Source organism: Acanthochromis polyacanthus, chromosome 18, assembly GCF_021347895.1.
Source record: "Acanthochromis polyacanthus isolate Apoly-LR-REF ecotype Palm Island chromosome 18, KAUST_Apoly_ChrSc, whole genome shotgun sequence".
NCBI classification, from domain to species: Eukaryota; Metazoa; Chordata; class Actinopteri; family Pomacentridae; genus Acanthochromis; species Acanthochromis polyacanthus.
This window is the reverse complement of record NC_067130.1, coordinates 16,500,642-16,644,820: the sequence shown is the minus strand read 5'-3', so window position 1 is coordinate 16,644,820 and position 144,179 is coordinate 16,500,642. Positions and strand designations below refer to the sequence as shown.

The 144,179-nt window shown below is 39.7% G+C and overlaps 5 protein-coding genes and 2 non-coding genes across 13 annotated transcripts; 2 read left to right on the top strand and 5 right to left on the bottom strand.

The window, feature by feature from the left end:
- The first annotated feature begins 37,249 nt into the window (after positions 1-37,249).
- LOC110949470 (aquaporin-3-like) lies at positions 37,250-53,176 on the top strand. The gene is given in 7 exon segments (XM_022191564.2): positions 37,250-37,418; positions 39,801-39,927; positions 44,399-44,536; positions 46,019-46,048; positions 46,051-46,136; positions 49,835-50,052; positions 51,876-53,176. Coding segments are annotated over 7 exon segments (888 nt in total). The 5' UTR covers positions 37,250-37,307; the 3' UTR covers positions 52,054-53,176.
- Positions 53,177-73,362: 20,186 nt separating this feature from the next.
- arid6 (AT-rich interaction domain 6) lies at positions 73,363-78,559 on the top strand. Its single transcript, XM_051938486.1, has 6 exons — positions 73,363-73,537; positions 74,237-74,393; positions 75,013-75,065; positions 75,424-75,521; positions 75,614-75,754; positions 76,996-78,559. Exons 2-6 carry the CDS (start codon positions 74,243-74,245, stop codon positions 78,299-78,301), a joined length of 1,749 nt encoding a protein of 582 aa, XP_051794446.1. The 5' UTR covers positions 73,363-73,537; positions 74,237-74,242; the 3' UTR covers positions 78,302-78,559.
- A 3,068-nt stretch (positions 78,560-81,627) lies between these two features.
- Positions 81,628-105,094, bottom strand: LOC110949488 (rhotekin-like). Its single transcript, XM_022191594.2, has 13 exons — positions 104,959-105,094; positions 103,272-103,471; positions 102,641-102,687; positions 102,488-102,541; positions 101,500-101,617; positions 100,657-100,902; positions 100,479-100,573; positions 100,295-100,401; positions 100,073-100,201; positions 96,458-96,620; positions 95,478-95,576; positions 91,795-91,882; positions 81,628-88,646 (listed from the first exon to the last, which is right to left on the bottom strand). The coding sequence occupies exons 1-13, from the start codon at positions 104,974-104,976 to the stop codon at positions 88,640-88,642; spliced, it is 1,371 nt and encodes a 456-aa protein (XP_022047286.2). The 5' UTR covers positions 104,977-105,094; the 3' UTR covers positions 81,628-88,639.
- A 5,722-nt stretch (positions 105,095-110,816) lies between these two features.
- On the bottom strand, positions 110,817-129,145 carry zgc:162472 (uncharacterized protein LOC553495 homolog). Of its 5 annotated transcripts, none has more exons than XM_022191591.2 (29): positions 129,033-129,145; positions 126,172-126,386; positions 125,436-126,075; positions 125,215-125,318; positions 125,041-125,103; positions 123,753-123,908; positions 123,498-123,631; positions 123,315-123,409; positions 123,146-123,200; positions 122,916-123,050; positions 122,033-122,254; positions 121,735-121,798; positions 121,446-121,644; positions 121,249-121,364; positions 120,772-121,138; positions 120,452-120,586; positions 118,491-118,527; positions 116,632-116,751; positions 114,232-116,532; positions 113,945-114,102; positions 113,615-113,856; positions 112,984-113,038; positions 112,731-112,884; positions 112,500-112,638; positions 112,381-112,414; positions 112,203-112,295; positions 111,848-112,118; positions 111,476-111,734; positions 110,817-111,375 (listed from the first exon to the last, which is right to left on the bottom strand). In XM_022191591.2, the coding sequence occupies exons 2-20, from the start codon at positions 126,378-126,380 to the stop codon at positions 114,080-114,082; spliced, it is 5,175 nt and encodes a 1,724-aa protein (XP_022047283.2). In that variant the 5' UTR covers positions 126,381-126,386; positions 129,033-129,145; the 3' UTR covers positions 110,817-111,375; positions 111,476-111,734; positions 111,848-112,118; positions 112,203-112,295; positions 112,381-112,414; positions 112,500-112,638; positions 112,731-112,884; positions 112,984-113,038; positions 113,615-113,856; positions 113,945-114,079. The 5 variants fall into 5 exon arrangements, with proteins under 5 accessions (XP_022047283.2, XP_022047284.2, XP_022047285.2 ...); XM_022191592.2 differs by having other exon boundaries at positions 112,500-112,635; XM_022191593.2 differs by lacking the exon at positions 120,452-120,586.
- An 896-nt stretch (positions 129,146-130,041) lies between these two features.
- trnaq-cug (transfer RNA glutamine (anticodon CUG)) lies at positions 130,042-130,113 on the bottom strand. The gene has a single exon. It is a non-coding gene; the product is annotated as a tRNA-Gln (tRNA).
- A 1,679-nt stretch (positions 130,114-131,792) lies between these two features.
- trnaq-uug (transfer RNA glutamine (anticodon UUG)) lies at positions 131,793-131,864 on the bottom strand. The gene has a single exon. It is a non-coding gene; the product is annotated as a tRNA-Gln (tRNA).
- A 1,010-nt stretch (positions 131,865-132,874) lies between these two features.
- dab2 (DAB adaptor protein 2) lies at positions 132,875-142,140 on the bottom strand. 3 transcript variants are annotated; one of them, XM_022191589.2, is made up of 15 exons: positions 141,963-142,133; positions 139,125-139,392; positions 138,878-139,017; positions 138,139-138,237; positions 137,914-138,045; positions 137,182-137,265; positions 136,880-136,906; positions 136,739-136,789; positions 136,580-136,642; positions 135,142-135,759; positions 134,478-134,601; positions 133,771-134,382; positions 133,475-133,674; positions 133,306-133,395; positions 132,875-133,208 (listed from the first exon to the last, which is right to left on the bottom strand). In XM_022191589.2, exons 2-14 carry the CDS (start codon positions 139,261-139,263, stop codon positions 133,324-133,326), a joined length of 2,361 nt encoding a protein of 786 aa, XP_022047281.2. In that variant the 5' UTR covers positions 139,264-139,392; positions 141,963-142,133; the 3' UTR covers positions 132,875-133,208; positions 133,306-133,323. The 3 variants fall into 3 exon arrangements, 2 of the variants coding, with proteins under 2 accessions (XP_022047281.2, XP_022047282.2); XM_022191590.2 differs by lacking the exon at positions 135,142-135,759 and having other exon boundaries at positions 141,963-142,131; XR_007937662.1 differs by lacking the exons at positions 132,875-133,208; positions 133,306-133,395; positions 133,475-133,674; positions 133,771-134,382 and having other exon boundaries at positions 134,779-135,759; positions 141,963-142,140.
- Positions 142,141-144,179: the final 2,039 nt, after the last annotated feature.

The window sequence follows — 144,179 nt, the reverse complement described above, 5'->3', positions numbered from 1 at the left end:
TATCCACCATCCCACATCATATTAACTGCTGCTGCACTGAACTGCCACCTGAAAAAGTTCACTATAGTGAAAATAGAATTATGTCTAATACCCAGAATCCCTTGCACCATAACTGATGGGATGTAAATGTGTCAGGGCTGACCTGGAACATCCTCTTTGTCCCTTCTCAGATACAACAATTTGCTCCCATTTTGTGCTTGCAAATGTGACACGGGATGTTGCAGTGAAAAAATTGGAATTGATTGGAGACTTGGCTAAAATGTCTCAGGTTGTGACCCCTGAAGCTCAAAAGCATTTTTCCATATTAGTATTCTACTCAGCTCCTACCTGGCAGGCAAGGTTTCAGTGCACACATAGAAACAATCTGCATTAGTGTTCCTTTACAGCTTCTTTTGGCTCATCTCATTGTTTTACTTATTCACATTTCTTTTCTTTATCATAATTTTTACTGTTAATTTTATTGCTTCATGGCAAGAAGGTCTCAGACTCAAACTTCCCAATCAATGTGTGTAAAAAAATCAGCCGCCTGAGCTGTTCGTCACCACATTAAGTGATAAATAATGCTACCAATCATCTGCATAAAAAAACATTGTGAAATTAGCATCATAAGAAGTTGAAGAGAAATACTTTAATCCCCCAATCAAGACTGAGCTTATGATTTTGGAATGATGGCGTGATTTGTGATGATTTGGAGGATTTGCAGCCCTCAAACTCCTCGTTGATATTCTAATTTGTTGCCGCCTTCATTCATTGATTCATTCATCCCACTTAATGATTGATATCGCCATCATGCAGCCACGCGGCTCTGTCAGGCGTAGTGTTGGTGGTGGTTTGTAATTCCCTTTAGGGTCTACAGATCTCGGGGGCTGGCACAGAATTCTTTCCCTCTGCTACACCCAGATGTACACTAGGTAAATTTATCAGCACAAAACACCCCCGGCATGCCTGACTGAAAGCGGAAGCTTAGCGCTGATAGGACGGCTGTAAAGTAGCAGTGGGCATTTTATTCCGTCTTATTTTTATTTTACTCCTTTCTTGGAAGGGTATATCTGGGGGCCTCCTGTGATCTGACTGCAGCCCGACTGAGTAATTCCTGAGCTGCGATAAGGGCTTGGATAAGCATAATGACGTTTGGAAGTGTGAAGTTTTTGCTCCCTTTAAATGGAGATGGTGATTTTCTCCTTACACCTCTGTGCTTATTTAGAGCCTAGACTATGGCCAGGAATTTCAATTGAGAGTCTTATTCACAGACAGGTTTTTCTTGTGTGTGTCGGTGCGCGAGTGCATGCCTGCCTGTGTGTGACCTGCATCCCCTCCTGCAGTTTTGCCCCCCAAAAGGTGGAGCTTCATCCTGGTGTCGAACAGGCAGTGCATCATTTCTTCTTGTTTGCTTCGTGAGTCACCAGTTTAATCACCATCTGTTGTATGAATATGCGCATGTATGTCAGAACATGCACTTCTGGCAAAAAAAAGTAATAAAATAGGGTGTTTTTCTAGCCACACTAGTGGCATGGTAGATGGTCAGTGGGTTCACTGCTTTCTTAAAAGACTGAAGGAAAGTGTAGATGGTGTGGTATGACAATAGCATTGATATACTTGGTCCCCAGAGGATTAATCTACTATTGAATGTGAGGATCCTTTTCCTTTAGCACCACCATGAGGTTGACATTTTTCACTTTAAGAGAAACATTCAAACTATACATTAGAATAAAATGACAGCTGTTGCAGATTTAAGGCTTGTTTGCTTGTTGCATTAGAAAAAGTTACAGAAAAAAACACAAATACAACAACAACAACAACAAAAAAGGCTTTATGCTTGACCGAAGTGGCTAAAGTGAATGGTGGTCACTTCATGGAAGCTGAAAACATCCTTTTTAGAAAAAGTTCTGTTTCTTTTGTTGTCTTTCGTCTCCACACAGCATTAAACTTGACCGATACTGGATGACATCAAAGAACATTGACAACTTCTTACAGTGAAAAGTTTTATTTGTTTCTTCCCTTTCAAGAATTTGAGCAGGTGGCAAACATCTGGTTCAGTTTCCAGCCTCTTCCACCCTCTCTGTATAATGTAGCCTATACCACCTCTTTCTGATGACAGAATATTGCTAACTTTATCTCTAACCAGAGGAAGATCTGCCTCATTATGACCTGGCTACAGTGTCCTCAGGAAGAGGAATATTAGCTATTTAATTAAACCGAATTCAAACGACAAATATAAAATTCTGAGCACAGAGGTGTGCAAAGCAAACAGTGATGTCAGCCCTGTCTCTAGAAAAATCTAATCTGTGTCAGGACATCCGTAATCTACCACTAAGAACAAGCCCTGTCTCCCAAAAGCTATATTCCTATACAGCTAAACTGCATACCTATTTTCTGCCAGATTTTGTTTACTTGTGACATACCACAAATACATTACAAATCAAGATATTTTTGCTGTTTATTTAATTGTTTCACTATGACCTCTCTGTGGCCAAAAAATCATATGATAGATGGGGCGGGACTTGATCACCCTGCCAGAAAGCTTCAAACATGTTATGAATGGTGCATATTTGAACCCATATCTGTAGGTTTTAACCAAATAGTGATATTTTTTCCAAACGTGATCAAACAGCAAATAAAAAAAAAGAATGATGGTCCTAGACTGGATCATGTTGCTGATTTATCTTACATTATTACATCTGAAATCATCAGTGTCCTTCTGTTTGGTCATTTCTAATTTGTTTTAAACTAAAAAAAAAAAAAAAAAAAGTCTGTCGACTCACTGTCAACACATTTTGTTTTACACACTGAAGTTGTAATCTATGTCCGAATAGCAACATCTCAGGAACTACTAAAGATAAAACACTGATATTTTTCATATGCCATCAGTTCAAAATCTGTAATACTGGATGAGTAGATCAAATAGTCTCTGATTATGGGTGAGTTGAAACATTTTAGCAAATTGAAGTTATCATGAAAAGTCCCATCTTTGAGCCCACATTAACAAGAAAACTATTAATACCGAAATTAACTAACTAGTGATCTTTTCTGAGCCATGTTTAGCTGTTTGTCTGTATATGTAACCATGTGACTGGCCTGTCCAGGGTGTCCCCTACCTTCACCCTAAGTCAACTAGGATAGACTCCAGTCCTCCTAATGAGGATTCATAGGTGTACAGATAATGGATGGATGGATGTTTAGCTGCATGTTGCTGTAATATTAAGCAAAACATACACAATACTTATAAATAAATATTATGCACCATTTGGCTAGAAAATAAATACATTTTAAAAAAAATTATGTTTCTTTCCTAACTTAAGTTAGAATAAGGTTTAGTTGCACAGGGGTCCTCGGTTTAGAACGTCCTCAACCTATGGCATTTTGTGGTTATGTCGAAACTACAAGTTGACGAGCGTAGCGGATGGATACGTCATCACGCTGTGCTATAAAACGGCACTGTGTACATTCTCGGATTGTGCTACATTTACTAATTTTTTGCCATTCATTATGACTCCCACGCATAAGTCAGACTCTTCTGATGGCAAAGAAAATTATGATGGTAAAAGCTGCAGCTGTCCAAATAGTTTAACTCGTGCTTGCAAAAGTAATCGTGAGTCATCGCAAACTTGATTTCTTTACTGTGGCTCTCAATACACATTACAGAGTAAAAACTGCCACAGAAACAAAATAAAACAACATAAATGTATGTAAATAAATCATTTTAACTTAACCAGTGTGTCCAAAATGAAGTGAATTACTTACGACATTGCCTCTGCGGCGTTTACAAAGTAGAGCCGTGCATCCAGCAAAGCGCAGAGCCTGCAGGTGTAAAGCTAGACATAGCGGACAGGAAATGTCAACTGTCAACAGACAACTTCAAAATAAAAGCTATTTTAAAGTAAAGGTACATCGATAATACTGCCTTAAAGACAACACATTGTGGAAGTGAAATTAGATTATATATAACGTTCGGAACAGGATGAAACACAGTGCAACATATTCTGTTATCTTCTTATAAAATGTCTCCTACATGCAATAAAGTCATTGGTATTCATGTATTTTATGAAGAATTGATCAATATCGTGATGCACGTTGTGGCTTTGTATATATTTTCTCTGAAGTTCCGATTTAAGGCGAAAATCGACTTACATCAACCTGCAGGAACAAAACACTGACGTAAGTCGAGGACCCCCTGTACAGGAATGTACATTTTGGGAGACAGAGTTAGTGCCTGCACAAGAGAAGGTCGTCCATGAAGTTATTGTTAGAAAAAAACATAAAGACAGATAAGGCAACACAGCAAAATGACAATAAGGTGCCTGTGGAGAGGATAGAGAGTGGTTAGACTCCAGGCAGGACTGAAATAACCTATGAACACACTGTTCACTGCAGGTGCTCCAGATCACACTCATCAACCGCCTGCAGGACAGACAGAGATACAAGTTAGGACCAGATCAAACCCTGACATGACCCCAGCGGTCTCTACATGCCTGAATATTCTTCTTCTAATAATTCAGTTTATCCTGGACAGCATTTATATTATCATTTTTAAAATGGCTGCACACTGTGTTACACTGTAAAGATAAATAATAAACAGATATAAAGCTTCTTTGTGGCTCCTGCATTTTGCTATTGAAAGTTCAATTTTTCAGTATACATTAAAATGGTTGTTGGGCTGATGAGTCACAGCATAGTGTGATGTTGACGTCAGTCTATTGGCAGTATTTGCAAACTGAGAAATAAAGCCATGAGAGGAATTTACTGCTTTTTTATAGTGGGCAATGCATGTGTGTGTCATAATACATGTCTGTGTAGTGGATCAAATATGGACTTGAACTTGCAAGAACTACAGCACCTTCAGTGGCCTTATTTTAATTAATCAGGCATGTATCACACCTCACCACAGCAGATAATATAATTGCATCCCTTGCTGTCCTTTAAAAATAATGGAAAAACCACATCTGCAACACCACCACAGCTTTGATTTCTAGTTATTTTTTATTGTGTCTTTTAAGAGTTGAGCCTCTTTCTAAAAAAAAACCCAGTTACAGCTGGAGACCTTGGAGCCACATTGCTTTTCATAACAGAAATCGCCTGACGTTGATGAAACATCTGGAGCAATGAAAGGGGGAAAAAGCAGGGGAGAGGCAACAGAAGCAATTTTATAGCTGAAGTGCAAAGGAAAACACAATTACTGGGGGAGGAGAGCCGCAGAACAGCTGAGTGATGTGCATGACTGAAGATGTTTGCCCCCTTTGCATTGACTGGGGCTGAGGTCAGAACACACGCAGGACTGATTACCGCAACAGAAAACAAATTGAACGCCCCTCTCACGGCAAGGACTGTGGGTTGGTGGCATTTTGCACTGATATTATAATTGTCAATTCCACTTTGGAAGCACAATCACGCTAAATGGTCCTCAAGCCATGAAGCAATTTGACTCACTCTTTGTCAGGCTTGTGCTATAAAATGAAAATGTAAAGTCTGAGTTGAAACTCTGTGGTGTGGACAATAAGAATCATTGACATTTGAAAGAGGTTTTGTATACTTGCTTAAAGGATGAAAATATGTAATTGTTACTGCCCTTGACGTGGGTGATCTATTGCTTATGAATTTGTAGAGGCACAGATTTAAAGGTGCTACGCTTTACAGCGAAGGAGGGAGGGAGGGAGGCACCGTGAAAAAGACCACAGATTGGGGTAGAATAGCTTGCGAACAAGAACAGCGTATACTGTGGAGTGAAAACATTACGACCACCGACAGATGCAGCGAACAGCGGTCATTATCTCGTAGCAACAAGCAGCTGTTTGTTGTGTTCAATGCAGGTGAAATCGGCAGGTATAAATACTCAGTGATTTTGACAAGAGTCAAATCAAACCATGAGCTAACAGCAGGTTATATGTGGATGGACTGGATCAAATCTGATCTATGACAGATATCGGTTTATGTTTGAAGGTGGAAGCAGTTTACATTTGTCCTTTACTGCCATATAGTTTGAATTTTGTTGCATCTTCGTTGGAATTTCAGTGTATTTTCGTACACTCCTCTTCAATGGCTGTGCAAAGTTGCTGGATATTGGTGGGAACTGGTACACGCTGTCGTATACGCCGATCCAGAGCATCCCAAACATGCTCAATGGGTGACATGTCCGGTGAGTATGCTGGCCATGCAAGAACTGGGATGTTTTCAGCTAAATACAATTCTATTTTAAACGGTCTTGATTTGGACCTTTGCGTAGTTGTCATTCATCCCTGTCAACAGATTGTGTTACATGGCTTGGTAAGTTAATTGGAGTCAGGGAGAGTTCTAAAGGTTGCTGGAAAAACACTGTAGCAGCTGACCCTCAGTGGACCTCATTCCTCAGGCCTGAAATTCTCTTCCATCACGCACACCAAATGTCAGCTTCCATTACAGTTTCAAAAATGTGAGATCCCGATCCAAATCTCAATCTTATTACTGTTCTTAAAATCCCCGTCTCCGAAAATTTACATCCTTATGCAACTAGACCCCATTTATGTTTTGAAAGAAGCTCAATTCCTTTTTGACGCAAACATAATGTGTCACTGAAAGGTCAAACTATGATGCACCAGAAAAGGCTTCCAGTTTGAGTGGTGGAGCCAGTGCATTCCTTGAGTACATGAGGTTTTGCTGTTATGTAAAAATTAGTCATCGCCTCATGCATGAAACAAGTAAATGCGACTTCTCTGTGCATGTATGGATCGGGGTTGTACATGTGAGCATCCACAAGGGAATCTGATCAAAGATTAGGGCAGGAGAGCTCATGTGGGACCATTATTAAACTTGAGCTTGATTTTCACATTAATTGTCAGCTTTTGCTTGCTGTTTAGTTAGATTTAGACCCCGAAACTGTGTGGTTAGGTTTAGGAAAACACTGCAGTTATGCATTCTGTAGCACAGAATGGTCTGACTACACCTTATTGTCATCTATGTAAGTCTATAAAATAAATGGCAAAGATATGTTGATTCAAAATATACAACCGTCAGCTATGTTTCCCTTAACCTTCCTGTTGTCCTCATTTACATGCATCAAAAAAATATTGTTTACCTGTCTGGAAAAAAAAACAAAAATTCAGAAAAAAATTCCCCAGATTTCTGAAAATTTACAAAACCTTCAGGAGGAAAATTCCAATAATTCCCTAAAAGTTTCCCTTAAAAGTGTTTAAAAAAAAAAAAATCCTCCAAATTTGGCAAGAAAATTCTTGGAAATATTTTCAAAAAAATGAGTAAAAATCCTAAAAATATCTTTATTGGTTACATATATATCAATAAAACTTTTAATATTTTCTTTAAGAACATTCACAAAAAATCAACCAAAATCCAGCGAAATTCGCTGGATTTTGGTTGATTTTTTTGTGAATGTTCTTAAGAAACATTTTTAACATTTATTTTTTCCACCAAAAAGTGTTCAGAGATTTCCTAAATATGTTGAAAATATGGACATCAGAAGTTTCACTGTGAAAATATGTATCTTTTTCCACATTTTCAAACTTTAAAATGGGCCAATTTTGACCCACAGGGCAACACGAGGGTTAAATGGCAACTGGAAATGCACTTTAGCTATATAGAGATATAGCTCGTTTTAGGTAGCATGGCTGGTCCCTAACAGCAGGTTATAATTTTACTAATATAGATTAGACTTTCCTGCAAACCTCGTTGTTTGTGAACCAATTGTCATGCTTCCTGAGAATAAAACATTCTAGCATTTTCAAGCTTTTCACCAAATTAGACCATAGGTCAAACTGGCTGCATTTGCTGTCTGAATTGCTTTGCTTTGATTCACCTCATTCAGAGCTTCCACTCAGAGTGCATTGAATGCCCCGAAGTATTGATTAAATTAGACAAAGAACCCTCACGAGGAGAAAAAAAAAGACAGAATGCAATCATATTCCCATTAGCGGCAGGCTGGATGGGAGAAGCACGTGCTGGCCTTTTCTTCCAGCCTTCCTTGTTCAACATTAATTACTGTTCATTTCACACATTCTGTATTTTCACTCTCTCCACTTTCCTACGCTACGCACCATTTTCATTCCCCCCCGCTCCTCGGCTTGGTTTCCCCCCCAACTCCTTTGAATTAAATGCTGAATGAAGCATCAGTCAATGGTCAGAATTATTTAATATTAGGCTTCTTGAACTCCACACTTTAATTATGATGGGAAGTCAGAATTGAAATTCAAAAGGTTCAGATTAATTTGATGTCTGATGTGCACATAAATCATGCACCGCAGAGTAAGAGTGGTTTTCAAAAAGCTATTGAAGAGGACTACGGTGGTTATTGTGCCCCATGAGTGCTTACGTAAGGAGAGGGAGAACCATGTCCTTTTATTCTGCCAGTGGCACCTAAAGCTTTTGCCTCTGAGGAAATGTCTTGCTGTGTTTTCATCACTGTCACATACACTGCGGATTTCACTTAAGCCTCTGTCTTCGCATTTGACTCATATTCCAAATGCTGTAGTAGAACTCCTCGGTCTGCCAGCGCAACCTTCTTTGAGATTTAGCTGAGAGGGGTTGAGTTGAAAACCAGCCAAAACAGGGATAATATTAAAAACTAGATTTGCAAATGGGAGCCTGATTTTTACGCATCTCAGAGCAAAACATTGACACAGTTCAGAAATGTTCTGCTTCCAATCGAAGAAGAGTTTGTTCCATAGTGCGACAGCTTAACTCCAATTAACTCTGGCAGTGAAAGGTTGTTAAGATATGCAGTGAGTTTTCATTATTGGTAGACAGGCGTTTTTCATTTTTAGAGTCAATATTTCTCACCAAAACATGTCATTTTTACACTCGGTGAGAATCCAGTCACCGAATAATTGCGAGTGTTTTGCTGGCAAAAAAAAAAAAAAACTCCTAAAGTAATCTTTCCATTACATACACTGGTATGTGCTGCCTCCAGGAAATAGCCATGTGCATGCACACTTTTCAAAGTGACACAACTTCCACACCCCTGACTTTTATGTTGCAACCAAACTAATAGCCAGCCAGCAAGGAATCATAAGTTGTAAACATTTATCTTTAACGATGTGCATGGTGATACTGTAACTACTGTGCTTGCTGCTGAGGCGGTTCAGTTCTGTTCAGTTCTACAAATCAGCATGAACTTACATACTTGACTCAACTCTTGGCTGGTATTGATTCCAGCTCTTCTACATACTTGCAGCCCTCAACACTTCTCGTACCAAACTGCTGCCCGCGCACTGAAGAGCACCGAACAGACGGATTCGGAGCTTCTGGGCTCGCCAAGCAAATTCATGTAGCAGAGGTACAGCACACTCAGTGCTTGTTAGTCTGTTAGCCTGTAGCCAGCGGATGCTTTGCCAACCCAAGACTTGCTGCTGTGCTTTGGTTGAGAGTTTGACAAATGTAGTAGAACAGTGGCACAAGTGGAAAACTCATAAAGTTAATGTTAGTTATACAACAACATCTGCAGTATTCAAATTTGCGAACAGCAAACTCTGCATATACTAATTTGGGGAAAGGTGAGTTTTACTGCAGATGAATTCAATTTTTTATTGTAAGATTTTCAGGAAGCCTTCATGGTCTCATATTGACTTGGGTTGTTCTCTTTTCTTGGCACACTGCAGCCCAGTCTTCCAAAAATTACATTTCCTTACAACTAAACTCTAGTGTTAATTAACCACATTTTCTACTGGATTGTGTCTCAGTGTGATGCATCACAAACAGGTTTTAAATCATCAGCCCTATTCAACGTTGAATAGATAGACTGACTATGTAATACAGATATCTGTACTTGAGTTTGTCCCAGCCAAAGAGAACATTTCAGACATCCCCAATGTCCTTCGTTCAAGGACAAATGACATCAATTTCACCATTATGCGGTTTCTCATTACGGATATGTACAATTCAGCTGCAGATATTCACAATGTGAATATCAGCAAATGAATAATGACTAGCTGTAATTAAAGTTTCAGACATTTGCAGTTTAATTCTGACTGCTTATAATTAGAAGTCGGACTATCTTTAATGCCCCCAAATTTAGCAAATTTACATTTCCTTTTTAGTTATCGTAAGTTTAAAATAGAATGACAAACTGGAATTATGCCAAATTAAATTGTAATTACAGCTATCTTGAATTAGCATTTTGACTAGACAGAATGACGCTGCAGATATGTGAAATTATGTCAGAAACTATGGCATGTGGGAGGCAGAGACGGCTTGCTTTCAAACATGCTGTGACATTGAAACCATGCCAGCAATGAAGCCAGAGTTCTAGTATGTTTAGACCACAAGTCCCTGATCAACAAAGGTCTCATTCTCCACAAACTCCTTGCTGATGATATCCACCAATTTCACAACATTTCCTAACCATCTTATCCAACACAGACTGTACCATTACTATTGTTGGGCCGATATCCTATACATAAGCAGCTTCACGCACAATTCAGACTAGTCACAATGACATCTGAAGTATCTGCAACTATTATTTTGAGTGATCAAACCTGAATTACAGAGATCTATCTGACTGCTCAAAATGACATTGCAGATATCTAGAAATAAAATTCCGATTAGTCAAAGTCCACAACTAATCAAACTGACATTGTTGATATCAGTCATGTTAGTTCGGGATTGTCAAACTCGACAATAAATCTTTGGTATTTGTTTTGTTGCTTTATTTTTTGCTCCTTTTCAGCCAACCAGTAAATAAACTGGAAGTCTTTCCTAATAAATACATCACAGCCTTACCTTTCAGAATGGAAAATACATTTCTTTCAAAACAAAGTCATGTTTCTTTCAAGAAACATAAATGAAAGAAAAGTACAGCTGTGTAAGAGTTTCATTTTCAGGAGGCAGGGTTACACAATAATATCCATTACAGCACATAACAATGACTGTTAACGAGTTATAAATTAACCAGCCAAGAAGTGATTATCTTTTTTATCTTAGAATAGATGCTGTTTATATGTTTGTACATAAACATTCCTTTTAACATTCCTTCATGATTTGTGGACTTTTTTTCACGTTTGACATGTTAAAGGACAGTTTCTCATTGCTTATATCATTTTTAAGATAACAGTGACAGTTGAAACACTTGTTAATGGTGACACATTATCTGTCGTTTCATTAAATGTCCTAAGGGGAAACCCAGTCCTTTAAGAGAGAACATCAAGTTGAGGCATACATGTGTTGTGCTGCATTTAAAGTAATTTTTTTACCATATGTGCCACCATACTTGTCCGAACAAACATTAAAAAAAATAATATCTGTAAACCAGTGAAAGCCTGTCACTGCAAGTGCCAGAGCAGCTAATAGAGACATAGCTGGGCTGTAGTTTGATTTCATTAGTCATTTATCCACTCACAAGTAGGGAAGGTCTCTGAGTGTAGGAAGCTTAACACGGGTCTTTAGAGACTAGAGGCCAAATTACAGCTCAGTGTGATTCATTCATTTCATTCAGTTAAGCCCTCTACACCCTGCTTATTCTCAAACTACTTTTCAGGATTTTTTTGTTTCTTTTTAATGTCTCTATCTAAAAAGTTTTAAAGATTTCTACTTGAATTTTCCCATGAGACTGTACGCAGGTAGCAGGTAAGGACAGACAGGGAATAGAAAACAACAGCAGCCTTGGACTCTTCACTCACACAAACACTCTAAAAGCCTCACCATCACCTGTACATCCCACTTTTTTTTAAAGATGTAATCCACTCTTGCCAGTTGGTGAGTTTTTTTTCTGTCATCTCAGAGCACAGGAAAGGCACTAATGAAGCGCAGTACTCTTACACGCCACATCAGACTAAGCATGACACTCTACCATGCACACTTACTGTCTTCCAAATCTTCAGAGATCAAGGATACACGGGCTGCAGCTCTACGCCTGGCTGCCGTTGATAATATCATGTTTATTGTCTGAAAAACCTTCTTCCTGACAGTTTGCAAACACCTATCTCCTCATGGACCATTTACTTGTTATAGTAATTTAGAAAGCTCTAACCGGCATCTATAACCCCTCCTCAGCAACTACAAGAAGCCCGAACCCCATTCAATATAGATTTAGTTTGTGTGTGTGTGTGTGTGTGTGTGTGTGTCGGTGTTTTTTTTTTCAGGGTTTGCCTTCATTATCATTGCCACGAGGCTTTCTATCTCGGGAATGAAACATCTGCTGTTTGGGCTTTTTGTTCAACTGACAATTATCCAGGCAAAGCTGTTTTATCCAAACATTTTTCATGCTAATCCTTTTACCCATCATCCTACATTTATCATTCCTAGGAGTCTATTGGTGCAATATTTCAAAAATGATGCCAAAAATGTCAGAAATGTAATGCACACAAGAGTCTGATTGTTTTATTTCTCTTTTAAGCGAACTATTTGGCGCTCTTCCACAACTTAAATGGCTCTGATGTGCCGTGTGACAGTTTTATGGCAAACAACAGTGTGATTTGCAGCAGAATTTAACGATCGAAAGCCTCATAAGAGTAAACTAAAGCTTGCATAAGTAAAGAAGGACAGACCTGCGATTACATCATTAGTTTGTGTGACTCAAGAAATAAGAAAAAGCAGTAATCTGTAATGTGCTCCATTTTCATTTTATTTTCAGCAAACAGATGCCACTAAAGTTTGCATGGGGACTCGCGTTGCAGTTCAGACTCCTTTTCCAAGTAATTCAATGTAATTGTGTGTCTTTAAAGGCAAGCTGATCAAGATATGTGAAACGCACAGGCTAAATATGTTACAGAAAAACAGCACAACTCTGCAAGTTATATTCTCCAGTCTGGGAAAGAAGAAGAAAATCATTACTTGAACCTTTGATAGGAAGGGAATTACTTTTGTCAATTCGTAAGCAAGCAGTGTGACTTTTCCTAATGAACACAGCTCATGCCCAACACAGCAGGGTAGTACTGGGCAGACAGTCTTTGAAGAGGTTTTTACTTAAGAGCTTGCATCACTGTCTTGCCTACAGCAGGGCTGGTTAGGAACCTGGGCTAGCATATAATTGTGTATTTCATAAGAGGAAAAGTGCACTCCGGTAACGGGAGGATTAGTCTTTGCAGGGCTTGAAAGTAAACGTGAGAAACTCGGCAGCTCATTTAAATGTGTGCCAGGCTGTCCTGAGAAAACTGAGCGCCGGACAGTGGTGTTCTAGATGTTCTCATTTTTACTTCAAGCCACTGGAAATTGAGATGCGACAAAGACATCTGAAAGAGAAATGCACTGATAAGCTTGTGTGATCTTTTTGATTAAAAGCAGAAGTGTGTAAGGTGGCAGATCACTCTAACAATGCACAGACTCACATGTACACCACATATTCAGCTTTTAAATTCTGAATTAGGCCTTTATTCTAAATATATCTGTCTATGATTTTTACCTTTTTAACATGTCCATATGGTGTTTTGCATATGCTAGAAGGCAAATCATGAGCAAAATAAGTGCACAGCATCATCACTGAGCAGCTTCCCCTTAAAGCTGAACAGTGTCCAAAACACAGAATCAGACTTTAAGGTTGCTACAGCCCCGGGTCTTTTTATTCACCTTGTCCTGGTTTCGTATGTAAATGAGCATAAGCAAGCCGCTGTCCCAGATTGGCTCCTGCACTTGGACCCTCAACCTGTCGCTTCGACTGCTCCTCCTCCGTCCTGCCTCCTGATCTCACTGCCTGTAACCCAGAGCTGCTCTCCAATCAGACTGTCATCCCAGAACCTGCATCAAAGCCGGGCCAAAACTATCGCTCCATGTGGGTGTGATTCAGAATGAGCAGCTCATTTTTATGTTTCTTGTCATGGAAATACTGCCCGGACTTTTATTGCCTTAAAAAAAAGAAACAAACACTTTGCTAGGTTGTTGGTAAATTTATTCCGTCGCGATGGAGCGACAGAGGCAGCATCTGTCCAGCATCTCTCTCCCCAAAAGAGAAGCGTGGCAGCTTATTTATAACATGACAGTGAACACCAAACTCTTTTCTCATTGGCTCAGCCGGTTTGACCTATAGGAAGGTTTCCATGCCATGCAAGAAATGCTGAGTTCTTCTTTCCAAAAGGCAAGACAGCTCACCAAAGATGAAAGTGCATTGTGACTTTTGGCCATATCAAAACCCTGAGTCTACTTTCCATAAGTGGAGAGATTACCCCCTTCAGGCTGGAGCTTTATTCCTCAGAAAGCCTGAGATTTCTATTTTTCACGCTAGTCATGGTACACACATGAAACCAGCACTGAAACCGGTAGTCAGCCTGTAAGCCTAAGCAGCTGATCATGAATAGAATATTGACAGAGGATTAACACTTGAATGAATGATAAGAGCTTAAAATTGATTTTTGCTTTTGCACTCTTTGTTTGGCATTTGTGGTGTCTGGACAGATTGTGGCTCCGTTCGCTGCAGACCTGACGACCGTTTTGCTGCACGTCTGTCACTCTTCCAAGCTCGTCTTTTTAAAACACAGTTTCAGTGTACTGTATGTGTAGGTGTCCTACTCCCACCTGTAGTTTTTGTTTGGCCAGTGAGGCAGCACAGTATTTACATTGTATTTATTTTGCTGTTAGGGTAGATAAGGTAAGCAAGTTTAAATTTATAATAAAATGTAATTTAGTTGAGTAGCATCCACCACCCTCCGTTCCTCTTGTCGTGACCTGTGCTAATGTTGTTATCCCAAGAAACTACCACTCATTACAGTTACATCTGACTCTGGTACAATTGTGGCTGTTTATTCCATATGGTGGCTTCATAGAGCTACCAATACTAAAGTTAGCAGTGATCTCGTATATTTAGGCCATTGATAGGGTCATTTTCATGAACATAAAAAAACTGCAAAGATGTCAATTTGATACATAAAAATTAGTTTTGGGAAGTTTAATCAAAAACCAGAGAGGGACTTAAAGAAATGTGCGATTTATCAATAATATTTGGACATTCTTTAAACATGTGCTAGTATACATTTGAAATATGCAGCTTGATTGGTGTTTTTAGCAACTTGTGACAAACATTTTTTCATCTTTGAAGCCCATTTGATTTGTTTAGCAGAAACAGTATACTATATGCACTGTACATCCTTGTGAAAGACTTAAATATCGACAAGGTTTGAGCTACACGTTGATATCACAATGCCAAACTCTTCAAAACGATGGTTGAACAAAATAAAGAGCAAGGATGTGTTTGCCACTGGTGCAAAGCTTTCTAGAAATTACAGTACGCACAGCTTCATGTAAATGGGAATATCAGTGGAATATTCATTTTCTTTACCCATGTAAACAGTAGAAATACTGTCTTTTGGGGAATGAGGGTAAAAACAGAATATTTGGTGCATGTAAATGTAGTCACTGGCTCCATTTCATTTAGGTGAGCCGGTTCCAGAACATTGATGTTGTGCATGCTGATTTGCTGGCATGGTTTCCTGGCACACTTCAGAGGGACAGAGCTTTTGTTAATGTTGTTAGTTACACCTGTGCTTAGACTGACACCAGCTAAAATGAGTGGAAAGAAAAGGGCCAATAAACAGATTAGGATATGACATCATTGTTAGACGTGCACACAGGAGCACACCAGCATGACAGAGAGTTTATGAGGAGATCTTTGTGTGATAAACTGTATGAATCGCACCAGTAAAAAAGGTAGAAAGTGTTCAGTAGCTCAAGTTTGTTGAGGGAATAATGCAGCTTTATACACTTATTTTATTTCATTTCTATCCTGTACAACTGAGAAATAACACTTCTGCCCCAAATTTGGATGTTAGCAGTTCATGATTGCAGATAATTCCCGCACATATGAGCCAGTATGGACCACCTTGAGCTCCTAGAAGGCCCCGTAGACGTGATATCACCTATAACCTCGGCACATAGATGACATGTTGTGGTCATGTCAATAGCTGTGTGTAAAATGGGGTGAAAACGGAACACCACTGCATGGCATTATAATGAACTACCAAGAAGCTGAAGGAGGTCCCTGCTGGCTCATATGTATGGGAATGAAGATGTGATGATAATTATTGATAATCGCTAAAAAACATGATCAATTATTAAATGTAAAGAAAATATTTGAATTAGGAGGCCTGTTCATTCCATATTGCAGTACATTTTTGTAAGCGAAGGCTTGCGTATACATAATGCAGGAGTTTAATACAGTTTTTTGGACTGTTATCCATAAAGACATCTGGAATATATTCGGTGTCCACTGTGAATGAAAATGCCACATTTAATTCAATTCAAAACACAAGTCATCTTCAGGCACTTTATGTTGTTAAGTGAACTTATATAATGGAGATGAATCCAAAACATCCAAAAAAGAAGGGTAAAATTGTGTGTGTAATGTAAAATAACAATAAAAACCTGCATTTTAATTCCACAGAAATGAACTTTTTTAGTGGAATAAACTGTTGGATTGAAATTTAATACTGTAAATATGGTGTAAAATTAGTTTGTGACAATAATAGAAAAGCATTGGTTCCGTAGTTTCACAAAGTTTTGTTTCTTTAATGGCGGATATCCTATCTACTTATCTATCGGACATATTATAGCTGATTTCATTGGTTTTTCATGTGTAAAAATCCTTAATTAGACATACAAAATACGCATGACTTAATATAAAACAAAGGCTTGCAAATTAATTTTAATGTTGGAGAATTTTATGAGATGGTTATTTAAATTTTCCTTACAATATCTTTTGGTGCCTCGGCTACATGAAAAATGATCCTTTTTATTTCACATTTTGACAGCGTACACCTTTAAATATCATTGCAGTTTAGTCACTCTCTCTTTCAGACATGAGGCAGAGCATTAGTGCAGGCAGGACACTGAAGTCACAATCACACTGGCTGACTGGCATTTGCAGGATTCATTACAATGGCTGTCTCATTCATACATGTGAAGTAACATTTCGTCAGATTATTCAGGTGTATAGTGGGAACATTAGAGCCTGACATTCATCATTGTTAAGCTGACAATCGCACTGATGCTGGTGCCATTTTCAGCGGCAGCTCCTTCCACCACGGCAGCCTCCCCATTATGTGTCATTTCACGTTGCTGATTAAACCAAGATTTAGGGGTCATGTATGTGTCTCAGCAGGATCCTTGTCCCTGCTGTGGTTCTTTAAGAGCTCCCTGAGACAGCCGAAAATTTTCCACCAAATGTTGTCATTTGCTTTAAAAGGTCACTTCACTGAACAACTATTGCACAACTCACCTCCTGCAAATCACCACGCTGACCTGCAGCATGTGAAGGGTGGCTCAAATGAAAGTTTCCATCAACCACCCGCTGTCTGTTCTCCACCACCAGCATTGTTTAAACTCCGGTGGGGTTCTTCAGCCGGGGCCTCCGTTTAATGATGACGCTTCACATCAATGGAATCTAATCACCAGAAACGTCCTCTTCCGCAAACCTCAGTAAATGTTGTAAAACACTTCCAGACAGCATCTCCTCACTGAAGTTCCTGTGTGAAACCTCTTTGACTTTGCAGTGTTGTTTGCTTTTACTTGCTGCCAATTGCCCCCAGAATTGCATGAGGTATAAAGTTTTAGAAAAGCAACAATGAGTGCCGATGTACAAAATTACATTTAGAAAGTGATTTTACCGTTTAGCATTTCTAAATGCCAAAAATGTTGTTTGTGTCCAAGCAATCGTCGCATTGTGGCATTGTGTTACTCTGCCCCAGGCTGTGTGTTGTTCCATTGTAAACAGGAACCTCATCCAGGGACTGGAGTCAGAGATAAAAAGGGCTCTTTTCTCTATTTTGAGCCGCATCGTCTCCTCTGTCCTCCGTCCTTTTGCCAGTGGCCCGGAAATCGATCTCAACATGACATCTTGAGGGATGTCTCAGTTCCTCAAATGCATTTTGAGGAGAGAGGATGCCTTCTGGAGGAGTTCTGAGAGATGATGCACAGGTGTACCCCATGCAGAAGTCTTGTCAGCACCAGTGACACATAAAAGAGGCTGTGGCGGGTGCAAGAAAAGACTTTCTTTAGTGGGCTACTCTTAAGCTGTTATCTGGACTGAGTAATTTAATATTTAGTGCCTCCCTACAGTCACAATCCAATACTACTTTGCGAAAAAAAATACACATTTGAAATACATAAAAGCTATCAAAGTCTATCTTGTATATTTGCTTAACAACTGAATACTTCTACAAAACAATAACAAACAAAATTACAAATCTGTATTCTTTATATAGACTATGTTGACTAGCTGTAGTACCTGGTAGCACCACCTCTTTCTATTTAGCACCATTCTGACCAGAGGCGATGGGCAATAAGAGAGCACTGTGGAAGTTTAACTTGTGGCGGGCACAATGACAGAGACTTTTGTGACACTTAATGTCATCTGGTCAATGAAACACGCATCTCAATGCAGCATCTGCTCAGAAGAATTGGTACATCACAGAACTAAAAGTGATATATTAGTTGTCATAAACATTCTTATGCTCGTCTGACAGAGATGATAAAGTATAACAGCAGGCTGTAACAAAACAACGTTGAGATGATGCAGCTGTGCTACACATCATATTTAATAGACGTTGCTTTAAAATGATGACTGTGAAACAAGGATGCCTCTTTTTGCTATTTTAACTCTCCTCGGGTTTCGTCCCTGCCTCCTCTGCTTCCATCTCAGGTGGGAGCCAAAAACATACAATCTCAGAAAAAAGAAGAGGAGAAAAGGCTGCAGTTGAACAGAAGTAAGAGGTAGACGGGGTCACAGTGAAAATAACGGTAATAGACAGTAAATTTAACCACTGAGGACTGTATTATGGTGCAATCTAAAGAATGAATAGGGCAGAGTGACTCGAGGCAGAGAGAGTAGTTAGTAGCTCTCGAAGGCATTTGGTTCTGTGCCATGCATTCTTAAAACTCCTACACAACCATTGTCCACCTACACAGGTTTAGAGCTGAGGTGATCAGACATCAGTCCTCTCAGAAGTGTGTAGGTGTATACAGACTGAGATTGGCTGTCAGCAATTCTCTGTCAGTTTGATGCACCTGTGAAGGCAAGACAAAGGACACGTTCATCATTCTTCATGTAATTCTCATGTAAGGCTCTTTTTATCTGTTACCCAAGAATAATTTAGTGATTTCCCACTGGAGAAGACAGTGTTTGTGCACTCTGCAATCCACAGCTTCCAAGGTAGCTCACGTATTCAACGTTTCTCTAGTCAGAAATGACAAATACATTCATAAGCACTTGATTTAGCTTTCCTTTATCCATCCATCCGTCCATCCATTATCTCTACACTCCTGAATCATCTGTATGCTCATGGGGGAGCCTATACCAGCTGTCTTAGGGTGAAGGTAGGGTTCACCTTGGACAGGTCACCAGTCTATCAGTTACTCATGCTATGCTTGTCTGTATGCTTCACGTGCCGACAAACACGCACTCTCACCCACAGAAAAAATAAAATAGCCAATTAACCTTAGTGTGTTTTTGGACTGTGGGAAGAAGATGGACCCACTCAGGCACAAGCAGAACATGCAAACTCCACACAGCAAGACCCCAGGCCGGGATGCGACCCTGTGCTCTCGTAGCTGTGAGCACAGTGCTAAACGACAACCACTGTGCAGCCCCAAAGTACGCAAAAAATATGTTCAATTGGATAACAAAAGCAATCCAGTGGCCACTTGTAATATCTGAATTATGAGCATTTCAAGAGGCAGTGGTAACAGTGCTGCATTCAATATTACCAATTTGATACAGCATCTAACAAGTAAACACTCACTGGAACACAATACGTTCACTCAGGTAACTCAGGAAAAGGCCAAACGAAAGCAACACACAACAGAAGACACTTTCAAAGGAGAGAGAAAATTTGCTTGAGACGATGACAAGGCCAGAGAGATTACAGAGAGGATAATGGAATTCATCGTGCTGGCTGAGCAGCCCATCGCTGTGGTACAGAGTACTGGTTTTTGCTGTCTTGTGGAGCTTTTGAAGCCACGGTACGCCCTACTGTCTACATTTCAGACAGTGCCCTACTGGAGCTGTGCAGCAAAGTGCGTGACCACCTACTCAGTCTTTGATCAGATGTGACTGCTCTTAGCTTTACCACAGACATTTGGAGGTCTGATGTTTTCCTGATAACATTGCTGAGCCTCATGCCACACTGTATTGCCACTTTGATTTACAGCACACGTTAATGGATGGCCATCAGTAGCACATGGAGTATCAGCCAATACTAAATATTAAATGAGTGAAATCAGATGTTGGGGCAAACAAACTCCCAAATAGGTCCCTAATGATAAGAAGAAGAAAACAGATGAAAAACAGCAGCTTTCTGTCTCCATTCAGAAAAACAGAAAGTTGGCTTTGTCTTCCTGTTTTGTTTAATGGCAACTGGCATTAAGTTTATGATACTGAATCAATGCATGGAAGCAGGTCTGACCAAACTGAATTAGTGGTTAATCACACTCATGCATGAATATGCATGAACTAAAGCCTGATTTTACACATGAGCCGTGATGACAAAGCCACAAAAAAACAAAAAAACAAAACAGAAATGCATGGCAAGAATACTCTGCCTGGCCAAAAAAAAGTCACCACCTGGATTTAACTAAGCAAATAGGTAAGAGCCTTCCATTGGGTAATTACTGCGGTAGTGAATACGTTTCAGCTGGTAACGTAAAGCTGGCTGATGCACTGAGGAGCTTCTTAAACAACCATGTTGAATGACATATCCTGTGGTCATGGAAAGGATGTTAATCTGTCTCAGAATGGTCAAATTATTGGTCTGCATCAAGCAAAGAAAACAACTAAGGAGATTTTTAAAACTGCTAAGTCATGTTAAAAACCGTCCAACGCATTATTAAAACCTGGAAGGATAGTGGAGAACCATCGTCTTCAAGGAAGAAATGTGGTCTGATGAGTCCAGATTTACCGTTCCAAAGTGATGGGGGCATCACATTATTGTCTATTATTTTTATATTGTCTATTATTTTTATCTCTTTCCGACCAGGCACTGGCCTTTTAATTCTGGCAGGGGGGACAGCCGATGCAAACTAGCCTTTTGGCTAATTCGGGTGCATTTACATTTTTTTTTTTTTAATGTATATAAAATGTTTATTAATGTGCAGTGTCCCTCCGAAACAAATAAAGAGAAAAGAAAGAAAGAATCAGGGTAAGCAGAGAGGTGGATGAAGTGAAGCACTCATCATGACGAGTACCTACAGGCCTGTTGGGTTTACAGTTATGATCTGGGGTTGGTCAGGTTCAGCAACATTATGTTCCCACAGAATGAGGTCAGCTGACTACCTGAATGACCAGGTCTTTCCGTCAGTGGAGTTTTTATTCCCTGGTGGCATGGGCAAGTTCTAAGATGACGATTCCAGGATTCACGGGGCTCACGTTGTGAATGAGTGCATCAGGGAGCATGAGACTTCATTTTCACACATGGATTGTCCTCCACAGAGTCCAGACCTCAGCCCCACTGAGAATCTTTGGGATGTGCTGGAGAAGACTCTGCAGTGGTCCAACTCATCATCATCAACATAAGATCTTGGTGAAAAATTGATGCAACTCTGGACAGAAATACATGCTGTGACATTGCAGAAGCTTATCAAAATGATGCCACAGAAAGTGAGTGCCTTACTCAAAGCAAAAGGTGATCCAATGAAATATTAAAGTGTGCATCTTTTCTTTTTTTTTCGGCCCGCTCAGTGTAGTATGCTGCTATTGTTTTAGAGACTGCTGTTTCCAAAAATCATGTTTTCAGAGGTGTGTGTCTTATTAAGACTACCTAACCTTTCCTTGGCTTCCTTGTACTTTACTCCCAGTTGTGACTCTTTTTGTCTAAGCTGTTCTCAAGTTAAAAACATACATTTCTTATGTTAACAAAAAAGACACCAGTTGAAGCCAGCATGGTTTGACCTCTAAATTCCTGGATGATTTATTATTTTACTGTCAATCCTCACAGAATTCCCTTTATCACAGCGTTTACTATGATGGATCGTTTTAAATCAGCGCAGACATAACTGTCTTCACCCTGTTTTAAAGATGCTTGGGGTTAAAACAGCCTCATCTCTCTACACTCTCATCTACACCCTCCCCCTCAGCAGTGTGCCGGAACTGAGAGCTCTTTAAAACCCTGATGGGCCTTATAATGTAATTTCTCCCAACATAAAAGCTTATAATGTATCCTCATATTCACTGAGGTCAGTTTAACACAACAGCGTTTTTCATTTGCGCCCCTCTCTGTTTGGTTTCAGTAATAGCTTCTGAAACTGCACATAATGAAGCTCCGTTGAATACTTTTTAATGCACAGACATTGACTTTGGGTCACTCCTTTCATTCCAAATGCTTTCTAATGGTATAAAAGGCTATTCATAGCTTCTCTCTGTTTTAATAAAGCCTACAGGGCATTTCGAATCACTGGGATTATTATGGAATTCTTTGACATGGTACTGAACTTTTATTCACAATCATGATAACAATATAATGTAATTGAATGTATGCATTTCATTAGATTTTTTCTTTATTTCTTGGTTTAGTTTTTTTTTCTTTTAATGTCTCGTTGTGTTAGTATTTTTAGTATCTTTTAGCCTAATGCACATTTTGCTCCCAGATGTTGTTTTATGTTATGATACTTTGAAGCTATGAAGGTTTCTGTTTATTTCATTTGGTTTCACCTCTCTGACATCAGCTGTATGCGATGCCACTGTTAGCTTTATCTCAGCAGTATAAGACTTGACCTTACTATGACTTGTGTCTTGAATTGGCACTTTATAAACTGAATTGAATGTGCACCTCACTCTGTCTCACATTTTTTTAATCCTACTTTAGCTGACTATTTCTTTTAAGCCTTTCATCTCCAGATCGCTCATCTATGAACAAATTATATTCTTTCTGAACTAAAAATACTCTTGATAGAGTTGATTCTTTTATAGTCTGAAGAAACCGAGAAACACAGTGAAAAGAATGAATCTCAAAGCTGAATGCAAATATCAGAAAACTAAATTATCAAGCGATGCGGCTCACAAAACATAACCAGGCATTAAGCTTAAAGTGGTTCAGGTACAAGGACGCCGTTAAACTTTGACATAAGTAACATTTATCAGGAAAGATGCTGCAGAACGCTGGAGTTCTGATCTGAGCTAAATCTGTGCTGCACTACTCCCAACATAGTTTTGTTTCTGTACTATTGTTTTCTATCATCCGCCCCTCAGTGTGAGCTTGTGACAGTGATGGGTGACAGTGATGGATTAACATGGACAGATTAAACACGGGCTGTCAGACAGTCTCCCTCCTCTGCAGACGAGCATCTATCCAGCGTTCAGCCTTTCTGCCTCAGTCGATTCCACAGGTTAGGAAGCATCAAACCACTAATTGACTTCAGTTAGTGCAGGGACATGTTCAGACTGTGTTTGATCATTAGAAAGCAGACAGAGCTCTGACACACAGAGACTTACAGTGCAATGAAATTAGCTGGACGGGGTTCACACGGAGGTCATTCTCAGGCCCCATGTTGTCGGCTAACAGCTGGTCAGCTGTGACAAGAGAACAGTTCAAAGAGAGTCATGCGCTCATTTTTACCTCTAAAACTTTTCATATGCAAAAGTGCTGGGAGAATGTTCTGGCTGAATAAAAATGTGCTGTTGAAGAGTTGTGTGTAGTGAGCCCATAGAGGAGTCTACTGCGAGGTAGCTATTACAAATTAATCCATGACACGCTGCGCTCTTATCAAAAAATAATGCCATGTAAGGCAGGGTCGATATTAAAAGAGATAACGATAACTTTTTCTTTTAAAAAAAGACTTTTCTTTGTCAGGAAGCAGAAAAAATAGCTACTTATACTGTCTAGCTATGAGTTTTTGTTTAGAATATTGATAAGCTTCGGTGTTGTGCAGTTATACTAAATAGTACACCCCCTCAAACCAATAAAATACAAGTGTTCTGTTATCATAGCACAAGTTCAAGATAGAATTAAAACATTTCAATTCCTTGTCAGTAAATAGAAGAATCTTGTTTTCATTGTTTTACATTAACTTCTGCAAAATATCTGTGACATCTTTGCCATTTTCAAAATGTAAATGCTGAGGTGGAACTGACAAATACTGTATTAAGTAAATTGAAGCGATCTGGACTGATCTTTTTTAAAAACTAGTGTAAATCTTGACTGTAAAGGCTCATGCACACATATAGCTTTTTGTTAGACAGCTACGTAGGAGGAAATAACCAAAGATAAGAACAGAGAACTCCTGCACACTGTCCTTTTGCTGGTATAAACTTTACTGTAAACATTTCCGTTGTTAGACCAAAAACCTAGGAAGAAAGAAGATACCAGACAGAAACAGTCAATGCTTTCTCTGGTGAAGTCAGTCAGGGACTAAGTTCCTCTGTGTCTGTTTGAAGGCAAATCCCATCATCAAAACTGAATATTCAATAATCTACAAAAAACATCAACTACATCAATAAATACCCTACAACTAAAAAACGGCATCCGTTCATCATGTCACTTCTCTTACCTAAATAGAGGAGGAGAAAATGAAATTTATGATGCAGAATTTTCTTTCAAGACTTATAAGTCTATAAGTAAGACTGAGCTTGTTAACATTGAAACCAGATATGGTCCAGAAAAGGAAGTGAAAATACACTATTTGTTATTTTTTCAATTTGTACAAAGAGTAGTACTAAATAACAAAGGCTTCATTATGAAAATTTGAAAAATAGTGACTCCAACATCATAGTCCATCCATCCATCCATCCATACACCGCTTTATCCTCACTAGGGTTGTGGGGGTGCTGGAGTCTATCCCAGCTGACTCGGGCGAAGGCAGGGGACACCCTGGACAGGTCGCCAGTCTGTCACAGGGCTACATATACAGACAGACAACCACACTCACATTCACACCTACGGACAATTTAGAGTAACACAGCATATTTTTGGACTGTGGGAGGAAGCCGGAGTACCCGGAGAAAACCCACGCATGCACAGGGAGAACATGCAAACTCCTTGCAGAAAGATCCCGGGCCTCCAACATCATTGTGAAGATGGAAATGTTTTATCATATCAATAGGATCCACACTAAATGTCACAGTGATTTCTCCTAAGAATTGATTTAACCTTCTGTCCTCTTTTTAAAAATGCCAAAATGGCACCGCTTTTCACGAACAGAAACAGTCAAAACAGAAAGAATCATCCAACTTTTCACTTTCAGAAGGTCCTTGAACAAATCCCGTTTGTCTTAGAGTTCAGTTTGGAAAGTTAACCAAAGCTTGAAATTCAGATATTTCATCAACATCACACTATTCTGCACGTTTCGTTGACAAAACTGAAAAAAGCCAGAAAAAAAATCTTTGCAGTGAACAGATTCTGTAAAGAAAAATTTCAGTTCTACAGCTGTTAGCACAACAGACAAGCCGTGAGGTACTCAGCTGCAACCAACAGTCACGCGGTAAAAATTCAGGAACTCTTTTTCTTCACTGGGCTGAACTGCAAGCTGTGTTTTCAAGGAGCAGAAAGGAGACAGGTAAGGAAGCAAAATAAAAAATGTCTACGGTAAAATATCTATAGACTGTGGAGCTACCATTTTTTACTATTGGTATCACCTGTGGAAACTTTTTTGATTCCAGAAATTCCACCTCTGTTTTTCATCTTTTAAGATTTATTCCTCTGTAACTGTCATACTGCACAGAAGACATTTTTGAGATTTCTTTACTTCTAGCCAAGGTTGTGATGTCTCCTAAGAGATGCAGGACTTCATATTGCAGTTAGAAATGAGCCCAAAGCAAGTAAGAATGTGACAGGAGCAGGAAACACTCAGAAACTGGCTGGGGTTCAGAGGGTTAAAGAAGTGGTACAGCTCTTACTGTAAAGGTTCTCGCACATCTACAGCTTCTTGGAGACGGGCACGTAGGTGTAAATAACCATAGGCTAAGGAGAGAGAACTCCTGCACACTGTCTTCTTACTTGCAATAACATTTACAGGAAATATTTTGGCCCTTAGACCTTCATGAGGTAAACTTGAGGACAAAGAAGATACCAGACAGATACAGCCAACATGTCCTCAGAGGCCAGTCAGGCCCTCAGGCTGCTTGCATTTAGCCATTTAGAAGGCACATCACACCATCAAAACACTGGACATTCAATAGTCGACAATAAACAGCAAAATATACTCTAACACTGATACAGTTTTATGTAAAATGTCTGAACTGGTGCAGAAAGAACATTGCTTTATAGGAAGGGCATATATCGTTTCAGGAGTGATGTTTACAGTGAAGACAGAGCTTACTGATAACAAAACCAAATATGCAAAGATGTGAAAATGCATTGTGGTTACTGCTAAATGTGCATATAGATAGCAAATATTAAATTGATTTATTTTAATAGAGAAGAGAAAATGTAGAACATAGTGATTCTCATGCACTTAATTTTACATGTTAGCAAATGCTTTATCATGTCAATAAGATGCCCATTAAATGTTATTAACATTTCAGGAAATAGAGCTGACTGAATACAAGAAGAATTAGCCTGGCTTCAAAGGCAAAAAAAAAAAAAACACCTTCCAGGACCTTGTTTGTCTAATCCACACAAAAATAAAAGAAAGGTTTTCCTCGCTCTTTCAGTCTCTATGTCAAGCTAAGCTAGTTAGCTAAAGTCTAGTGCAGTGAAACAAAAAAAGGAAAAAAGCAAATGTTGAATTTCTTAGGTTTTTTCTTTGATAAACTGAAGCAAAATAGAATCAACATTTTGCCAAAATTTTCCAAGTGACAATAGGTCTTGTATGCGGGCTCTATATACTGTAGATTTAGCATCTCCTATCTGCTCTGTGTACACAGCCTGCAGTTCAACTGAAAAGTCACTGAAATTTTTGTTATGTGACCGCCAGTTGCAGCAGAGTCACAAATGACTTTGCAGTTGCAATGAAGAGAGCAGATTTTTTTTTTAATTATTTTTGTGGAATTAGGTGACAGTAAGCAACAAATTTTTGGCATTTTCTAAATGAGATGTGTAGAATGAAATGATTTTGGATTTCTTTTAACGATTCAAAGTTAGTAGTAAGTAGATTAAGAACAGTCAGATAAATTGTGTAATTTTTAAAGATATCACTTTCAAACCTGATTGAGGGTTATGTGGTTCAGAGGGTAAAGTTTCCATATTATCTGACTAAAAGAGGTATCAGAAATATGTGAATATATTCTGACATAGAACTCACCGGCCTCCGTGCATTTTTCTTGTTTTTAGTACATGTCATTGGCTCCTTGGGCCATGGTTAGATTTTAACAGTAATACTTAATATACTGTTGATATTTATTTGATTATAGCTTGTGAATTTTGTGGATTCATTTTGTATTTTCACCAATGGCTGTCCACAGTGAAGTATCACATGCCAGACGACGAGGCAGCAAAAATCACGATATCCCACAGAGAGAGTGATAATATGTGGCTTCAAGGCATACTGGAGTAAATTCTGTAGATAATCGCAGACGCCTGCCAAGCAGCAAAACAATATGGCGGGACACACGGCTAAGTCCCAAAGTGACACTGAGCCTTGAAAAGAGCCCAACATTATTATATACAGTAGCTTTGAGACAGCTTAAAGAATGCTAAGCAATAAGCATTGTCAGCCAGAAGGCAAAGCTGCTGTGCAGTGGCAGTCAGACAAGGCTCTTGATTCTTTAAGGCAGCAAAGTGGCCTGACATGTCATTTTGTTGCCCGGTGCACTGGCCCAGAATGCTTTGCAGCCTGGAAACGTCGTGGCCATTATTTGGTATTCGTTAGGCTTTGCAGTGGCTGTCTGCTGCTCCACAGGTATCTGTATGAGTGAAAGAGTCACTTTGAGGAATACAAGTTTCTAAGAATCCCAGCAGCAGCATGATATGCAGTCTGACTTTTTATCATGCATTAGTTAAGAAGCTTATCTTTCAAGTGGAAAGATTTTAGCACAAGAGCATTATTATGGTCGTTTTTGGAATTATTCACAGTTTTCTCTTTTTCCATGTCTTTAAACAGCAGTGAAATATTTTTCACTGGGTTTATTTGGAGACGTTTACTTTAAAATGCTTGAGTTGGAGAACATTTATCTGTATATAGGTTGCTTTTTTTTTTTAACTCGTTCTGTACAGCACTCTGATTAAGGTCCTGTGCTGAAACCTGATGAAAGAAAAATGTTCCAATCGGTGTTGCCAAGCTGTTTTATCGCACAGTTTTATCTTCATCTCCGTCTGACTGATAGTGTGTAACAGCCTTTAAATATAAACACTCTGAACTCCCACTCAGAAGTGAAGAAGCTCTTTGGATGAGAGGGGAAACATCTTCAAGAGTCTATAGCAAGTCCAGCTGCCTTTGATTTAACTCTGCTGGAACTGCAGCATCACCTTCTAAGTTCACACAGCAAACTCGTTAACCACCTGGCAAAACCCATTCTCTTTTAGCTCTGTTTTTGGGCTCTGCCAACTCCTAAGGGACCGTTGGAGTCTTAAGCAGATAATGCTCCGCTATGGTCACCAGTGTGCGTCCTGCTTTGTTGTTTGGTGCTTAAGCAGGTAATGTACTTACCTACAAGCCACTTTCACATTGTTATTTGGTATAATAAAGAGGAAGATTGCTTTTCTTTTAATCATTTCACAGCTGAGATAAAAGAAATGATGGAAAATAACAAAGCCTGCTGTTGGTTTAGTCCCTTCTGGCACAAAACAGGCAGGCTGGGGGAGTTCACTGCTTTTAGGCCGGGCTTACAATACAGGAGTTTTGAGCCGAGTTAACCTAATTTCATCCCTCCTGATATTTAGAGGAAAAATCTGTTCTGAGATCTTGGTCTGAGCTGATTTATTGGTAATGTGAGGAGTTCACAGATCCAGCACAAACCAGTCTTTAAATAATTATGTGCCTGTACATTTAAATTTCATTCTTTATGCTTTGAAACAAACTTTTATCCAGTTTGAAAAACCCACAAAGTCAAAGTAGCAGGACCTGAAGAATGCACTGGATCTTACCCTCCCTTCTGCTCATTTCACTTTAAAATCATTGTTTGATTAGGTTCCAGTATAAAAACTGTGCGGCTATGCTTTGAAAAACACAACGCTTTAGTTGACACTTTCACAACAATAAGTACATTTAAGAGGTCAGGTTAATTTCAGGCAACAAAGCTACTTAGGTTTTGGAAATCAGGACGATTTGGGCTAATATATGATGTTCAAAGCTGCTCCACTATTTTCTGAGTTACCATGGTGACAAGACCGGCCCCATCTAATTTATATTTAGTTGGCTGAAAAGCAGTGACAGTGAGGCAATAAAATTAATAGCAAAGACATCCAGAAACATATTTGTGAAACATCAGAAACAAACATAATGCAGCAGAAAATATGTTTGTAAATGGGACTGCAGTTTAGTTGTATGGTAATGTAATTTTATGGAGACTGGATTTATGTAGTCTTTACCCTTTGATGCACAGTGTGGGTCAGGAGATACCCATTTTCCATTGGATTTGGGTCACTTTGACCCATGTTGCACATCAAAGGGTTAAACCTCTAGAACTACCAATTGGGCTTCAGACATATTTACTCTGTTGTCCAGCACTGGTAAGCCTTCGAGTTCTTGAGGTTAATGTGAAGAAAAAATTTAACTTGTACTGACCAAAACTGCCCAACCATTTTCTCATCCAGACTTGCTTTCACTTTTTTCTCACTGCAAAATTGTTTCTCCACAGATTTCTTTTTGCTCTCAGCTGCATACCCCTGCAATCCCATGAGGGGGCGCTGTGCTCCATGACTGTTACCTCTGGAACCATAATCCTAATAACATCCTGTAGTGTGTGATGCACCATTATTTTCAACTCTTTAAGAATGTGCATGTCTGATACTAGAGAGAAGAATGTCTGTGAAGTTTCTCGCCGTGTAGAACCCGATTCAACATCTGTTAGGATTTTAAAGCTACTGTATCGTGAGCGGGACCTTATTACGCTGATGATGAAGACACTATGGTACACACAGGCATGCCGGCACAGGTGGTAGAAACAGGATCTAACAGGTTACCAGAAGGCAAGAACTAGACAACATCGGGAACAAGAATGACATGACGATCTGATAAGAGTGGGGGAAAAGACGGGTACATGCACTGTGACCTGATTAGAAGCTGCTGAGGCAGGTATGGGAGTCAGGAGTGGATGATTAGTGGCTGAGATCCAGGTGAATGGGTGGGTGTGGAAAGTCCTAGAACATTTGGTCGGCAGATATGTACCATATATACTATATGTATAATAATGAGAACTCCACCATATATGCAAACTTTTTATTCTTCCAGGCAGGCGATTCAACACCCACGCACATATGAACCTGCATATATGATATCATTGCTTTGCCTATTTCTGACTCGTGCTGTTGCTTCAGCTATGTAGTTAAATAAAGAATACATTTTCATTATGTCTGACAAGCAGCACTGATGAGCTGGAATGTGTGACAGGTGGAGAAAGGGTTAATCATAAATGGCACTGAAGCAATACTGAGTGGAATATGCTTTCTCACAGAGTATACGTAAATGGCACTCTAGTGGTTTTTATTAGTCCAGGCTGAATGCTCAGAAACACATTACTGTTGTGTATATGCATGAGATACATCTCAGCATGCGTGTTCCTGCATATAGATTTAGCTCCAGGAGTTTTTTTAAAATGTTTTCTCCTCTTCCAGTTTATTGCTTTTTGCCCCGCAATTTTTGTCACTGTCTTGTGAAAGCCGTGTATCTCCGAAGCCTTTCACGAGCTCGGAAACGCTGCCCCGTTTTTCACTTTATTTGAAAAGATGGAAAATAGTCTCGACCCAAAGGGAGCAATTAATTCCAAATCACCACATTTGAAGAGACATATTCTTCACTGGACAGTGGCTACATCGAGGGCCATCATGCTGTTATTTTTATTTTTGCTTCTTCATGGGGTATTTAAATTTTAATTTGTAAAATTTAAAGGTCACACATGGTGAAAATTATTATTTTTTCTCTTTTGTGGTTGTTATAAACTTGGAAGTCTAAAGTAAAAGCTATTACAACAAGAAGAAGTTAACTTCTGCCCCCTCTAGCCCCTCCACAATTAGATAACCTCCTAGCTTTACAAGTTTCACTGGGCTGCTGTTCCAATCAACAAATCAATAGTCATCTAGCTCAAACTTTGCATAATTCTGCCCCCTCACTGCCTACTACTTGCAAGGTGAACCATTCTACAGCAGCAGCTGCTTCTACGTCCACCATGGTTTGCATTGTAGAACTGCTTCTGTCAGTTCTAAACTGTCTCACAAATAAAACTCACAATATGTTCTGCTTGTGGCTGCAAGAGTGAACACAATAGTCTTCATGCACTCCTAACGTCTGAGGAACTGAGGATGACCCAGTGGATTACTTTAATTTTTGATGGAAATGTCACCACAACAACAGGAAAATCTTAGTGTGAGCCCGTTGTGTTGCCAGCGTGGCTAAAGGTACCATTAGCTTTGATTGTATGCCCACAGAGCAACATGGAAGTGTAAAGCTGTAAAGCTGAGAAACATTTAGGGATGGCAAAAACTTTAGGGCTAACTTGAAACCAACATATAAAGACTGGCAGTGAGTCCCTGTGTTTTTAAATTGCCTGTTGTGCTTCAATGCAATGTAGCCTCAGCCAGTGTTTACATCTGTTTGCTTCTCTCCTGCTCTCTGTGCTCACATAAACTGAGTTTCAACACAGCTGAATTCCCACCAAAACTGTTTTCATTTACATATCTTTATTCCGCCAAGAAACATGGCGGAGTTGTGTTACGATCTGTGTAAGTTTATCCTTCTGGTAATCTGTGAATCATCCTGTGTGTAACATTACTCAAAAACTGACCAACGGATTTGGATGAAATTTTCAAGGAAGGACAGAAATGACACAAGGACCAAGTGAGTAGACCAGTGATGTGGCTTATACCCTGGAGCTGTTAAAGATTTCTGTATCATTGCGAGATAGCAGCACAGTGTTACTGTAACTAGGACAGCAAGTAAACACTATGTCAGCTGCCTACTGACGATCACGTGATTGCGATCCTAATACAACTGTGGACTTATCGGGACTTATCTGTCAGATATCAGACAACGACTGAGCAGCCTTGGTGGAGTACTGTGCTCTGAGTGCTTTTCTGTTTCTGCTTCTGTTATCAAACAACAAAATGAGTATAGAATAGTGATTGAAACTAAGACTACATGTTAACCAGCATCTAATTTGAAGCCATTCCCAAGCTGCTGCTCTGCACTGCTAAAATGCAGATTTTGTAGCATGGTCTGACAAACCTACCATAAGCATGAGTTAAAAACAATAGCTGCGCTGATATATTTTCACTCAGAGAAAAAGTTAGAAATGGTAGACAGTCCTAGAAAGACTCTGTGGACAGACATAGAGAGAGTTTTCTTCCTGAAGTGGTTGTGGTCAGCAGCTTAGTTGCATTTAAAACGACACTGAAACAGCCCATTTAGAACAGGGCAACAAGTCCTCAAATTCATACGACCACACAGGTCGTATGTAACGTGCACCAGAATACGACCCATGAGAGCGTATTTATGTTAGCGCCCCTACGGGGAAAAGGAACATATTACGGGATTTAATTCCCGAAACGGCTTTTCCCTCACGAAACGGCTTTTTCCTCACTTTCGCAACACGGGTTTAGGGTTAGGGATAGGGATAGGGATAGGGATAGTGTTAGATAAAAGTTTGTTCATGGTGACGTTTCACCTGCGACACCGGAGTGTCGATATTTACTCACCCGCTAGAGGTCGCTTAACGTCAAAACGTAACACTCGGTCGTAATACGGGTGTGTACAGACGACCTATGTGGTCGTTTTTTGTTTGAGGACAGGCTGGAACAGGGCTGAAAATAGGGGTTGCACAGTCATGGGAAAATTAACCATCTTTGTGGTGTTTTGTGCTGACAAAACATAAAGACACAAAGTGGGGGCACTGAGGCTTTCATTATTTGCTGAACAGAGGCACAGTGTTAGACCTTTAAAAATGCCCTGTCGAAACAGACACCTGTAAATATGCCATATCCACACCGTCTACATCCACACCTACATACAGTTAATGTTGCTGAAGCTCTAAAAGATACAAAGTCCGACTCACAACAGCAGTGAGAGTCCACTCTCATTGCAGCACATCACCTTTTCCAGTGGATGCTTTTTTTTTTTTTTTTTATCATTTATCCTTGTGGGCAGGGTGTTTTCATATGCTTTTAATTCCATTACAGTGTCTGCAACATATATAATGTAGACACGGCTGATTGGTGATATTATCAGATACCTGTATGTTTTAGAGTGCCACGCTAATGTGACACTAGGAATACTGATTAGCTCGATCCAGCGATGTAAGCTTGACATTGATGTTATGCTAATGCAGTGCCACTCGCCCGACTCTGTCCACACACACACTGAGCACCTTCTAGCATTAGCCGTGATGCTTCATATGATCCCCCTATAATGGAAACATTTTATTCTGAGGCAGTGATGGAGGACACTGACTATAATCATGGCTGTGTAAATAATAAGCTTATACCTATTCATCTTTGTCTCTTACCTTTGTCTCTTCTAAATCACTCACATAAACATGCAAGGGTTTCCCTGAAACACATTACACGTTGTTTTACAAAGAGCAATATATGACCTTTGATTTTGCATCTGGAACCCAACACAATGCATTATAAATCAAGCTCAAGAGTATAAAATATAAATCATCAGCTTTTGTGATTAATTTTTAAAGTCCAAACATAAAATTAACCCTGCCCTCACTGTGTTTGGTGGTGGTGTGTCAATATCATAGAGACAAACAACTGTAATCAGTGTGACAGAAGCCTCCTCGGGGTAACCGGAGTGAGCATCATTGTAATTTGTATTTTAAAAATTGATTCATCTTGTGCGTATGATGCTTCAGCAACAGCAAACCCAGCATTTTAATAGAAGTGACAGCCCGCTGGTTGCAACATGCTGCGTCTTATATTTCCTGATGGAAGACTGCGTGTTTCGTTTTGTGTATTTGGGTGTATATTTTTGTGACTGAGCCTTTGTTTGGTACCAAATCTGGCTGCAAGAAGACATGATGGTCTGCTTTGATTCGACTTCCATTTGATGCAATTACCCCTAATCGATTCCTGCATGGATTCTCAAACATACCATGCATCCAAATATCATCTTTCTTAACAGCAGTGTGGTTATTTAGGTATTGAAGGGGGGTAACTTATTATTGAACATTGTTGCCTCTTTCTCAACAGCTTGATTCCGTAACACAAAAAGTGCAACATGCAAAAATAAATGAAGCAGCCTCATGAGAGAAGGTGCTTTAAAAACAACAGCCAGGAACGAAATCTTAGATTAAAAAGCTAGATCAGTAAATAAATACGTTAATTGGGGTTATCATGGGGTTGTTTTCAGCTTTGTGCCAAAACAGCAAGTCAGTCCAACCTCTAAGATAAACCATCAAAGTTCCCTCCTCTGGCCATTCCCATTGCACTAATACGCTGAACCAGGCAATAGATGTGAGCGTCTTAATTACGGTGCACTCTGAGATAATGATAAGGCCTGCATTAGCCTGCTTGAAGAGTGAAACGCACACACAGAAACACACACACATCAGCGCTGAATGTTAAAGCAAGGTTAAAACACGTCTTTGAGTAAACAGCATTTTGTGTCTTCTATCAGCTGCCTTCTTAGATTAACACTGACAAGGTACTTTAATAACTTTAATTGTGCGGAATAAAAATTAACAAATTAGCAGAGAGGTCAAGCCTAACCTTCATTACCAGCTGCTCTGATTTCCTCCGCAGATAATCATCATATAGATTATCTGATGTTTGACTCTTACAGACTCCAGATTCTTAATACACGTGCTGTTGTTGCTCATTAAGTGCTGTGCAAATATATGCAGGTAAATGGAGTAAACATCACGTTTGTTTATGATCAGATAAAGTTTTGTCATGAAGATTTTTACATATTACCGTAGCTTGGGCATACACAAACCTTTCTGACATTTTCCTAATCCCTTTAATCATCATGTTTTAGATCAGCAGTAAGTATGGGCAGAATAAATTCAGCTCAACCAAATGTGGGCCGGTGTCTCGTGGGGCTGGTCAATAGGTTCCCCTGGACCTGTAATCAGTAAATTGTAATGACATTTTAAATTTCACGGGTCGCTTCTGTTATCCCAGCGCAGCTTTTCCAGTGTTTACGTCGTTGGCTATCAGCTCAGGAAACACACAGACCAATTACATACGAATTCAGGCATCCCACGTGACGCTACTCGGCCAATGAAATTTCCGCATTGTAGCCGCTAAGCAAGCCCAACGTTCAGAAAACAGTTTAGAGGCAAAGGACAGACAAGAGGACAGAGTAGATAGGAAGACAAATAACGCGACACCAAGAAGAAAGCAGCCCTGCACATGTTGATTATGTTCGGCTAAACATACAGTTATGAGGCAGTTTTCTCAACTATGAATATAATCCAAACTAAATATTGTACCAGACTGACCATCCATCCATCCATTCTCTATACACCGCTTTATCCTCATTAGGGTCATGGCGGGTGCTGGAGCCTATCCCAGCTGACTCAGGCGAAGGCAGGGAACACCCTGGACAGGTCGCCAGTCTGTCACAGGGCTACATATACAGACGAACAATCACACTCACATTCACACCTACGGGCAATTTAGAATAATCACTTAACCTCAGCATATTTTTGGACTGTGGGAGGAAGCCAGAGTGCCCGGAGAAAGCCCATGCAGGCACAGGGAGAACATGCAAACTCCATGCAGAAAGATCCCAGGCCCAGGCCGGGATTTGAACCGGAGATCTTCTTGCAGCATGGCGAAAGTGCTAACCACTACCCCACTGTGCAGCCCCCAGACTGGCCAATGAGCTCCAAATGTGTTTGAGAATGACCCTGACACCATTCAGACCATGATTCAAAATACTGACAGGACAACCTGCTGCTCAGTTCTCCCATTAAGCAGCAGGGATTTGAGGGGAGAGATATATGACAGGAAAAAATGTGAAAGTGTTCAATTCGGTGGCGAATCTTCCGTGGGGGCACGGGAGGGCAGTGGTCCCCCCGTGATCTGATTTTAGTTGAATACCCAGGCTCTACTGGATTGCAATCGTTTTTTTCCAACTTGTCAACAAGTTTGCACGGGTCTCTAGGGATGTTTTTGAAATTTTGTTTTGAAAATCCAACCTCTGTCAGTTTTTTGTCATTCATGGGCCGGTCTGTGCCAAAAACGCCAGAGCTGATTTTTTGCCCCAGTCCACCCCTGGCTGTAATTATTGTTAGGTAGAGAACTGACATACTTACAGTAGAACTCTGTGCGGTATAGCTCTAACAGCTGGGTGAGTGTCGTTGTTCCTCTCTCTGGTGTCCATGATGTGCAGGTGAAGGAGAAAATGTCCCTAACACTGACTTTCTTTAAAAGTATTTTATTAAAAGAAAGAGCAGCATCAGTACAGACAGAACCTGCCTGGAAGGAGCCGGCCAATTGAATCCTCCTTGCTGGACAATGACCAGTAATCAGGTTTTATAGGTTTTAACATGTAAATGAGTACAACATATGGTTCTTTATTGTCCAACACATGGGAAAGCAGAGAGCATCCCCAAACAAATCCCCCATGTCTACAACAGCTGAAGAATCCCTAAATCAGTATTTTGGACAGAAGAACCCTCATAAAAACACCTCCAACAGGGCTCTGTAAAAAGGAGAACACTTTCCCATGGCATGGGTTGAATATAATGCAGGTTCCATCTGTGGTCAGAGGCACCAGAGCAAACACTGCATCTCCTTTCAAATACAAGAACAAACAAAACAGATTCCAGTCTACTAACTTATTAAGTAATACATGTAACAGATCAGATACCACATGAGCATGGCATCTATCAGCACACATGATGGCTGACGTGTCCAAATTATGCTGGAGTGTCATGTGCGTCCCACAGTTTACCTGTTTATTCACACTCTCCACCACAGAGAGAGTGACTTGTGAAGGGCTGCTGAACAGCGACTCATTTGGGAGGCGGCCTTTGTCATCTTATGTCCCTCAGGATGAACTGCTTTGCTTGATAAGTGTTTGCAATTATGTGTGGAAATACTTACATTTTAATTGGAGTTTGGTATGATTTTAAAGTAGGGCAATGCAGCTTGAAAAACAATCGTCAGTTAGCCTGTAAAGTAAATGTGCAACACATTTCATATTTGGCTGTGCTGCTGAGAGATAAACAGTGAAAGTGAGTCAGAGCAGGACTTCCAAAGCCCTGAAAACAGCGAGGAAGCGATGGGAGGAAACGTGTGTGGGAGTGGTGTACAAAAGAGCTGTTTTTGTTAATATTGGAGAGATCCTTAGAACACCCTTAAAAGCTGATGCTCATCCCTGACACACGTTCATTGTTAGACCACACAGCTACCTCAAGAAAATGCTATAGTAACCACATGATGCGAGGACAAAAAGAGATTTTAGAGCAACTGGTAGGGACCTTCCACATCCAGCATGTGCTGCTCCGCCAGGCCCTGGCAGAATGCCTGGGAACGCTTATTTTGGTGGTGAGTAAAGACTGTTTTTGCATCGTTCCTGCAGCGTGCTAAACGGATCAGGTAAATTACAAAATATTAATTATACACAGTGTAAAGCAGTTGTTATCTCAATTTCAATTTGAATATGTGTTTTTTTTCCACAGTTTCATCTGCCCTGTTTCAGTTAATTGAAATTTAATCGCTAGGTGTCCTTTAGGAACTACACAACAAACCAAAAGTTTGGAAGCAGGATCAAAATTGTTCCAAAAATGATCATAGTTTTATACTTTGCAACACAATAAACATGATTATTGTGTAAAAAGTCATTCATGAGAACATATTTTTACCGTAATTATTAGGTAATTGTATCTCTACTCTTGTTTCTTTGCTCAGCAGTTTTTTTTCCCAGCCATTTCTGTGGTGGGTATAGAGATATGGACACAGCTGAGATGTATTGGGATTTTTGTATGCAAACTCTCAAAATCCAAAGAGCTGAAGCGAATCATGCAAACTGTGATTTGTTTTTTTTATTTTTGCACTGAAGCTGTGACTCTTGTAAATCTTCTCAACCCGGAAACTAAGCCTTTCTTTTCTTTTGCTCACATTTATTCAGCAATTGTTTGGTAACTTTGATGTATACGCAAAAGTAAATTGAGGAAAACAATGCATATGAATGAAAGCAAAGTCTGATCACGCAGTAAATACATCCCAAAATCCATAGAATTCATACGGGTTTTTAAGAAAGGCATTGTGAACAGAAGTTTGAAGTTGCTTCAAATGTTTGGCCTGTAGTGTATATGTTAACTTTCCATGTAAAATCTTTATGAAATGTGTATTTGTGTGATCAAGAAGCTCTTCATATGGCTAAGTTTGTTATCTTTGGCTAAGTAAGAACCTAAAAGAGCAGCATGGTAATGTTATTTTGCTGTTTAATTTGATTATTTGACACTTTTTTAGACAACTTTTGATATCACTTAAAGCACATCTTCTATATCACCCAAGAAACTACACTGTGAGATGAGTTTAGCCAAAAAATAATACCATTCCCACAAAATGCAAAAAAAACAAAAAAAAACAACCCCAAACTAAAACAACAAAACAACTCTCAATAAAACAAAGCCCTGCTTGTGAATATAACAGAGATAATGGTTAATGTATAAAAAAGAGAAGCAGGAAACAGTGTGCATCGTGGAAGTTCATCGCAGTCAACCAGTCATTTATGTGATCCAACTAATCAATGCATCCCACAACAATTAAAGGTCAGTGAGCTACATAATTATTGTCAAGAGTTCAATATATCACCAGTAAGACACATCCAACAAGCTGCAGAGGGCTTTTCTTCCTACAACCTAAAGCTTTCCACCAGTTTCTCAGCGGAACGTGAGGAAAGAGAAAAAGAGCTTTTGAAAATGCCACAAGGGATCCTGCATCCTTCATGTCCAACATGTTTCTGCTGAAGCAGTAGTGAGGCTGTTATCGTGTAAGGCAAAAGTTTAGTTGCTTGATGACAAAGGAGTTCATAATTTCAGATTTTTTTGTAATGTACTCTGAGTCTCTTCTGTGAGACCAATTTGATGTTCAAACAGGAATTTATGCTGCCTCGGTAAGAGGTAAAGAAAGTTTAACTGCTGCTCTTTTCTCATTAAATTGCCTCTCTCTTAGATATCTAAGAAGTCAAAGAAATTATATTCACAGGAACTTTAAAGCTGAAGCACCTCGACTTCCATCTCTTATCGCTCAGGTTCATTTCTATCTTTCTAACTTTCATTGAACACACAGACCTTTACTCTTTCATATCTGTGATTGGGGACTCGGTGCGAGGATCTGTGGCTCCCTTTGAAAGCCGCAAGATTGTTTCACATTAAAACAAAATGTTTTCACTCTATTTTTCATGGTTACCCACAGACAACAAAAATATCAGCAAAGGGCACCTGCGGTGAAACGGCGGGCCATTTATTATTCTGCTCCCCGGCTGTGACTGATCTGTTAATTCCATGAGACCTTTCGCTCTGCTGGCAGTCGGGTCTCCTCGGTGGTCAGAGTTGGCCTTCTGTGGAAGACTGCTCTGCAGGGGAAGTCTGATTGTTGTCAGCATCAATAATCCCACACAAAACCCACCCATAACATGCGCATGACCTCTGAGGTCAGAGAGACACACCCTGGATAAGACGCAAAGCAAGGCTCAGCCAGACACCTGACTTGAGGTCAACCCACTGTGGGCCTTTATTATTCTCTCTGAAGTTTTTCTTCCACTCTCTAGAAAAATAACTTCAGCTTAGCACTGTTTTTCTGGCTTTGCTGCATATTTCTGGTTGGATCTCTTCAATGGTCAAATCCGTGAGAGTAGAACATGTTAAAAAGTCATGTAGATTGCATAGAGATTGTCTGATTTGCTTTCCCTACTCTGTCTAGATGTTTGGTTGTTGCTCGGTGGTGCAGATGGTGCTAAGTGAAGGATCCCATGGCACGTTCCTCTCTGTTAACCTGGCTTTTGGTTTTGCTGTAACACTGGCCATCCTTGTGAGTGGACAGATCTCAGGTGAGGATTTATTGTGTTTTAAAGGGCACGAGTGTTCCACCACTGTCTTGAAGCTGGGATAGGCTATAATCTGGAGCAGGCAAAAAAGAAATAAATATAAGAAAGTAAAAGAAACACCAGAATCTGGACTGACAAACCATTATAACATTTGGTAGTGTTACATATGTGATGCAGATGTCTGTAATTGATTTCCTATAGTGAAAAGTACATTTCAGATATCTACAGCATCATTCTTCTGAGGACGAATGATTCACTAATGATGTTTACGGTGTTCTTCATCACAGACATCTACAACTTAACCGCAGTTATGTACAATTCACTCTGTGGATATCTGTAACTGAATTATGAGTAATTGTAAATAAAGTGCCAGATACTCAGTTTAATTCTGACTAGATTTAATTCCAATTCAAGATATATTCGACCCTTAGATGCATAAGTGACTGGACCCTACACTCTTCCATTAATGGATCCAAAAAGACCCGTATAAGAATCAAAGTGTTTTTATGCCATTTTTGTTATTTTGGTTAAGACTGAGGAATAATATTATACTTTCATCCACACCAGAAAAAACACGTTTGAAAAAGGTTTATTTTTCACTTTATAATTATTTTTGATAATTGAAAGAGAAGACTACTACACAGAGCAGCAACAGATGAATGTCAACCTCCATTTTGGTGACATTTTTCCACTCTTTGCCTCCAGCTTTTGCTGTTCTCTGTCCCTCCAATTTTACAATTTCTTTAAAATTCTAAAAGGTAACTTAAAAATGTAAATGGAATGACATCAAAAACTTTTTTGTGCTTTAGATGGAGTATGGAATGATAAAATCTTTTCATTACAAAGATATTGCAAGAAAATGACCCATGTCATTTTTGACCCATTTTTGCATCTAAGGCTTAATTCCCTTCTATTCAGCATTTCTACTTTGTCCTTTCTTGGACTTTTAAGATTAATTTTCAACCAGAGGGAAGGATGTGGTTATCTTTAACCAGAATTTTGCTTAGTCATAATGTAATCACTGATATTGTGAATTAGAGTTTGACAAGGCAAAATGATGTCGCTGGTATCTGTAATGATGTTTGAAGCTGCAGCTTGTGGGAGTCGGGGACAGCTTTCTTTTCAAACATACTAATAGCGCTGCATCCATAACCACGTTTGACAAGTTGTTAGCTGCCATGTCAGAGCAGCCTGAGGCCAAAGTTCTAGTTAATGTTGACCTCAATTCTGTAATTAACTCTCATTTTTCATAAACTCCTTGCTAATAAAAACTGTTTCATGGCAATTTCTAATGATCCTATTCAGCACAGGAACTGCCAGTACTTTAGTTACCACAGTTCAAATGCTTTGCTAGACCAATGTCTAATGAAGAAATGTGTGAAGCTTAATGCACAACAGTTTGGAGTAGTCATAATGATGTTTGAGATCTGTTTCTATATTTATTATTTTTACTAGCTAGAATGTCATCCCAGTGACTGGTCAAACTCTGGCAGCAGAGCCAACAGCAGGTGCCGAAGTCTAGTTTTCTGAGCAGAAAAAGAAGGCTGCAGTACACCTTTATTGTGCAAACAGACTAAGATTCAATGCAACAGTGTTTTCATCAGAATCACAGTAGACAAAGACAGGAGGCAACACACACAGTACCATTTAAAAGTTTGGGGTCACCCAGACAATTTCATGTTTTCCATGAAAACTCACACCTTTATCCATGTGCTAACATAACTGCACAAGGGTTTTCTAATCATCATTTAGCCTTTCAACATCATTAGCTAACACAATGTAGCATTCGAGCACAGGAGTGATGGTTGCTGGAAATGTTCCTCTGTACCCCTATGTAGATATTCCATTTGAAGTCAGCCGTTTCCAGCTAGAACAGTCATTTACCACATTAACAATGCCTAAACTGTATTTCTCATTAATTTAATGTTATCTTCATTGAATAAAACTACTTTTCTTTCAAAAATAAGCACATTTCAAACTGAACCCAAACTTTTGAACAGTAGTACATTCAGCCTAATCCAGGTTGACAGTTGTCATTAGATATTTGGTTTAATGTGTTTTTAAATTGGCATAGTGGAGTAGTGGTTAGCACTTTCGCCTTGCAGCAAGAAGATCCCCGGTTCAAATCCTGGCCTGGGCCTGGGATCTTTCTGCATGGAGTTTACATGTTCTCCCTGTGCATGCGTGGGTTTTCTCCGGGTACTCCGGCTTCCTCCCACAGTCCAAAAATATGCTGAGGTTAATTGATCACTCTAAATTACCCGTAGGTGTGAATGTGAGTGTGATTGTTTGTCTGCATATGTAGCCCTGCGACAGACTGGCGACCTGTCCAGGGTGTCCCCTGCCTTCGCCTGAGTCAGCTGGGATAGGCTCCAGCACCCCCTGCGACCCTAGTGAGGATAAAGTGGTGTATAGAGAATGGATGGATGGATGTTTTTAAATTACGTGGGTAAATTCAAGCATGGTAGTTGCCATAGTCAGTGTCCAAGTAAGAAAAGTATCAGAGCACACATCTGTCCAAAGTGACAACCCAGAAAAATGACAAATGACATGACGAATCAAACAGTTCAGAATGTCAGAGGGCTAACGTCATGTCAGAAAGAAAACAAATCTCTTAAAGTTAGAAGGAAAAAAGGTACAAGTCTGGTTTCCTCCCAGACCGCTTGAATTACAATAAGCTGAAAGGTTGTTACAGATTTTTATGCACTGATTATTGCCTATTCCGGGTTTAAAGTTCTTATCTTGCTTGTAGTCTTCAAGATCTCCAACAGCTAATAAAACATTTATTTTATCAGCACAACGCTTGCACAAAACTGAAATTTAACTGCTGACTGTGTAAACATGATTTGGAACAGACACAGAGTTTAAAGCGTGTTTCTTTTATTGGAGTTTTATCACAGTCCTGTAATAGTTTGTTCGTGAAGGTCCTAAGAGAACAATCCACTGCCTGTAAACAAATTCCATTCACATGCAAGCGAATGGCTCACAAGTAAACAAATGCGTAAATAAGCATCCTATAACTTTCTCCTACAGTTTATGACTTTGTGCCAAACAGCATTTCATATTTGTTTGTGCTTGCAATCTTGGAGGCAAGAGACAAATAAAAGCAGACAAATACTAAGAAAAACAAACAAACTCCAGAACAATCTTGTTCATTTGCTGCAGGTAAAGGCTAAACCTTTGTCCCACTGCTGCACTACTTTTGTGTTGTCATTTTGACCGCTCAGTGCAGAGTCTTCAGGTGAATTTTGCATTCATTGGCACAAAGTTAATCATTTTCAACTGTTCACTGGGCAGTCCTGGAAAGCCTTGTGAGTGAAAGTTGCAATGCACCAAATCATATTCAGTGGGCATTTGAACATAAACCATGAAATCTAATGATAAATTGGTCTTTTCATGCATTTGTTGCAATGGCCAATGGCTACCACTTTAACACTTTTAAAAGTAAGATTTCATAAGGTTGGAAGAAATCATATTTGAAAGTAAAAATGGTTGCTTTTTGCACTGTCATATGTTCAGGGCAACAATGAGGGAGTCAGGTAGATGTCAACAAAATATAAGTGGATTTCAGAACTAGTTGGGAAAAATGGAGGAAAACTATATTATCATCCGGAAAATCACAGTTAGTCGAGCCAGACTCAATTTGCATCGCTGTCATGAAGTACCTGTCATTCAAAGAGTGTTTCCAAAAGACTAGGCTTTTCTTCAACTTCCATCAGCATAACAGGGAGTCATTATTATTGATGGCTTGACAGGCACTAAATATCAGCAAAAGGTAAACTGGCAGTTATCTGAAGTGCAGTATTTACCACACTGATGTGTTTGCAAGATGAGTGACAATTAGAGGCGGCGGTGGGAAGCAGAACAACACGCAGTGGACAGAAGAATGCAAAGTTTAAAAGACACACACAGACGGAAGGAAGGGGCACTTACCCCTTAGCTTGAAAACTATGTGGTCCGTAATTGAAAGGATAGCGAGCAAGGCGATGCTCAATCCCACTATCTCCTGTCAAAAGCAGCCGCACTACAAAGCCTTCCACAGTTCACTCATGCACACTTCTTCAATGTCTTTATAATGAGGCTGTCCCACTCTAATACACATCGGAGCCGAGAAAATAAGCTCTTATAATTAGATATCTCCAACCCTGACACAATTAAGGTGCGAATACAAGTAAGCCACCCACATGAGTGTGCCATCAGAGCAGTTCTTACCCCCTTCAAGGTTAGAAAAAATGGGACTTTTCTGAATCTTTTCATCCCTCCAATTTAATTTGTGTCACAGAGACCTTCCATCCTAACAGGACTGCTGAGACTGTAGTTACTGAATGTACAGTATGCTTCTGTGTCACCAGGAGATAGGCAGCTATAGTGGCTGCAGCAGGGATAAAACAGCCTCCATGCATTTGTTTGTTTTAGGCCGAATCACATAGAATCTGATGCATATTAATACACCAATGTTTTTTCTCATCTTAAGGTGGTCATCTGAAGCCACCGGTGACCTTCACACTGTGTTTACTTGGGAGAGAGCCTTGGAGGAAGTTCCCGCTGTTCTATTTCTTCCAGACGCTTGAAGCCTTTCTGGGTGCGGCCGTTGTATTTGGAATGAATTATGGCATGGGAGACAGCAGAATAATATTCCAATTAATTTAATCAGTAATGTTAAACCGGTCATGCAAGTTTTCCATTTCAGTAAATCAGGGATGGTTGTTGTTTACTCAGTGAGACACTTATCCAAGTCGTGGGAGGGGACGCAACCTGGATCAAAGTCTTCAGCTCACAGCAGTTCTGCGGTGACATTTAATGATTTAGTCTGCTCCTCACAGTAGTTTGAGCAAAGCCAAATGGTCTGAGCTCTGTGAACCCGTAAACAAGTCAGCATTTACACGCTTCCACCTTTATCTGAAGTTCAAAACTAATGCTTGGTAACTTCTTCTTCTTAAACTCCCACACGAGATTTCAATTAGGCCCAAACTCTGGAAGCTGTAGTTATTGAATGCTAAAAAAAATAATTGCAGATATACCTTCGTCTAAAGTTGTGGATACCCTTAAAGTTAATATGAGAAAACATCCCAATTTGCCACCTTGCAGAAATCGCATCCAAACAAACCAAACCCTGATAGCAGCTCCGTAAGGCTGCACACACTGCTGAAATAAGCTATATGCTGTTAATGGTGTTCCAACATGCCGATTTGAAGCAGGCAATGCTGAGCTTCCTGCTGGGGATGTCATTAGTTTTGCTGTTATGTGACGAGGGACCAAATTATCTGACAAATTGAAATTTTGCTCTTCTCATTGCACTAAGCGAAAAGTTAAGGGATCACCAAAATTCTTATAATTTGTCCAAAATATATGCAAATCCTTCCAATCGTTGTTGAGATATTTCAGTGTGGACCAAAGTGAGGGCTGACAGGCTGACTGACAGAGCCACCCTGGAGCCATGCCACCAGCACGACTAAAAATAACCTTTGTTAAGGTGTTCGAATTTTACTGGCAAATTCGAAAAACAGAGGAAACGGCCTGCAATGCAAAAATCCATTGTGAATCATTTATTTTGGAACAGACTGACAGTGGAGTACATCTTGTACTCTCAATAGGGCTGTGTGGTGCTCATACATGCATTCCCTGATGTCTGTTTGTGTGGTCTGAGTGTGCAGACTGCGCCCGTTGCGTCGCCCTGAGTATGATTATGATGTTATTCTCTGTGCTTGCATACAGCGATACATATGTAAATGCTTGTGCGTGCACAGTAACCATTCAATATTGACAACTATTCTAGGTGCTGCAAGCAATTTAAAAAGAGGCAGAATTACTGAAGTTTTTAATGTTTGCAGAGCAATTTTGTCTAAATTGTGCAGATTACTTTGATAATATTATTTGATTTTTCAATATAAGCTGTAATTCAGTGTGCCAGCAATTAGAACATTTTATTCTCCTAAAAAGAAGCAAATCCAAAGTTCAAATTTAACTAGGCAGTAACAGTGTGAAAGGGGGCTTAAACTGACAGCTGGGTTCCGACAAGTGTTCATTGGTAAAATACATATAACATCCATCAAAGGGAGAAAGATTTGAAATCAATTTGCACACTTTTTACCAGATGCATTGTGGGACTTTGGCCAGGGGCAGCTGGTTTGGAGGGGAAGAATGCCACAGCTGGGATTTTTGCCACATACCCAGCCAAGCAGCTCACCCTGGTTAATGGATTCTTTGATCAGGTAACAGTGACTTGATTACTTAAGTGCTTCACTGCTCGCTGATTACTATTTAGCAGCAAACCCCCCATTGGCCACAACCTCTGGCTGCAACCCTACTGCAAAAACACATGAGGTGTTTTACATAAGAATCTGTTAATGTGAAAGAAAAACAATCAGACTTGAGTAGATTCTTGAGGCTGCTGTGATGCACGTTTGGCACTAGCTCCTCGGCATAATATCGCAAATCAAATTGTTCTCTACAGGAAGTGGTTGAGAAACCATTAATGCCTTTAAGCTTGAGCAGTGTTACTCAGTGCACAGCTCACGAGCCTCATACTGCTTGCCAAGCTTTAGTCGGCAGCTCAGTCTGTAGATAATTATATGATAATGCAGCCAATACTCATAATCCCTGCGATGCTCAAAACAGCTATGATAGACAAGCTGACAGGATCGGCTACAAATCCAAGACCTATACAGTTAGTAGCTCACTGTGGTGGTGCCAGACCTGGCAGCCCTCCAGAGCACCTCAGTAGCAGAAGTGCTGTTGGATGAGTAAATAGTGAGCCAGTGATAATTAGGGTCAGAAAAAACAAGATTCCATATGTAGAGAACTATTTGAGCATGCAACAAGTTGTGAATTCCATGAACAATCCATCAGTGCCTCCCACCTGACCCCTTCAGCATTTTTTTTGTACAAAATTGTCTATATCATTAATTTAGCCAAGAATAGGTTTACCTTTTTGTTCTCCATTGACTTCATAAGAACAGGTGACAGATATGTGAAATTTTAAAGGCTGAAAAACACATTTCAGCTTTGCAACACAAGCCAATTTTAAATCCTGTCCATGTGTCACAATCTAAAGACAAAACCTTATTTTTCAGCATGATTTTCTCTACACCCATCTTTAATCCTTTGATGCACAACATGGGTCATAAGATACCCATATTCCATTGAATACGGGCCACTTTTGATCCATGTTGTGCATCAAAGGGTTAAGCATAAGTGTCATGGGATTTATCATAGTTTCAAAACTGCAGCAGTTTAATGTTGATGACCTAGATAAGATGATAGAAACAAGTGCTACCTTAGATGTGTTATCTGCTTTCTGATAAATCTCCAGAAATCAACTTTGAAAACTGCTTTTTTGGTAAACCTTCAAGTCTCATATCACCATGTGAGATAGATGGTTGGTCAAAAGAAGTTTGTATATGAAAGGTCTCCTTTTAACCTACATTTTGGCAGCAGCATCATGATTTCCTCTTTTTGAAATGTTCTAATGTAGTTATATTTTGACACTCCTGAATGCAGCTCATGGCTATGAAATGGAGAAACAAAGTTGTTTTATATTACAGCTTGGACAAATCACATGGATCAGACAAGTTTAGTACATTCAGTGCTTACATGAGTCTTTCAGATTCTCGTCTGATAGTGTTCAGTTGTTGTTCTGTCACTTTGTTTTGTTGGCCTGTTTCCATCATCAGATTGTGAATAACAGTGATGTTTTGTCCCAAGGCCTTTTGGGTGTCAACTCTTTAAATTATACTCCCAGTCTGAGTTCATTTCACCAGCTAGCCTTCGCATACTCATGATGTCAGTTGGGAAAACAGTATTTTCATGGCATGATGATTACAAGACAGGAAATCCTGCTCATGGTATCAGTTAAAAAAAACAAGTTAAACTTGTCAACCACACCTTTGTAAATGTTGTACACATATATAGTGTTCATTCACTCTGTATTATCATGGTTTAAATTCCTAAATTACATTTGGGCATTACCTAGAATGCACATTTTAAAGTTTTCTCCAAAGAAATACTAGAAAATGGATCAGCACATCCAGGCTATCAATGCTTTTCTCTATTCATCTATGTCACAGACATTACACTGGTGTACTGTTGCTATTGAAACTATGATATATTCTATGATATTGATGCTCAGAACTGTGCTGAACAAAAATAAGATCTTGGCCTTAGATTGTGACCCCTGGAGTGGATGTTAAATTGATTTGGTCACAGTTCAAAAGTGTCTTTCATCCTTGAAAATGTCATACGTTTATCCTTTACGTATAAAGTTATGAGGACTCAAAGCTCATGAGAGAAACAACAAGAATGAAAGAGCTCAAAATTTCTATCCATCCCTGTGCATTTCAAGTGCCTGTAACTCTGAAAATATAAAGTATAAAATGTTTTCATGGCTTCATTAAATATAATAAACTTATTTTACAAGAATAAAACAACTGATTTTGAGAGGGTCAGGTAGGAACCTTTTTTAGATTTGGTAGCTTTTCTACAGAATAACCCAGCAAACGTTGTTCACTCATGTAGTAGTTTACATTATTACGCAACCTATCCAGGGTCTCGTGCAAGCCATTATGTAGTACACCGACAATACAGAAGGGCCCATTTTAAATCAAACGAAGTTGTGAACCAGACAGAGAGAAACATGACATTGTAGCAAGTGAGGAAAATAAAGTCAGCACAAGCAGCAGCTGAAAATCAAAACAAAGACTGCAGGTGGTCAGTGTATAAATAAGGAGAAAGAGGTAGAAGCTGTGCAAGATGAGCAGGAAATTTGAAGAAATGTGGACAGGCATGGCTTTGTTTGTCCTCCACAGACATGTATCCAACAAAGTGCGTCTGTTTTCAAGTAGACAATATTTCTAGGTCATGCATCCAAAATGAGTTTTTTGTTTCATTGAAAAAGTGTCTAAATTGTCAGGACTGCATCCTGACCACGCAGTAATATCCCAGGCTGAAAAATGAAGCCATCGTTTAAGTGGCAAAAACTGCAGTTCCTCAAATGGTCACTTGAGGCTGCCTCTAAAAGTGAGTCGATCCTCATAGAACTTCATGTTAAAATTGGGAATGCTACAGCAGAAAATAACACATTTAAATGCTGGAACAGAAAACAGTTTTGGTATCTTCTGATAATTTCGGTGTTCATGACAAGAAAACAATAGGTCGTTTTTGATCAAAATGACCCATTCTGATTGTATCAAGATTTAAAGTTGTGAAAAATTAAGAATGCAGCTTCGTTGAATGACAGATGGATGGGTTGTGGAAGGATTGGCCATCTTCAAACAAAGTTAATAGCCCTATTTTTTTTTTTTTTTTTTAAAAACACTTACTTTGTAAATGACATTTTTGATTCCATTAGTTATTTTTAATTTCTCTTTGAAGAAGTTTTCAAGCTCTGCATTGTCACTTAGGTCAGTTTTCTCCGTACTGATGTTTGTAATGGAAATTTACACAAAATGCAGCACAAAAAGGTTATGTCATCCAGCAGTGCTGCCTTTGCTGCCCAAGGTGTCCACCAGGGAGAGCTGCCGCTGCAACGCTCATGTAGCTATGCCATGTCTCAGCATGTCTCATCCATATCCTTTGTTTACATATACTGTGAAGCAGATTGTTATCAAGGAAACAAAACACTCTCCTTGAAGTGCTACTTCTATCCATTGAACTCAGAATGCATGAGTGGGAGTGTAAGTTGAATGTGATCTTTCTGATGAAAAAAGTTGACATGATTGCCAGATTTTACATTTACTTTCATCAACTTTCCACTTTTGACAAATAACTTTGAATATCAGGGATTGATATTATTTTCAATGACTCATCTCATTGCTATACAGTAACAGAACTGTTTTGTCTCCATAATGAAAAGAACTAAAGATAAACTGACGTAAAACTATTAACAGATCATTATCTCTGTACTGTGTCTCAGATTATTGGAACAGCTGCACTGATCGTGTGCATCCTGGTCATAGCTGATCCACACAACAACCCAGTCCCTAAAGGCCTGGAGTCCTTCACCGTGGGCTTTGTTGTGTTGGTCATCGGCCTGTCAATGGGCTTCAACTCTGGCTATGCTGTCAATCCAGCCAGGGATTTAGGATCACGCATCTTTACAGCTATTGCTGGCTGGGGTGGAGAGGTTTTCATGTGAGTATATCAGTTATTGTTAAAATGATGCAGCAGGTTAACTGATTGCATGAACAGATGTGACCTCAACTATTGGTATCTCAGTTGATCTGCTGAAGCTTGGATGTGAGTTCATCACATATTATGAATTACTGGAGCCATTCATTTTAAATTTGTTTAAAGGGGATGGGGTCTACATGGAGCTATGGAGGACCTGCAGCCACTATGGCTGACTTTGACAGGCTCTTATTTAATCTTGAAATTTGATTTTCCCTTAGAAGTACCTGATTGAGTTGCATTTTGCTATCATGGAAAACCTCTCCAACTGAAGAAATTCCCATCAAAAGACACTTGAGAAAAAATCATATAGCATATATCCTTTTTCTAACAAACCAACCAACTAGACACATTAGCCCAAAGAGACTTAAAAGGCTCCTCATGTAATTTAGAGTTTAGCATTTATTCTGCCCAGCTATCATTTTATATCTGGGGTTAGATCATGGTGACAGAAGGCGACACAGGTCATTCCAGATGTTCATCTCACTGGCAATGTTTTTCAGCTCCTCTTGGGGGAACCCAGAATATTCCCAGGTCAGATGAGATATTTCATTCCAGCAGCAAGGTCTGGGTCCACCCCGGAGCCTCCTCCCAGCTAGAAGTGCCTCCAAAGGAAGGCATATAAGGGATATCAGATGTCCCAACTATCTCAGTCAGCTCCTTTTGGCCATGAGGTGAGGGTTGATGTGGTTAATCAAGAGCTTTGCCTTCTGGCTCAGCTCCCTCTTCACCCCAATGGTCCGGTATAATTGTTAAAGCAGCTCCAATCCATCTGTCCATTATATTCTCCATTTCCCCAGTCTCTCTTAACTCCTAAAATACCTGAAGTTGTTTGCTTGGTGCAGCAACTCACTCATAATCCAGAGGGAGCAATCCACTGGTTTCCGGTAGAGGACCTCAGTCTTGCACGTATTGGCTCTCATTGAGTTTAATGTTGCATTTCCATAAAGTTGGGACACTCTCAAGACACAGGCCCAATCCAGATCTCCATCCAATCCCCTTAACCCTCACAGGTGCAATTCCATGTGAGAGACTTCAAGGGCTCAAAATAGTATAAGCAGGAATGAGACAGCACTTTGCGACGTGTCTATCTCATTACTTTAAGAATGCCAACATGTTTCATGCTAGGAATTGTTTGTGAGTATGGAATTTTTTATTTAATACCTTTTTCACAGCCAAGGCTCTTAAGGGGAAGCATACTTGGAAATGACTTCATGCCATCGTGGGAAAAACAAGTTCACGCAGTTCTGGCCATGAATCACCAGGAAACTATGTGATTGTACTGACATGAAAAGGTCTTCGTTCCTTCCTGTAAATGGCAGAGGTATGCATTCACTAGCTAGCTGACGTACTGGCCCTCATATCTAGCTGCTCAAATGCTCACGTCTCTCAACCTCCACACTTTCAGTTTACAATTTGAGATTTATTTTACATTTTTCTGATGCCTAAACTGAGACAACCTTAATGATATCATCATGAACTTGATGATATCACCTGGATTAACTTTTTTAATTTGTAAAGCTCCTTCTAAGACCTTTGAAGATGTATTGGCCTCGTTTTTGCCACACTTTATGGTGAGTAAACTTGTGAAATGCCCCTATAAACATATTCAGGCATAACCCTCAGTCTTGGCATGGCTTGTGTGCTTTCTGACTGGTGGCGCTGCATTTCTGTAATGTCTGACATGCACCCATTCCTTTTTTTTGGCCTGATATCACAGGTAAACTAAATATTCCAGAACACCACAGAGCACTCCAGTGTGTTTTTTCCCCTTTTTCCTGTTACAGAGCGAACACCTACTGGTTCTTTGTGCCCATCTGTGCTCCATTCTTTGGTGCAGTGGTGGGTGTGCTGATGTACCAGCTGATGATTGGATACCATCTACAAGGAGAAGTGAAAGAGGAGCAGAGGGAGGAGGAGGAAAGGTTCAAACTTTCCAATATCACAAACAACAATGATGCATGAGCCCATCTGAATATCTTTCTACAATTATGCCGCATTATTTAACTCTGCTCAAACACATTCTCTCTTTCTCTCTTTGGCTGTTTAGAAAAACTGTTAGCTTTTATGCGTCACTTTAGCAACACTTCTTTGCTAACAGGTAAGCCTTCAATCAATCACCTTGAAGGCATTTCCTCTTGCATCCTCGTATCACATATAGAAACAGTTTCTCAGAAAACAATGGCACTTGTTTTTGCATTCATTTTCATTGAACTCAAGTCAGCTCTTCCATTTCTACTTGAAGCACAAACTATTTCCTTCATGCTGCGTGTCTGACAAAACAAATCTATCAGTTCACGGAAAAAAGCCAAACAAAAGACAGTTTACGCTGAAGCAGTACTTGAGAGGTGCCTTGTTTATTTCTGTCTAAGGTGGAGGTAACCTTCAAATCACCAACAAATCAAAAAGCATCCACTCTCTACCCTTTCTCCTGCTATTTCTTTCATTTTGAAAGAACTGTGTGTTTCACTTCTGCAGGGTTCCTGAGCTGGAGGCACATTTTCTTCTTAAACACAGAAACACATTATAAATCAGCACAGCTGCATTATGCTGCAATTTTAGCATTGCAAAATCTAACAGTGTGAAATCTCTGAAACGGTTACTACCTGCCTCCATGTGTTCCCACCACCGAACAGCTTGTAACACCTCTTGTCTGATGTTCACCTAATTAAAAGGATCTGTAAGTAATTAAAGCATCTCAGAGTACAATGCAGTCTTTTAATCTACTTTGACTTAGAATTGACTTAGGCAATAATCATGTGTAGTTCTTTCTACATTTGCATATAAGCAGTTGTTTTTCTAGGGTGTAAAACTTTAATTGAACGGCAACTTGAAGACTGAATATGTGATAGAAAAATACACAGCCTATTTTGGTGCATAGTGTAGTATAATGATAAAAGCTATACAGTGTAACTACACAGCATAAAAAAGATATTCTAGCAGATGGATTGCCAGATAAAGCAAACAAACAAACAAACAAAAACATAAACTAGCTATCTGACAAAATAGAGTAATTTTCCATAATCAGATACTTTTTCTAGCCTTAATTTCCATGAGATTGTATGTATTTTGACTCTTTCGTGATTAATATTACCGATAAAAAAAGATGATAAAAAATATTTTATGATTACTAAAAAAACTAACTAAATGACTAAATCATTTTTAGTTTAACAGATTATAAATGCAATGTTGTACAGTGATGAAAACACATACATTTGCAATTTTTGATGTGAAAGTTTGTCTTTCTATACAAGACAGCCCTTATTTAGCAAAAAAACATTGCACAACTCCAGATTTAATACTTTATATTCCATTAATTGTCATTAATTGAATCAGATTCTACAAATCTATTTACTTCAACTTGAAATGAGCAGTTTCATTTAATAAATTAAAAGGAAATATTAATAAATATTGTATATTTTGTAGCTTGTATTTGTTTAAGTATTCTAACAGCCCTTTTATGATTTCTTTTAAAAATAGGATTTCTTTTACTGTTCAGTTACATATTTTTATTGTTATTTTACCCTAGACATTTAATTTTACAGTTTCTCTTTGTAATGATATAGATATGTTTGTGTCTTTAAAAATCTGGGTGGAAAAGGCTGTTAAATAAATATTTTTTTCAAGAACGTCTGTTTTACAAATGAAACTTTAGTGATAAGTGCAACAAACAAGCTCAGATTTCACTGTTATTTTTTAAACTAATTACTTACTCTTGCCTTAATAAAATAAAATTGAAGAATTACTTAAGATAGTTAAAAAGAATCAAACAATTTGACATTTTAAGAAAAATTCAAATTTAGACAGAGCCATGCAAGCAGTTTAACCCCGCTTCAAGTCTTTTAGCTTTACATGAGATTGATGTTTTCATAAAACTCTCAGCAAGACAGCAAATAAGCAGAGCTCCCACAAACTCTGCTGGAGACTTTTAAAGCCGATCTCTGGGGAATGTTTTGTGCAAAACAGTTGTTTTCACAAGTCCAGTTTTCTGATGCTCAGCTAAAGTATTCCGAGTAAACTATTCTTGTTGACAACCATTTCTTCGCTTTTTGGCCTTTTGTCAATGTATGGCCTAGCGTGTCAAGATGTATATTATAATCTGCTTCCACAAGTTACAAGAAGATGTTATCCAACTGAATGCAGCAGATTTAGCATTTCCATTCAAGACTGAGGGCTCCAGACGACTTACAGCTTAAGACATCCTGCCATAAATTCTATCTATGAAGGCTCATTCTTACGGCTATTATGCGAAGAAATTATGAAAAAAAAATCAAATTTTTTCCTCAAAAATGGCACTTTGGCAACACACAACCTGCACTTATCCCTCAGAGGCGCTGAGAAATTACAGAAATGTATCTAGAACAATTTGCAAAATGTTAGGTTTACAGAAATGGTTTTCAGATGAGCACGTTTGAGTTTCACGCCTCTGAGCAGACACCAAAATAATCTCAGCTCAGAACACACAAAAGCATTTATCCGGAGTGTTGCAGCACTCACCTCTTCCATACCTGTTCGCCTCTCGTGGTTCACAAAGGCTTCGTGGCCTCTCCTGCAACTACACACTTGCCTGTAATTTACCGGCCAAAATAAGATTTGCCTCAGCTGCCCCTCGTTCAGGGTGACGTCATCACCACAGATGGTTTCAAATTGAGTTGAAATGGTCAGCACCTATTTATCTATGTTTAGTCACTTATGGATTGCTGTATCATCACCCCAATTAGGCAGTCCCTCAGAGGCAGTATTCCCAAAAATAGCAAACGACTGCTCTGCTTCCACTTGAAAATCCTCAAGAATGTGCTTTTATTGGTGTGGCTGGTTAGCAGAGGCTCGCCTTAGAGATTCACCAGCATGCAAATAGTGACATTTGCCACTTTACAAACGCCCTGCAAACTGTTAATGTACCCTTTTGGTTTGTAGTGTCTCAGGTGGTGTCTCTGTTAAAAAATTGATCTTGGTTGGAAAGGGCACTAAGGGCAAAAAAAAGGTCAGGGGTATTTGCTCAAAATAACGCTTCCATGACACAGCAAGGCGCACACACACTCAACAAGTTACTAACACTGCAGCAATGTCTGCCACAGACTCCCATCAATGCCCGATCACCATTATCGGAAAGGAAAAAAAGCAAATTCTGCATCAAAATATCAGTAATGACATTTTTTGAGGTCTGGAAAAGAATATCAATCCATCAGATCTTACAAAGGCTTAAACTTCAGAGACGGCTGTTTGACATTTGGAGTCCCTCTTTGGCATGACCTTTGCAGCAGTTCACCAAACATATCTAGTGTCAATCTAACCGGTTGCCTCTGAAATTTCAATTTGCATTCCCCCTGATTAGCAGACGAGAAGCGGGGCGGACAGCGGCGGTTTGATTTTGCTTTTCAAAGATGTCACAGCAGAACAAAAGCAAGGTTCAACCATGTTATCAGTAAAAAAAAAAAGAAAAGAAAAGAAAAGAAAAAGTTACAAATGTGACAAGCTCTGATGACTTGAAACAGCATAGACTATCTGAATATCCTCCTCATTTACTATTCATTGTGGATCCTGGGTGCAGAAGAATGTGGCAGAGATGAAAAACATGTTATCTATGACTAGAAGAAAAAATCTGCGAGAACAATAAGGAGCATCTTTATGCTTGACGTATTTGTTTGCTCTGATCACGAACATATAAGAGGTACATTATCAAATATAAAATAACATGTACAAACTGGGTAGGAGGTTTTCATATAACGTTAAACATACAAAATATTTTATATTATATTTAGCTTTTAACGTGATGCCATGCAGGCGATCCAATGCAGGCAAAGCAGCATGAAACCTTGAGCCACAGCTCCACTGTGTGGTGAACTGATGAACCTCCAGCACTACATACTCCCAGACAATACTGAGTACTGTGAGGAAGCAACATGTAAAAATCTCTGTTAAAAAATGAATCGACCAGGAAGTCAAAAATAACAAGATTTGCAGCTCTTGATTAATTCCGTGAGGCTTTTTCAATCAAACTGAACCGTTTATGCACTGTGTCAAAGTGTATCATAATAAGAGGATCCTGACTGCAGGTTCACATCACTGCTTGCAACTGATATGAGCATTTACGGTGTTTGTATCCATTCACACAAATTGCTATACAAATAAACGTTTGTCCTACAGTGTTATATATCCTCAGATGAAATCAAATTACATTCTTGGGCAGCAGGTTCTCTTGTTTTTTGTTTTGTTTTTTCCAGCTGGTGACTGCACAGGTGGAGGCTTTGCAGACTCTGAAGGGAAATGATCCAAAGAAATGAAAAGAAAGGCTCATTGTCTTCACATCCTTATTCAATTTAACTTTCGGTTGACTGATGCCCCACCACCTCTGCTTGTTTTACAATGTAACAGGGACTATCGTGTTGCACGAAAGGGGCGGCCGCAGACATATCTTCATTCCACGCAGCCACAGCAAGGTGTTGAAATAGAATACTCCTGCACTGAACACATTACGTGCACCAGGAAACTATGTGTTGTGCGCTCTACGGGAGATTAGCCTGATTATCACCTGCTGTGTGGCTTCCTGTCGCACTGTCACACTCAGTTATTTATTCATAAGAAGTCAAATTCTTACACCCTGTTATTTTGTATGGTTTTAACCGTAGTATTTAAATTACTTTGGCAAATTCACGCAATGAAAAAGCTGCAGGGTCTTAATGTTTTAACCTGTTTGGTAAATTTACAGCACAAGTCTTGTTTTGTGAAACCACTTTGCCTCGATGGTTGTTGTTTTCAACATGATATGACTTGTTCAGGTCAAAGTAGCAGCAACTTTAAGTAACTCTCAGTTCAGTCACTTCTAAAAATACCCTTCGCGGCAGCCGGATGTAGCTTTTTTAAACGGGTTCTCCATTCCAATGCATTTCTTTACACCTTGTGATTCTAATTTGCATGTGAACGAACCCACACACGTGCACACAAATAGAAACACATTTGTGCAATGGTTTCATGCTGCTCCACTGATCTGCTGGTGCTGTTAATATTCCAAGAGATGCCACAATATTCCAAGAAAGAAGAAGGAAGGCAAGCAAACATGGATGTAAATTTTTCAAAAATCACAAGAAGAACATGCTTTGGGATGCTTTCTTAATGCGTGTTAGATCTCCAGAATCTTTAGCAGTGGTTTAGTGAGGAATGCAAGTTTGCAAACAAAACTTACACAGGGCACTTTTAAACATGATCACAAATGTTGCTTCTGAGTATGAATGTTTGGAGAAGGATTAGCATGAATATACTGCAGACGAATGCCTCCACACATAAAAACAAGATTTGTGAGCGCAATTTGTGAGGAGTTTATGATACACTTTCCATTCCACAATCACATCCCCACCGCTATGAACAAAAGTACAACAGTAAATGCACACATGTTGGAAAGGTACTGACATTTAGCCAAGTTGGCTTGAGTTGGATTTAGTTTGGCATTTTACACTTGACTTGTGTTTTTTTTGTTGTTGTTGTTTTTTAATAGAATGGGAAATATTTTCATGACGATCAAAAGTTGCTCACAAATGCTTCTATTTGTGGATCGTGACTTTTGTCTGCACTGACATAAATTCCTCTCCATAGAAATCTTGTTACAAAACGCACCGATGCCAGCACGCCATCAATCTTATTCTTTGTTTTCAAAAACCATTGAAACAGGTTCTGCACAGTGCTGCTGCCTGTGTATGTTACTTTGTAAATCCCTCAAATGAAGACAAATTTCAACATAGTATTGTGTTGCACCGATACATTTTATGGTACATTAGTTTTGTTTTTTTTTCCAGCTGTCTTCAATACGCTTTTGTCCGGCTACGCTTTGTGGTCCCGTCTTCACTCCACCCGTACGTGCGTGTCAGCTTTGCCAAATTGCAGCTATGTATTGTGATGAATGTCTTCTGTATTAAATAGCAGAAAGATCAGCACACAATGACAAGCCGATTGCGGGAGCCATCGAGGAAGACAAAGAGAGGCCACACCTGACAGAGCTATGTCTGATAGAGGATAATGAGCAGTTCAGCATACTTCCTTGTCCTTATGAAACAACAAATGAAATAAAGATGAGCTTCAAACGCCATTCTGGAAGCAGCAGTTTGATTAAACGACAACTCCTGGATAGAGTTGCACAATGATTTAGTTATTAAGTTGTCATGAATAATTCGGTTACACATTGTGCCGCAATAAATACAAAACAAAAGAACCACATTTTTTCCTTGGCAGTAGAGCAGCTGCTTCTGTTGAGAAAGACACAAGATGTTAAGCTTTGAACTTAGCTGTCAGCATCTCTTTGTAAAGTAAATGATTTCCAGTGTTTTATTGATGTTTTGCTGAACTTACCAATTTAAAATATGAATCCTTTGAAATATGAGATGCATTTATGTCTGCGTATATTTGATGATAAAGCTTAGACGTCAGCAAACAGGGATTGGAATAAATTTGCTCAGTATATAAATATAGTTCATAGGCTACAGCTGATAATAGGAATAATAAAGTGTGGGCTTTGTTGTTTGAAATTTCTTCCTTGCTTATCCATTTGTGGCCGTAAGTTCTTAGGGAGTGTTGGTGTATAGCCAATAACGCTACTCCACAATACTGTAGTTATCATATTATAGCAAAAATGTTCCAACTAAGTAAAAAGAAAGAGGCAATCATTGTTTTAAAGGCATTAGAGGAGATTTAATTTCCTACGACTTTGAACGTAGAATGCGCATGCGCACATACAACCTCTCCCTCACCCCCCTCTAACTTCCCCCCTCTTAACGTTTACGAAGAAACGCCCCCCTCCAGAAACTTGCGTAGCACTCGTGAAGTTGTCTTTTACGGCTGGGTCCCCCTGGATCTTTATCTGCCATTATGCAAAAAAAGATGAGCAAAACACGTCGCCAGCTAACTACGAAGCTATACCAAAGCAACACATACAGAAAACACGTAAGTCCAAGGCGTACGTAATCTACGTAACTAGGCCTGAGCCGGAAGATTTTTGATTGACAGGAAAGGGAGCAAACCAAACGCCTCGGTCCTAGCGCGTTGATTGGCTGATGTTTTTCAGGTCCTGCCATGTCCACAGTTTTTTTTTATTTATTTATTTTTATTCTTTTAGAGACCATACGTACAAGTCCACTAAAGGTCAGTATATTCGTTTTATGTGAATCAGACAAATTAAACAACAACAAAAAAAACATCCGCCATAATGCCTTTAACACCTAAAGACCAGTAAGTCCAGAAACTTATAAGCTTTTAAAATGTAGTTTCCAAAACCATCAAATGCTAGAATGAAAGCACCTCTCATTATGGCTGTTGTCGAAATATCACCTTTGAATAAGAAAGCAAACACACTGTTGAGCTGTCTGTGAATGTAATATTATTAACAATATGAAAGTACAGCATTGCAATTAGGAAGAGACCTCACTCCTCTCTGCTCCAAACAACAAGAAGAAATGTAACAGTTTCTGCAGTGAACTCTTTTCCAATTGGCTTGTTGTAAATAGGCTGTAAGTGTAAACCTTTGGTCCATCCTTCCATAGACAGAAACCTTTCAGGGCTGTAAACATATCTTCTGAGGTTGGTCTCAACCTTTCACCTTTTTGACCTTTTGAAAAGTCTCCAACAATTATGTAGTGAAAGTTACTCGACTAACATGAAAATTGTTCTCCAACAACAAAGACACATGGACATACAATGAGTAAATTGATAATAAATGACAACCTATGACCTCATGGTTGATTTTACTCTAACAGCAGAGGAAGACCAGGACTTCCCTCTTCTACAGAGGTCAATTTCATCCAAGAGCAGATAACAACAATGAACAGCAGCTCAGATTAGAGGCTTGTGTTATAACGCTTCCCAGAGCTGAGGTGGTAGACACATATTAGCATCAGCTTCAGATCTGCAACCACCACTGAGGGTTATTCTTGGCCAAAGAGCTTCACTTCTTCATCCTACTGGACGTAGGATGAAGAAGTGAAGCTCTTTGGCCAAGAATAACCATCAGACCAGAGGAAATCTGTTCTTTGAGAGAAATATTTTAAGACTTTGCTGTTGCTGTGTCTTCATAAGTCAAAGAGATGATAAGCAGATGGTATCTGCATGTGTGGCTCAAACTGTGAAGCGGGAAGGAGGAGGTGTGATGGTGACACTGTTGACGATTCATTCAGAATTCAAAGCAACACTCAATCCTGCAACCGTCTGCAGCGACATCTGATTTGTGCTCAGTGGGGCCACCGTTTGTTTTACCACAGTGCAATGAGCCAGAACACAGCTCAGGGCTCTGTGAGGGCTGGTCGACCACAAAGCAGAGTGATGGAGCGCTGCATCACATGACCCGGCCTGAACGATCACCTGACCTACACCCTGCTGACATCACTTGGGATGAGTTGGAGCGCAGAGTGAAGGAACGAGTCAGCCAACGAGCTCCAGGTCATGAACTCCTGAAGCTGTTAGGGACAATAAAATGAGAGCAAAGCTGGTCTGAAATCATAAGGAGGCAACTTAGAAGACTTCAACATTTCAAACTCAGTCTGTTTTGTGTAGATAAAAACTTTTCTTTTTTTTTTTAATGACCAGGTGTGTCCAAATGTCTGACTGGTACTAAGTGTTCCAACAGGATATTCGTGAAGATACAGAAACAATGACTACATTCAATTATATTATATAAATGTTAAGACTGGAAACTGTCTATTTAATATCTGTTTAATATTAAAAGCTATTATGTCACAGAAATGAATAATGCCCATTAAATTTGTTTTGTTTGTATTGCCTCACAGGCTGCAGTAGCTTTCGTCATTGCACCTCAGGACACAGTGACTAACAAGGCAAGCGGGCAGCTGACGCTAAAGCAAGTGGACAGTATCAAGTTAAAAGTAGTCAAAAACCATAAATAACTCATCCGTAGTTGTTATCTAACTACAAAACAATCAGTTCTGAGGTACTTTAGCCAGTTATCCCTGATTCCAGCCACCATCACCCCAGTCTCAAACGCTCAGAAAGTATGTTTGGTTTGTAGTTTCTGCAGTTTCTCATTTTCTCATTTGTAAAGAATGTCCAGTCACTGCCCATGGAAACTCTTTCGACATCTCTCTGTACGCTCAATGGCAATGATTTTGATGGCTAAATAGCTAAATGGCAAATATTCTAGGGAAGGTCAAATAAACTATTCTCTCCTGTTTAAATATTTAAAAGCACCAGATTTTTAAGAGGCAGTAAAGCAATCCAAATGCATGGATATCTAAATTCTCTCTCTCTTTACGGGGAAATCCCGGATTAGAGTTTCCTTTAAGATACAGAACGTGCGTGTGACTCATTTTACCTGAAAGAGGAAACTAGCGTGTTTTTCAGTCATGGGGTTTCAGTGTGCGGTTGGCGAAGCAGAAAGATTCCACCCTCACCCACGTCTTCTCGAGGTATATCAAGGAAGCAAATGACTGTCATGCTCTGATTGCGTAATCAGAAATCTGATGCAAGAAAATATGTCTGAATGACAGTGAAACTTGATTAAAGCTATTAGAATAATTTGGAATCGTATTTGTAATTTAGTTTATAAAATAGTGAACAGCTCATTTTATTTACCACACTAATGCACGTAGATGCACAGTTTATTCTGTGTTTTCTTGCAGCTGAAGTCGTTATAAATATGTTTTTAAAGAAGTTTTTTTCCCCGAATGAACGCTGTTAACAAACTCCGAGTCATTACCTGGTACAAGATTACATGATTTTCTTGGTTTGACAGAGGATCAGGAAGACGGTTCACTCATGAGCACGAGGAATTGAAGGAAAGCACCGAGAAATGGAAACAAGCAAAGAGTGACAGACAAATAAAAGGATTCAGTTTTCACGAGGAAGAAAAGAAACTAAACTTTAAAACCACTTGCCTGGTAATGTGCTGGTCAGGACAGCTCTGACCCATAGGGGCATAAAAATGGGACCTCTCTGGGTCTCCTGTGGCATTTGGAACCAGGACATTGGTGGGTTTCTTTGAGTCCAGTGGGCCCCCATAGGACTGATCAAACTGGAGTCTGGGGAGCTTAGAGGCCTGGTCAATGCCATGAACTTGTCTTGTTCCTTGAGTCGTTACTGAGCAGGTTTTGTGTTGTAGTTGGGAGCGTTATCCTGCTGAGGGGGTGTCATTGCCATTGTGGGGTGTTTTGGTCTGTAGCTGTGTTTAGATCGGTGGTCCATGTCAAAACACTGCATTGTAATGAAATAATTATGAATCAATTTCAATGTTAGCTTGCACTTTGGATGTATCATCTGTCTTATCATGCATGTATCTAATTATGTGTTCTATGTTCCTTGTTCCCCACACTCCTCTTCTCCCATCCCTCCCCCTCTCCACCTCTGTACCCCTCTATCCCTCTACCTTCTCTGTCCCTCTCAACCCCCCAGCCAGCAGGCATATGTGTCCCCCCCACATAAAGAGCTGAGTTCTGCTCGAGGTTTCTTCTCTGTTAAAAGGGTGTTTTCCTTGCTACTGTCGCCTTAGGGCTTGCTCTGGGGGTTCAGGCATATGGGTTCTGTAAAGCGCCTTGAGACAATTTGACCTGTAATTGGCGCTATATGAATAAAATTGAATTGAATTCATTATTGTTATTCACTTCACATGTCATTAGTTTTCATGTTGTGGCTGATTAGTGTATGTGGAGCAAATGATAGAACACTGCTGGAACTACTTCTCTTGAAAATATACTTCCTTAACCTTCCTGTTGTCTTCATTTATGGGCATCAAAAAATATTGTTTCCTGTCTGAAAAAAAAAAATCCCAATATCCCCCCCCCCCAAAAAAAAAAAATTCCCAAATTTCTAAAAAAATTGCAAAGCTTTCAGGAAGAAAATTCCAATAATTCCTTGAAAGTTTCCCTTAAAAGTTTTATTTAAAAATATCCCCTAAATTTGGCAAGAAAATTCTTGTAAATATTTTTTAAAAATGAGTATACACTTGCACAAAATCCAGTGAATTTCGCTGGATTTTGGTTGATTTTTCTGTGAATGTTCTTAAGAAACATTTTTAAAATTTCTATTGTTCCACAAAAAAATGTTCAAAAATTTCCCCAAAATGTTGAAAATGTGGACATCAGAAGTTTCACTGTGCAAATATATTTTTTTCCACATTTTAAAACTTTAAAACGGGTCAATTTTGATCTGCAGGACGACACAAGGGTTAAATATAAAGAAAATACTGCGTGGTACATGTCTGAACACAGCGATAAACAGTTTCTGGTATGAGCCTTAACGCGAGTCTCTGTCTCCACAGTTACATTCCAGTAGGACAAAGTAGTTTTTATTGGTTTCCCTGAAGGGAAAATAAAATTTCATTACTTATAACATGATTATTTCCTGTTAAGTGAAATACTCATTTCTGATTAAGTGTTCTAGTTGAATAATCATAGACAAACAGCAACATGCAATCTTTTTTCTTTTGTGACACGTAATTAGTTCTTTGTTTGAACTGTAAGTTTAAATGTAAGCTATGCTGCTCTGACCACATCTTAAAGATTTATGTGGATGGTGGTGGTGAGTGACTCAGTAATTGCAGACTGGATCTTCTTATTCTCCTAAATTTCTGCTCCACCAGTGTGAATGTCTGAAGCTATTCACCCTCTATGAGGAGATCACCGCTGTGCCTGTGAAGTGTCAATATTAAAGTTAACAGCAGCGAAGTATTGAAAATGATCTGTCACTGCATGATTTAATGTCCATCCTGTCAATGCACAACCTGCTCATTACCCAGTCTGTGTTACCACTAAAACTGATGGGAAAATGTTTCTATGTCTGCTTTGCAAAGCTTGTGATGTGTTCATAGAAACACTTGAGGAAAACACACATGAAACCAGAAGCCCTGTTAGAAGCATTGAGGCATTCTTCCAAGTTAACCGTTTTTGGATGGCATGTCTGTATTTATTATTGTATTCCATTGCAGCTCACTTCAATCACTGTGCATTTGTACTTAATCTTGCGATTTGTGCTTCAGTTTGCAAAGAACAATAAAATTAAGTGTAAACCATGTTGGTGAAAACAGAATACAGTGAAGCTACATTTTAATAGACCACTTCTCAAGGCCTATTCAAATATTTATCATGCTTCATGCACAATTACATAAACAAATATATAAAACTAATCCATCTGATTTAAACTTATCTGTGGTTGATCTCTGATTATACAATACTCTCTTACAAAGTTACACCAATGTGATTTTTTATTGTCATTAAAAATCCATGAAAAGACTCTTTTCTCCCCTCCAGCATGGTTAGACCTTGATTTGTGCAGAGTAACTATTGTGTAGAAACACACAAAAAAAACAAGGGTCATGCACAAACAAACAGTTAAATATGATTGAATAGACGTTTCTCAAGCTTCTTAAAGCATCTACCAAAAGTTACATTACTGTACAACTAAACCGTATTCTCAAATGTGCTTTGAAGGAAGCATATTTTGTACCAAATTAAATTTAGAACCTGAAACATTTATATCATTTAGTTTATTGCTTTACTGTTGCTACTTTTTATTCAACCAACTGTTTATTTGATGGGGTGGGAATCAAAACAAAAATGGAGCAGAGGCTTTAAACATTGTGTGAGATAATCAATTAATCTAACTGTGCTGGCTCCCCAAATCTAACCAAGCCTCTAACAAGCTGCCAACATTGTGAAAAGCCCACAAGTTTTGCACAACTTTAAGCTTTAACTCAAAAGTTACAGAAACATGCATCCCTTTTTTACAGTTCTTGTGAAGGGGAAAATAGCTTCAGAAACCAAACCCTGATTTTTACCAGACTGTAAACATGTTTATTTGTGCTGTAAATTAGAAGGTTTAGACTGACTCATTTTCAGAGCCAGTCTCAAGTGGCCATTTGAGCAACTGCAGATTTTGGCACTTCCTCCATTTTTCAGGCTGTCGTTTGTTGCTTGGTGAAAACCAAACATAGGTCTAACAATAATAGTCCCACAGAGAAGCCAAACCCTGATCTCCTGAACATCCTGCTGCTGACTTGCACTGCCATCCTCCTCATGCAAACTTTGTGGCTGTAAATGCAATTGTTACATTTCACCCGAACCCCTTGTCTCAGACAAATTAAATGAACTAAGGTTGTTCACGGGTGAAACTAACAAAAAACTGCATAAACTAAGAGATGACAGGTTTTGCTGTCTGAAAGGGGATAGGGTATGGTTAAATACCACTATCCCCCCACTAAATCTACCACAGGTGGTAGATAAAAAAAACTAAAACCCCTTAAAAGAGAAAACATTCCCCAAAACAAAAGGAAGGAAGTGCTGAGTTTTCTGGAAAGAAGGCTGACTGATGGTGTCAAACCTTCCAGGTCACCTACCCGCAACCAAGTGAGCAGTTGGGAGAGCCCTCCTTATATTCCCGACCAGCTGATTGGCAACAGCACACAGCTGAGCTCAATCACACAGGTGCTGCAGATTGAGCCTGATCTGAGAGCCAGGCTGTGAACTTTCCAAGTCCAGAACACAATTTAGTTTCATCAGAATATATATTTTTTGAGAGACAGGGTTAGTGTGATCATTTAGCTGCAAAATTCTCACATTGTCTTTAAATCTACATTGCATATTTTAAAATAATATTTATTAGTTTTATTATTTATTATTAAGGCTCACTGGTTAGCACCGTCACCTTGTGGCAAGAAGATCCCTGGTTTGTTTCCCGGCTTTCCTGGGATCTTTCTGCATGGAGTCTGCATGTTCTCCCTGTTCATGTGTGGGTTTTCTCTGAGTGCTCCGGGTTCTTCCCACAGTCTAAAAGCAAGCTGAGGTTAATTGGTAACTCTAAATTGTCCATAGGTGTGAATGCGAGTGTGATTGTTTGTCCGTATACGTAGCCCTGAGATAGACTGGTGACCTGTCCATGGTGCCTCCTGCTTTCACCCTAAGTCAGCTGGGATAGACTCCAGTCTGCCACGACCCTTACGAGGATGAAGCGGTGTGTAGATAATGGCTGGATGGATTTGTTAGTGGATTCATACCTTTATTTAATTCTGGCAGTGGAGACAGAAAGGAAACGTAGGGAGAGATGAAGCTATATTGTGGTTATGGAGTATGCACCATAACTATTAGGCTATTAGGGTTCCCACACATTTAGATCTGGTTAACTGAACAAATACTGTTACCTAACCTTTGTTTAAACAGTTGATTTGCACCATGTGATTGTGACAGTCACATTAATTTTCAAAGTATAAATGCATCACATTCTTTCGGCTTTGTTAGATAAGCGCCAGGAAAAACTGCAGTTGACCTACTTCCACTGCAGAGAAAGAAAAGCACAAGTGAAGTATTATCAGTGAGGACACGTTGTTTTTAGGTGCCTGAGTTCCAGGGAAGTCATTGTAAATAAAATCAGCCATATATCTTTGCTATTCCTGACTAATTGCAATCACCACGTCTTCACAGCTGAACTTCTGTCTGCTCATTGGCTTAGCTAGCTGGAGGTGGCATGGTAGCAACACACACCACATTTCAAAAGGATCGCCTTTTGGTATTTTACTGTGTGTGCTGAACAACAAAGAAGAAAGATTTTCCTCTTTTCTCTGCTTTTTCAAGTCATATTTTAGTGCCATGTCCATGTTGTTCAGTAACACGAAGACAAGATGTTCTTTTAGTTCTTCGTGGTTTTTATGTCTCGTGCGACGAAATTCTTTTTAAGTTAGTTAACCTGAAGGCTTTTAAGTCACTGAAGTGATGATGTGTAGCTTGAGTAATGACTCAGAGGGGGGAAAAAGTGGTATATGTAATGAGGGGGAAAAAATGTCAGGATTTTAAGTGTTTTGTTATTGTTAAATAAATAAAACCTTTAAGAGCCATTCTTAGATGGCACAAAACATATAAACTCAATTTATTTTTCATAGGCCATATGCTGCAATGCACAAGTTCTAGTAGCAGCAATGTGGAATTCAAACAATGAAGGAAATATCAGCTACTGCGTCATGCTAGCTCAGTAGATTTCCTTGAATTAAATGAAGACAGTTCAAAGTGTTTACTCAGACTTGTCAGTGAGATTTTATCAGGAACTGTTCCTTTAAGGAAATGTCAGCTGACATTTCTTTATGCTTTGTTCCCATAAAAGTGCATATTTTGATTTTGAACCATGGCATCAGATAGTAATCTTCTTTTGCATTTTATCAGCTCAGAAACTGTTTTCTCGGCTCTTACTTGCAAGATTCAGACGGTGGTTCCTGAATATTTGTGCTGCTCTCGATGGATGACGTCAGATTTAAAATATCCAAGAAAAACAAAGCATGAATTTTGTTATTTTATGTTACGCCCTTTGAGATCAACCAGCAACATTATTTGTTGTGGGCCTGGGTAACACCTGCCTGCCTCCCATGTGCCTGAATCATCATATGACAGAGTTTTATAAGTAACAGTTTTACAACAGCGCAGAAATATGCAGCCAACAATGAAGTGAGTGTCTTCCAAAAACATCAGTGCTTTCTTCAGTGTTTGGCACAGTCGAACTGGTGTTTATCTGGCTATGAAGGTGCACACCCTTCAGAAATAACTGGAATAACTTTCTTTACCAACATCTGAAACTGGACAGGTGCCACAGCATACTGTGGCTTTGTCAAAGGTTTCCCAGGAAATGTTCAACAGGAGATTAATAAAAAGCTACAACTAATGAAGATGCACCATGAGTCATTATAGAAGTTTTCCATGTGTATATTTATATTCAGGCCTTTTACTGGATTTAATAGAGCATAGGATTAAGAGCAGCTTAATTAGGACGTTGTGCGTCAAAGGTCAAGTGATTCCTTAGTGAGGGAGTGAAGAGGCTGCTTTACGTCTTGGTGGGATCATCGTCTGATCTAGCTCCACCCCTGCACCACCTGCATGACTAAAAGCCTTTAAAAAGCTGCAGAAAGATATGTGGGATTGGCTGCGATGTGAAACCGTCCTGTCATGGTACTAGAATACATTTGAGTCAGCGTTTCTATCCCAAACTTAATGCAGGTTTAATCTGTACAAGGAGGAGCCCTGCATACTGTGCTGCTCCTCCCTTTTTAACATATAGTACAGGATCTTCGACTCACAGTGCCGCTTTACACAGGCAAAGAGCTGATGTTTTATTGTCTTGCACTGCACGAGGGAGCGTTCTATAAGGCCCACTGTCACTTATTGGGTTGGATTATTTGCATTCTATTTTACAGCTTGTTATACACTCAGTGAAGCATATTGTCTGCTGGCCCGTAATGGGTGCAGCTCTATTTCCTTTTACTCTGTCCAGGTCTAGCATTGGCTCACCATCAACAGGTGCTGATCCTGTTTCAGCAGGAGTATTGTGCATTTAGCTGAAAGTCTAAATCTTCAAATGACGGAAAATACTGTCAGCATTTACTTGACCAATTTTATCTGTAGGCACGCTTTCAAAGAGGATCAAATGTTTGTGCTTGTTCACATGACTTTAATTTACATCTGAACCTCGACAAGAAAACTGCCATGATTAATTGATTATTTGAATACTTGTCAGCCATTAAATTTATCACTGCTATTTTGATAATTTGATAACTTGACTAATTTGTTTTCAAATTCTCTGATTCCAGCTTATTAAATGTGAATATTTTTTGTTTTGTTTTGTTTGTTTGTCCTACTTTATGACAGTAAACTGGATATCTTTGGATTGAGGACAAAGCAAGACATTTGAGGATGTTATCTTGAGTTTTGGGGAACACTGATTGATATTTTATATAGTGGTTTGACATTTTATAGACTAAACAACCAAACTATTACGTAAGAAAATAGTCGACAGATTTGTCATCAACAAAATATAATCAATCAGGCCTTTATTGTCATTGCACACTTTCACATACAATGAAATTTCATTTGAGCTGCCCTGCCAATGGCAACAATGCCAACGAGATGAGCCCTCAGTAGAGGGCAGAACCACGCCCTCTGCTGGCGAAAACCCTGTCTTCCCTATACAACTGATGCAATATGTATCAATTTTGATCATCGTACGTATCCCTCCCTACTTGATCTGCTGACCTGTAACTCCACAGCTGAGCAGGGGACCTTAGACTGATCTTCAGTGTCAAGCTTGATTATCCTGACTTCAGCGGTTGCAGAGATATCGGACCGGACATAGCCACATACATACATACAGTGCCTTGTGAAAGTATTCGGCCCCCTTGAACTTTTCAACCTTTCGCCACATTTCAGGCTTCAAACATAAAGATATAAAATTTTAATTTTTTGTCAAGAATCAACAACAAGTGGGACACAATCGTGAAGTTGAATGAAATTTATTGGATATTTTAAACTTTTTTAACAAATAAAAAACTGAAAAGTGGGGCGTGCAATATTATTCGGCCCCCTTGCATTAATATTTTGTAGCGCCACCTTTTGCTGCAATTACAGCTGCAAGTCACTTGAGGTATGTCTATCAGTTTTGCACATCGAGAGACTGAAATTCTTGCCCATTCTTCCTTGCAAAACAGCTCGAGCTCAGTGAGGTTGGATGGAGAGCATTTGTGAACAGCAGTCTTCAGCTCTGCCCACAGATTCTCGATTGGATTCAGGTCTGGACTTTGACTTGGCCATTCTAACACCTGGATACGTTTATTTGTGAACCATTCCATTGTAGATTTGGCTTTATATTTTGGATCATTGTCCTGTTGGAAGATAAATCTCCGTCCCAGTCTCAGGTCTTTTGCAGACTCCAACAGGTTTTCTTCCAGAATGGTCCTGTATTTGGCTCCATTCATCTTCCCATCAGTTTTAACCATCTTCCCTGTCCCTGCTGAAGAAAAGCAGGCCCAAACCATGAGGCTGCCACCACCATGTTTGACAGTGGGGATGGTGTGTTCAGGGTGATGAGCTGTGTTGCTTTTACGCCAAACATATCGTTTTGCATTGTGGCCAAAAAGTTCGATTTTGGTTTCATCTGACCAGAGCACCTTCTTCCACATGTTTGGTGTGTCTCCCAGGTGGCTTGTGGCAAACTTTAAACGAGACTTTTTATGGATATCTTTGAGAAATGGCTTTCTTCTTGCCACTCTTCCATAAAGGCCAGATTTGTGCAGTGTACGACTGATTGTTGTCCTATGGACAGACTCTCCCACCTCAGCTGTAGATCTCTGCAGTTCATCCCGAGTGATCATGGGCCTCTTTGGCTGCATCTCTGATCAGTCTTCTCCTTGTTGGAGGTGAAAGTTTAGAGGGACGGCCGGGTCTTGGTAGATTTGCAGTGGTCTGATACTCCTTCCATTTCAATATGATTGCTTGCACAGTGCTCCTTGAGATGTTTAAAGCTTGGGAAATCTTTTTGTATCCAAATCCGGCTTTAAACTTCTCCACAACAGTATCTGGGACCTGCCTGGTGTTTTCCTTGGTCTTCATGATGCTCTCTGCACTTTAAACAGAACCCTGAGACTATCACAGAGCAGGTGCATTTATACGGAGACTTGATTACACACAGGTGGATTCTATTTATCATCATCAGTCATTTAGGACAACATTGGATCATTCAGAGATCCTCACTGAACTTCTGGAGTGAGTTTGCTGCACTGAAAGTAAAGGGGCCGAATAATATTGCACACCCCACTTTTCAGTTTTCTATTTGTTAAAAAAGTATAAAATAGCCAATAAATTTCATTCCACTTCACGATTGTGTCCCAATTGTTGTTGATTCTTGACAAAAAATTTAAATTTTATATCTTTATGTTTGAAGCCTGAAATGTGGCGAAAGGTTGAAAAGTTCAAGGGGGCCGAATACTTTCACAAGGCACTGTACATACATACATACTTACCCAGCCAGATACCGCACCGAATGCAATAACCCCGCTGACGTACCCGTCGGGCGTGGTTAATTAAATGTCGTCTTAAGGAGTCGGGCTGCCACATGCTGCCAGAACAGCTTCAGTGCTCCTCGGCATTGATTCTCCAAGGAACTCTCCTGGAGGGCTGAAGATCATTCTTCCAAAAGAAATGTGCTCATCTTGTGTTTTGAAGACGGTGGTGGTCTAAAATCTTCCACTGGTGTGCAGTTGGGCGGAGATCTGTTGACTGTAAAAGCCATAACATACGATTCACATCATGCACATTAAACCATTCAGTGACCTCTTGTGCCCTACAGATGGGGGCATTGTCATCCCACCCGGATAAAAATGTTTCATCACAACATAAAGGTGATCGCTCAGAACAACTTTAAATTGATTTGCAGTGAGTCTTCCCTCTGAGGGGATAAACAGACCCAAACCATGCTAGCAAAATAACCCCTCAGTCTAACAGAACCACCAAATCCCCCCGCTGTAGGGGTTAAAGGTTCAACTTTTTGCTTTAATTTGTCACCCGTCTGTGCATTTGTGCAGTACGCTCAGCACTGTCTTTTGACAAGGACAGTGCCACACCCAGAGGATTCCCATGACCTGAACTTCGAGTAACACACAGAGAACAACAGACTTAAGTGTAGACAGATGCCTTAATGTAATAAAAAAAACATGCTACTGCATCCAAGAATTGATTCTGAGTAGACAAAGCACACCGTCACTCAACAACAACAGCTGCAGATCCTGTCTTATGACATTCATTCGGCATATTTGTTGATCGTAAAAGCAACACCCTCATAATCTCCATCCACCGAGACTATTTTTATTTAATTAGGAAAGTACATTATTTGATAATTTGGGCTTCTTTTGGCAGCATTTACATCTTCAAAAAAAAGTTGATCATATTTTAGATATTACACAAACGCTGTAGATATCATTACTTTTTACTGTGATTTTGATGTATGTTCAAAGTATACTAAATAATCGGGTGAATGAGGTTGGGTCTCCTAAAAGGAAATAAAACATTAGATTGCTTCGAAAGTGTTTTCTGGTTCGAATTTGGACTGTATAGAGAAATCTGGCAACACTTCCCTCAAAATACTGTGCAAAATCATGAATGAAACCCTATATACACCCCCTGTCAAAAGTTTTAGGACACCGTCTCATTCAGATAAAGTAGAACCTGTCCTACAACTTTTGACAAGGGGTGTGTTTCATTATATGGATGTGATCAGGGCAGGACTCTGATCATACATGTAAAGTTTCAGGTGGATTGGAGCATGTTCAGGGCATTTACACAGCATTTGAAATTTCACGGCGAAGGATCAAAATTCCAGAGGCCGCCATGGACACGCCCTTTGACTTTGGAAAAAGATTTTAATAACTTTGGATCATTAAGGCCTCCTGTATGTACTGGCCAAATTTGAGGTGAATTGGAGTTTCCCCCTTGGAGGAGTTCGCTCTGGAAAAAAATGAAAAATGGGCAAAATCTGACATTCAACGCAAAATAGCTCACTTCCTGTTGGGTTTGGAATGTGGCTGTCACTGAGTTTTTGTTCAGGCTGATGTGCTGCATATGTGTACCAAATTTGGTAGATACACCCCCTGTCAAAAGTTGTAGGACAGGTTCTACTTTATTTGAATGAGAAAGTGTCCTAAAACCTTTGACAGGGGGTGTATGCCCTTCTGTTGTTCAACTTTTAAGCTGTGTAAGATACATCTGAATGCAAAAAGAGTCTTATGATTAACAACTTTGCTATGTGCCTCACATGTTCAAATGCAGTTAGACAGCAACGAATGTCTCACATTTTTAATTTGCATATTGATAATTACCATTCTGACCTTGTTGTCACGGCAGCGTTATCATACGCCACTTGGAAATGTATGTTAACTTATGACTCATAAGCTCGTAAACTTAAACGCTCGTTAAAAATACTTACCAGGAAGCCTAATTGGATATAATAGTGTTAAGTATGCTCTGTGTATGCGACTAACAAAATCACATTTATTTCATTTTTAATACAACTGTAAATGGGGAGACTTGGAAAGCAACAAACTTTTTAAATATGGACCCAAAAACATTCCTCTCAATAATGTGTAGTATGTCCAAATGTCTTGAGGCATTTAGAAAAACAGGTGTAAAAAAACTGTTCTTTGACACGTATATAAATAAAATCAGAATACATTGACTTTAATTCTACATTCAACACCCAGCCACAGTCAAGAAACTCTGCTGGGGCAGTAACTGATGTGTTTTAAAGACTTTAATCTGTCTCAAATTTAAAAAAAAAGAATAACAAAAACATGGCAACATCACTAGACTATGATAGGCTTTAATTTTCACTAGTTTCCTCATTATTCTGCCAATATGGGAGGTGTATTCCGGTACACCGTTTTTGGCAGCATGCTCAAGATCAAGTTGAACTGGTCTGGCAATAGAAATCTCTGTAGAAGACGTTGGAGTAAACACCCCCTCAGTCAGTTTCCCTCATTGTCACACAGGCACCAGCCGTAGACAAGTGCATGAGTGACGTGACGCGGTGGCAGTGATAATAATCTGTTTTTTTTACATTAACTGGCTGGATTAGTCGACCTGTACACTGTAACATCTACCTTTCTGATCAACCGGACAATGAGATAATTGTATCCATCATTTTTCTTTCAGTGGACACACAGGTGAGGAATAATATTTCTGATAGAATCCTGAATGAAGCTGCTCTGTAGTTTTGTGCAATTTCATAATTAGATTCTCCTTAAAATGGTGCCTCTTTCCACCATTTTACAGTGTCTGGTCACTTTTGTTGTGAAGTAAATGCACTGCTGTCACTGCTTGTTTTTATGTCACCTGTATTTTACCGACAGTATCTAAATCTAATTGTAGATCGTTTTTTGCAATTCAAATTTGCTTTTTTTTAAAAAATACGGGAACATGACTTTGAAAAAAAATATCATACTTCTAGATAATTATATGTAGGTTTTCTGTCTTGACTTGTACGTTAAATTCAAAAACTGCAAAAAGTAGTTGATGAAAGAGTGCATTGATGCCACATTTTAAACCTCACATCAATGGCATGTTGTCCATGGGGAAAGGGTTAAGTCATCCGAGACGAATGAGATCAAACTTTGATTTACGGTCAAAAATCCGGATGTGTTTGACAATCATCAGTCAAGATGATGTGACCTAGTAACAGTGAGCCATTGTCGCCCAGGAGTCTCAGACTGAGCTGTGTGTTCGGCCAAACAGTGCTGTGCATCATATTTTCAGTCTCACAGCTGCCAGTGTAAATAAAACTAGAATGCAATCATTTTAAAATATCGAATTATGAAAAGCTACTCGTGACGATGAGCTGAAAACTCTTTTGCTGATAATTGCAGGTACAGATGGAGAAGGCACACGGAGAGTTTCAGGAGGAGAGGACCAAAGAGCCGGTGGAGGAGATCACAGAGGAACAATTCCTCAAAGATCTCTACCTTTTTATGAAGAAGAGAGATACACCGATAGAGAGGATCCCCCATCTGGGCTTCAAACAAAGTAAGTACCTTGTTTTCTACTAATATAACTCCTTTAAGCAGAATGAATTCACAAATAATGAATGTGAGCATTTAGATTTTAATGCACTTATTTTCTGCATGAAATTTGACATTTAATATTGTACACATATGGTATTATGAGTTTGTATATTTATCTGTCTGTTGCAAACTTTACTAAAAAATGTCTGTATTGGTTAGCAATGCGTGTTCATACAACACATGCTCAGTGAGGTTGAACAGGTCCAAAGAAACATCCACAAAACAAAGCTTTAGATTGAACATCTCTTTCCAAATGTGTATAATCTAGCAGATGTAAAATAATTGATAAAGTAACTGATTAACTAATAGATTTAATTTGCAACTGTCTAATAATCAGTGTAACATTTCCTAATTTCAGCTTTTCAAATTCTGCTTCATTTTCTCTTTTATGCCACATTGTAAATGAAACATTTCTTCTGTTGTGGGGACAAACCAAAGAAACAGAAGAGACACTTTTCATAATTTTTGGACATTTCAGAAAACAAAAACCTGATGAAGAAAATTTTTAAAAAGAAGGCAGATTGATTGATAATGCCGATGATGATTAAGTGGATTTTGATCATGCTTTATTTGTTTTTCAGTTGATTTGTTTGTGATGTTCAAGACTGTCGGTGACCTGGGTGGCTACCATCAGGTAAATGAATTCTATTTACAATTTACCATGCATATTATTATTATCATTATTATTATTAGAAGTAGTAATATTAGTATTAGTAGCATTTTAATATGATTCAAGGTATTTATAGTTTTGAAAACAATAAAGACAATATATTAATCTGTTGTTGCCATTTATATTATTGTAACTTATTAAGTGACAATAAAAGCTTCTGTTGAAGTAGAGAAGATAAAATGACAGGCTGTAGACTGGCATTGATAATTGATACAAAAGCTTGTCCTGCACATTTAGAATGAGCTAAAGTATAAGATTTTGGTGTGTACATTCATCTTCTGGTGCAAATAAATAATAAATAAAACATTTTGCAATTCTCCAGGTGACCTCTCAGCAGTTGTGGAAACAAGTTTACAACACGCTTGGAGGAAACCCTCGTAGCACAAGTGCAGCCACCTGCACCCGCAGACACTATGAGAAGTGAGTCCAACTAGGTATTAATATTTCTCTGGCTGTAAGTCAGTAGTATGTTTTCAGAAAGGTTCTAATAGATCCGTGTGTTATTTATTTAGGCTGCTTCTCCCCTATGAATGCCACGTGAAAGGCATCTTAATGAGCGCCTTGCCGCCTCATCAGCCAAAGTCCTACCACCACTACACCAGCTACAGCAAGGACGGCGATGGCTGTCCAACTCCCGCCAAACGCAAACTGTTGTCAGTACCGCTGCAGCAGGTTGGTATCATTTTACACTTAACTCTCCTGTTGTCCTGTGGGTCAAAATTGACCCGTTTTGTAATTTGAAAATGTGTTTTATATATATATATATATATATATATATATATATTCACAGTGAGACGTCTGATGTCCACATTTTCAATATTTTTGGGAATTTTTTGAACATTTTTTGGTGGAGAAAAAGAAATGTAAATAATGTTTCTTAAGAACATCCACACAAAAAAAAAATCACAAAAGATTTTTTTGGGGAATGTTCTTAAAGAAAGTCTTTGAAGTTTTGCTGATATGTATGTAAATATTTTAGATATATATATTTTTTGGATTTTTTGCAAGATTTTTACTCATTTTTTGGAAAATATTTGTAAGAATATTCTTGCCAAATTTGGGGGATTTTTTTTTTTAAATAAAACTTTCAAGGGAATCTTTTAAGGAATTATTGGAATTTTGTTCCTGAAGGTTTTGCAAATTTTCAGAAATTTGGGGATTTTTTTTGCTGAATTTTGGGATTTTTTTCAGACAAGGAAGCAATTTTTTTGGTGCTACAAATGAGGACAGCAGGAGGGTTAAACAAGTTTAGAAACTTGTTTGAGTAGAAACTTGTTTGAGGGAACAACATCATACGACCCGGGCATGTAGAAGATTGACATACTGAGAGCGCTTTCTCAATTCTGTGGTTGGTGGTGCGTGACTGTTCTTAGTCGGAATGATATGTCTGATTAATTCCAATGACGAATGAGACAAAGAGGAAAAGAAAATGTTTTCAGAAGCCGTTGGCAGTTTCACTAATCACTTTTTTATGCAGAGATTACAATTATAGAAATGAGTAAACTATTTCATATTGAGCATCAACATGATATATTTTTGAAACAACTCGATCAGATTCTGCTGAAAGAAACCTAATTTAGGCAAAACATGTTTCTTTTGAAGCCCAGTAAATGGAACAATACATTAAAGGCAGAGGCTTTGATTAAATATCACGATTTTAAGCTTAAATTTAGCTACATATCCTGACTAAATGACTTTTTTCAGAAATGGTAAGAAACCAAATCTGATGAACAGTGCTTTTATAGTTTCTGATCCAGATAAATGGTGTAATTTTGATGAGTTTGTAAAGACTCTGGGTCTTTAAAGCCCATCTGTGGGTTCTGACTGTCAAAGGGTTGTTTAAGAAAGAAAATAAGAGTTCTATAAGAACACTATTCCTTCTGCCCCTAATGAGCCACTTGTTTCTTCCACAGGGCCCTCACAACCTCCAGTCGGACCCACGTGGGAGTCTCTTCCCTCTGCCGTTCCAGTACACTCACTACTATCACCCAGGCCACACAGTTCTGCCCCCATATCTCCCAGTGACCTCCCCAGTGCTGCCTCCACAAAGCCCCGCTGTCCTCAAACCTCAGGTCTCTCTCCATCCACCCCACCTCAACCCAACAGACAGAGTGAAGGAGCCGCTGGAGCATTTGCGCTACCTGGCAGAGCAGTACAAAACCTCGTCTGGACTGGCTGAGCCGCTGAACCTCAGCGTTAAAGCCCCAAGTCGGGACATTAACACCAACCATGCCTCCTCATTTGCTCCACCTTCATCCAGCAAGAACCCAAAGTTTTTGAACAAACCCTCCCCACTCTACAGTGTTAATCATGCAGGAGTGCTGAGAAACGAAGAATGTGAGGCACAAGATGGCGAGTCCAGTGAAGGACTCCTCACTGTGAAAGCAAGGGAGGAGACACATGTCAAAGACGTGACAGCGTCAAGCAGCCCCATGTATGCCTCTGCTCTGACACTGGGAACAGACGACGACGTCATTGAAACGGCACAAAAACCTAGCTCTCCAAAAATAGACTTCACAATCAGACAAAAAGACGAGACGGAAGCAAGTCCAGACGTCACGGCGCTCAATCTCAGTCCTTTCCTGCCCAGCCTCCCTCAAGACAAAGACGGCAAAATGGAGATCGAGATACCCCTGTCTGTGTTTCATAAGTGGCTCAAGTTGTGCGGGACCTCGGCCTCGATGCCAGGAGCTAAAGAGCCTCCTCTTCATATTCAGGAGGAACAACCTGGACAAAGGAATGGTTCTGACACAGACGTCATCCCCACCAGTTTGATGCTTCACCACACAGCTGAGGATCTAAGGCTGAGGAATGTGCCGAGCCCTACACCATCCACCCATCCAACCAGTAATCAACACTTTACAAGCCACATTGGTTTCCCGTGCTACAAGCCTTTGTCCTCAGGTGACATTCTGAAAAGCGCATCAGACCGGGATGTTTTTCCCTTTGATCGGCAGAATATTAACAAGTCATACAATGCAAAGTTCCCCAATTCCTGGTATGCCAATGACAAAGACACTCAGGCTCCCAAAATGGACCCTAATTATGTGAGAGTTCAGCAAGAGCTTGCGTCCAGGAAGCAGAAGTCAGACATGGGACCCTCAGCTCTGCTCATGATGAATTCCAGCTCTGCTTCTCTGGTGCAACTCACCACTGAAGAGATCATAAAGCTGAAGAAAATCATCTCAAGCTCATCGTGAAGACCATGACTATATCAACACACCAACACCACACTCAAGCTGTCTCATATTAAGCTCTTTTATATACCCTGTGTCTTACTGAAGTTCCATGTATCACATATGATTAAGTTTAGTCATCATACAATATGCAAGTGTCAGTATATCAGAAGAAAAATGTCATTTACTGAATAAACCATTCTCATCCTGAAATAAAACTTGGAGAATGTACATTGTTGATCTTTTTAACCATCTTGTACAGAAATATTGCTTGTACATTTAATAAAATTGATGTGTAAATACAAATAAAATCAAATTGATAAAGTAAAAATTTCATGACTCATTTGTTGATTATATCCTGCTGTCAGTGATGTTTTTACAAGAATCATTTTTTTAAAATGACATATAATGTTATACAGTCTTTTCCATTTTAAGAGTTAGGCAACAATTCTGAAAGAGGTTTAACTAGTTTAACAGCACTAACTGCCTTATGTCTTCCAATAAGCTATTTTGTGAAGGAGGAGTGGAAGTTATTACCCATCAAGGTGTGCATGCTTATTTTCTTCACCAGTTAAGCATCTGGGACACAATAAACCAATCAGACACGACATTAAAACGTCTGACAGGTGACTAAACACTCAGTTTGTAAAGAGGGTATTGTTATGAGAGCGTGTGGCTCTGTTAGGAGAGAGAGGGAGAGAGAGAGAGCAGTGTGTGTGAGAGAGAGAGAGGGAGAGAGTGAGATGTCCGAGCGACCCTGAATGCAGCGCGAGCGAGGAAGACGACACGACAGTCGATTCGGAGAGGAAGAAAGAAGAGGTGTGTGGCTGCTGGGTTAGCCGGACTGTATGGTTCAGCCACTGTTAATTCACAATAAAGGCTGCAGTATTCTTCAATAAGGCCGGGCTCCTGTGTCTTTGCCTTCTACGACTGCTGAGGAAGTGAAGGGGGTTAACCCCGAAGTAACAACAGTAACTTTGGCCCTGGAGAACTGTCCTCCCCTGGGCTTCCTGACCACGGTCGGGACCTGAGCAGGAAAGGTTAACATATGTTGAAAGCAGAAAGTAAAATAGAAGGGTAGGAATCTGAGCGGCTTTGACAAGCTCTAAATTGTGACGACTCGCTGAATGGGTCAGAAAACAGCAGGTCCTGTGGGGTGTATGCAGTGGTGAAAATTTACCAAAGGTGGTCCAACCGAAAGGCTCAATGATGCATGCGGGGAGAAAAAGCTGGTCCATGTGGTCTGATCTGACAGAACTGTGAAAACATTAGTGCTGCTATCATACAGATGTCAGAACACACAGAGCATTGTGGTTAGTTGTGGTTATGTACGGACATGCTACCATCAAAATCTCCTACATGTGTTTCAGAACTGAACCATGGAACGATGGAATAACATGGTCTGGTCTGCTGAATCATGTTTTCCTTTACTTAATGTTGACAGCCGGGTGTTTGTACGTCATTTACTTGGGAAGGATCTCTGCAAAAACTCAAAATCTTGCCAAGTCTATTTGTCTTATGTTTAGTCAAAAATGTCTCATCCCACTTGATTTGAGATAAAGTCTCTTAACAAGTGACAATTCAGCAAAATGGAGGGACGTGTTTTAAGATAATGCATCTTAACTATCTTAAGTCAAACAATCTTGAAGTTATCTCGTTATATTTTACAAGAAAACTCAAAATAAGCTTGATACATCTCATATTATGAGGTTACAGCAAAGCAAAAATCTATTTTTGAGTGATAAACTACTATTTCTTTTAGCATGTCTGACTTATTTTAAGATACCTAAGCTTGACAATCCTGGTAAAATAGAGCTTAAAATAAGTTTTCCCAGCTAATTTTAAGATCTCAGTATTCTAAATATTATTTCTTATTTCAAGAAATCTTACCAAGCCATTTTTCACTTGTTCTGTTGGCAGATTGTTTTTCACTTTGTCAGGCCAGCTGCTGCTGGTCCCCGTTAGTATTTTTTCCCTGCTCTCTCCCTCTCTCCCTTCTCTAGGTTGATCCAGTGGCATGATTGACAACAGGTGTTCCCTATTTGCAGTAATCATTAGCTGGTGCAGGAGCAGCTGGGAGCGCCCAATCAGATTCCCCACTTCTCACAATATAAGCTGACGCCAACCATCTCTCTGTGCTGGATAGTAACAACATCTCCTGTAATCATCTCTGTCAGAACTCTAGTCACACTCCAGTCTGCCAGTACTCTAATCTCGCTCTCTGTCTCAGCTCCTGGTTCTGCTGCTCCTGTCCGATCCAAGTTCCAACTCGCCACCAACCTCTCCGACCGGGGCCAAGAACATCACCGTCATCTGTGGAAATCCCACCATCAGGCGTCCGTTTCACTCACCTGTTGTCGCCTCACCGAACCCGTCACCAGCTCCACAAGCCACAGCCATCCGTCCCGCCAGGCCCGCTGGAACCTAGTCCGAGCATCTCCATTCGTCTTTTGTCTTATAGTATTGAAACTTGATTGCTTAGTTTTTGTTGACTCGTGTGGTAGGTTATTTGGAAGTAGTTCTAGTCTGAGATTGAAGGACAGCTGGATTATGTGAGTTTCGTTCCCGACTTCCTAGTTTAATGCAGATGATGTAACTTTGTTTGTTTAAAAAGCTTCATCGACTTAAATTCTAAAATTCCCTCAGTAGTCGTCCAGTCCTCGAGTGTTGCTGTTGTTTACCAGCCAAAGGGCCAGATCACACTACTTCCTGTTTTTGGTTTGTACTCTGGGACTTGTAGTTATTTTGTTTGAGGAAAGTAAAACCTCATTATTCTACCCATCTGTCTGTGTATTCCCTGTGCCTGAGCTCCCTCAAAATCCCTGACACACTTATTTCAAGTTAAAAGTTCCTTGAAATAAGTTTTTTTTTTTTTTCTTGTCTAAGAGGGGCATTTTTTTCCAGTGGTATAACATTGCACACAACATTCAGGAGTTCAAGGTGTTGTGTTTGCATTTGAATTCCAAAATTCTCAATTTTACTGAACCTCTGTGCTAGAAAACAATAAGAAATTCCAATTCATGGCTAACGCTAATTTAGTAGCTGATACCACAGTAAACCCGCAGTCAGTTTGGGTGGCATCAAGATGACCAACACAATGGCCTATTAGGAAGATGGTTTCATTGTGGCTGGCCTGTACATACAACCAACGTGTCCATGGGCATTAAATCCAGTTTCATGTGGAAAACAAGCTATTTCTCTTTATGGTCTCATTTCTTTAATTTAAAAACAACAAAATGAAACTGGAAGACACTCCTGAACATTCATAACCAAATCGTAAATGTGCTTTTTCTCTGCATTTTGTACATACCGTGCCCAAATACCAGAAGTCAGTGAAGCAAAAAGAAGACGCGTCAGCTTGTCTGTAGCAAGCTTTGTCTTTAATAGTTATGCTTGAGCACTACATTCACAGCTTATTATGTTATTGCTGTAATTATTACTTTCAGATTCAAAGCACATTGCGCTAAACTTTCAGGTGGGACAACAACACAGAAACAGAACTGACACACCCTACTGTGATAACCCTAGGCTGATTGTGATGAAAAAGCATTCCAGTTGCATAGAGTTTTAAAACCATTAACTGAAGGAACAATACTGAATAATCCATCAGCATACAAGCAGATTACTCTGCTTCCCGTGTTTGTTGATATATTTATTTGTTCTTTATCTGTTTGAATACATCGTTAAGGCTTCTGAAAGCCCGAAGAATATTCATGTTGTATCCTCCATAAACATGTATAGCCAGGCTACTTCTACTATATAGCAGGTTGCTTTACTCTCAGGCTTCATTGTGTGGGCGGTCAGTCTTTCACATTCCCGGTGCTATTTGCTTTTCAGAAACAGAACAAAGTTGTTAAATAAAAAAACTCATATTTTGAGTAACAACAAACCTACTGAGAGCAGCACAAGCGTCAGGCCCAGGGAGCCCCGACGCTCTATGAAATGTGGCTGCTGTATGCTACAAATATTTCATTTCAAAGGTGGAAGGTAGTCGAGGGTTGTTGTAATTGAGCTCATGGTCGTAAATGCTGGAGCTTAAAGCACGTGCAGTATTTTGACGTTGTTAGACAGAGCAAGACCTCAGTTCAAGTTCAAAGTAATGTTACTCAAACTGATTGACTACCAGACAGTCTAAAGACATACATGGTAGGTTAGCTGGTGATTTTAAATTGGCCATAGGTGTGGGCGTGTATAGTTGTCGGGGTCCTTGCGTTAGCACTGACAGGGTGTCCACCTCTTCATCAGTATCAGCTTGGTTAGGCTTCAGCCCCCGGCAAACCTCTTGAAATCTTTTTTAAAAAAATCTATATTTACTACTGTAGATGTTTATGAAGTTATCAGTAAAAACTTCTAGATTGTGCATTTCAAAAATGTCCAAATTACTTCAGTTTTTTTGTTAAAAGCTCCTATTATAAAATATTAAACTTGTCATCAATTTACACTGTTCTCCTGATAAATAGTACATTTCTAATGAACTGAATCTGCACTTGAGCGCGATACTCAAAACCCTCCCCAAAAAGGCAATAATTTAGTTTTATTAAGCTTTTTTCATCTGTAGAAGCTATACAGTGCCGTGGAGTATTTGCCTCCCTACAGAAATCTAATATTTTTGCCTATTTGTCACTCTTAAATGTTTCAGATCATCAAATAAATTTAATTAGTGCGGTGAATTCATCTCAAGTAAGATAACTCAAGAAAACAAAAAATGCAGACTTTAAATTATGATTTAATTTACTGGAGGAAAAATGCTGTTCAGCCCATCTTGTGCAATGTGAAAAAGAAATTGCCCTCTTAGCTACGAATCTACCAAATGATCAAATTAATTTGGTAACTGGGTTCAGTTTCACCATCCACACCCACATATGATTACTGTCAGGCTTGTTGAATCTAAACATCACTAAATAGAACCTGTCTGGTATCGTGAAGTAGCTCAAAGGGTGTCAAAAAGCAGCTCATGATGCCGCGTTCTTAAGAAATTCATGAACAGATGAGAAACAAAGTCACTGACATTTATCAGACATTGTTGAGGCTCTGGGACTCCAAAGAACCACAGTGAGAATCATTCTCCACATATAGAAAATGCTGAACAGTGATGAACTTTTCCATTAGTGACAGGCCGACCAACATTTCTCCAAGAGCATGTCAATATATAATCCAAGATTAGGTCACAAAAGAACCCAGGCGAACATCAAAAGATCTGCAGGCCTAACTGGCCTCAGTTAAGGTCCGTCTACATGATTCCACAATAAGGAAGACGCTGGGAGAAAATGACATCCATGGGAGAGGCACAAACCACAGCTGACCAAAAAGGACATAAAGATTCATCCGGTGTTTGCAAAATCATATCTAGATGAGCCCCAAGACTTTTGGAATAACATCCTGTGGACTGATGAATCACAGGTGGAACTTTTTGAAAGACACAGGTCCCAGTACATCTGGTGTAAAGCTAAAACTACATTCCACCAGAAGAACATGAAACTAGTCGTTACTGTAAGTGAAACTGTCAGCTTATGCTAAACAAGATTTTCTACTGGAACTATTTGGCTTCTGACTCAACCTATATGTGCAAGCAAGCTAGATTGATTGATGAGAATGAGAATTCAGTGGGGGTAAGGGCCAACAACAGTTGAATACGGCATAAACAAAAGTATAACTGCTGTATGTGTTACGACATTACAATAAGAAGCTGAAAATACAAATGAGTTGAATTTAGTTTTTGCTTAGTTACAGCCCCTGTAATGATGCATCAACCAATTTGAATTATTAGATTTATTTTACATATGTGAGACACTTTGTTTTTGTGACTCTCACATTAGGGACAGAATAGTCTGTGGATTCTTTTTAAACATCACTAAATGGAACCTGTCTGGTATCGTGAAGTAGCTCAAAGGGTGTCAAACAGCAGCTCATGATGCCGCGTTCTGAAGAAGTTCATGAACAGATGAGAAACAAAGTCACTGACATTTATCAGACATTGTTGAGGCTCTGGGACTCCAAAGAACCACAGTGAGAAACATTCTCCACATATAGAAAATGCTGAACAGTGATGAATTTTTCCATTAGTGACAGGCTGACCAACATTTCTCCAAGAGCATGTCAATATATAATCCAAGATTAGGTCACAAAAGAACCCAGGTGAACATTAAAAGATCTGCAGGCCTAACTGGCCTCAGTTAAGGTCCGTCTACATGATTCCACAATAAGGAAGACGCTGGGAGAAAATGACATCCATGGGAGAGGCACAAACCACAGCTGACCAAAAAAGACAAAGATTCATCCGGTGTTTGCAAAATCATATCTAGATGAGCCCCAAGACTTTTGGAATAACATCCTGTGGACTGATGAATCACAGGTGGAACTTTTTGGAAGACACAGGTCCCAGTACATCTGGTGTAAAGCTAAAACTACATTCCACCAGAAGAACATGAAACTAGTGGTTACTGTAAGTGAAACTGTCAGCTTATGCTAAACAAGATTTTCTACTGGAACTATTTGGCTTCTGACTCAACATATATGTGCAAGCAAGCTAGATTGATTGATGAGAATGAGAATTCAGTGGGGGTAAGGGCCAACAACAGTTGAATGCGGCATAAACGAAAGTATAACTGCTGTATGTGTTACGACATTACAATAAGAAGCTGAAAATACAAATGAGTTGGATTTAGTTTTTGCTTAGTTACAGCCCCCGTATGAAATGATGCATCAACCAATTTCAATTATTAGATTTATTTTACATATGTGAGACACTTTGTTTTTGTGACTCTCACATTAGAGACAGAATAGTCTGTGGATTCTTTTTAAACATCACTAAATAGAACCTGTCTGGTATCGTGACGTAGCTCAAAGGGTGTCAAAAAGCAGCTCATGATGATTCATGAACAGATGAGAAACAAAGTCACTGACATTTATCAGACATTGTTGAGGCTCTGGGACTCCAAAGAACCACAGTGAGAAACATTCTCCACATATAGAAAATGCTGAACAGTGATGAACCAAAAAGGACATAAAGATTCATCCGGTGTTTGCAAAAACATATCTAGATGAGCCCCAAGACTTTTGGAATAACATCCTGTGGACTGATGAATCACAGGTGGAACTTTTTGGAAGACACAGGTCCCAGTACATCTGGTGTAAAGCTAAAACTACATTCCACAAGAAGAACATGATGGTGAAACATGGTGGTGGTAGTGGTGAGATGGTTTGGAGCTGCTTTTCTTCTAGGCGACTGGGCGACTTGTCATAACTGATGGAACCATGAATTCTGCTCTCTATCAGAAAATCCTCCTGGAGAATATCCACCATCAGTTCATGACCTAAGGTTCAACATACATTATTCAGCATGACAATCCCCAAAGCACACAAGCAAGTCCATCTCTGAGGGGCTCAAGAACAAAATTAAGTTTTTGGAGTCGCCATGTCAAAATCCAGACTTGAATCCAATCAAGATGGTGAGGTAAGACCTTAAAAGGAAAGTTCATGATCGAAAACCATCCACTGTGACTGAATTAAAATTATTCTGTAGAGAACAGTGCAGCTGCAGCAGATAAATATCTAAATGTTTGTTAGGGCGCTGCTCAGGAAGTTGATAGTGTGTTCAGAGAATCAAACAGAGAATGACTAAGAATTCAATTCTGTTATTTACGGCATGTAAACAAGATGTTTAAGAGCAGGATGTTTGTGTTTGTACACTAATACAAAGCAGTGGTGTGATGTGTGGCGTGTCGTATATGCCGTGTACGCCGCCACAACATTTGCCAGACCTACGCAGAGGTACCACTTCCTCTGACCTCTGAGTGAAGTTGTCTCTCTGACACAGAGGAAGAAAGCACGTTTCATTTATAGCGCCAAAAACTCCCTTTGCAATGCTTGACTTTGATCTAGATGTTAATAGTGGTTAAGTCCAAGGGGAACAGTATGTCCTGTAATCAGAAAAAAACACATGTGACTGGACTGATGGTATACTTCTGAAACATGATATAAATTTACAGAAGAGCTTAGTAGCTGGTGACAAGAACAGTTCTTGTTATGCTACCATGATTTTTTTAGCCAGAATCAAAACAAACAAATATAAAACATATGTTGTTACATTAGGGGAGTATGAACAGGACCTGTGTCCATGTGCATCAAGTAATACTTTTGATGTTAATTTTATGTTGCTCAAATGTTTTGTACAAGCAGAGATAGGTCCAAATAAATGTGTATGTATTGTGAACATGAACATACTGTAAGACTAAATAAAAAGCAGGAGTTGTGTCATATTTAAGACAGTTGCGTGTCCACAAGATCACATATTCTGTTTAAATGTCTTGAGTATCTATGGTTACATCAACATGTTGCTATATGCCAGTGAGTGTCTTTAAGTTTGTTGTGCGTCTTAATCAGCCCTAAAATATTTTGTCGTTCACCAAATTCAACCTGCAGGAGTGTCTGAAGATTTGTGTGACGCATTTTGCTGCGAAGGAAATAAAATTATGGCATGTGAAAACGAGTCTAAATAGTCTGTAAATAGACGTCTTTACTGCAGAACTCAGCAAGGCCTGAATCATCTGTCAAACAGCCAAGACTACTGCTGATAATGTCGAGCTCAGAAATGACTGTCTGAGAAAATACTTTTGATAGGTTTATTTCATGATTTATTTCTACTTTTTAAAAAAATCTCATTTTGTAGTCACAGTGACTACTGAACATTACTTACTAGATCTGAAACTAAGTATCGTTCATGACTCCATTTATATAAAAAAAATGACAATCAACATCACTAGTGAACTGGTTGCAACCTTGTGCCGAAACTACAGAAAATCTTTAGCTCATTTGTTTTGTTTTGGCTGCATGGTTCAGTCCCCAGTTTGTCTTGTTTCCATCTGTTTCCAGGAGTAAAAATGTACCCATGTGTTGCCCATAGACTGTAGATGGATGGACCCTGTGTGACGCCACCACTAATTTTCCTGAAGAACTGTTTTAAGGCTCAGGTACTGTGACTCCGGCTCTCGCCATCTTGACAGTGCCTGAGTCCTTCTAAGTCCCATCTATGGGTAGAGAGGTAAACACTGTGGGTCATGGACTGTCCTTTGATAACATCCCTCTCTCACTCAAAGCAACCATGTCTTTATTGTTGCATAACTTTAGGCCTTAATGCAACTTAAAGAAGCAAGTTATATAAAATTTCTTCTCCTGTACTGATGTCATGATTTACCATCCACTGTGACTGAATTAAAATTATTCTGTAGAGAACAGTGGGTCAAAATCCCTCCATGGTGATGTACTGTAAAGGACTGATTTTAAGCTATCGCCAAGTTGTCAAGGGTGGTCCAAGCATTTATTAGATATAGATGGGCAGTTACTTTTTCACAGGGGTGATATGAGTTTTCAATAAATTTTGAAAAAATCATCTTTTAAAAACTGCATTTTGTAATTTGTGCGTGATCTTTGTCTAATATTAACAAAATATGCAAATTATTTTGGTCATCTGGACTATTTAAGTGTGAGAAATTTGCAAAAATTGAAGGTTTCTGCTTTTTCACGGCACTGTGCATACCGCATAACATTGGAATGATTTCCAAGAAGTGTTCCCACCAGATGGCCATGTCTATGAAGCCAGTGGTTACTGTAAGGGGAACTGTCAGCTTATGCTAGACAAGATTTTCTACTGGAACTATTTGGCTTCTGACTCAACATATACGTGCAAGCAAGCTAGATTGCTTTTATGAGAATAAGAATTCAGTGGGGGTAAGGGCCAACAACAGTTGAATGCGGCATAAACGAAAGTGTAACTGCTGTATGTGTTATGACATTACAATAAGTAGCTGAAAATACGAATGAGTTGGATTTAGTTTTTGCTTAGGTACAGCCCCTGTAATGATGCATCAATCAAGTTCAATTATTAGATTTATTTTACATATGTGAGACACTTTGTTTTTGTGAGTCTCACATTAGAGACAGAATAGTTTGTGGATTCTTTTTAAACACCGGGCGGTGCAGCGGTAAAGATAAGGTGATTAAGGTAAATAAAATACTTTTTTAGAAGCCACTTGGAAAATTCTGTCTCTTAACAGCTACATGTAACGTTGCACTTATTCTACATTTAATAGAACATTCCAATCATTTCTTTTCTTGAGATAGCAAGCTCACATTTCTTACTTTTCACTCTTTTGTTTTTTTTTTTTACTAGTAATGCTGGTTGGATAAACAGTTAAGGAGAAGAATGAAAACAGTCCATGTGGTACAGTAAATGTGGTGTCCTCTGCAGGTTTTCAAACAGCACCATTCATCATGTCCATGTCCGTTTCCTTGACCAGGCATGGTAACCACAAAGCTGACAGAATAACACTTTCTCACATCTCTGGATTAGCAGTGGCAGGGTCATCAATAACTGTTAAAAATGAAAGAAAAAAAAAGAAAAGAAAACTCAGACAAATCTTATTCTGCTCTGTGTGTAATGATCAGTGTAACACTAAGTATCAGGCAGGTGAAATGACATGTGAACTGTTTCTTTATGCCACATACATCTTAATTAACGTTCCAGTCTGCAAAGATTTTTAGTCATTACACCTTCCTAACAGGTGAAACTATTCATACAACTACCCATCAACTCCAAAGTTCCAACTGTGACGTTCTTATCAAGGCATCACTTGGTATGAGGATATTGTCTGTTTACCAGAGCACACATACAACATTACTTGCCTAATCACTGTGACAAGGATGTGAGCAGGCCAATAAAAACATATTGCACGTTCGCCCAACAGGTAGGAGGAAAAGTATGTATTTTACTTGAATCTAGACTGGAGAATCTACTTTGTTTACCCCACAGCACATTTTATACGTCTAGATTTTAACTTTATCATCCATTGTTGAATAACGTGGCACGATTAGGTTTGATTGTACTTTTACAAATTGGCAGAAGCAGTTTAATATCTGCTTTGAACTTGTATTATCACTGCAAAGAACATTTAAAGCCCCAAATATAAATCCATCACATGTAATAAATCCTTTTTCTTTGATTCAAGGAATTAAGATTTGACATTACATCAGATTTTCTACACATACCACTGCCATATATCGTCAGACTTAAGGTGCTTATACAAGTGTTCATCATCTTTGAAAATTGTCAGCTTTAATTGTTTTTCAACATTTAATCATACTCAATATAATTAGGTACGGTATATAGGTATAATTTTATCTAGAAATTTCAAAAAAATAATCTATGCATACATATATTTAAAATGAGATAAAATGTATAATGCGTGATGTTCACCCCCTTCAAAGTGACTCACCAATTTCAACACAAGTGAAGGCAATTGGTAGCCTAGCCGTGCTAGACCCAGCTCTTAAGACACAAGGGTCTAGAAACGCTCGACAGGGAGGCAGGCGGGCTAAAAGGTTGTCTTTCAAATCACTCTGCAGCAATTGGGTAGGTATACAACCAATCAACGCAACGAATAGGCTGACGTAGTTCCTAGAGTGCCGGATTGTGGCTAAGTCCCATTAGCTTCCCAACCAGCGGAGCCAACTGGTATATTAAGGATTTCCCATATACCGTCGGCATAAGTCCAAATACGTCTTTCTTCTCAACGAAACACTTCAGTGCCGTCCTTTGTTTAACTTTCAAGTTGAATTTTAGCTTCAAATCTTTAAGGGCTGTGGCCAAAGCCGAGTCGAAAGATAACTGTTTATTGTGCGCCAGTTGTTTCTGTCAGAATCGTCGCGCCTCTGTCGTGACTTAGTTACGCCCACCTTCTGACTCTACACTTCATGGTGATTGGTCCAGCCAGGTTTAGGAGCATCCAACCTCGAGCCTTATGGAGGGTAACTAGACCCACCCTGGAAGAGAATTAAATTCGTTGCCGTGGGTTGTCTAGCGCGGCTCGGCTAGGCAATTGGTGCTAGAAGTCACAATTATTAAGTCAGAGGATAGTTACAAAAAATTCTATGTCCCTTGAAGTACAGTTAGATCTGTCATTAGGAAATAGAAGGAATATAATACATGCGTAATTCTGCCTACAACAGGCCGACTTCTAAAACTGAGTGTCGTGTAAGTCAGAGACGAGTGAGGGAGGCCACCACGACACCTATGACTCCTCTGCAGGAGTTACAATCACTTGAGATGCATTCAAATGATCTAAATTTCAATAATGTAAACTTCTAGCACCAATTGCCTAAACTTGTGTTGAATTAGTCACTTTAATAGGGGTAAAAATTGATGCAATCACTTATTTTACATTTTATATATTTAAATAATTGACACTGCTGTGTAGTAATCTGTTTTTACTTTGACATGAAAGAGACAAAAGGCAGATTAAAATGAATATGATTCAGTGTTTAAAAGCAATAAAAGGAGAAAACACTGAGTGTCTGTGATACCGTTTTCTAGGCACTATATGTGCCTTTCGGTACCAGCATGGAGAATCACAGCAAGCTGTATATGTTCCTACAGCCCAACCCTCAGCCACACACCACACAGCTATGCATACAATGTAAAAGTCTAACAGACTGCTGGGACAACTAAACTAAAACATCAATCGTTGGTGGGAACGTACACAGAATGCATTCAAAATTACACAAGGCTAGCATTGTAAAAGCTGGCATTAATCACCTTGTTATGTTGGTTGTTACCTCACATGTCAGTTATCAAAGTCTACAGTTAAACCTGTTCTCCAAGACATCATTTGACCAAACTCTGGCCTTTCTCTGTACACAAAACATCCCTCTCCTGAACAAAATGTGAAGCTGCTGACAACCCCGTGCATTATGCGCAGATTTAAACTTGTAACTTTTATTTGCTTGCCATTGTAAAACGTCAAATTGTCAGTCAAAGTCTGATGACGCAGCCTACATTGTGTAAAAAGACGTATCTGTCTTGTTTAGTTCTGATGTCACCTGCGAGTCACGTCTTTGGTGACCTCAATGGGTGCATGAAAGAGACGATTATTACCTATGTCCCTATCTATTATGGCTTTTTCCATGATAATAAACACACCAAACAAGTAATTCCACCCTAATATGGAACTTGTGATTAAAGCTGTACAATAAATGCCTCAGTAATTCCACTGCAATTAGAGTGAGATGAAAAGAATGTGCGCTGAAATAGCATGCGACGCACTTTTAAGAGGTACAAGAGCTGAATTCCCATGAGAGTGTGAGATATTTCTAAGAATCAGTCTCCATCTCTTTCATCAACATATTTTAACCACTGAAGTACTGACAGATATGTTCGCATTGCAAAATACATATTGTTATGTAAAGTGCGTGGGCAGAAATTTTCTGTTTCACTCAACACTTGGTGTCAGTGCATGTGGGTCAAATTCAAACAGGTCCTTCTGTTGTACTGATTTAAAGTCACTAGCATGTCCTATTTAGCATTTCACTGCTTGAAGTAACAATGCCAGCTGTACTGAAATGTCACAATAACCAAACATAAGATTAAATCTGTCATGCTCAGCTTTAGGAGAGGATTTTCTATTTAATGCAGCCAGAGAAAGTGAATCATAGTGGTGACTGCGTGGTAAAAAAAACAAACCTACCTTTCCTTGTAGTAAGAGGAGAGCAAAGAACGAGTCTCAAAAGATAAATCTGGAACCTCAGGCCCCTCTCTGGGAGGTGAGGGTGTCACTGAGGAAGGAGAAAAATGAAAGATAAGAGACTTTAATTAAAAGTTACCACACTCTAGATCAAATATGTTAAACATGGGATTGGCTGATAAGTGTCTGATTATAAGGAATTGTTCTAATTTTTTTACTGCATATTTTTTTCCTTGTGAGATTTTGAACATTTTGTTATTCAAACAACGCACTGGCATTTAGAAGCTAACATAAGTTTTCGCCCTCGGTGCCTGCTTTGGAGTGCAACCATATAAGCTTTGATTGGCATGACTGATACTTTTGTCAGCAGGTGTTGGAGATAATGTGTCTATTCACGTCAACATTGTCTGTCTTATTGTTCCAGGTCATTGTTGGGCACCTTCATTTATCTTTTAGATCATGCTGTTTACTCAAACCTGTTTGTCTACTTTATGGCTAGGCATCACTCCAACTTTCTGCAGATAAAGACAATACCTTTGCAAATTATAGGCTATCGTCAGAATTCCTGGAATGGACAGAGAACTGTACAAAGTAGGGTTTGACATTACTTAGAAATTAATGGTTTTGTATGATTGTGAGCTGTCGTTAAAAGTTCAAGCAAATAATGTTCCATCTGGTTATGTCATATTTTTGTTTTGACTTTTTGTGTTTGTATGTCATTGTAACAAAATGTGGTTGTGAAGATGCTGGCAGAAACTTCGCGTGTCTGCTTTTATGTCTGTGGACAGATCTTGTCAACACAGCATTATAACTGTGCTCTCAGAGTTGCACTCATGTAACTTTACAGGTATGTAGTTCGAATCAAAATAGAGTTTGAAGACGGGTGTGGTCCGACTGGTGACAACTCCTTCAAAAATGTAGTAATGTCCACTCATGGGTCAGAATCATGGCTGGTGTGAGCTCATCCCAAGCCGATCTTTAGTTGCTTTTTTTGTGCAAATCCCTTCAGCAGATTCATAATTTAGTAGCAATGAATATTAAAACTCCATTAAAGTGGATTAACAATTAACAATGACTACTTGTAAAAAGGAGGAGCTCATCGTTACAAACCTTCAGAGCATTAGCATCCAACTCTGAACTTCACTTCATCAATACTGAGCTTATTGGAAATTTCCACATCATTGTTTTGCAACTTTTCTGTTTTGATTTATTACTCTGTCAAGGAATGCGGTGGAGTTATGTGACGATCGGCGTCGGTTTGTGCGTCTGTCGGTTAGCAACAATTTCTCAAAAACAGACAAACGGGTTTATATGGAATTTTCAAGGAAGGTCAGAAATGACACAAGGAACAAGTCATTAGATTTTGGCAGTGATGCAGCTTATAGTCTGGATCCACTGATTTGTTAAAGATTTCTTTATCATTGCGAGATAGCAGCATGGCCTTCACTGTAACCACGACAACAAGTGAACACTACATCAGCTGCCTGATGACAGTCAGGATTGCGATCCTGCTACAAATCGACTTATCGGGACTTATCTGTTGGAAATGATACAAGGAACAATTGATTAAATTGTAGGGGTGTTAATGAGTCCCATTAATTCCCTGCAACATACACTATATTGCCAAAAGTATTCACTCACCTGCCTTGACTCACATATGAGCGTAAGTGACATCCCATTCCTAATTCATGGGGTTCAACCTTTGCAGCTATAACAGCTTCAACTCTTCTGGGAAAGCTGTCCACAAGGTTTAGGAGTGTGTTTATGGGAATTTTTGACCATTCTTCCAGAAGTGCATTTGCGAGGTCACACACTGATGTTGGACCAGAAGGCCTGCTCTCAGTCTCCGCTCTAATTCATCCCAAAGGTGTTCTATGGGGTTGAGGTCAGGACTCTGTGCAGGCCAGTCAAGTTCATCCACACCAGACTCAGTCATCCATGTCTTTATGGACCTTGCTTTGTGCACTGGTGCACAGTCATGTTGGAAGAGGAAGGGGCCAGCTCCAAACTGTTCCCACAAAGTTGGGAGCATGGAATTGTCCAAAATGTCTCGGTATGCTGAAGCATTCAGAGTTCCTTTCACTGGAACTAAGGGGCCAAGCCCAGCTCCTGAAAAACAACCCCACACCATAATCCCCCCGCCACCAAACTTTACACTTGGCACAATGCAGTCCGACAAATATCATTCTCCTGGCAACCGCCAAACCCAGACTGGTCCATCAGATTGCCAGATGGAGAAGCACGATTGGTCACTCCAGAGAAGTCGTCTCCACTGCTCTAGAGTCCAGTGGCAGCGTGCTTTACACCACTGCATTCCACGCTTTGCATTGCACTTGGTGATGTATGGCTTGGATGCAGCTGCTCGGCCATGGAAACCCATTCCATGAAGCTCTCTGCTGAAGCACTGTTCTTGAGCTAATCTGAAGGCCACATGAAGTTTGAAGGTCTGTAGCGATTGACTGTGCAGAAACTTGGCCACCTCTTGGCACTATGCGGCTCAGCATCCGCTGACCCCGTTCTGTCAGTTTCCGTGGCCGACCACTTGGTGGCTGAGTTGCAGTCGTTCCCACACACTTCCACTTTCTTATAATACAGCTGACAGTTGACTGTGGAATGTTTAAGAGTGAGGAAATGTCATGACAGGATTTTTTGCACAGGTGGCATCAGATCACAGTTCCATGCTGGAATTAACTGAGCTCCTGACAGCGACCCATTCTTTCACAAATGTTTGCAAAAGCAGTCTGCATGCCAAAGTGCTTGATTTTACACACCTGTGGCCATGGAAATGATTGGAACTCCTGATTCTGATTATTTGGATGGGTGAGCGAATACTCTTGGCAATATAGTGTATTTTGGGCACACAATTCGGTATCCGTACATAACGTACACATACATAACACACGCCTGTGCTCAGTGCAAGGTCATTTTGTCTGTGGGTACATCTATATTAAATGGCCACATTCTATGTTGCTATGATTTCTGATCATCAATAACTAATAAACAAATGCTCCATTTTTGACAATGCCAAATGGGGGAATGAACAGCCTTGGCGGAGTACTGCGCTCTCTGAGTGCTTTTGTTTTTACGGATCTCATCCAGTTTTCAACCTCCTAAAAGCCACAGTACTCTACATTTCTGCACTAAAGCTGTGGAGCTGGTGACTAATCGGGGAATGTAGAGGAGCATTTAGCATCTAGCAGAAGTTAGCTAGGGCAAACAGAGGGAAAAATAGGATGAATTACAAACTTGTATGTATCAGACGTAAACAAATGTGAGCCTAAATGAATGTTAATGTAGTTCAATGTCTGGCAACTGTTGCCTGACAGGTTCATTGCAACAGCAAAAAGTTTAAACATATCATGTTACAGCTTGTTGTTTCTGCTCCTATGTGGTCAAAAAAATCCATAAATGCAGTTTTAATTCATCAATTTGCAGTTTAGGTGCGGTTTGATTTTAAATGTCTTCACTGCATTTATAAATTAAGTACGACACAAATAAAACATATAACATATAGTTATAAGTGAACAGAACAGAGACAGACCTAAAATGGTAGAAAACATAATGAAACCCTGAAACATATTTTGTGATAAATAACAACTTCAGTCAGGACTTGAGACAAACAAACAAAAAAGACCTTTAAGGTTGTAGTTGACTGATATTACTGGAAGGCCTGCCTGTCTTACTACCTATTTCATGGAATAGAGATCCCTGCTTCACCATGATGGATTTCCTGCTGCTTGGCGTATCAATCTTCATGAGGTTATCACAACACTGTTTCCACTGACCTGCAACGACAAGTATTAGCAGGGATTTGTACAGCAGATTAATGGCAAAAATGTACCCAGACATTAATAAACTAACAGCAAGTAGGCTGTGAAATCAACCTTGCAATACCTGGCACGCTGGCAGCAGCTCAACACCAGCCTGATAATCTGTGTTAATACCTCGGCCTACAGGATGTCATACCTGTTGTACAGCATATCAGTATGCAGTTCAAGTTGTAGCTAGCTGCAAACGTGGATTCTGATAACTTTTTTAATCAAAATGTCTATTTGTGTTTCTCTATGCAGCCAAAAAGTGCAACAATCTTTTGAAAAACTTCAGTAAAAACACCAAAAATTAGCATAGTTCCACTTCTCACTGGGCAACTGTATCTATACCATTTCATTGTAGTGAATGTGCTACTCATTGCACTTTTCTTTTCTTGACTTTTCAGACAGCCTGAGGGTTTTTCAACGTAATTTCTAAAGTGATAGTTGAAAAGGCGACTAAACGTTAAACAAAAGATTGCAGACAAACAAACACGCCCATGTGTATGCCAAGGAGTGGCACATTACCGCATTCGCTCATTCTTAATATGGATGTGATGACAGGTTCCAAGAGGCTTTCTCAGGCCTGCTCTGGGTATGTAGCCCACAAGCAAATGCAAGGTGATTTTGGAAACCAATTTTTCTCTCATTGCTGTCTAGCATTAAAGGCTGTGTTGTGTGCACATGCTGTAGTTGTGTAAAATCATTTCATTGAAAGCAAACTTCCTTATAACGTCTCACTTCAAACCTGTCCTACCTGCTAGTTTATAGTCAAAGCAGCTTTGCTAGTCAGTACAGATCAGCCTGCAGACGTAACTACAGTCAGAGTAACTTTTTTTTCCCCATTCAGGCCTCACTCATGTTATAGACGTGCTGCCGCAGGGCCTCCTCCCAGCGCTGGATGTCTTCAGGGGTGTGTGTGGCGAGTGTGTAGGCTACATCATCCCCTTGACGCTGCGTACTGATGCATATAATGTGACACTGGACAGGATCGCTCTCAGACACACAGACGAGGGTATCCTGATGGAAAAACACGTGAAATTATCTCAGTAATAAGACTGGACTGCCTGCATGAATACACATGGCAAAGTACCAAAGGGATTATTTTCCCAGACACAACCACATACTTCAGACAATACAGCAAGTGCTGATGTTACAGCTGGCCTAGACTGTGAAAAAAAAAAATTGACATCCACAAATTTATTGTAATTTCACAAATATCTTATTTTTGTTCAGTTCTTATCTAATCAAGGAAACTTTCAAGTTAATTTTCAGAACAAAAACTGACATGGAATAAAGTGTTTTCATTATATGATAATATCTATAAATTCTATTTGTATCTATCTACATATAAATAAATATTATTATTATTAGTAATAATAAAAATAATAGTCATTATCATTATCACATAATCATCGTCACAATCATAATTGCAATAAATTATTGTAAATTATGTCATTAAACATTGAAAATAAACAAAGTATAAGTATTAAATCTTGGTAATTTTAAATTAAAAATCAAGGAAAGAGAATGTGTCTTAATTATAGTTTTGTTTTTGTTTTTTTATATAATTTTCTTGGTTATTTTCTGTCATTGCACAATTTGGCCCCCCAGTTACTGAAACATTGTTGCATGCCTCCTTTTGTCTGTCTGTTTTTTTTTCTTTTTTGTCTATTTGTTGTGTTTTTTGCATGGTATCTTTAAATAAGGGTTTCCATTTAATTGACAAAATACTTGAACAGCTCAATTCCATTTGTCAGAATTTCTGCATAAATCTGCTGTAGACAAAAACATCTCAGCTCCAATCCATTCAGTACATTTAACCATTCGGTAATTGAATCCTGTGGAGCCCACACTTGGGCTCAGGTTAGCAGAGGAAATGCAACATTTTGAGAGTCATGGAAATAACACAACATGCAAACTGAATATTAGATTTTTGCATAGAAAGAAACCATGTTTCTCTTTTAATAGTAACTTTTACTAGTTACTAGTAAAGTCTGCAGTTTTGTCCTGTTACTCATCCTGTATGCAGACCTCTGTCCACCTTAAAGCCTCCTGACTCCTGACTGTGTACTTCATCACAGAAAATACCATCCTCATTATTCAATGCATTGTACACTGTATGAATAAATGGGATACTCTTCCTCAACAAATACACGGAAGTTAAATTGCATTTGATTTAAAAATAAAACTCATCTGCAAAAAACTTCCTCAATACAGCAATTCTGCGGTCTTTCACTTAATGCCAACATCAGGTCACGTTTTGGACTTAATTAAACCACGTTTCGATTTAGCTCGAAGAACTGGTTTTATTACAGTTTTTTTCAGTTGCGAACAAGCATTGGCCCAAACTGAAGTCACATGTTCAAAACTCTTAACACAGCCTGCATTTCCATCATGCATCTCAGCTAAACAGTTAATCTCATCCCCAAAACTGTTTCTCACCAACAAAACACTTTCATTCATGTTTCAAAATAAAATTTACTTCAACAACATTGCCATATTTTCTCTGTGCCTTTGCATGAAACTTTGGGACCTTAAAAAAAATAAAGTTTACTGTAAACAAAAATAAAAAATACAGAATCTCAGAATTCAGGGGGCAGAATAGAAATCAAGAGATAAAAGTCAAAAACCAACAACATCTACATGTATACTGTAAGAATCACAACCAGTCGTCTGCATTTGGACTCATGTTTCCATCCATTACATCTGATGTCTTCTCTCGCGATGCACTGTGGGTAGAACCTTTTTGAGTGTCTCCTTTTTATGGTTTCTGATGAGGCCAAACACAGATCGCCTGAATCGGTTTTCAGCTGACAGCTACACTCAGCTTTGTTTGGAATTACATACTTTTTTAAATTTATTTTTATTGTCAATACTTTGATATGATTTTCCATAGATTTCAATGTGGCTGCAGCAGAAATTCCTCATGTTTTTCCACCATCATTCTGTTTTGATTGTGTTTTTAACAGTTTTGAACAAAGTGTGTTAGCATTTGAAAAATGTGCTGTAAAAGTGTAGTGTTTTGCAGGTGGTGAACTAGAAACTGAAAAAAAGAGTTCATGAATTTTGGTGACTGTGGTTACTGAATGCATTTTGTGTGAAAGCAATGGAAAGTGATTCACAGTTCGGTCCACTCTGACTGCTGTTTTGCAGACTGTGTTAAGAGTTTTGAACATGTGACTTCAGTTTTGACCAGTTTCGTACCCCTTCCAGGACACCACCCAGAGACTCCAAGAAGGCCAAATACTCCAAACTGCTGTTCGGCGCATACGCACAGACAACAGTCAGAGTTTTCTCCTCTGCAACACGAAGTCGCAAAGAGGCGACCCTCTTGTTCTCCGGGGAGAACCTCACCAAAGTGGCGCTCAGCTGGGGGCTTGTGAGTATCCCCACACCCACCCGGCGCCTCTCACTTTGGGCAACTCCGGAGTAGCAGAGAGTCCAACCCCTCTCCAGGATTCTGGTTCCAGAACCCTTGCTGTGCGTGGAGGTGAGCCCAACTATATCTAGCCAGTATCGCTCCACCTCCCGCACCAGCTCAGGTTCCTTCCCCGCCAGTGAGGTGACGTTCCACGTCCCCAGAGCTAGTCTACGCCACCAGGGGGTGGCACGCCCAGGCGCCCGCTCCTGCCTACTGCCCGGTGTACATAGCACCCGACCCCGACTTCCTGCCCTGTAGGTGGTGGGCCTACTGGGTGGTGGCCCCATGTTACTTCTTCGGGCTGTGCCCGACCGAGCCCCACGGGACCCCAAGGCTCGGTCACCAGACACTCTTTTACGAGCTCCACCCCCCAGGCCTGGCTCCAGGGGAAGGCCCCAGTTTCCCTAACCCGGGCGAGGTAGCGGCTTCACCAATTTCTGATATCATCGAGGTCTTCTGAATCGCTCTTAGTCTGGTCTCTCACCTAGAACCAATTTGCCTTGGGAGACCCTACCAGGGGCTTATGCCCCGGACAACATAGCTCCCAGGATCACAGAGACACTCAAACCCTTCCACCGCGATAAGGTGGCGATTCGACGGGGGGTGCTTTTCTTTCAGTGAGAATAAAATATCGAATGATTCTTTACCTGTTTCAACTGTAAATATGCATTCCTGTAAACCTACTTCTTTAGAAACCATGATTTCAGGAAGACTACCTGTTTGAACAGGAGTAAAAATCAGATATTAATGTGTTATGAGATGTTTAAGTGATTTAGATAGATCAATAGATCGATCAATAGATGATGGTTGAAGAGCTTAATATTTAACTATTTTATTCATAATAAAATAAATATTAATAAATACACTGTATATCAAATTGTCAGAGAAATGAATCATGCATAAAATATTCCAGCCTTCAGATCCTCACAACAGATTTCTTCTCCACTAATTCATCGCTGCACTCTGGTGGCCTTGGCTTGTTATTGTCATCAACCTACTAAATGAATCCATCTCTTTATTCATCAGGTTTTGATTGTTTCAAACCAACCTTTCTGATGGGGATCACAAGCAATGGCTCCTCCTCAGACTCCAGATCTTCTTCACTTTGATAACAGAGAAGAGTTTGTCTCCTGAGGACACCGTAAACATCCTCCCAATAACTGAAATCCTCTGCAAGCTGAGTGAGAGCAGGGAGGGAAGTAATACTGTGAATCATAATAATAATTTAGAAATAACAAAAAGGGCTGATAATGAATGAAAATCTACTCACCTTGACTTTGATTTGTCCACTTATCACTGGTTGGATCATGCACTGAGGCTGAGCAGCTAGTCGACAGCACATGCTTCCATACAGAGGCAACCAGTGCGGACTATCCTCTGGAAAACAGCAACAAAAAGATGAATTCACAATTTGTAGAAGGAGAGGAGACAAGAGGAGGAGAAGTGAGACTCACCTGTTGCTGAAAGCGACAAATCATGCGTCTTGAAACCTTCCTGGACGTGTTTAATTGTCAGTGTTGTGTGAGCCAGCAGGTTATACTTCGCCCCCCTTCAGACAGAAAACACGGCCACAGTCAGTCATAGTTTATCTAAAGGACAACGCAAAATGTGCTTCATGAAGAATCATCTCACAGTGCAGACAGGTCAGGCGATAAAGCTGACGACATGCTTCCAGGTTTTTCTCCTCCTCCAGCGGGAATGGATCCACAAAAAGCTGCAGACTCGAACGCGGCACGGATCTTTTTCCCAGAGGAGCGTCCCAGAGAGCCCCCAAGAAGGCTGGCTTTCCTGGACCCCAGAACCGTCGGGGAGAAATCCTCGACCACACAACTGCTGTAGAGCTCAACTCGAAGCTGAAACCCTGGAGCTACGTTGTTGCTGCTCACACACACACACACACACACACACACACACACACACACACACACACACACACACACACACACACACACACACACACACACACACACACACACACATGCGTATAGAAATTGATTCATAAAATGGCTTTCAGACAAGGTAATACATCAATAAAAAAATAAAAAGAATACACAAAAAATATATACTGTTTGTCCAAAAACAAAAGTCGCCACCTGGATTAAACTAAGCAAATAGGTAAGAGCCTTCCATTGGATAATTACTGCAGTGATGAATAAGTTTCAGCTGCAACAACTTATTTAATCATAGCTGATGCAGTGAAGAGCTTCTCATTTGTAAACAACTATGTCAGAAGACATATTCTGTTGTCACGGAAAGGATGTTAATGAGGATTAATGCAACTCTGGACAGAAATACAAGCTGTGACATTGCAGAAGCTTATTGAAACGATGCCACAGTGAATGTGGGTTGTTCTCAGAGCTAAATGCGGTCCAATGAAATATTCAAGTGTGCAACTTTTTTTTTTTTTGATGGGCAGTGTATAAATGGGAATGAACAAGAATGTAAGTCTCAACAACTGCAGTGGTGATGACTTACAAAACAATGGTGTCATCAAAGCAGATGTCAGTTAACGTCCTGTCGACCATCACCAGGTCGGTGTCCTGGATCTCGGTTCCACACTGAAGCAGGCAGAACACAGCACAGCGATGGAGCTCTGCAAGGAGACAGACGCGAGTGCACTGTTAAAGAACAAAAACACATTTTGTAAAAGCTCATTATTTTCAGTATAATCCGAAATTAAGTTCACTATTGGAATTATAACCAGAAGTATTTGTTTAATGGCCATAACTATACATTTTTTGAAAGGTAAATCCAGTCATATTTATATGTGGAGATATATTTTAACATTAAAAATATGTAAGATTTTTTAAAATGTAAATTTCTCTGTATAAACTCCTGCCACACTTTATGTAAAATTAACAGCAGAATTTTGCAATTTCAAACAGAATCTTTTTTAACATTATTTTGCATTATTTTAAATTTTATTTTACATTATTTTTAATTTTATGTTTTACAATAATAAAAATAATGCCTACTAGGAGTTAAGTTAAAAGAAAAATTATTGCTTTTCCACATGCATGAATTCTCTTTTAAACAATGAAAAGCCAAAAAAAAATATGCACAATGTAATTTTAATGATAAAGATGGAATTTGAATCGTAGAAATATGCTTTTTTTGTGTGTCATTGTTATTTTACTGGAGTTTGTTTTTCACTCAGGCTGGTGATATATTACTTTTTTTTATATATATTTCTTTCTTCACTGCATAGGAGAAGAACAAAGTCTTATATATTTGGAATGTATTTTTTATATGTTTTGTCTGGTGATGATTCATTCAAGGTAATCCATGTATAGACAGTAAGCGTTTTTAATTGCATATACTCTTCATAAGAGGGCTGCTTTATTAAAACCAATGTGTCAGAGCTTTCACTTGTGAATTGAACTGATTTTTTTTCTTTCTTTTGATCCACCTAAGTTCAACAGATGCCACAATCAGTTCCCTTCATCTCTCCAGTCTGACTTACCGCCTTTGTTTTTGAAGTACTCAGAGTCTTTCCACATGAGGGGGATGCGCAGGTCTGCAGAATGCAAATGATAAAGTTAGGAATATAAAATACATCAAAGATGAAAGCTTACTTTAAGTAGTTTCTGAGAAAAAATGTTTCATTAACGCTCACCTGACAGTGCTACTTTTCCTGTACATGGCTCTCCATCTTCAGATGGTCTGTAATGAAGGACACAGTCATTTATCAACCATCCATACACAAGGAGGAGGACAATGTAACAGGAACACTAATAGCAACAAAGCAAAAAAAAGAACAGCTTGCAGTTGAATTAATTTTCACATTACGACTTATAGATCTCAGTGCATCTACAAAGGCACAAAACATTCAGTCTCAGGAATCGGGAACTGAACAATGTAGTATTTTACTTTATGATCAAAACAACTTGTCAAGGTCAAGAAGTCATTTAAAACGTACAGTTTTACAAATGCACAGTTTGCAGTGAATGTCTTCTCTAATTATTACCATTTGCAAAGTCGTCCCGTAGGCCCAATTGGACCCTCTGGTGGACCGGTTTTTGGCCCACAGGCCGTATGTTTGACACCCCAGGGTTACATACACAATAAGGCAAATTTTAAAGGATCTCAATAAATTTAAAATATTATCTGACCTCCAGTGGCTCACAGCGCTCATGACAATATCTGCAAACACAACACTTGCTTCCACTTTATAATACACCAGCGCAATATTACTTTTCTACGTCCCTTTCCTGATATATTATCTGGAGATACACAGTATATCTGACCTGCGCCCCACTCTCTGCAGGATTTGTGCTTTCCTCATCTTCTGCAGTTGGCTCAGCAGGGCCAGGATGCGAGCATTGCAGGTCAGCAGGCTCTTGGAGGCCTCCAGGGCCTGCTCTCTCTGGGAGCAAGCTGCCAGCAGCTTACTGGCCCCCTCACGCATTCTCACCTCCCTCTCTATCTGCTGCAGCAGCTCCACATCCTGGAAGAGATTTTTATGAAAAAAAAAAAACCCATTGCTTTAAATCAAAATTTGAGACAGTGAGACACAGATAAGAATAAGCTTTGTTTTGGAAATCAAAAGGCCAGGCAGAAAGAGCTTCAGTACACTGTGTTTGGAGTCTACTTTTCCTCAGAATGCAACATTTTCTATCTGTTTCTCATGGATAACCACACATTGTCACAATCTTTTCCGCATTTCTGGACGCTTTGTGCTTTTATCAGTCGTGTAAGTTTCAAACACCTGACTGTTTCTTCCAGCAGGAACCTATTACATAAGAGCCCAGCACCAACAAGGCCGACAGTGTTAGATTAGTGCATCACTTTAATCCCTGGATATTGTCCAGGCATCAGATCTCTCAAAGTAAACTGATTGGAGGTAAGTTGGTCACATCACAAAGCAAAACCAAGGCTCACATTGCAAGAATTTATTTCTGCACAGTACATAATGTTATCTTTGTCTTTGTCTGAAACAATAGCTTTTGTTATTCCTTGCTGGGAGTAAATATGATCCTGTATTTGGAGCAATAGAGAAACTCTTCCTGAGTCCTCATGCAGTAGATGGAATTCCTTGATGGAAGATTTTATTTATAATCCGCTTTCAAACATGTTTCCTGGTCAGCTTTTTTAAAGAGAATCTACTTAAGGGTGCTTTTAGTGTATTATCTTATTGTGTGGACATTATGTCATGCATTATTGTGATCACTTTACACTATGAGTTAATAGTTTACAGCCTGTAAAAATAGTCATTCATGTGTGATTTTGCAAGATTTTGTCATCGATCAGACACTCAATATACACTGCGGTCTTTGAAATGAGCCATCAGACTGTTAACAATTACATTCTAGTTCTATATTTTAATAAAAATGAACACATTTCAACATTATTATCATAGTTATTATGTCATATTCCAAAGATGTGCTTCACAATGGACTATTGGTCACATTTTTTTGAGGTTAACACACCATATCAGGTGAAGTCCAGCTTTAGGGATCAGAACACTGTTGCATAATTCGGTCATGTTTTCTGAGGTTAAGCCTTGTTGGTATGTTTGATTTCATTCTGAGTCAATCTCACAAAATTACATAACTTGTCGTTCACCCCACTGATTTAGCAGAATCCTAATTGGTTTTACATTTTTCCAATATACCCAAGGCTCCGCTGGAAACTGACGGTGATGCACATTTATAACAGCCTATTTGTTATTCATTATATTCTATTTTTTTTTTACTACAATATTCATTTTCCTACAGAAACACAGAATATGCATTCAAATTAATGCAGAGTTTTGATGAGGAAATGTGCTCTCTCAAATAAAGTGCCAGTTACTCTTTGCAAAAGATTCACATTTCAGACTTGCATTTGATTAAACCAGAACACAGAATACGCAATCATCCGCTCCTGTGTCAAACCATATTATTTACATTCACCTGAAGTGCAATCAATATAAAATCCTGTCCTTTCACTCACCTGGCTGTTATCATTCATGTTCGCTCTGTGCAGCGGCTCAGACGTCTGCTCGGCTCTCGGTGCAGTCAGGCAGCACGCTGAGTGAACGGACTAATCTCACAGCTGACTGAAACAGCGTTAAGAGGGAACCTGCAGACTGAGCAGTTAGTTACTCAACAGAGAGATCAAAACAGTCTTAAGCCTTCCTACAAGAGGTTGCAGCATGAGGGATTAGAGTCTCAAACATTGTACTCTTTTATTCCAATGGCTCTATCCCACGCGCCAATGAATGCCGGTGGAACGTTCACACAAATATGACTTCGACTGCATTTTAGCGTCTGAAAAATATATACATATGAGCAGGCATTCATCATAACACAGATGAGGTAATTGCTTTATTATTTCTAAACTTACTTGGTAATTCTAATGAACAAAATGTACTTCCAACTCTACAAAAACATACAGTACACAGTTTCTCTCCAGCTAGAAATATGTACAATACTGGAAAATGCATGCACTGCTTCAAAATGATTAGACAAGTAAATAAGGGTGACCCGTTATAAGGATGTTGTACATTTCAGTGCAATCTAGCCCAGTCACCCTGCAACAGATAGACTTTACTGTTGTTGAGAAGGTTACAGATTAATGTTTATTTGTTCTGTAGGTGTAGAAACATGCGCCATGTGAGTTTCAAGGAGAGAATTTGAATTTTGAAAACTGAATACAGAACTGAATTCAATTTCACTCTAATAAATTAAATGTGTCTGATTCAAATTCTGAGCTGCTCAGTGGCTCATGGTTAGCATTTTAGCCTTGCAGCTAGAAGATCGCCGGCCTTCCTGCGATCTTTCTGCGTGGAGTGTGCATGTTCTCCCTGTGCATGCGTGGGTTTTCTCTGGATACTCCAGCTTCCTCCCGCAGTCCAAAAACATGCTGAAGTTAATTCATGATTCTAAATTGTCCTTAGGTGTTAATGCGAGTGTGATTGTCTCTATGTGTAGCCCTGTGACAGACTGGTGACCTGTCCCTGCCTTCATCCTATATCAGCTGGGATGGACTCCAGCCCCCCACGGCCCCAGTGAGGATTAAGTGGTGTATAAATGATGAATGGATGGTTCAAATTCTGTTTTTCATGCTATTTATCATTCAAGTTGAGCAGTTCGAATCAAAATTACGATTCAATTTCAGTCTTTCCAATACAGTTATTTAAGTTGAGCAATTCAAACTCAAATTGTCTCACAAGCAACTCAAACTAAAATGATGCAATTCAAATTAATTGAGGGGGTACAATCATCTATTTCTACAAATATAGTCCAAAGAGTATAAAACAACATAAAATCATAATTCAATGAAAAGCACGTGGATGAATGGAGATGGAGATGAGAAGTGTGAGCATAGGATCTACCCAACAGACAAATAAAATCACTCTCACTTCAGTCTTACCCAGTAGCTACCTTCCAGCCATAGATGATTCATCAATAAAAACAAACTAAAGTCCAGGTCTCCCTCAGAAAAGAGATTTTAAATCTCAAGGGACTTCCTGGTAAAACAAAGGTTAAATAAAAATAAAATGAATAAATTGAAATTTAGCAATTCATACTCAAATTGCATGATTTGAATTCTGCTTTTTAGTACAATTATTCAAATTGAGCAATTCTGGCTTCAATTCAGATTCAGTTTCTAAATGTCACAAGTTTCTGCTGGTAGTTTAATAATTCAAAGAGGTGACTGCACTAATTTCTGGGGTAATGATTTGTGGTACTATGAATAATTGAATTGTTTTATTCCACTGTGTAATTTTACACCTCTTTGTAAATTAATGTAAATTCAATGCTAATGTAATATGCTCCTCAAGTGAGCTGACCTATCTGATCTGCCTTTGGAACAAAACTTTCAGGTTCAGGAGACACAACAGGCTCAGCGACATTTAAAGGACACACTGAGATGAATGTGTTCTAAGCAGTTATTAAAACTTAACTGCAGGTTCTGTAATTACTGCATGCAGATGGATCACCTCTCCATTATCTCTGCTTGTATGCTGTTTGTGTGTGTTTACGCAGCTGGGTGTTTGTGCATCCTAACGGTTGCCTGGCAATTCTTGCAAAATCCAAGCTGCCCAGAGCAACGCTGCGGCCTCCTGATGACGCATCTCCGAGTCTTTTACATGGACTGTATGCAAAGGTGGACAAACCTGAGTGATATGGATTTCCTGAACAGGGGCTTTGAAGTTCAGGACCTCAAAAACTGAAGCAAGTAAAGTACAGATTTTCATTTTTCACCGGTGAGAAACATTCAAAGTTCCTTTAAGAACACGTTCAAATAATATGGAGTGAAGATTCTGCTGAACCTAAATAAGTCTGAGTTTGTAATAACATACCTTAGCCTAGATTTAGAGAACAACAGGTAGTGATTCAACACTTCTGTTTGCACACTGTAGTGGATTGTTTTTGATTGGATACTGCTGCTTTGTTCTTTGTCTTTATTACTCATTGCTCAAGTCTGTCCCAGCTGAAACATTTCTGAAGTTTTAAAGCTGCAAAGGAGTTTAGTGTTTCTTTGAAATCAGCCACTGGGTAGAATTCACGGAGGGCTTTACATACTTAGAAATTAACTTAGAAATAGAACAAGCATCATCATTGAGTTAATGTCTCATTTACGGTTTTAAATGAGTGATATACAATTACAGAGTAACATTTCATTCAGTTGCATTGTGTAATAGACCAATAAATCCTAGAATTTTTGAGGAAATTCCTTGTCCCCATCTGGCTTTTGCTGTCATGTGTCACGATAACAGATCTGTGGGTGATTCACTGGTTTAGATGGATGCTGAGGATCTGTTTAACTGAAAATTGACACGCACTATATTTCTCTGTCACGTTTCGCTCATGTGATTTCACAGACTGTTTTGTGGACAAAGCTACGAGTCCTCAAGCAGTTCAAGCTACTGATTTTCTCTGAGCTGTTTCTCTTGTGAAGGGGAAGACAGATAGTCTCGCCGCACTAGACCCAGCTCTTAAGACACAAGGGTCTAGAAACGCTCGACAGGGAGGGAGGCGGGCTAAAAGGTTGTCTTTCAAATCACTCTGCAGCAATTGGGTAGGTATACAACCAATCAGCGCAACGAATAGGCTGACGTAGTTCCTAGAGCGCCTGATTGTGGCTAAGTCCCATTAGCTTCCCAACCAGCGGAGCCAACTGGTATATTAAGGATTTGCCATATCCCATCGGCATAAGTCCAAATACGTCTTTCTTCTCAATGAAACACTTCAGTGCCGTCCTTTGTTTATGTTTCAAGTTGAATTTTAGCTTCAAATCTTTAAGGGCTGTGGCCAAAGCCGAGTCGAAAGATGACTGTTTATTGTGCGCCGGTTGTTTCTGTCAGAATCGCGGCGCCTCTGTCGTCACTTAGTTACGCCCGCCTTCTGACTCTACACTTCATGGTGATTGGTCCGGCCAGTTTTAGGAGAATCCAGCCTCGAGCCTTATGGAGGGTAACTAGACCCACCCTGGCAGAGAATTAAATTCGTTGCTGTGGGTTGTCTAGCACGGCTAGGCTAGAAGACAGATAGTGTGCATGAAGTTTGAATGTAACTTGATTTTAGGGTCTATTGTTTTTGGTGAACTTGAGTCCATCCATCCATTCTCTATACACCGTTTTATCCTCACTAGGGTCGTGGGGGGTGCTGGAGCCTATCCCAGCTGACTCAGGCGAAGGCAGGGGACACCCTGGACAGGTCGCCAGTCTGTCGCAGGGCCACATATACAGACAATCAGTCTCACATTCACACCTACGGGCAATTTAGAGTAATCAATTAACCTCAGCATATTTTTGGACTGTGGGAGGAAGCCGGAGTGCCTGCAAGGCGAAAGTGCTAACCACTACCCACTGTGCAGCCCTGAACTTGAGTCCTGTGTGCATAAGTAAGGTTGACTGAAATGAACAGAACACTGATGGGCACTTGATCTTTGTGAATTGTGAGGTGATCAGGCTAACCTGGGGCTGAGTAAAATAAACAATACACTGGTCATATGGCAGCACATTTCTTCCTGAGGGATTTGATGATGCTGGCTGAGTTTCAAGGGAATTAATCTTCTACATCAGTATCCATAAGTACACTATATTCTATCTGGATTGGAGAGGTATTTTCAAAAATCTGTGCAATGAACTCTTGTCAATAGTCATTCCATCATACCTAACTATCAAAACAGACAAATATGACAATTCATTGAACTATTCAATCCTCTCATATCATGCGGACTTTTCAGAAGACTTTTGTCATTTCTTGCTATCTGTGTTTGGACTAGGAACAAGTGTTCAAACTTGAACATTTGTTCAGTCACATTTATCATGCAGCAGAAGGAATATTGTTTTTCATTCAGTTGGTTAGAGGAGTCTTTGATGGTCCTGGAAATGCCTTCATAGGAGTGTTGTTAAACAACCATTTGGGATTTTCAGGGATCACCTGGTAATTTGTAAAGACCAGCTGTTTGTAACCTAATAGTGATACATAACAGGTATGAACTACAGCTAAACATGAAAAGCACTCAGAGCGCTGTGCTCTGCCAAAGCTGCTCAGTCATTGTATCATTTACGATGGATGAAATCACGGCACTATAGATGTACCCACAAACAAAATGACCTTGCGCTGAGCACAGGCATGTCTTATGCATGTGTATGTTATGTACAGACAGACACCGAATCACATGACCTAAATACTTAGCAGGTGGCGGGAATTGGTGGGACTCTGAAACACCCCTACATTTAATCAATTGTTCCTTGTATCATTTCCGCCAAATAAGTCCTGATAAGTCTGCAGCGGTCGATTCGTAGTAGGATCGCAATCACGTGATTGTCAGCAGGCAGCTGACGTAGTGTTCACTTGTAGTCATACAGTGATGTTGTGACACTATCTGGCAATGATACAGAAGTCTTTGACAAGTCCGTAGAACCAGACTATAGCCCGCATCACTGCCAAAATCTAATCAGTTGGTCCTTGTGTCATTTCTGACCCTCCCTAAGAATATCATCCAAATCTGTTGCTCGGTTTTTGAGAAATGTTGCTAACAGACAAACAGATGGACAAACCAACGCCGATTGTTACATAAGTTTGCTGAGGCTCCGGCAGAGTAATAAGTATTCAAAAAAAGTCGCAAGTAATTTTCTTGTATATGACAATGCTCCTCGGTTTAAAAAGTCTGACTTAGGAAAGCAGTCTGGAAGTTTAATACGGTCATTAAACAAAAACACTCCACCACTTTATGTGACAATGACCTGACAGATGACAGAATACCAACACTAAATATCACCCTAAGCAGAGAACAAGCTTCTGGAAAAAATACTGCAAAATAAACTTGATGAGACAGTCACACAGGTCTGCTGACTAAAATACACACCGAAGGCAATATATGTGGACACAGACCTTGCAAGGTGTTTTTTCAACATAGGCTGTAAACTCATCTTTTAAAAAAAAAAACTTATAGATTACGATTTGCATGGACATTTCAGACTGTATTAAGTGACGGTGGAAAAAAAGTGTTTTATTCAGATTTTGCAGAGTTTCAAGTTTTACTTTCAACAGTTAAATGAATTAAGGTAGGCAACACATTAAGTGTCTTTTCCATATATCAAACATATTAATCTGAATGCTGCATAACTGTACAAGATACTCTTTGAATGCTCAACAGATCTACACTATATACAGCACAGCAAAATGTCTTAAGCTACGACTAACTCTGATGAGAATCGGCTCCATTTTATTTAATGAAATTCTGTCTGATGTCTCCTTTTTCTAAACTCAAAGCTAATTCCAGGATGTCAGAATTTGCACAGAATCGACATTAAAAAAGAAATACACGGAAACATAAACTTGTAGATGATATTAAGTTACTAAGTTATATTTTTATTCCTGAGACCAAGAATGTGGTCTGAAAATTGGACAAATGTCAGGAAAACAAGTTTGTTACTGTACAATATTTACATTTTCACAGCTGGTTAACAATAATGTTCTGAAATGTGACACATGGAGCATAATGACACATTCATAAAAAGCTGGCACTTCTTCAGTCAAACTACTGATTCACCAGTGTTTTGATATCCAGGTGTAAAAGCGCTACAATGCTTGATATTTAAACAAATGGCAATGTAAAAACTAAAACTGCTGCAACATTCAAAGTGCCTGTAAAAGTCAAAAAATGCATTCGTCAGGATACTCAATAAAGCAGTTCAGCTGTGAGCAAACAATATTTTAGCTATAAATAAACCTAGACATAACTTAATAACAAAAGTGCCAAAAAAGCAAGCCGCCTGCGGGTTCCTCGTCTCCCTCATTCCTCCTCCACATCTGTGAAAATGTCACTTAAGAAGTACTGAGACACACTGATGGGCTCCTCCTCTAAAGATCTGCTCTCCGTGCATTCACTTTGCTGGGAAGCTGAAACCTGCAACAAACAGCAAATGACCAGCTGTAATCAATTCCATGTGGGCTGTGTAAAAATACCACTGAATAAAGACAGCTTCCACCTCCCGTATCCTCCTTACCTCGGCTATAGATTGTGACATGCTCAGATTTGGACCTGAGCTGTTGGGCCTGTGCTCAGATGTCCGTTGGATGTCCGCCTCTGTTTGTGCTGGTGGTGTAACAGGTGTTGAACGAGCTTCCTTTTGTGGCTGTGTGGGAGCGACATGGTGTGATGTGGATGCTGCAGGCTCTGACGAAGATTGTTTATCTGCTGCTTTACCATGTGGAGGACTGATTGAAGGAGTCTCAGAAGGGAAGGGAGCGAAGACTTTGGGTTTTCTGTCAGGTGTTCGAAAATAGAAAAACCATTTAATTATAATTGAGAAATCCGAACACGAAAACGGCGCAAATTATTCTGATTTGGAGACGGGATTTTTACTGTTTTATCTCACCTTTTCCAATTACTTGTTCCACTACTCTCTGTACTTTGTGCTCCTGAGCTGCTGTGAGGATCTCTCCCACCTGTCAGAGTCTCTTTTCTAGTGTCTGCATCAACACCCCCTCCTTTATGTGGCTCAGTATCATCAAAGGCTTCTGGCGGCACAGAACCACCAGAATGCTCTGAGTCCTGTGTGGTGTTTGTTTGGGTGGGGACTGACTCTGCTTCCCGGGTGTTGCTTGTTTGTTTCTTCCTTGCGTTGCTGGACTTAACCTGTGGTTTGGCTGGTTAAAGGAGAGACAGGTACAAGATGAAGAGACGTGTCTAATTTGCTGTGAGTGCATGCGATGTGTTTGTCTTCTACCTACCTCTTCTTCTAGTACTCGATAGTGTCTGCTTTGCAGCGGCCACGTCTGTCTCATTACTGTCTGGACGCTTTTCTGGCTGGACTGTAGTAGTTTCTGTTCCATTAATACACAAAATTAAAATCAACTCCATAATATAGCATTAACTAGAAGTTGTCAGAGAATGATGCAATCACTGTACCTTCAGGATCCACTGGATTCTCGCTGGTAGAATGCTGGTGGGTGAAAGAACAATACACATGAAATGAAGCCATTTTAATCACAATGCAGCCACTAATGGCTTCTTTTAACTGCACTTACTATCAACGCAGCTGGCTCTGGCCCAATATCCTTTACATCGATGGGGCCCATTACACCACTCTCCCCTGCAGATATGGACACATGGGCACTAGCGACAGACCCATCTCCTGCAGCCACCAAACTCTCTGCACATACGCTGCTGAGACGCGAAGAAGGTCACAGAATCAGACACCAAACAAAATATACTCCATGCCCGTCTGGATGGCTAACTGATAAAGAGCTGATGCTAACCCGGGCTGCTGTACTGATGCATCTGTTGAAGGGAGATAAGAGAGGTGCTCAGCTGCACTGTCGACCACTTCCTCTGATGAGGAGACCGGGATCTCAGTCAGAGAGAGGATGAAAAATGGCTCGTCGGGATCTGAAGGCACCTGCTCCGGCAGCACTGAGAGGGGGAAGTTTTAGCCAAAAGAACTGGGAATATACTGCAAAGTTTGGACTAAATCAAACAATGTGAGTGGAAGGTAATTTATGATTGACTTACTCTCTGGAAAAAATGGATAGCTCTGGATCGCTTCTGTACTCGGCGTTGATGCAATCTAGGAATCAGAGGGAAACTTTTGAAGAACCGTAAAACTGGCGAGTTTCTTGACTAATATTTAACCTCATCCTTGATCAAAATTGTGATTTTAAGTGTTTTGCTGATACTATGCGTGTCTATTCTCACATTGACATCACCTGCTATGTTTTAAATGTGTTCATTTGACCTGATTTTAACCTATTTTAATGCCACAACATAAAGAAGCCATTAGCCTAAAATAAAGTTTTTATGCAGTTACAGTGGTTTGGTGAAGTTTAGACCACTTTGATGGTTACTTCAACCATTAATCCAATATGTTCAGCTGTTTCAATTATTATCTGATGCTTTTCCCTAAACATTTCAATCATTTATGCTTACATTTTAAGAAAAGTTTTAATTTTAAAAAAAGCTATTTGCTCGGCAGTCTCCCCACAAACCCACTGCAGAAGCATATCCATGCTGTCCTTGGACCAGATCAGCTATATCTCTATAGTTCTGTATTATTAAAACTTTGTTGCATATCTGGAATACAGATATCGCAATCACACGTGCAGTGCTCACAAATTCCTAAGCACAGATTGATTATTTATCTTACCTGGGTAGAAGGTACACAATTCAGAGAGGCTTGAGAATCATTTGAAGGGAAGTTGTGTTGACTTTGTTGAGCGGTAACTTGTGGACAGCAGTCTACAGGAGACTGAGTGTCACTTGGAGTGGAGGTTTGGTTACCAGATATATTGATAACTCCCGCAACTGGTTCCTGCATGTCAGGTCTGAGTTCAGATGCTGGTTTGTGCTCGACAGAAGCAGTCACAATTTGTGAGCAACTACCAGAGTCTGTGGAAAAGAATTAGCATTAATGAGATGATGACAATCTACTCAGCATTGCTCAAGGCAGGAGGGCTTGTTTTTAAAGGTGTCAAACCTGTTTCTGCTGGTGTTGTGTTCTGTACTTTCCGGGGTTGTGAAGGACGACTGCTGCATGCCAGGTTGGGTTTGGGTTTTATTAGCCGACCTCTACGGACTTGATGAGCTTTTCTTGAGGTCTTAGAAGTGTCGGTCAACTCTGACTCTCTGTCATCACTGGTTGAAGTGGGGATAAAAGTTACAAGAGAAACCTGCATTTACAATTCCTTTAAAACAGAAATCAGTATTTACATTGTCAAATTGCTGCATTTTTGACTGATTATTGACAAAGAACTCATGCCTCACCTTTGGATGGAGGAATCTCTGTCCGAACACTCTGAGTATTTTTTGACTCATTGGAAGTATCTTTTGAAGGCTGGACTTCTGAAACTGCAGCTGAATCATCTGTTTGTTGTACATTCGTCTCTGTAACTTGGGTGGACATGTCCGGCATATCATCATCTTGTGAAGTAGGATCAGCCTCCACCGGATCTTTGCTTGAAAATCTGTCCCCTGTTGGTTCCACTTCAACTGTGGATTGCTCACTACTTGTATTTTCAAGTACTGGGTCTGTCAACAGAGGCTGGTACTCAGCAACGCAAGATGTTTCCATGGTCATACCATCAGAGGATGCTGCTTTGTTATTTGTGATGTCCCGTAATTTTTCAGAATCTGTAGGTCCAACTTCTGCTGAATGAAGTCCCGCACTTGAGGAACAATGTGCTGACATCAAGGGCTTGTTGTCTTTCTCTGTGAGATTCTGATTATTGTCTCTAGATTGTTGTTCTGATGATACATTTGAGGTGGTGCCGATATGGCAATGTTCTGGAGGTCTACTGTCATTATCTGACTGCTGTTTCATCATTCGAGTGGATGATCGTAAATTGGGTTTGGGTTTCACCTTAGGAAACCGCCGTCTTCTTTGAGGAACATTTTTTTCAGAGTCCTCTGCACTTGAGACTAATCCGACATCTGTCTTCTCATCCTCAGTTGACGATAGCTCCTGTGTGCATTTGTGAGCAGAACCTAATTCCAGTGATTGCACTGGAACTGAAGGAGAACTAGTACTTTGACTTGACTTTTCTGGAGGTGTGGTACTGCAACTTGGCTGGGCTTCTACCTCTGCTGTTGTGTTTTCAGTGGAATCAGTCGTAGAAGTTGGACTGTGAGGTTTTTCCACAATCTGCAGGAGTGTGGCAGGATCTTCTCTGGATTGTAGTTTAGACCGAATATTTCTTGATGCCTGTGGCAAGTTTGGTTTGGGTTTTTGCAATCGACTCCTCCTTAATCTACTAGTAGATGCAACTTCACCCCCGTTTTTACTGATTGGTAACTCTTCTATGGCAGGTTGGACACTGCTTTCTACATTTGACCCTTGTTCACCTTGTGATTCTGTGACTGTTGAGTTAGATGTCGCCACATCATTAGAACTACTTTCAGTCGTTCCAACACTAGTTGTCAGATTTTCAAGTGTGAACTCAGAAGTTGACCCTGTGTCTCTGGTCACCTGCTCTTTACTGGATTCAAATTCCAAATTCAGTGAAGCAGGATGAGGATCAGGATGGCTTTGTGTTTCATGAGAGGGGCTGCATGTTGGTTGTGGTTCCACCTCTATTGCATTTTTGTGGAAGTCGGGGTTTGGAGTTAGGCTTGAATCTTTGTCTGCAGGTGCTTCTCTGGTTTGAAGTTTAGACTTTGCAGTTCTTGATGTTTGTGGTAGGTTTGGTTTCGGTTTGACTTTTTGTAATCGACCCCTTCTAGACTGGCAGGTAGCTGGGACCACATTCTCTTCCTTTTGTTTTTCAGATAAATCTTCTGCAGGTGAAACACATGAGGTAAGTTTGTCACTGCTCTCTTGGACTAGGGCTGAATCTGTGTCTGACCCTTTTTCAACCTCTGTGTTCACTGAGTCAGACGTTGCAGGAGCATTAAAACCAGCCTTAGCCTCCTCAACACAAGATTGAAGTTTTTCATCTGTGGACTTGGATGTTGACTTTGTGTCTCTGCTGGTCTGATCAATATTCGATTCTGAACAGCAGGGAGCCTGGACTTCTGAGGAATTCTGATCTGACACTGCTGCTCCTGATTCGACTTGCTCAACAAACTTCTCCTGTCTGTCAGATGGCTCTTCTGTCAGTTTGACTTCAGTACTGGAAATGCCATCTTTTACCACTCCCGGAGCACAGTCTGATGTCTTTGTAGCCGTTTCTTCAACAGCTGAAAGCATCTCATTGGCTGGAGAAAGGCTGGGAGCAACTGAGTGGCTCTCTTCAGCAGCCGTTACAGACGATGTCTCTGGTTGGGATTTTGGATGTGCAGTCCTTGAGGTTCGGCCAAGGTTAGGTTTAGGTTTCACTTTAGGTAAACGTCCCATGTTGGTTTGTCGAGAACTTGTATCGGAGCTTTCTGACTGTGGGACAGGCATCTCACCACTGCCTATTATGCTGCCTTGTAGTTCCAAAGTGGCAACAGTCTCTGATGTTTCTGTGACTTCCTGACAAAAAGCTGCAGACACAGAAGGAATGGCGCTTTCCTCTTGTGCAGCCTGCTTTAAAGCAGTGTCTTCTGGGTAGTTGGTTTCATTCATACCAGCTGATGTTCCTACAACTAAACACAGTGCTGCATTTTCAGTTTGGTGTAATTCAATCTGAAACAAATAAAGGCATACTCTTACATAAGAAACCTTGTGATATCTGGGTCACCAACCTGCTGTGTGATCTTGCATGGTGTGATCTGTTGGATTTGGTGCTGACTGAGGGATGTGAGTCAGGTTGCCGATGGTCAGCAGGGTTTGAGCTGCTTCATTGTAGCTCTCATCCTCATTTACTGAAGGAAGAAGACACCCAAAAAATACACACGTGGACAAAATTGTTGGTACCCGTCAGTTAAAGAAGGAAAAACCCACAATTCTCACTGAAATCACTTGAAACTCACAAAAGTAACAATAAATAAAAATTTATTGAAAATTAAATAATCAAAATCAGCCATCACTTTTGAATTGTTGATTAACATAATTATTTTAAAAAACAAACTAATGAAATAGGGCTGGACAAAAATGATGGTACCCATAACTTAATATTTTGTTGCACAACCTTTTGAGGCAATCACTGCAATTAAACGATTTCTGTATTTGTCAATGAGCGTTCTGCAGCTGTCAACAGGTATTTTGGCCCACTCCTCATGAGCAAACAGCTCCAGTTGTCTCAGGTTTGATGGGTGTCTTCTCCAAATGGCATGTTTCAGCTCCTTCCACATATGTTCAATGGGATTCAGATCTGGGCTCATAGAAGGCCACTTTAGAATAGTCCAACGCTTTTCTCTCAGCCATTCTTGGGTGTTTTTGGCTGTGTGTTTTGGATCGTTGTCCTGTTGGAAGACCCATGACCTGCGACTGAGACCAAGCTTTCTGACACTAGGCAGCACATTTCTCTCCAGAATGCCTTGATAGTCTTCAGATTTCATCGTACCTTGCACACTTTCAAGACACCCTGTGCCAGATGCAGCAAAGCAGCCCCAAAACATTACTGAGCCTCCTCCATGTTTCACCGTAGGGACAGTGTTCTTTTCTTCGTATGCTTGGTTTTGGAGTCTATGAACATAGAGTTGATGTGCCTTACCAAAAAGCTCCAGTTTGGTCTCATCTGTCCAAAGGACATTCTCCCAGAAGCTTTGTGGCTTGTCAACATGCATTTTTGCAAATTCCAGTCTGGCTTTTTTATGAGTTTTTTTCAGCAGTGGTGTCCTCCTTGGTCGTCTCCCATGAAGTCCACTTTGGCTCAAACAACGACGAATGGTGCGATCTGACACTGATGTACCTTGGCCTTGGAGTTCACCTTTAATTTCTTTGGAGGTTGCTCTGGGCTCTTTGGATACAATTCCAACGATCCGTCTCTTCAATTTGTCATCAATTTTCCTCTTGCGGCCACGTCCAGGGAGGTTGGCTACTGTCCCGTGGGTCTTGAACTTCTGAATAATATGAGCCACTGTTGTCACAGGAACTTCAAGCTGTTTAGAGATGGTCTTATAGCCTTTACCTTTAAGATGTTTGTCTATCATTTTTTTCGGATGTCCTGGCACAATTCTCTCCTTCGCTTTCTGTTGTCCATGTTCAGTGTGGTACACACCTTTTCACCAAACAGCAGGGTGACTACTTGTCTCCCTTTAAATAGGCAGACTGACTGATGATGAGTTTGGAAACACCTGTGATGTCAATTAAATGACACACCTGAGTTAATCATGTCACTCTGGTCAAATAGTTTTCAATCTTTTATAGAGGTACCATCATTTTTGTCCAGGCCTGTTTCATTAGTTTGTTTTTTTAAATAATTATGTTAATCAACAATTCAAAAGTAATGGCTGTTTTTGATTATTTAATTTTCAATAAATTTTTATTTATTGTTACTTTTGTGAGTTTCAAGTGATTTCAGTGAGAATTGTGGGTTTTTCCTTCTTTAACTGAGGGGTACCAACAATTTTGTCCACGTGTGTATGTACTTTGAAACTATCCAAGAATTAAAACCAAGAATAATTCACCAGAAGTGACTCAGAATACTTCTCCAGCATACCTTCTGTGTGTTCTGAAGAAAGGAAGTCTATAACATCCTGCAAGGAAAACAAAGAAGTTGTGTGACTTTAAAGGCTTGTCTTATGAGCTGCATCAGTTTTCAAGAGGCAGTGTAAAAAACAAACAAACATGTAGCACAGTAGCCCCAGTTACACATCTGTGTCATTTATTTTTTCACATCTCTGTCATTTGATTGTATCTGGGTGAAAACGATTGCTATGATTTCATCCAGATCAGTAAAAGTAAGACCGAATTAGACAGCATTCAAAATTCAAAAACAATTTCTTGGTTCAATTTTTTTTTATTTTAAATGTGCTAAAGTTAAACTAGAAATAATGCCAAGTCTCAACTAGGCTGCATGATTATGACCAAAATGCTAATCACATTTATTGATTTAGTGACAACAAATTTCCATTGCTCTCTCACATTTAAATAACAATGTGCTGCCTGCACTCCCACGCTGTGCTGCATTTCTACAGATATACAAACATTTGCATGAAAATATGACTTTTAATGAGGTTCTTTTTTCCACCTGAATTCAGAGCCTGCCTTAGAAGCAACATGTAATTTAAATTCTGCCAAAAGCATCTCATTTGGTCAGTATCTGCTTACTGATAAACCCTACAATTTAGCAATGTGTCTTAAATGCCTCACATGCAGGCTACAGTAGACACTAACCGGTAGTTCTACAAACAGAAGCTTCTCCCCTCTCATTTACTGCAGAACAGCAACTAAGACAGGTGAGTGAACAAAAGTTACACTGGAAAGAATAAAATAAGGCCTTCTAGTTTCAGATTTACTCATGCTGAAGCATGAAGTGACATTATCTAGATTTCTATGAGTGAAGTTTTCTATGTGCAGAGAAGTTACACTGCAAAAACTCAAAATCTTACCAAGCCTATTTGTCTTATTTTTAGTCAAAATGTCTCATCCCAATTGATATAAGATAAATTAACTTAACAAGTGACATTTCAGCAAGATGGAGGAACTTGTTTTAAGACAATGCATCTCAAATATCTTTTTAAGTCGAACAAGCTTGAAATGATCTTGCTTTGAGTTGTATTTTACAAGAAAACACAAAATAAGTTTAATACACCTCAAATTAGGATGTTACATCCATCCATCCATTCTCTATACATCACTTTATCCTAATTAGGGTCGCGGGGGGTGCTGGAGTCTATCTCAGCTGACTCGGGCGAAGGCAGGGGACACCCAGGACAGGTCACCAGTCTGTCACAGGGCTACATATACAGACAAACAATCACTCTCACATTCACACCTACGGACAATTTAGAATTATCAATTAACCTCAGCATATTTTTGGACTGTGGGAGGAAGCCGGAGTATCCGGAGAAAACCCACACATGCACAGGGAGAACATGCAAACTCCACGCAGAAAGATCCCGGGCCCAGGCCGGGATTTGAACCGGGATCTTCTTGCTGCAAGGCGAAAGTGCTAACCACTACTCCACTGTTAGGAGGTTACATGAAAGCAAAAATCTATTTTTGAGTGAAAAAACACTATTTTTTAAGCATGTCTGGCTTATTTTAAGATACCTAAGCTTGACGATCCTGGCAAAATACAGCTTAAAATAAGTTTTCTCAGCTAATTTTAAGATCTCATATCTTATTTCAAGAAATCTTACTAAGCCATTTTTCACTTGTTCTATTGGCAGATTTTTTTTACTTATTTCAAAGTAAGAGTTCCTTGAAATAAGTCTTCTTTTCTTATTTTGAGAGGGGCATTTTTCCAGTGCATTTTAAATGTCAAATCACTTGTGCAGCCCTAATATGCAGTAAAACTAAAAACAGGGAGACACTGCAAGAACATTTTAACATCAGACTTGTTCTAAATATAACTCTATCAGATCTTTTGCTTAAAAACTATGTTAAAGTAATACATGTAACTGGGGATAAAGAGTTACATTCACTTGTACTACATTTTAGGCATAGGTCACTTACAACCAGCAGATCCAACTGATGTTCACATGGCTCAGCTGTGCCTGCCTCATGTTGTGCCTGCTCACAAGAGGAATCAGGGCACAGTGCATCTTGGGAAATGCCCAACACATCAGGCATACTGGCCAAGATATCAAGCTGATTGAGGGAATTGGGGGGGGGGATCAGAGTGGAGGGTTTGAAATATGGAATGTAAAAAAAAACATGCACAAAGAAAAAACAATGCAAAACACAAACATGCTTAACATAAAAATTATGTGAAAGCAAAATTAATGAATGATGTGTGTCCTTGCAACATATAAGGAGGAAACAGTGTCTCTTACCTCCACCATAGTCTCATCCACTTCTGAGATCCCAGAGTGAGATGTGTTCAGGCTGGCAGGCACAAAGATGGGAGTGTGGCCGTCTCCGCTGGAGCTACATGCAAGCTCCCCCTCCTCCACCTCGTCATCCTCATCACTGATGTCTGACTGAGAGGCAGTGAGCGTGACTAGTTTGGGCTTCTTAGACTTTTGGGGTGATTCTGGCTTTGATGATCTCCGCCTCTTGGCTGTGCCTTTGGGTTTAGGTTTGGCAGCAGAACCAGCGGACCCTGCTGGAGACGCCGGAGCGGTTTCGGATGCAGAGGAGCGCGCGTCCTCTTTTGCAGGGTATGTCAAGGGCTTGGTGGGTTTGGGCACTCGGCCGTATCTATGGAACGAAATTACACACAGATGAAGACAAGAAACACACAAAGTAGCTATTGTGGGAATGAGTGTTACAATGAGTGTGTTTCAGTGAAGACATGAATTCTTTTATACCTGGTAGGTTGAGGAGGTTTACAAGCGACATCTTCTTCTTCTTCGTCAGAGGAAATGTCATCACTGGCTGGCTTTTTGCTACTGGCCTGGTTTGAAGGTGATGCATCTTTATTTACCTAAAATGTTAAGAACTTTCAGCAAGGCAAACACTAAATGTGTAGAAAGATCTGATGGCTCTGATTTGAAAATTAACTAACCTGCTCTGTCGTGGCTCCATCGCTCACGCTCTCGTCCCCTTTATCTGCTGCAGTATCTTTGGCCGCTGTGGAAGGTGGAAGCTTTTTACCCCACTTCCGGCCCAAAGGCAGCAGTGGTTTCGGTGCTCTGCCTCGCGAGAGTTTAGCTGGCTTGATTGCAGCGTCCTTGGCTGTGTTCACATTTTGAGACTTTTCAGGCCTGAATATTAGGACAAAAAGGGGAATGTTAATGTCAATGAAAATGAGCAAGAATAGTTTGGGGTAAATCGACATTTCCAAAGCTTCATACATGTCTGAACTTGTGTGGTCCTCAGGAAGAGCTGCCTCAGTATCTTCAGGTATGCCGGCCTCACCTGAGAAGATAATGTAAAACAAATTGAAGCAGCTGTCAACCAGAGTCAAAGAAAGAAACTGGGGTAACTGTGACGAATAAAGGGTCAGTGGAAAATATAACTATGGACTGGAATTTGAGAAGCCAGTGAGGAAAAACAAAAAGGCAGTGGTCAAAGACTAACACGCCTACACGTCTTATGAAAATCAAGGCGTATTTCATCAAATAACTGAACCGTGCTCACTGCTCTTTTCACCTGTTTTGTTCTTCTTGTCATTTGGCTCTTCAGTCAAGTCGTCTGGTTTTTTCTTTCTTTTGCATTTCCTGTTCGGCTCAGAAGCAGGGATTCCTCCCTCATTACAGAGGTCCTCGTTCTCTTTCTCTCCTTCCTCTTCTGCCTCCAGGTCAGGAACTTGATTCTCATGTTCTTCTTCATCTCCCTCCTCCACGTCGCTCAGCTGTCTTGCAGCTTTTTTGGCTGTAGAGGGAAAGAGAACACAGGGTTTTTTTCTTTTACTTTCGAGAGAATCTAAAGGCCAGTCTCTGCTTTCTGCTCTCCATGTCCACAAGGGTCCATGTGACATAGTTCATGAGGGTCCATGCAGACATTCATGTACAGCCACAAAAACTAAATGAATGCTTGCTTTGAGGTGAGCCTTTTTGAGGAGATTTGACATTTTCCACACCTTCATATTTCATCATAAAAGCTACAGTAAGCATCTGTAAAATCTGGAGAAGGTAAAAAGAAAAATGTCAGAACTTGAAAATATACACAGCCCTCCTCCTGCAGTTTTCCCCTTTCTTATTGTTGTTTTAAGATCCAGCAGATGAGCACCTACTTCAAATGTGCACAGATAGTCAAGCTAAAAGTCAACATTAATTTGTGGTTTTACCCGAGATTCAAACCCAAGGGAAAGTCCTCTGTCTAAACTATTACTCCACCACGTCCTCCTCTCATCACAGACTTCACTGCTGTTTATACTACCTCAACAGATCTTAGAAATGCCAACCCCTACTTTAAAAGGATTAAAACGTATGTAGTAATGCAGAGATCCATTTCGCAGACAAGCATTATGCTATAAATAAGAAACTGCTCTCTGAGTATTAAACAAAATAATAAACCATGGAAAGACAGTTACCTTTAGTCTTCCTCTTGTGTTTCTTGGGGGAGTTCTTCTCAGCAAGTGACTTGAGTTTCTTCCTGCTTTTCTGAAATTCCAAAATTTTCTCCAGCAGCTTAGAGAAATATTCTATGTCCAGCTTGCGCCTCTCTCCTACAAAACAATAATCAGTGAATATAACATATGAGGCACTAAGAAATGAATGTATTAATTCATCACATAAGCATAAGATCCCTCTGAACACTTACTGAAAGCTTTGTCAATCCTCCAGGAATTCTCTCGCTCTTCTTTTTTGAATTTGTTCTGAAAGTTCAAATCAGCACAACTAGCATCAACAAACATTTTTGAGTATATCGTGTAGTTGCTTCTTTATTATCATGTTCTGTAAAAACACGTATATCTGTACTTATCGCTGACCTTTATTTCTGATCGAGCTCTGTGAGGAAACAGTTGACAAATCATGGAAAAGTCCGTCCCCACCATGCTAATTGCCAGGAAGAACATGTCTGTCTCTGAAAACCAAAGAAAAAACAAATATGAAAACAGCATCAAAATAAGCTGTTGCATTTCAGGTATCTCTAATATCTTTACTGGTCTAACCTTCACTGGACCATGGTTTCGAATAGTTCCCTTTCCTGAAACTTGAGTAAGTTGTGGTGGAGCCACGCTCAAAGATGGGGTCTCGATTTTCTGCTGGGTTTGGTCCTTTGGCTCGCTGGACTTCCACTGTTAAGCTGAGACAGAGGTTGAAGGGATATCAGTCAGCCAACAAATGCTCCCATCATTTCTAATGAGACAATAACAGGTTTTTATCAAGATGAAACAAAATCACATGGCCAACAAGATTCCACTGACCTCTCTTCATCAATGATCAGTGAGCCATCCTCTGCTACTTTGACCTGAGGGACCATAAGCGCTTCTTCCTGCTCTTCGTCTGCTTCCTCCTCGTCCTCCTCTCGTGAGTTCGCCGTGCTGGGTGGCACTTCAGGTTCCTGTGCTCGCTCTGGAGACCTTCAGGAATTAACATTGCAAATTCGAGACGGAAGGAACAGGGATGTCGTACAGTAAGCAGCAAGTACGTCTCATTACATAAAGTACTGCATGTCCATATGACAGTCATAGCAGCTAAAAGAGACACTATTAAAAGATGTATTGTATTCCCCAGGAAAATGTCTTATTTAGCTTAGTTTGTCAAGATTAATTTGTATTTATACAGCGACACATTTAAGCCAAAGTTTCAGTATCAGATGATCGGTAATTCATTACAACTTGATATTTGTTGAGCGCCTGTATAGCTCAATGGGTTAAGCAGGCGAACCATGTATAGGGGCTGGTCTCTGTCGCAGCGACCTGGGTTTGATTCCCGCTTGTGGCCCTTTGCTGCATGTTTTCTCCCCATTTTCTATCTTTCCTATCAAATAAAGCCGAAAAAAGGCCAAAAAAAAAAACACTTGATGTTTGTTTTTAGTAAATCCAGTAAAACTTCCGCAATTCATTAAGCAGATGCATTATTTGGGTTTTATTTTCATTCCATAGCTGGAAAGGACATTTTTTGAGAAATATCGTCATTTTTACAAAAAGGTGGAAGCTTCACTGTCAGTTGTTTTCATGGTGCATGGTTTTGCTTTGAAGAAAGCATAAGTCAAACCACCAAACTGCTTCAGTACTTAATATCAGCATTTCAATAGTGTCTTTCATCAAGGGGCATTTAAAAATGTAAAACTAGCTGTGTCACAGTATAAATGTTTAGGAATATATTTAGATTTAAACTTTGGCTTCAAATGGTCTGTAATAAGGCCCAATTCATTTTAGTAAAATTTTAGCTTCACTAGGAACATCCTATGAAGTAAGGAAGCAAAACCACGGTGCTCTCCTACTTGCAGATAAACAGGTTTAATACACATTCTAGTCCTTAAATCACTGGATTCATTATTAAAACAAGCAACTAAAAATTCATCCAAGAAGCTATTCGGTTTTTATCATCATCATAGTCAGATATATAAATGATAGGAAATTATTTTTAAAAACTTGGAGAAAAATTAAAATCCTTAAAACCTTTTCTGTACTTTACTATGGAAGTCAGAAGTATTAATTTGTTTCCTGTAATGTTCAGCATCAGTGAACTGCAAAGAAATGGGCTTACTTCTCTCTTTCTGGTGAGGCTGGAATGACAGTCTCCTCTTGGGCCAAGTCTTCAATACTACATCTGAAGAAAAAAAAAAGCACAAGTTTGTTTAGAAATTATATCTACAATAGTCCATATAAAACATCTCCGAAAGGTTGAATTAAATGTGACACAAGCTTGCTAAGTACTTACGACATGGGGTTAGATGTTGGAAGATAATGGATCAGGTCCCTCATGGTCATTTTGGCAGGATCTAAAGAAAGCTCCTTTGAAAGTGCCTTAGCTTTCTTGAGTCTCTGAAACACCAACGTACATCACTCATTTGACAGAATAAATTATGATATAGCATAATCATAATAAACAAGATATTAAACTTAGAAACCATGGAGAAAGACAATAATGTGTGAGCTCACCTTTTCTTTGCACCTCTCCTGTCGTAGCAGCTCTCTGAGCTTTTGGGCCTTTACAAGCCTCTGTAAGTCTGATGGGCTGTTCAGGAGTCTACTCAGGGAGTAGGCGGACTGTGTGAGTGAAAGCACATTCTTAGATGATACAAGTGTCTTGGCTTTCTCTGATATTTCAATAGCTTCTTTGTCTGGCAAAGATGGCGGTACTTTATCCGGCGGTCTGGGAGGAACTTCTTTAACCTGACTGGTGGAAATGTTTTCTAATTGTTTGCTACCGTCTGCTGGCACATGGGTTTGTTCCAGTGAGTTTTCATTTGCAGGAACATCTGAGGGTCCTAAATTACTGGAAGAAATGTGGGGGGCTTTAGGGTGCATCTTGAGCGGCTTGCTCTCTCCTGAAGACCTTCGTCTCCTTGGTGACTGGAATCCCTGAGAGGTTGCCGAAATCCCAGATGTTGTTGGCTTGTCAAGGTTTGAGCCGGAGCCATCAACAGGAGCTTGAGAAGCTGCTTTGACAGGCGACTTTGGGGTCCGAGAGAGTGTGGAGAGGCGGCCAGGAGCCACTTTGGGCTTGACAGAAAACCGCTTCCTTCTCTGTACAGCTGCTGAGGAGCTGGTACCTTCCCCATTTGGATCATTGCCATCCCTAAACCACAGGAGGGAAAGTTATTTTAGGTATACATAACAAAAGCAGTAGCCACGGCTTCTAAAATAATGAGAAGCCATTTTGCTCGTCGCTCACCCTGAAGCTACAACTTTTTCTGATGGAGTCACGTCAGACTTGTTGTCTGTCACAGCTGCAGCACTGTTGCTCTCCGGAACATCTGTTGGAGTCTCACTGGCCTCCTGCTTTGCTGAAGGGGCTTCCTGAGGTGCTGCTGCTGCTGTTGCTGCAGTTCTTCCTGTTGCACCGACGTTAGGACGAACACTAAATCTTGATCGCCGAAACATTTTGACCTGAAAACACACACAAAGTTAAAGCTGCATCAGTATTCAATCAGCAAACCAGTAGCCAGTGCTTTTAGAGCAAATAAGGGAAAGGTAATTAGTTTTTTTTGGTTGCAATGGAAATATTGAAATGTCAATTAGTTGAAAAAAATTGCGATTTAATGGTTTGTGCTTTGTAGCATCACAGTTAAAACAGTCTACATTTTTGCCAGCTACCCTTATGTAGCTTATTGTGTTTTGCAGGGAAAAACAATGAAACTATCATATTTGCAAAATACTCTGGGTTAGCTGATTATTGGCCTTGTCAGTTATTGAATGTGATATATTCAGCATTTTTCCAATTATCTGTTCTGTATTATTATCTACATTTAAAAATCATTGAAAAATGTAATGCTTTGGCTCTGATGCAGCCATCTCTCTCTGTTTTTAATCACATTGTGGCCTTGAGCAACGTCCCGTCAACAACAATGTCTAATGGTCAAATCTCACATGAGCAGGTTATCATCACTGAAGGATAATAAGTGGAAAAGTTTGCTTTAAACAAACATAAATACTTAAAGGCTTTCAGGAAAGCTTTGCATTGCAGTTTGTCTTACTCTCAATTTTGACACTAAGATTTTCAATTTTAGTGCAAATATCAATTCATTATTTTGTGTAATACTAAAATTTTAATTACAATATTTCAATATTGTGTGCGATACTACTTTACTACTTCAGAACCAGTCTCAGTGTCACTTATTTCTTTTCTATTCTTTTCTATGTATGAGTTTACTTACTTTGATTTGAAGTAATGTACTTATATATTATTAGTGGCTCAGTAGTTAAGGCTTTGGGCCACCGATCAGCAGGTTGTGGGTTCAAGCACCAGCACCAAGCTGTCACCTTGAGCATGATCCTGAACCTGTCTGCTCCAGGAGCACATTAATGGTAATGTCCGATCCTGTTCTCTGATAGGAAAAGAGATAATTCCCCCCCCCCCCCTTACGGAATGAATAAAAGTAAAAACAGTGCTTTTCTGCTTGGTACCGCAATTACTCAGGTTATGCAATTTGGTTTTCTGAGCAATATTTGGCACAATAAAATCCTTTGGGATTAATAAAGTGTTATCCTTTCTGAAATGCGTGTTGGCTGTGATAAAGAAATAGCACATCTTTGCTATTTCTAGTGTCATTCATTCATTCTATTACCCATTGTTATTAATAATTCTCTTATCTTTTGCTATTTCACTGTGCCTTAAAAGGTCTAAATACTGTATATTGACTTTTAATACAATTAGTATTGCTATAGATTTTAAAATTAGAAGTGTTGTGTTTCCAATATTGTACAGCAAGTTGTTTTAGAGTACATACTAACCTTTAATGGTAATGTTACTAACCTTCCTGTTTTGTCTCTGCTGTTTATGTTGTTGTATGCAAGCTGCTGAATACTGCAGTTTCCCTTGGTATTAATAAAGTATCTATCTATCTATCCATCCATCCATCCATCCATCCATCCATCAGCTACTGTCTGCCAGACCCCTCGCTTCCTACCTTTTGTTGTCTACCAGATCCCTTGATTTCATCACATTTTGTTCTTTGTTCTCTTACTACCTTCTGTCATTGATTAGCAACTATATGTAAACTAACCTTCACCTTACATAAAATGTATACTGGTACACTATACTAAAATGTATATCGGATTACACTACTGCACAATTCGAAGCACCAAGAATGAAATTTCTTCAACAGTTGCAAATATCAGTTATCAGCCTCGTTGATTACAAATAATACTGACCCTAAAAAGTTATATAATTCAGCCTTTAGAAAATATGCGGGGTTAGTGTTTTGAATAAAACTAATTACATGGTTTAACAAAGAACAGCTAAAAGTAAGCTGATATCCTTGTCATAATACTTTGTCTGGTATAAATGTAGGACTTATTATAGCTTAAAATAAGACTCTTGAACACATCATCCAGTTTTATATTATAGCAAAAAGTTTTTAAATCATTCCTTATGTCATTTCAAATGAGCAAATCACGATTAAACCTTCTGTTTGAATGAGGTTCAGGTACTTTTTATTAGCACAAGGCTGTTATATATCCTAATGTGATACAGCAACAAATTTTGTATCCCGTGTAAGATTTACTGAGCTTTCTGAATTGAAAACTGTGGGTAACTAAAATGCACTGTACTCGTAGGAGAGTAAATTAGTGGCATCAAAACACAACACGTCTTTTAAAATGGATCTTTTCTGCTGCAACGAGGAAGCTTTACCGACCACTAAACTAAATCGCCTTGCTTCTGCAGCATTACAATAAATTATCTAATCTCTGACATTCTGCTGTGCAAAGCTCAGATGTTTGGTTCACTGACGGGTAGCGACGCTGACAGTCGAGAAGCCGTTTAGTGTCACCGTAAATCAGAAAGTCACACGAAAATACCATCTGCAGTTTAATAAGCTGAATAAAACAACAGCAATTCATACAAAAATGCGACAAAAATGGATAAAACAAGTCGCTAACTGCTCAAAGAGGGGCTCAAACTCGCTTGACAGCACTTTAAGTATGAAGCTCCTCCACACTTAGACCGTCTATTATTAATGCTACGAACACTGAGACAACTACTTGTATCATTTTACCGCCTCTTTGCATTTTAATATGTTTCTAACAACGTACCTGCTGAAGAATATGTTGTTTTTTAGAAGAAATAAGCTTTCATTAATCGACGAGGAGAGGCGAGTAGCGGACTCCATGCACACACACACTAATCCGCCATGTTGTTCATGACGCGATATTATCATGAGAGAAAGGGATTGTGGGAAATGCAGTCAGAACAGCAGAGAGCTGGATGAAGCAAGATAATGCAGGTTGGAGGTAATATTGGCCGTGTTTACTCAAGGTATTGTCTTGAAACAGAGGTAGTCTCCAGATTTACTAGTGGCTATATTCCAATCGTAATTGCCTGCCACATGTATCATTTTAAAGAAATGTAAGATATGATGGTCTTGGAAAAATTCAAATTATGTAAAATGGAAGAAAAAAAACACATAATTATATGCATAAATCAAAAATAGATAAACAAGCAAAGGAGATCCAGGGAATCTTTGCATTTATTGTTTTTTTTCGCGTGTATTTTTGTGAACTCCAGTTCAAAATAAGTCAGGTTATTCTCTACAATTACAAATCTATGCTGTAAAGTCTTTACCTTATTCCTTGATTACTTACTTTAGCTTCATAACTTACACAACTAAAGGGTGTTAGCTATATTAGTCCATCAGTTAAAGGTAATCTCCATACTTAATAACACTGGAATGTTTCAGCCATGTTATGTATTATTGTCAAGTAAAGTAGTATTTTGTGTACATTTTGTCGGGTTTCAATCTCTCATATGCAATTATTCAGGTAAAATCACTCCATAAATAACACTGCAGGGTCTTAGCACCAATATTATTTAAACCTTTAAAGTAATGTTAAAATTGCTATTAATGATTTGAACCATGTTGAATTTTAAATGCTCTTTCGATTGCTCAATGTATTTTTTGCGATTGTCAGGACATGCACATTTTATGCTGCTTGGGCAGATTGCTACTCGTCTTCCGGTAAACACGGAACCATATTTTTGTCAACTAGTATCAGGATAGTGACTTTGAGAGAAACGGCGTTTGGTCTGTTTTCTACCAAAATCAGGTCCCACCGAGATTTGAACTCGGATCGCTGGATTCAGAGTCCAGAGTGCTAACCATTACACCATGGAACCACTTGACAGCGCACTTCGCTGTCAGATTTTTCGAGGATTAGAACATAAATCACTCACAGGGAGAATGTTTAGTATGGTCGCCATTCTTGATTAACCCTGTGTCTGAGTGTCCACCTGTCCACAGTTCATGTCGCCTCTAGCACCTTGTAGACAGGTGGTAGGTGGAAGAACAGTCTACTCGGCATGCTGCGTTTACGGACATGAAGAAAGTGGGACACACCTTCATTGGGCCACTCTTGAAGCGACTGAGAGATCCGTCATGTAAACAGAAGCAGTTTTAAAACACTGCTATTAAAACAGCGAAAATAAGAAAGAATGATTAAATGGAATATATCAGTGAAGACATTATGACAGTGTTTGTAGCCTAAAAGCAGCAGAAAAAATCGATACAAGGGAAGATTCCCAAATGAGAAAAAACAAAAACTGTTTCAAATGAGCCTAAATGAAAATTATAAGCAGTCTGCTGGTCTGATATTATTTCTAGCTTTTACCATCCATATGTTGCTTTTATCATAAGGAAAGCTATAATAATACGATGAGTGACATTTTGGGGGTAGAGCTGGACTCTTTGACAGCGGTGTCTGAGAGGAGGATGCTGTCTAAGTTGCATCACCTTGGACAATGTCTCTCAGCCACTTTACGACATGCCGGTCAGTCACAGCTGCTCATTCAGCCATAGACTCATCCAACCTGGATGCACCACAGAGCACCAGGAAATCACTCCTGCTTGTGGCCATCAAACTGGATGACTCCTCACTCAGAGGGTCAGACTCTCTGAGTCAACAGACTGGACTTATTATCTTTCATTGCAAGCAGTTAAATAATTTCTCAGTTAATCTCTTGAGCTAACACTCATTAATGTGCAATAACTTGGTACATGCTATTTATTACCTCTGTGCAACAACAGACTAGTTATTACACTATATACTTACACTTTGTTTCTTAGGTAAAGCACATTCTACATTTATACTGTTTCTACTTATGTATATATTTTTAGGACATATTTTTCTACTTATGTTTATATTTTTAGGTTATATATTTCTCCTTATATGTATCTATATAATATGTTTATATTTCTGACTTTGAATGGGAGAACCTGTAACATAAGCAATTTCCCCTCGGGGATCAACAAAGTATTTCTGATTCTGATTCTGAATAATGTGTCCACTTAGAAGCATTTCATTAAAATCTAAGTTGTTTTGTCAGGACAGCCTTAAAATCCCAAGTCCTTAACTTGAATTGTGTTTTGACATTATTTGTAATGAAGAATGGAAGGAAGAAAAGTAGAAATAACATTATTTAGAGTTTAAGATTAATGTTACTGGAGAGTTAAAATGAAATCAAATGAGGATAGCAACAAATTTCTCAGAAATAATTAGTCCCAGTCTGAATTCTGACAGTTCTTTGGTAGGAAAAACAGTGAACAGCACAAATTCATGGGCTACATGCAGAGTTCTTTGGCAGATTCTTACATTTGATCCACTTTCATACCTGAGAAACAGGAAAAAGATACATGGTTTTGAGTGGTGTTCAGAATAGTGTTAACATTATGGTAAAGTCATGACACTGTCCCACCACTGTGTGGCAGGGATATACAGAAGATAGTTATTCTGTGATATGACAGATGGATTTTCCCCAAAGCAGCAGAACACTGATGTAACTGTAAGAGTTAACTAGGCAGGTTCTACCGAGATTTGAACTCGGATCACTGGATTCAAAGTCCAGAGTGCTAACCATTACACCATAGAACCCCTGTTGTGAACAACTGAGTACGTTTCTAAAACGTATATTATACAGCCTGTGAACTCAGTAGCTAAAAGCGAGTAACTGGATGGTAAATTCAGTGAAAAAGACATTTTTAATGACAAATTTTTTGAACTTTTGCTTTATGGCAGGGATGTCAAACTCATTCCACAAAGGGCCGGTGTGGTTGCAGGTTTTTGTTCCAGCTAAGCAGCATCACACCAGACGTGACTCATTTAATCAACCAATCTCAGTCTCCAGACAGGTGATTGGTCAGACTGTGTGCTGTAGATCTGTTGGAACTAAATGCTGTAGCCTAGAGCACACAGTCTGACCAATCACCTGTCTGGAGACTGAGATTGGTTGATTAAATGAGTCAGGTCTAGTGTGATGCTGCTTAGTTGGAACAAAAACCTGCAGCCACACCAGCCCTTTGTGGAATGAGTTTGACATCCCTGCTATATGGTCAGGATGATGAAACTGTTCATTTGCTGTTAAAGGAAATCTCAATGAACCCTTTGTTAATGCAACATTTTCTAGGTCTGCCTGGTTTGTGTAGCTCGCTTGAAACTGTTGCACAACTGTCATCTTTTCCCATATGGCGCTTCTATGTAATGGTCAACATTTCAGACTCTGAACATGTTTGAGTTCATATCTCTCTGGAAGCTACTTTCAAAAACTGTACAGAAAAGTGAATACAAGTTGTTCGGGATAATCACAGCCTCTAGATCCGAGCTAAGACCGCTACATTCAGAATCTCGAATGCTAATCATTACATGATATCTGTATGTTATTATTACAGAGACTATAATTTGACAGTGACAGACAGTAATGTGGAAAAAGAAAGCTTCAGGGCTTAAGTAGGTAAGCTCTGTTTACAGAAGATGTTTGGAATAAAGACTCAAGTAATCATTTTAATAGACATATTACAATTAATCCAGCTAAAGAAAGACCTAATGAAAATGAACAGATGCTGACCAGACACAGGCTGAAACGGCAGAGACTGACTGTCAACAACTTGCAGGGTTATGATTGATTTATTTTATTTCTTTAACAAAGACAGCATCAGCAGTGAACCTCTTTTGGACATGTCTTCTCTCACACAGCACATTTCTTTCTTCAGCAGATCACGACATAACATTTACTTCTTGGATCAGTGGTCGTCAGGAATAAGAGAACTACTGATTGGAAAGACAAAAAAAAAAACATCATGAGAGGTGAGGGTGTTAAAAAAAAAACGGGTGGGTCAGGGACAAGAGTTAGAAAAGTTCATCATTCAGATTGTCTTGCACAGAGCAGCTCATCCCAAAGGTGTTATTTGATGTGAAGATCTTCTTTTCACTCCATTTCAACTGTGAGGGCACAAGAGAAAAACTGTCCGTCATTACAGTCTTTACCCTAAAGTGGTGAAGCAAGGTAATGAATGAAGCAACATGAACACATACTCACTTATGAACAAGGTTGTAGTCAAGCAAAGGGATTTCCAAACGCATCCCCAAAAGCACCTGTTGAACCAGAGCTCTGACCAACAGAAGCATTCTGCCAAAAGATCGAGGAAAAATTCAATTAAATAGGGTCATGTGGTATTATGGCAAAATGTGTGAGAAAATGTCTGTACCATAGCTACAGGTGGAACTCCAAATGGACTGGAATCTGGTGCTCCAAATGCTTGATCAAACATGTCCTGATTGAGGCCTTGTCCCTGGGATGGTGCCGAGTTGTTTGAGACGGGAGCAGAAGAGAATGCAGCGTCAAGGAGGCCGGCGTTAAAGTTTGGAGCTGGAGCAGCGGCTGGAGCAGGAGCTGCTTTAGGAACATCTAAACAGGCACAAAACAACACGGGGCACCATCAGTCTCATGGTCATACACTACTTTGTACAACTCTGAATAAAGACAATGCTGCAGCTAGGTTACCATTAGCAAGTGACATTTGTTTGATATCGAAGTCATCATGATCTGCAGAATCCTGAGCCACGCCCACTTTACTGGAAAAGTACTGATCGAAAGCCCCGGCCTCTTTGCTGCCGGAGGCTGGAGCAGAGCCGGACACGAGCTCCCCTTTCCTTGCTGGGATGGCGGGTGGTTTGGCAAGCTGGAAGTCCTTGAACATGTCCTTTCCAGTCTTCTTCTCTTTATCTCCGAGAGGATCCAAAGCTGTGAAGGCACTGTTCTCTACTTTTGGAGGCGCCTCCTTGGCAGGTGGTCTTGGAGGAGGGCGTGAAGGACCCTGCTGGTCACCCATTCCTGGGAAGGCACCAGGTTGGAAGGGATTGGTCACGGGGGGCTGACTCCAAGCGAGGTGGGGCGGAGAGAGAGGTGGGGGGCTAAATGGCGGCTGCATCGGATGGCCCCAAGCTGTCGGTGGTATGGGTAGACCACCAAAGGCTGATGGCTGAGGGTAGGCCGGCCTGGGGCCTGGAACTGTCACCCCTGGCATGGAGAACATGTTGGGTGCAGCGGGGGTGGGTCCCCACATGGTTGCAGTGGGGATACTTGTGGTAGCTGGCAGACCTAACTGAAGATTCCCTGAATATGAACAAAAAAATACATTTACATTTATAAAGGAAGAAAACAAAAAGCCTTAAAACACATTTAGATGAAGTGCAACTCTTGTGTATTACCCAGAGCGGCTATGGAGGAAGAGTTTGTGGGTGTACTGTTGAAAAGGTCAGCCGAAGCAGATGACCCTTCAGACTGACTGGGAGCAGCAAACAGCTCTTCTCCAAACAGGTCACTTGATGAGGCCTATTCATGACGAATAAAAGAAAAACAGTAAATAATATCGCACCATATATACATAATTCATACACTGTAAGGGTTCAACCAAACGAACAAATAAACGACTATATATAACAATTACATACGTTAGAAATAAATACTGTTTACCTGAAACTCGATGCATATGCATGCTTGGTCACTTACCAGTGCTTTTGTCACTGAAGCATGAGTGTTAGAAAAATAGATTAAGAACAGAGAGGACAAAAGGTAGTTGATTGTTCAGCAGCGCAGTCAAAATGTAATTTACTCAAGCCAGTTAGAGAAGCATGTGACCACCTGTGCATGCACAAAGACAGAGCAGATCTAAATAAGACTTAAACCGCAGGTCTAAATTACAGGCCTTGCATTTGATCTAAACCCAGTGCATTCTCCAGCATATCCTGTCAGACACCAGTGCATAACTTAAAGGCTCAGAAAGGGAGAGGTTAGCTCCAACTGTGTAGCAAACCCATCTTTATGCACAACACATGCAATTGTACTGTGATTCAGCTGACTATGCAACGTCACCTTTGCACTCCTTCGACCTCGTCCCGACTTAGAGTTCTGTGGAGGCGGGTTTATGAGAACTGAATCCTTGCTATGAGTCACTGGGGGTTCTGGGCGATGACTTGTGCCGTTCGAGACAGGGGAAGTTTTCAAAGAGGAGTCAAAAAATGGGTTTTTGGTTGAGAGAACTAGTCCAGATTCATTTCCGTCCATCATGGTAATCGTGCTGCCCTGAGTTATTTTGCCCCCTAGTGGCCACTGTCCATTACTGAGCGCGAGGATCATGGTCTTACTGGATAACCCATTTATCTGCTGACTGAGAGGTTCGGAGTCTCCATTCAAACCACCGTTAATAATTGTCTTACTAGTGCTGCCAGTTGTGCTGTTGAGGTGGTTGGTGAGGGAGATCTGTGCATTATCGGGTGCCAGCCGAGCGGGTGGTTTAGAAAGGGGGTCATCTCTGAAAGGGTCACTGTCTGGGGCTGGGAAGTAGCCAAAAGTTGAGGAAAAGGGATTCTCTGTGTGGGGAGATGCCCTATAGTCAGGGGCACAGGAATTAACAAGGGGGTTTCCCTTTATGCAATTCTGATTGCTGTCAAGTTCATCAGAAAAGTCCAGCAAGAGAATATCATTAGAGTCCTGGTTAACATGAGAGGGACAGTGAGAGAGAGAAGAAGAGTTATGAATCAATTCTGCAGAAGAAGATAAACAAGTGTTAACAAAATGAACAATGAATCACATGGTGTGAAAAGACATTTCAAAGCTGCTACTGGTAGAATATTTACGTCAAAATCACAGTGTCATATTAAACTTGATGGTAAATCACAGTCCAGAGTCCAGTTTCCAACTTAGAATATTACGTTGTTACTAAATCCCAACTTGCTTTGAAGAGCAGCAAGACTGTCACAAACACGCTAAAGTCAGCACTTGCTACTTGACCTGAAACTCAAGCTAATGAGATGTTTCAGTAAAAGATTACCAGAAATTACAACCACAGGGGTCAACAAATTCTACTTGTAGCAGCTTTAAAGTTTTGATGAATAACAATGAGATTGGCAAACATAAAGCATAAACTCAATTCTTAAAAGATTCTTTTGAGCCTAAAATGGTATGAAATCTGATGATGATTAAACACAAAACTGCAGTCTTTTCAGAATTGAGCTCATACACACACAAACATGGAATGATCTGGAAGCTGCTATGATTATTCAGCTGAGCCATTTTTCTCACAAATATGCTAAATCAAGCCTAAGAAACACATTTTTTTGCAGATTTTTTCCAAAAGGTACTGCTACAAATTATGTTCTGGTTTTAAAAAGAAACTTAGTGAATGAGGAGCAGATGGTAGGTATAAAGAAAAAGGACACAGTAAGTAAAATACTGTAAATATCTTGCTACACTTGAAGAATAATCCCAGGGCAATGCCCAGAATAAGTGCCCGCTTTGGCATTACACTTACATTTGGAGCCCGGATGTCTGGAGGGGTCGACATGTCTCCAAAAAGGTCAAGCTGCTCCACTGGCTGGATTTCAAAAAGAAACAGAAACATACTGTATTTATCCAGCTTCTAAAAATCTGTAATAATTCATTCACTGTTAAGCAGAGTCTAAATTCTTACTTGGGCAGCTTTTGCTCCACTCGCCGTACTCAGGACGGCATCATTTCCATTCTAAAGATTAAAAAAAAAAGAAAAGCAGAAGGTTGGAGAAAAAGCTACAGAGACTAGATTTAAAACGAACAAGACCTTCAAACTACTTACCTCAACTACTGTGCTGCCATTTTCCCCCTGTAAACAGAGCTAGATTGTTAATGATTATACTTATTTTCTTAATTTAGTGAAGAATGTGTCATTTCAATGGAATGTGTGAGGATGTGATTCACTGAGAGAACACAGAGAGGCAGTGTTGACACTTGGGAGGTGCGTACAGTATGTACCCTGTCAGAGCTCCCACATGACCACGCCAAATGCTTTTCTTTCAGAAAGAAAATGTTGTCACTGCCCAGCTTTGGAGCAAAGAAAAAAAAAACTTTTTCCAAGTCAAAAGCTTCTGAGTCAGTTACCTTCTGCGGGGCCTCTGTTTCTTTCTTCCTCATGTTGAAGATGACCTGGAAGAGGTCTTTCAGATCGACGACCAGGGGCTCAGCCTGTGTGGCGACAGAAAGACATTTTCATTGTTGTCTGTCTGTCTTTGATGTCTGTGCAGTATTTGATTTTCCCTGTTATGCATGTCTCATCAAATGTAAATAAAAGACAAGTATAGTCTGTGGGTCTGAGAAGTAAAGCTAATGCAGAAGTGTTAAACCTGTATTCTTTCTAACAGCCAGCAGGGGGCGATTCCTCTGGCTCGAAATGGTCTGATTGTGCAGAAGTTTACGAGAAAGTGATCCTACTTCTCCGATTTGTTACCTCAGTAAAAGTTTTTCTACTGAGTTTATGGTCTTTATCACTAGTTTTAAGACTTTTTAAATATAGCATGATGATCAATTTGTAAATTATGGTCCCATTTAGAGAAAAATAGATGATAAAGCAGGTTATGCTTCAGGGCGGGGCTTCCTTGTGATTGACAGGTGCCTACTATATTGGTGTGCATTGTGTAGTGTAGTTCTCCAGCCAGATCCATCACTTGTTTATGTCATCTGGTTTAAAAATCCAAAATGGCCAAATGTCTGACTTTAAGCTTTAAAATGCTCGTTCAGAAACCAATAAATGACATCATGGGGCTTTAGCCATCTTTTATATGCAGTCTATGGTACATCTTTGACAGGGTATGACTGTTTTCTTATGGCTGTTACCTGTTGTGCAGTCTTTATGGCAAAGAATTGATGCTGTCCTTCTGCTCCACACACATATCCAAATGCCCTGTTATCTGTTACATCTCTGGCAATGAAGGAGATCTTATTCACCACGTGTTCATGCTCAATCACCTGAGTAACGAGGGATAAAGATTTCTATTAGCAACGCAAAGACATTCTCTAGGTTGTAGCCTGACAGTAATGGCAGGAAACAGCAGAACTCACTCCCGATCTCTCATCAATGATCTTGATACCCGACATAGAAATGTTGATCCAGATCCTCTGTTTGTGCTTGCCTTGGGATCGGGCAGCTACTGCCATACCCTGGGAGAAAGAAAATGAAAAACGACATTACTCTGCTGCAGCAGTGTACAGCATATACAAACACATTTTAACCGTTTTCCACTGGAGCAAGTAGCAAGCTGTTCCAAAGTGGCCTGAACCTGCGTGCATGTTTAGATTGCAAGACTCATTCTTGTAGGTCCTATTTGGGGAAATAAAAGTATCTACTGTGGGGAAGGTACTATTGAGCATTCCTAAAAAAAATTGCTGTGGCACACTAATTGGTTGAATTTGGAGAAAACCAATGGTGATTGGTTTAACTTGAAGAGGACAACAAACACCTCATCAAGAATCAGTCCTCACTTAAAATTTGTCATATAGGCGGCCATAACAAGTCGTCTACTGTTCTATTTCCTATGTGCTAATAAAACTGGAGTTATGTCTAGTAGCTAGTCTTTGGTACTGTTTTGGTTGTAATGGAAACAGAAATGATCAAAAGGACCATTATGGGGCCCTTCCTGCAAACATTTGCAAATCCTTGTACATGCCCAAGTTGCTGCAGTGGAAAGCCGCCAACTATTTTAAAAATGTTACTCATAATAAATTTTAAAATGGCACAACCTTTATATTTTTAAATGAGTATCAGTGCCAGCAGGACAAACTTTCAGGTCCCATGCTCTACCTTAAGTTTCATCATGGAGTCCTGGCACATCTTGTCTCCTCGTGCCTCTGAGACATCATCGATGCCGATCAGCTTGGCCTTGTACCTTACGCCATCCCCTTGGAACCTGCCCAGCAGGTACTCATCTGTCTTCTCTGGTACTGTTGATAAAGTTCAACAAAGTTACAATTTGTGCCAGATCTTAAATGAAAGGTCAATTTCAAGTCCTGACAAACGGTATCGAGGCCACATCCTCTCCGTCGCTTACCTTTCTTTTTCTCTTTCTTGAACGGGACTCTGGATGCGGCCGTCGATGGGGAGTTGGGAGCGCTGGTGGAGCCTGTGGTCATGGAGGCGAGGTCGGGATCGGCAGCTACTGGAGTGCTGTTTTCCACCTCTGCAGACATGATGTGGAGTGAGCCTCTCTGGACAAGTGGACAATCGGAGGTAAAGCTGGCGGCAGCTCCGGGTTCGGGGGCAGTGAGGTCAAGCGAGCATATGACTCAACACCCACACATGCTTCTCCTGTTGTTTGCCTGGAGCAGAAAAAGTGAAGTGGGACAGAGTGTGTGGTTGAGGGAGGGAAAAGAAGATGAGAGGTTAACAGACACTCTTCCCTAGTAAATCTGCAAACAAGATACTGGGTTGTAAAAGTGCAACAGTTAAAACACTTTGGTCACTGCGAGAACGGTTTGTCAGTCGCTGCTGAGAAGATTTTTTTTTGCACATCATAAGCAATCATATTATTTAACAATGCACAGTAAACATTTACAAGCACAGAAACACCCATCAAGAGAGCAGCATAATGACATATGACCAATAAAACATCATGGCTTCATAAGAACACACAGATCTGCTTTGAGCATGCTGTGTCTTACGGAGTCCTAAACACTAAGAACGCCCTGCTCACAGTCATCTCTTTGCAAATCTGCTACAATCCTGCCAAATTAGAGTTTTATTAATTAAGGAAGGAACAACTGAGTATCACTGTAACTGCACTGACTGAGTGGAAAAAAAAAAAAAGTCATTTTGCAATCCGACTGCCACATCATGTGATTTGTCAGACCAATAAAGTTTCTGCCTGAATCAGTGAGCTACACTCTGGCTTAACAGCATCATGCCAGTAAACTGCATCTTCATTTTAACAACTACATCACCAATTAATCCACCAAAAACAGTCATGAATACCTCTACATCTACTATGCAGGAAACACATGAGACACAAACAGCATCACAGTGGATTTTAAGATTCACCCACATCGCCTTATTTATGTTTGATGTATAAAACTTCTTTTATTTGAATATATAAAGATTAGGACACTTAAAAGTCAAACAATAAAGCAACAATGCAGGTAAATTTTAAAATAATGCATACTCTTTTTATGTACAACGATTAAAATACTAGCAGCTCAAATCTTGCTCTATGTTACAGGGACATACCTTTAGGACCAGCTCCAGAGGCTACACTGACTAGAGCACCGCTGTAAAGAGCCTGTGGGTGCTGTTGGACAGACCAAAGGTTGGAAATGGGCAAAGGTTGAGCAATTACCTGAAGTTAATCTTACGCTAACAGAGCAGAAGATCTCGTGATGCCCAGCTAAGCAATTGCAAACGGAAATTTGAGTCTTTAAAATGATAATTTAACCACAGTGCTCTGATGTTCAAGCTGCCTGTAAAATCTAAACTTAACAAAGCCATAAAAATCGACTTGTAATGATCCACAAAGGAGGAGAAAGAAAATTCAAATTCAACTCTGTAATCATTCAAATTGAGACTGATTGCGTCCAAATACTGTTTTCACTCCACAGAGACTGTTTACAGTGAAATCAATAAAGCTGATAATAAATCAGATCCATAAAGGAAATGAGAGTTATGCAGGATAAGATACCAGATGTGAGCTCTCAGGTCAGTGAGTGTGTCCCAGCTTTGTGCCAGCAGAGACCGGCACCAGAACACAGAGATAAACATTTATTCAAAGTGGAAGTTGCCCGATACATTTTAAATCGAGTGCGAGTTAATGAGATGAGGATTACATCATCAGAGCTACTGTACAATTGTAAAATAATAAAAACTTCACTTTATCTGGTAGCACCAGTTTCCCTGTGAAGGAGGCAAGCACAAAAAGGCCTTGTATGTTTGGTCCAGCATGCTGGCATGTAAATTCCTGCAACATGCTGTTTTTGTTGCAACACCATGAAGCGCAGAAAGACGTTGATGCTCCATCTGCACGAGCGTGACAAATGATTGCTCTTGTCCAGTAACTGCTGTGGTGCCAGAGTCCCTCTGAGCTGAACGAACATCTAATAAAAAGGGTGAGATGTCAGCTGTTCACTGCAGATATCAGTTAAAGGATTACACTTTAACCACTATTTCAAATGGTGGCTACGACAACCAGATGAGGAGGAAAATCAGCAGCTTTTTTTTTTTTTTTTTTTTTTTTTTTTACAGCATCCACCAGTGTCACAACACAAAACAGCACTACACAAGTGTAAATTTATATTTGTCAGCAGAATAACAGTAGTGCAGGGGCAGAAATGTCACAATCCTGGGCCGTCAGGAAACGTAAACTACTGCACATCTGGAGGAAATCAGGGAATGACTCAGTCTGCAAGTGAATGAGATGGTGAAATACCACAGGCCCACTGTGAACACAGAGGCCAGGCAAGCACTTTCAGACAAGACGAGTATACGTTTGCTCTAAAACTAAGATGTATATGAGGATAGATGGTGCAGGATTTCACGGCAAGTCAGACACTTAGGCAAGATTCAAGAGGAATGGAGTTAGAAAGAAAAAGAAAAAACTTGTAGGTAGAAACTTGTCCCAGCAAAGGCAGAAAATGACATTAAAATGAGTCACAAAGGAAACAACAACGTTAAATAAAGTTTTACCTGCCAACGTTTGGAGCCATGAGTACTTTTAATGTGGAAAAAACAGTTGATTTGAAGTTCAGGCTTAAAACGAAACGCTCACACAAACATCTGCACTTTTATTGTGGTTTACATAGGAGAACTCAGCAACATCTACTTCTAAACGACTACCTGCACTCCTTCAGATCCTTAATTAATGCAACAATGGAGCATGCAGTGGGACAGCACAGTGACCTACCTGTTAGAAAGCTGAAATCCTACCGGACAAACACGGACTTTTGTTCCCGTGATGCCTCAGAGACTCCGCTGCAAAGTGAGTGCAAATCAAACACAGCTTCGGAAAACGAGCAGGAGTCAGATGTTTTCCGCTAAATGCCGTGGACAGAAAGGAGAGACTGCAGCGAACTCCCAGTTTAACCCTTCACTGGCTGACAACTGGCAGAGGGGCGGAACCAAAGCAGGCCAACATGTAGCTGGAAGTGGGTCAGGAGCGGTACCGCGTCCACGAAGACATTTGTCATTAAAAACACACGTGTTCTCATAAATTCACTTCTGTGTTTTTATCTGTCAGACTGTTGAAGAACGATCAGGCCTCTTTTCAGCTCATTTCACCCTCTATTTGTCTACACTTTTGGATATTGCACTTTGAAAAAAAATATCAAGTATAAGTCACAACAAGATTTTTTAAAGAAATGTGATGTTTGTGTTATGAAAGTATTTATTTGCCCCAATTTAGCTAGAAAAATCATTGACCACATTAACAATGCCTAGACTGTATTTCTGATTAATCTAACATCATTGTCATTGAAAAAAACCCTGCTTTTCTTTAAAAAGTAAGGACGTTTCTAAGTGGCCCCAAACTTTGATTGGTAGTGTACATTTTGACTAAAAATGAAAATCTTGGTGTCAAAATTTAGAATAAAAAACTCAAAGCTTTATTGAAATGCATTGTTTATTTATATTCTACATAGCCCAAATTAAAAGGAAAAGGTAAAATGAAAATTAAAAGGACGACATATATCGATCAGTGTTGACAAGATAGAGATAGGTGGGGTTTTTTGGTTTGTTTGGGATTTCATTTTTTTGTCAGAAATGGGTTAATCAGTTGCCCCAATTAAAAAAGCGTTAAACAGGTATTTGTATATCATATGTGTTTTTATGTTTTATTATCTTTTTTTATGTTTCTTAGCTGGTTTTTAATTATTTAATGTTTTAAAGTTTTGCGAACCACGTTGTAACTCCAGTTACAAGTCAGTTATTTAAAAAAATAATTATACTAATAATAAGAAAAATACTGATTACTGGGTCCAGTAAACAGCTAGGTTGATTCCAGCTTCAAAAGTCCAAGAGAGCAGCAGATCTTTACTTAAATACACACTAAAAAAAACACAGTTACAAGTGAACTTCATCCAATTGAAAAGGTTACTTTAAGTCAAATAAAAGTGTGTATGTACGGCCCTGTAAGAGTCAAAGGACTCATTACAGAACAGTGGCCCCTGTGATTGATGCAGGCTACTGTTTGTATTGTATTATTAGACTTTTATCTCTGGTGCATGTGTCAGCAGCATTTTACTGCTGTAATTGGCTGAGTTCATTTTTAATGATTTAGGAGTGAAACTAATGATTACTTTCATTAAAGATCAATCTACTGTTTTTATCTTTTCTTTTATTTCATTTTATTTTATTGATGTGCTTATTGCTTGTTCTGTTTGTATAAATTCAGACATTAATGGGAAATGCCACTACAATTAAACAGAGCTCAAAGTGACACCATCACTAAGCTTGTCATGTTGAACCGGTGACCAAAAACTTCAAAAGGATAAATTATTTAAATAAGTAAGAAGACAGGTGTTAAATCTAAAGAGTTGCAATCATGAAACTTGTGGCATCTTTGCAAGATAAGAAAGGCTTGCCTAATAGTCAAAGTCAGTTTTATTTATAAAGCAAAAACGACACAAAACTGTCGTGTTGAACACCTGACATAGCAGATCATACAAACACAATAACTGAAATAGAAATGTAACTTATAAAAACTATGAAATATGAAGAATAAAAAGGTGCAATGCAATAACAGATCAAGTTAGGTTGTGAAGGTAGAAAGGTAAGCTCTTCCATAGATCAGGAGAAGCCACTGTGATGACCCAATCAATCCCCTCTTATTCGTCCCTGGATCTTGGAACATTGAAGAGCGTCTGGTTGGTCAACATTGGTGTGCTGTTTAGTCTGCTGAATAGGGTGTTTTCAACCCATTTCAAACCTTAAAAACAGTAAATAAATACAAAAAACCCTAAAGTCAGATATCTAAATGAACAACTTGTATCTTGTGTCATCCTTTTTTTCTCCAAGTGTGTAGGAGAACCTGCAGCAGCTGCTAGAAACGTTAAAGTTCCTCTGTAGAGCGTGAGTTTTGTTTATCGGCTGTGAACTGCTGTAGAAAGATCCAACATGGCTGTCT

Excerpts from the sequence above, each read along its gene's own strand:
- LOC110949488 (XM_022191594.2), bottom strand. Across the intron at positions 100,574-100,656 it reads TCGCCTGACCTGTCTGCACT|GGGGGCGAAGTATAACCTGC; the intron begins GTGAGATGATTC and ends TTCTGTCTGAAG. Across the intron at positions 95,577-96,457 it reads GCAGCACGTCTATAACATGA|GTCAGTGGAAACAGTGTTGT; the intron begins GTGAGGCCTGAA and ends TTGTCGTTGCAG.
- dab2 (XM_022191589.2), bottom strand. The coding sequence starts at position 139,263 with ATGTCTGCAGAGGTGGAAAACAGCACTCCAGTAGCTGCCGATCCCGAC. Across the intron at positions 136,907-137,181 it reads AAACAGAGGCCCCGCAGAAG|GGGGAAAATGGCAGCACAGT; the intron begins GTAACTGACTCA and ends CTCTGTTTACAG. Across the intron at positions 136,643-136,738 it reads GTGGAGCAAAAGCTGCCCAA|CCAGTGGAGCAGCTTGACCT; the intron begins GTAAGAATTTAG and ends TTTGAAATCCAG.
- zgc:162472 (XM_022191591.2), bottom strand. The coding sequence starts at position 126,380 with ATGTTTCGGCGATCAAGATTTAGTGTTCGTCCTAACGTCGGTGCAACA. Across the intron at positions 123,632-123,752 it reads CTGATCATTGATGAAGAGAG|CTTAACAGTGGAAGTCCAGC; the intron begins GTCAGTGGAATC and ends CCTCTGTCTCAG. Across the intron at positions 122,255-122,915 it reads ACACAAGAGGAAGACTAAAG|CCAAAAAAGCTGCAAGACAG; the intron begins GTAACTGTCTTT and ends TTCCCTCTACAG.
- arid6 (XM_051938486.1), top strand. The coding sequence starts at position 74,243 with ATGGAGAAGGCACACGGAGAGTTTCAGGAGGAGAGGACCAAAGAGCCG. Across the intron at positions 75,066-75,423 it reads ACCTGGGTGGCTACCATCAG|GTGACCTCTCAGCAGTTGTG; the intron begins GTAAATGAATTC and ends GCAATTCTCCAG. Across the intron at positions 75,522-75,613 it reads ACCCGCAGACACTATGAGAA|GCTGCTTCTCCCCTATGAAT; the intron begins GTGAGTCCAACT and ends TTATTTATTTAG.